General features: G+C 40.6%; 6 protein-coding genes across 8 annotated transcripts in view; 2 read left to right on the top strand and 4 right to left on the bottom strand.

Annotated features, from left to right (window-relative positions):
- Nucleotides 1–28,959, bottom strand: part of LOC306895840 (ryanodine receptor 3) — a gene marked incomplete at its 5' end in the record, with an annotated part of 41,496 nt that extends 12,537 nt beyond the window's left edge. Inside the window, 19 exons of the mRNA XM_079459380.1 lie at nucleotides 158–327; nucleotides 407–648; nucleotides 1,353–1,486; nucleotides 2,991–3,109; nucleotides 3,233–3,328; nucleotides 6,448–6,583; nucleotides 6,697–6,877; nucleotides 8,613–8,734; nucleotides 8,928–9,092; nucleotides 9,938–10,094; nucleotides 10,169–10,243; nucleotides 12,295–12,388; nucleotides 12,500–12,599; nucleotides 12,705–12,817; nucleotides 12,903–12,981; nucleotides 13,053–13,127; nucleotides 15,887–15,988; nucleotides 18,846–18,965; nucleotides 28,912–28,959. Of these exons, the coding sequence (XP_079315506.1) occupies nucleotides 158–327; nucleotides 407–648; nucleotides 1,353–1,486; nucleotides 2,991–3,109; nucleotides 3,233–3,328; nucleotides 6,448–6,583; nucleotides 6,697–6,877; nucleotides 8,613–8,734; nucleotides 8,928–9,092; nucleotides 9,938–10,094; nucleotides 10,169–10,243; nucleotides 12,295–12,388; nucleotides 12,500–12,599; nucleotides 12,705–12,817; nucleotides 12,903–12,981; nucleotides 13,053–13,127; nucleotides 15,887–15,988; nucleotides 18,846–18,965; nucleotides 28,912–28,959 (2,328 nt within the window). The remainder of the gene's footprint in view (nucleotides 1–157; nucleotides 328–406; nucleotides 649–1,352; nucleotides 1,487–2,990; nucleotides 3,110–3,232; nucleotides 3,329–6,447; nucleotides 6,584–6,696; nucleotides 6,878–8,612; nucleotides 8,735–8,927; nucleotides 9,093–9,937; nucleotides 10,095–10,168; nucleotides 10,244–12,294; nucleotides 12,389–12,499; nucleotides 12,600–12,704; nucleotides 12,818–12,902; nucleotides 12,982–13,052; nucleotides 13,128–15,886; nucleotides 15,989–18,845; nucleotides 18,966–28,911) is intronic.
- A 2,858-nt stretch (nucleotides 28,960–31,817) lies between these two features.
- Nucleotides 31,818–74,976, top strand: LOC306895839 (uncharacterized protein). The gene is made up of 20 exons (XM_079459379.1): nucleotides 31,818–32,013; nucleotides 32,915–34,407; nucleotides 39,314–39,636; nucleotides 42,363–44,444; nucleotides 45,154–45,274; nucleotides 46,432–46,493; nucleotides 47,975–48,738; nucleotides 49,291–49,432; nucleotides 54,271–54,358; nucleotides 57,932–57,993; nucleotides 58,712–58,800; nucleotides 59,131–59,260; nucleotides 59,418–59,564; nucleotides 60,902–60,961; nucleotides 61,043–61,163; nucleotides 66,895–66,987; nucleotides 70,216–70,267; nucleotides 72,681–72,830; nucleotides 73,793–73,874; nucleotides 73,953–74,976. Exons 2-20 carry the CDS (start codon nucleotides 33,033–33,035, stop codon nucleotides 73,995–73,997), a joined length of 5,988 nt encoding a protein of 1,995 aa, XP_079315505.1. The 5' UTR covers nucleotides 31,818–32,013; nucleotides 32,915–33,032; the 3' UTR covers nucleotides 73,998–74,976.
- Nucleotides 74,977–75,460: 484 nt separating this feature from the next.
- grem1b (gremlin 1b) lies at nucleotides 75,461–77,930 on the bottom strand. The gene is made up of 2 exons (XM_079457819.1): nucleotides 77,783–77,930; nucleotides 75,461–77,244 (listed from the first exon to the last, which is right to left on the bottom strand). Exon 2 carries the CDS (start codon nucleotides 77,240–77,242, stop codon nucleotides 76,712–76,714), a length of 531 nt encoding a protein of 176 aa, XP_079313945.1. The 5' UTR covers nucleotides 77,243–77,244; nucleotides 77,783–77,930; the 3' UTR covers nucleotides 75,461–76,711.
- A 1,880-nt stretch (nucleotides 77,931–79,810) lies between these two features.
- arhgap11a (Rho GTPase activating protein 11A) lies at nucleotides 79,811–87,600 on the bottom strand. Of its 3 annotated transcripts, XM_079459237.1 has the most exons (12): nucleotides 87,024–87,600; nucleotides 85,675–85,745; nucleotides 85,491–85,587; nucleotides 85,150–85,406; nucleotides 84,826–84,989; nucleotides 84,598–84,738; nucleotides 84,433–84,507; nucleotides 83,864–84,028; nucleotides 83,479–83,596; nucleotides 83,263–83,371; nucleotides 82,273–82,417; nucleotides 79,811–81,982 (listed from the first exon to the last, which is right to left on the bottom strand). In XM_079459237.1, exons 1-12 carry the CDS (start codon nucleotides 87,141–87,143, stop codon nucleotides 80,742–80,744), a joined length of 2,703 nt encoding a protein of 900 aa, XP_079315363.1. In that variant the 5' UTR covers nucleotides 87,144–87,600; the 3' UTR covers nucleotides 79,811–80,741. The 3 variants fall into 3 exon arrangements, with proteins under 3 accessions (XP_079315363.1, XP_079315364.1, XP_079315365.1); XM_079459238.1 differs by lacking the exon at nucleotides 84,433–84,507 and having other exon boundaries at nucleotides 87,024–87,489; XM_079459239.1 differs by lacking the exons at nucleotides 79,811–81,982; nucleotides 82,273–82,417 and having other exon boundaries at nucleotides 82,517–83,371; nucleotides 87,024–87,593.
- Nucleotides 87,601–87,809: 209 nt separating this feature from the next.
- Nucleotides 87,810–91,525, bottom strand: actc1b (actin alpha cardiac muscle 1b). The gene is made up of 9 exons (XM_079458231.1): nucleotides 91,434–91,525; nucleotides 90,578–90,725; nucleotides 90,287–90,415; nucleotides 89,887–89,997; nucleotides 89,712–89,796; nucleotides 88,944–89,105; nucleotides 88,645–88,836; nucleotides 88,388–88,569; nucleotides 87,810–88,294 (listed from the first exon to the last, which is right to left on the bottom strand). The coding sequence occupies exons 2-9, from the start codon at nucleotides 90,704–90,706 to the stop codon at nucleotides 88,151–88,153; spliced, it is 1,134 nt and encodes a 377-aa protein (XP_079314357.1). The 5' UTR covers nucleotides 90,707–90,725; nucleotides 91,434–91,525; the 3' UTR covers nucleotides 87,810–88,150.
- Nucleotides 91,526–94,436: 2,911 nt separating this feature from the next.
- The window catches only part of eif2ak4 (eukaryotic translation initiation factor 2 alpha kinase 4), a 22,844-nt gene continuing 12,612 nt past the window's right edge, over nucleotides 94,437–104,668 (top strand). Inside the window, exons 1-22 of the mRNA XM_079459378.1 lie at nucleotides 94,437–94,679; nucleotides 95,570–95,685; nucleotides 95,829–95,931; nucleotides 96,002–96,175; nucleotides 96,253–96,333; nucleotides 96,412–96,536; nucleotides 96,648–96,748; nucleotides 97,756–97,913; nucleotides 98,131–98,666; nucleotides 100,277–100,392; nucleotides 100,528–100,682; nucleotides 100,767–101,197; nucleotides 101,296–101,368; nucleotides 101,445–101,531; nucleotides 101,610–101,732; nucleotides 101,824–101,928; nucleotides 102,336–102,399; nucleotides 103,225–103,304; nucleotides 103,377–103,478; nucleotides 103,562–103,612; nucleotides 103,690–103,926; nucleotides 104,137–104,212. Coding sequence (XP_079315504.1) covers nucleotides 94,581–94,679; nucleotides 95,570–95,685; nucleotides 95,829–95,931; nucleotides 96,002–96,175; nucleotides 96,253–96,333; nucleotides 96,412–96,536; nucleotides 96,648–96,748; nucleotides 97,756–97,913; nucleotides 98,131–98,666; nucleotides 100,277–100,392; nucleotides 100,528–100,682; nucleotides 100,767–101,197; nucleotides 101,296–101,368; nucleotides 101,445–101,531; nucleotides 101,610–101,732; nucleotides 101,824–101,928; nucleotides 102,336–102,399; nucleotides 103,225–103,304; nucleotides 103,377–103,478; nucleotides 103,562–103,612; nucleotides 103,690–103,926; nucleotides 104,137–104,212 — 3,193 coding nt within the window. The 5' untranslated portion in view covers nucleotides 94,437–94,580. The remainder of the gene's footprint in view (nucleotides 94,680–95,569; nucleotides 95,686–95,828; nucleotides 95,932–96,001; nucleotides 96,176–96,252; nucleotides 96,334–96,411; nucleotides 96,537–96,647; nucleotides 96,749–97,755; nucleotides 97,914–98,130; nucleotides 98,667–100,276; nucleotides 100,393–100,527; nucleotides 100,683–100,766; nucleotides 101,198–101,295; nucleotides 101,369–101,444; nucleotides 101,532–101,609; nucleotides 101,733–101,823; nucleotides 101,929–102,335; nucleotides 102,400–103,224; nucleotides 103,305–103,376; nucleotides 103,479–103,561; nucleotides 103,613–103,689; nucleotides 103,927–104,136; nucleotides 104,213–104,668) is intronic.

Raw genomic sequence — 104,668 nt, 5'->3', positions numbered from 1 at the left:
TTTCATGTATCAGATTTAACACAATAATATATATTCTATGCATTTTTATTCTGCAGTAAGCAATGATGCTGAGTTTCATAACACACATGACAGAAGTAAAGAGCGCACAGTTAGATGACATGAGTTTTGCGTACTTGACCCAAGCCGAGAAGCTGACCACAGGGAAAAACAGCCCGTCGGTGTTGAAGTTCTCAAACATGCCCTGAACCGGCTGGCCGTTGATCCTGAAGGAGATGCTGGGAGCGTTCAGATCCATACAGCAGCTCACCACATCATCAGACGTCAACACGTGCTGCTTCACAGACGCTACGGCACGAGGGATCCGCCCTGCAGGACGACCACACAAAACACATGTTCCTCACGGGATCCTCACGCAAACTCTGATGCTGAGAAACAGACCACTTACCCGACCACAGGTGCAGTCCATCAAAGCCATACGAGTACAGATCATCTCCGACTCCGTTACCCCCCCAGCCCTCTCCTCCACCTGGGTAAGGGGCGTAACCTTTAGTGGAGGCCCAACCCACCCGCAGGTGCGAGGGCTCGCCGGTCATGAAATGATCCACGTGATCGATCACCAGCTCGAAATACCACCTCCTGTACTGAGCTGAACCCTCACTTACTCCTACAAAGATGTTGGGCCGCATGCTACGAACAAACACACAAACTCACTGAGACTCATTTAGGGTGAATGACACAAGTTAAATGAAAATAGAACAAACATAACAATGAAAAGAAATAAATGAATCGCTTTATATATTGACCAATTAATAGACATGTTTAAAACACTTTCTTTCATTCATTACATTTTTATAGAGCAGAACGCTAAAACGTCTCCAGACAATTGTTTTCACTATATGACAGTTTTTAAGATTGACGTATGTATCTTTTAACCGATATTTTCCCAGAAATTTAAGCAATTTTTCCAAAATCGAGTGTCTGTTTTCTAATATCGGACTCTCCGATAGGTTCACGTCACATCATTTTATCAATAAATTAAACATAAAAATGAAAATAATAAATGAATGGCTTTATATATGGAGCAATTAATTGACATTTTCAGAGTTTCTTTAATTATATTTTCTAATGTAGTTAAACAGAACAATAAACAAAGTATAAATACATTCAAAGCTGCTTATTTAATTCATGTTTTAAAATGTAGGTTAAATAAAATGGATAAATCATTTTAAATGCACATTTTAAATTGTCTTTTAAAAAAACTTTTCATGAATTAAAGAAAACATTTTAAAAATGTCGATTCATTTGTCCATTTAAAAAACGGATTTATCGTTAACATTTTTTTAAGCAGCACTCTTGCTACTCAATGGAGATGAAAAGAGAACACGTGTCACCTCTGGACGTCGTTGACCAATCGCGTCTGCAGGAGGAGGTCTCGTCTGGACAGCAGGTGATCACAGATGAGATTCTGATTGGCTCTCACGGCGACGCCATTACACACACACAGAGAGCAGAGAACGTCCAGAATCTGATCACAAACAAACAAACTCTCAATTACTACACATCACATATTTCAAATATTTATTTGGTACAATCTGATGTTTCTCTCAGTTCTGGCCGATACGTGTATATCGAATATTAGAAACTGTAGTATGCTGAAGATATGAAATAACAGAATATGTGTATAAGTGACACATGATTGGAGGATAAATGAATCCTTGAAAACACCGTATGATCTGTAATATAAGGATACCTTGGGTTTTAAAAACGGATACTAAGAAAAATATGATCATTTGAAAGGTGAGAATAAAGATACGAAGATATCTATTCTGAGATGAGGTCTATTCTTTATTAAAGAGCAGAATGGTAAAATCTTGGTTAATAAACTCGGTTAAGATAAGAAATCTACCGATATTTTTCCCCGATATTTAAGCATTTTACAGGTAAACGCAGCCGTTTTGAGAATTGCGTGCTGGACCGCCATTGCAGCACATCGTGCATTGCAGAGACGAGACTACAGCAACGTACTTGCTTTGCTGTAATTAATAAACTTAATGTAACATTACAGCCATTTTTGCACAAATGAGATGTGTTGCAGTTTACGCATACAAATTAGTTCACATCTCATTTGTGATCACATGGCTTTGTTAAACAGCATCCATTTGAACTTTAGTTCCAAGAAAATAGATATATGACACACGTTTACTTGAATTTGTTTAGACGGACCAATATTTTCTATTAAAAGATCAACACAGTCGCTGTTATGACTGCAGTTGTCTCCTGGGTCCTAATTTACTACGGATTACAAACGACACAGGCAGATGATTTGCTGATTTGTGTTGCCTTTATATGAACGTCTGATTTACTTAAGGTTGTGTTTAAGAAACTTTTACCTCATGGCCCCATTGAGGTCATCTAGGCCGACATAATATTATTAATTATTCTGATATAACATATGCCTAATAGTTGAGAAATCCAATGATGCATGCTTAGTTTTGTTTGTTACTCTTCCGACAATGCATTCATCAGCAAATTATTCTTAAGTCGATTTAACAGCACATATACAAAACTCTTATTTAAAATGTAAAAAACATTTTTGTTGCACAAATTGCTTTTATTGTTTTCCACTACTTTTGAATTAAAACTTCCTCTAAATGTAAATGTAAAATGAATGATAACATATCTGCTAAAAAATTGATACGACTCCCCTGCCATTTACATTCATTAGATTTTCTACATAAATGTTTTCTTTAATTGATATTAGTGTTGCTGCTACTTTATAAATGTAAACAATATAACAATAAATAAATGTTGTTTATCTGGCACATAATCATGCAAATCATTTGTATCGGTTATGAAAAACATATTCGCTAGTTAAGATATGACATGAATGGACCCAATGCAGTCTCTCACAGAACTGTTGCTTTCAGATTGATCTTTCTTTTTCAGTTATGTGTCACTAGTTCATATAAAACACAAAGTGTAAGTCAGTACCATTAAATCTGTATTAATGGTGATAATGAAATACAGACCTTGTGGTTTCGTCCGTGTTTGTAGAGAAGAGAGATGATGGTCTTGATGTGTCCTCTCTGAATGACGTTCAGAGCTTCAGGACTCTCGATCAGAATACAGTGAAGAACCTCCAAGATCCCTGACAAACAAAACCCAGCGTTTATCAATAACCCAGGGCAGGCTGTTATTTGATATTAAATCAATACACCGATGTCAACTAATCGAGTATAGCTTTTAAAAGATTTTAATCCAAACTGCCCACCTGAAGAAGATTCTAATCTCTCCAGTTTACTGACCAACCAGTCCAGATTCTGTGAAAACTGTGTGCAGTTATTTCTGTTTCCCCGGATGAGAGAAGCTGTAAAACAAGGCGGAGATTAAAGGTTTATTTCAAATAAGCGTTGGAAATAACCTTCATAATCGCACCTCAAAACTATGCTAGAAAACTTCACATCTAGTAAGAGTCATCCAAGGACAGAGCATCAGATCCTTGAGGAGATGCTTTCATGCATATTGATGACCGCATCTTCTCAATGGGGTTTGAAGGACGTTCGACGGATCGGGTCACCTCACAGATGGGAAAACCAGAACACGAGCCGCAGTGTAAATTCAGTTAAGAGAATGTGTGTGTGTGTGATTGCCGGAGACGTGATTATCACATTAATGGGGTTCCTCTGAGAGCTGTGATCACTCTTCATGAAGACTGCTGGAAGGACGATGGGGAATCTTTCATCTGAAGACAGACAGAGATGAGACGCGGGTCGAGACACAGCGGGACCATCTGCGCGAGACTCTGGACTGTGAGGAAAGTTTAGACCGCAGCCGGGGGGGGAATCGCTGACCTGTACATATATTCATGAACAAATCTTGCGTTTTATTCTAATTTTTGTCTCTGTGGAAGTTTGAGTAAAAATAATCTTAATCACAGAAGGTTTATCAATCTCTCAGGACTCATAAACACACATTTAATAACAAAACAAATAAACCTGTGAATAAAATGCACCAGATGTTAAAACAAGTCAGGTGACATGTTTCGGTTCTGTTCTAACTTTCAGGTTTGATGTTTAGTGTTCAGTGTTGTGATGACGTTCACACTCGGTGTTGTGCCAAGGATCATGTTTAGTGTTGTGCCAATGTTCACACTGGATGTTGCCCTAACGTTCACGTTCGGTGTTGCGCTAACGTTCGGTATTGTGCTAATGCTCATGTTCGGTGTTGTGCTAATGCTCATGTTCGGTGTTGTGCTTAAGTTCACTTCGGTGTTGTGCTTAAGTTCACTTCGGTGTTGTGCTTAAGTTCACTTCGGTGTTGTGCTTACGTTCACTTCGGTGTTGTGCTTAAGTTCACTTCGGTGTTGTGCTTAAGTTCACTTCGGTGTTGTGCTTACGTTCACTTCGGTGTTGTGCTTACGTTCACTTCGGTGTTGTGCTTAAGTTCACTTCGGTGTTGTGCTTACGTTCACTTCGGTGTTGTGCTTAAGTTCACTTCGGTGTTGTGCTTACGTTCACTTCGGTGTTGTGCTTAAGTTCACTTCGGTGTTGTGCTTAAGTTCACTTCGGTGTTGTGCTTACGTTCACTTCGGTGTTGTGCTTACGTTCACTTCGGTGTTGTGCTTAAGTTCACTTCGGTGTTGTGCTTACGTTCACTTCGGTGTTGTGCTTAAGTTCACTTCGGTGTTGTGCTTACGTTCACTTCGGTGTTGTGCTTACGTTCACTTCGGTGTTGTGCTTAAGTTCACTTCGGTGTTGTGCTTAAGTTCACTTCGGTGTTGTGCTTAAGTTCACTTCGGTGTTGTGCTTACGTTCACTTCGGTGTTGTGCTTAAGTTCACTTCGGTGTTGTGCTTAAGTTCACTTCGGTGTTGTGCTTAAGTTCACTTCGGTGTTGTGCTTACGTTCACTTCGGTGTTGTGCTTACGTTCACTTCGGTGTTGTGCTTACGTTCACTTCGGTGTTGTGCTTACGTTCACTTCGGTGTTGTGCTTACGTTCAATTCGGTGTTGTGCTTAAGTTCACTTCGGTGTTGTGCTTAAGTTCACTTCGGTGTTGTGCTTAAGTTCACTTCGGTGTTGTGCTTAAGTTCACTTCGGTGTTGTGCTTACGTTCACTTCGGTGTTGTGCTTAAGTTCACTTCGGTGTTGTGCTTACGTTCACTTCGGTGTTGTGCTTACGTTCACTTCGGTGTTGTGCTTACGTTCACTTCGGTGTTGTGCTTAAGTTCACTTCGGTGTTGTGCTTAAGTTCACTTCGGTGTTGTGCTTAAGTTCACTTCGGTGTTGTGCTTAAGTTCACTTCGGTGTTGTGCTTACGTTCACTTCGGTGTTGTGCTTAAGTTCACTTCGGTGTTGTGCTTAAGTTCACTTCGGTGTTGTGCTTACGTTCACTTCGGTGTTGTGCTTACGTTCACTTCGGTGTTGTGCTTAAGTTCACTTCGGTGTTGTGCTTACGTTCACTTCGGTGTTGTGCTTAAGTTCACTTCGGTGTTGTGCTTACGTTCACTTCGGTGTTGTGCTTACGTTCACTTCGGTGTTGTGCTTACGTTCACTTCGGTGTTGTGCTTAAGTTCACTTCGGTGTTGTGCTTACGTTCACTTCGGTGTTGTGCTTAAGTTCACTTCGGTGTTGTGCTTAAGTTCACTTCGGTGTTGTGCTTACGTTCACTTCGGTGTTGTGCTTAAGTTCACTTCGGTGTTGTGCTTAAGTTCACTTCGGTGTTGTGCTTACGTTCACTTCGGTGTTGTGCTTACGTTCACTTCGGTGTTGTGCTTAAGTTCACTTCGGTGTTGTGCTTAAGTTCACTTCGGTGTTGTGCTTAAGTTCACTTCGGTGTTGTGCTTACGTTCACTTCGGTGTTGTGCTTAAGTTCACTTCGGTGTTGTGCTTAAGTTCACTTCGGTGTTGTGCTTACGTTCACTTCGGTGTTGTGCTTAAGTTCACTTCGGTGTTGTGCTTAAGTTCACTTCGGTGTTGTGCTTAAGTTCACTTCGGTGTTGTGCTTACGTTCACTTCGGTGTTGTGCTTAAGTTCACTTCGGTGTTGTGCTTACGTTCACTTCGGTGTTGTGCTTACGTTCACTTCGGTGTTGTGCTTAAGTTCACTTCGGTGTTGTGCTTAAGTTCACTTCGGTGTTGTGCTTATTTTCATGTTCGGTGTTGTGCCAACGTTCACTTCGGTGTTGTGCTTAAGTTCACTTCGGTGTTGTGCCAACGTTCACATTCAGTGTTGTGCTTACCTTCACGTTCAGTGTTGTGCCAATATTCATGCTGGATGTTCACATTTGGTGTTGCGTCAACGTTCACATTCTGTGTTCTGCCAACGTTCACGCTGGATGTTGCGCTTATGTTCACGCTCGATGTTGCCCCAACATCCACGTTGAGTGTTGGGCTAACGTTCTCATTTGGTGTTGCGCTAATGTTAACCTATGCTAACATTCAGGTTCAGTGTTGTACTGACGTTCATGTTTTATGTTGTAGTTCTCACCCAGCAGCTCATAGAGCAGGTTGAGAATATCTTTCCACGCTACAGCTGCATCTTCACCAGCGTGTTCACCAAAATGAGCGGCACTGTTATAAACACTCAAGCGATCGATGCAGTTAGACACCAGAGACAGCATTCCCTGAAATACACACACAACCATTAATATGAAGTTATCATCACACATTTACACACATGCTTATTCAAAACACTGCCTTAAAACCAAGAACATCAAACAGTGACACAGTGAATCACCTCCTGTTTGAAGAGGTTCTGTCGGTTCTTCAGGGAACGCAGTTGAATCTGTTTTTTCTCATGTTCCAGTTCAGCATCGGGCAGTCTGAAGTACGCGATCAGATCATTGAGCGTCTGAAGAACTTCTTCAATGGGCAGAACCACAAACACATGGTCCTTACCGCTTAAACTCTCAAGCTCTCTGCCAAAACAATATCAAAGACGCAGCTGTGAAATCAGACCGTTTTTAAACTAGACAATGATTTCACAGGATTACGTTATGTAACAGCCGGCTGCTTCTACATTATCTCGCTTATTACACGGCTACTTGAGAAACAGGACATGAAATGTGAATTTGAAAAATTTGATAAGCTCATTTTTACTGAATGCAGACCTTCTGTGAGGAAAAGCCGTTTAATTTCGGTTTTAAGTTCAGAAATGACGTTCAGATGTCACAAACAGGTCATTTGTAAATGTCATATACTGTATGTTATTAAAAGACATATTTACATTTAATTTGTAAAAAAGAACCTGCATCTGGGTGACCGCGTGTTATAAGTTTTAAGAGTTTGTTATCTGGGAAAAATGAACCAGCAGAATTAAGCATTCCAACGAGCCGTGTACTAAATTAAAAATAACAAAAACATTCATGAAAAGGTGTGTTTTGACCATTACATTATTCAATGCAAAATGCTTGGAGTCATAAAAATAGACATTATAATTTCTTCATGTAATAAATATTTTTATTGACTTTTGGTCAAAGTAATTTTATTGACGTAAAGGACACACGTCAGCACTGGCTGAATCATCATTTGATATTATGGTCGTCTCAGTCTGAGAGGATGTCAAGAACATCGGTGTGGATACAGAACAGAACAGGGAGGTGTGTGTGTGTGTGTGTGTGTGTGTGTGTGTGTGTGTGTGTGTGTGTGTGTGTGAACTCAAACTAACAGACAGAAATATCTCATGAATATAAAGTGTGTGACAGTAATGAGACATTACCAGAATAGAAAAAAGTTCCCTGCTGATTCCAGACATCACTTATGTAACATTATTAAACATATGTGATAAAAAAGAGAGCTGAAGATGATGCCCTAAGGAACACAACTCAACTCATGCAGAACACTCATGATGCATGTGAAATCTAAAAATAAACTCTGTGTGTGTGTGTGTGTGTGTGTGTGTGTGTGTGTGTATTCTGCACCATCTGGAAAGAAAATGGCTTAAACACTATTATTATTTTATATCAAATTAATCACTTCAACAGACATGTGATTGTGTGTTAGTGTGTGTGTGTGTAAAAATGCCTGTGCATACTGTATGTGTGTAAATGCATGCCTGCATGTGTGTAGGTGCATTAGTAAATGTGTGTTTAGTTGCATGTCTGTGTGCGGGTGTGTGTGTGCGTGCGTGTGCATACTGCATGCATGTGTATGTGGGTGCATACGTATATGTGTGTTTAGTTGCATCTATGTGCATGTAGGTGCATCCAAATATGTGTGTTTAATTGCTTGTGTGTGCGCATGTGTGTAAATGCGTGTATGTGGGTGCATACCTATACGTGTGTTTAGTTGCATCTGTGTGCATATTGTAGTACAGTCATGTGTGTATATAGGTGTATCCATATATGTGTGTTTAATTGCGTGTGTGTGTGTTTACGTATATGTGTGTTTAATTGCGTGTGTGTGTGCATAAATGCGTGTGCATACTGCATGTGTGTTTGCGTGTATATGAGTGCATACGTATTTGTGTGTCTAGTTGCGTGTGTGTAAATGTATGTGCATGTGTGTACGTGTATGCCTGCATGTGTGTATGTAGGTTTATACATATATGTGTGTTTACATACTGTATGTGTGCACATATGTGCCTACGTGTGTACTGTACAGTATGTATGCGTATATGTGTGGTCATGTGTGTGTGTGTGTGTGCTCTGTTACCTGATGAAGGTACTAAAGAGTCGTGTTGTGTTGCGAATGATTCGCGCGGCTCTTGATTCCTCATGTTGACATCGCTGTAAGGTCAGACCATCATCCATATGTCCCTCTGAGTGAAGACACACCTTCGCACCACAAACACAATTGCAATTAAATTACACATTTAACCGACTAATCTAATTTCCTTTATGCAGTATTAGATGGACATCACACTTCTCGTCTGAGATTTCAATGATTCCAATAATGAATATCAACATGTCTGTCAACACCACACAGCAGCAGGTTTATGGTGATGATGCATGTTTGTCTGTGACTCACTCGTCGTTTCAGAGGACCCAGACGTGTTGATTTGACATCAGGCGCCTGATAGGACAGCCAGAGGCCCGTCGCCACGTGCATCACAAAACACAGAGAATCTCCGTATTTGATCTCTGCCACGCCCATCCCCTCAACATCACGCTTCATGTTGCAGTCCAGCTTCTCCTGAACAGACACACGACAGAAACACACGTGTCCGTCAATGACAACATCAAAATAAAGATGAAATTTTGGTTCAAAAACAAGATGACAAAATTATAAAGAATCAAAGTTATAGAAATTTCACAAGAGTGCATCTCACAAGAGCATTAAAGTACATTAACGGAATGATTTGAATACTAGTTTTATAAAGTTTTAGGTTGATGCAAAGAGACTGGCGAGATGCTTTCTTCATACACTGTAAAAAACTTCATTTCACAGCCTTTTTCTGGTATTTTCTTTTACAGATTTTCAACATATAATGTCCTTTTCTACTGTTGATATATTTTTATGTATTTTTTAAATACGGTCCAAAAGAAATGACATAAAAGACTGTTAATTTACAAAATAAATTACAGAGGAAAACTTTTCTTACACAAATTTCTGTTTTCTTAACAACATTAATCAATTTTTATATTTTGTACATCCTTATATCCTGTCATTTTATGTAAAAATTTATTTCGCACCACCTATACATTGTATGGTTTTACATTTTTTAATAGAAAGAATAAATATAATTTAACTAGATTTTTCAAACAGTACGCATCATCTTGCATATAATGCACTATTTTTACAAATGCTTTTCCATCAGCAAGCCCTTATAACAAAATTAATATAATTAAACAAATAACAATAATAATAGCCTATAGAAAATAACATGAGATCCAAATGAAATTTGTATTAAAATTAATGTAATCTGCTCTAGCAACACAAGATCTAGAATAAGGAATATTTGTAATCAAATGTAATAATATTTGTTAGACACAAAGACAGACAGCCGTGTTTAATACCAGACGTCAGATGTTTCAGACCTTAGATGCTCTGAAGCAGAACGCCGTAGACAAGGTGTCTGATCTCTCGCGGTCCTGTAGAACGACCCCTCTGTCCTCCGTCAGGGCCAGATAGTGACCGGTGGTCAGGTGACGGAGACGGAAGGGTTGACCCCAGCGGATGTGACTGCCACACCAGCTACACAAACCAACACACAAACTCAAGTTTTTAATCTGGATTTCTCTGAGCACGAGTGTCAGTCGGACACACACCTGATGCGTAGCGGCTCCAGCCTCCACAGAGATCTCGCTTTAGCTCCTGCTTTCCCCGTCTCATAGTTCACAATCCTGACAAATAAAACAACAGACGTGGTGAACCCTTAAATAACATCCACAGCAACAAATACAACACGAAACAAAATGCATAATGTTGAATTAAAACGGATAAGTAAGCTCTAGAATCTGACCGGTTATCACACATCAACTTTTTACACAGTTCTATATATAACATACTATTACAATATTATATTATTATCTTATTTGTTTTTAATGAACAAAAGTGTACTATAATAACCTTGCTCTGTATTGTTCGAGTTTTGGTGTGAACGCTTTATTATAGTGATCATCCTCGGCTGTATTGCAGTGTCACACTTGATTCTTTTTAAGAGGGACGTTGAAGGTCAAAGCGTGAGCTAATAGATTTATTGATCACCTCACAGCATCGAACACCATCACAACACAAACGCCCTCCGTCACTTATAGAGACACCAACGCCGATAACAGAAATCTTTCACTCGTGCCCTCTGCTCAGACAGATTTAAGATATGTTTGAAGGAGGTCAAACGCAGAAGATGGAAAGAACCTTTAGAGAAAGTTCCTTTGATTAGATTTCAAGGACACGGTGCCAAAGGCCTCAACTGACAAATAATATCTAATCTAGAAGATGATGTGCTACACAACAGAGCAGTAAAAATAGACCGAAACCCCTGCGAGGAAGAGAGAGAGAGAGAGAGAGTCTGATCACACGATCTGATCATCGTCTGTGGCGGACGCAGGTTTGCTGTGGGCTCAGATGTGACTCTCTTCCTTCCTTCTGTGTATTTAACATCAAGACTTATTCATAAAACTATTAGAATCAAATGTGTCTGTTTAGTGAAGACTGAAATCTTTAGATTCACATCTTCACACATACACACAAAAACATATCACGTTTATACAGTCCCAAAACTATTATTGTTGTATTTTTTTAAATAGGTCATACATGAAATGTAAGTTTAACAATATTATAAAGAATAATGTTTGTTCACAGATGTAAGACATCAAAATACTAACACATAGGTAAGGCAAAATAATACTCTAATCATTAGGTAAGACGGGTAGTCTGTAGCAGAGCCATTGAGAGACAGAGTCGCGTCATCTCCATTGACCCCGATGGAACAGTCTTTTCACAGCAATGGCGGTTCATGGAGGCTCTCAATCGTTCCTGGAAGTTACTAGTCACGCATGGAGCTGCGACTAAACAGACCAACTGAGGTCAACTTCTCACCCATTAAAGCCATTTCATGAATAAAAAATGAAAGAAATAAAGAGAAAACATAACTTCCTAAAGCTATCTGAAGGCTCATAGAGAGAACTTTGCACGCACACATCAAAAAGTCTACTCGGCGACTGCGTTATTGCATGCGGATTCCTTTCTCGCAAGGATGTGTTTGCGCTCGTGGAACTGTTCTGCACACTTAAATCATGCGTGTGCGTTCGGTCCTCATGCGTGCGAGTTTTGGGTCTGTATAAACGCCATAAAAACACACACTCACTCTCACACACACACACATACTGTATTTCTGTCAGGACCACTGTCGTCAATTATTAAACGATTTAGTTTTGCGGAAGGAAACCGTTCTGGGCAAACTCTGTGCCTGTCCATGCGGCCTTGCATGGACATAGCAGGAGCGCAGCAATACATGTGCCCACACCTTGGGAATCCGAACAGGTCCTGATGCGTAACAGGATTCAATTAAAAGATCTGAAGATACAGTCAGATAGGGTGGAGATGGGGATTGAGGTGGGTGGGGAACACGATTAAGCAGCTGATAAATGCAAAGAAATTCAACTTAAATAGGACACAGTCTAGTATGTGATGTATGACTATTGGTTAATGTTGAATGCACACACACACACACACACACAACCTTACATACAAACACAAACACACACACAACCTTACATACAAACACACACATAAATTACATACAAACACGCACCCACACAAAAATGTATGTACCAACAAATACACACACAAACACTCACATAGACACACGCGCACACACACACACACACACACATACATCCACCTCATGATCTTGATGTGAGCTCTTTAAACATGATGATGAAGTTTCTACCTTTGTTCTTCTTCGTTCTGATCAGAGCCAGGGATGGTCAGAACCTCATCATGACCATGAAACAGACGCATCACGTGACCGCCAAGAAGATATCCTACAGGACAAGATACGCATCATTAATGAAAGATAAAAGTTGTGTTTGTCTGTTTATCATTTCCACATCGTTGCTGACATCAAGTGACATCATTTGTGTGACGTGACGCACCTTCCTCAACGCTGCTTCCTGAACAGATGGGATGCACATTCCACAGCGTCTGCATGAAAGATGCATCCACCTGAATGTTGCCGTTGGATATGGACAGATGCTGCGGAGAGAGGCAAGTATTACTATGGCAACACATCCTCCAGCCTCACGTCTGCTATTTCGTATGCAGAGGTGAAAAGTGCAAATATGTGATTGACTGACTCACAAGATAGCGTTCGGATGAAACACTGACGAGAATGAGATCATCACCAATACGAACTTTCTCTCCTTCAGATCTCTGCTTGGACGCCGGGTGAATGGTCCACCAACAGGCTTCACCTGAAATACACAAATACAAGACATCGGAAGAGCACAGAAACAGCGTCTGTGTTTATACAAGCGCACAACTCAAGACAGTTTTTACCTGTTGAATCCTCTTGCAGTCCGACGTCAAAGGATAATTTATCCGTCATTGATCTGGATGTCTTCAAACAGGTAAGATACTGAAACACAAGAGAGCTGATGATGCGAAGTGGTCTGAGTATTTTAGGGTGTGAGATGAGAGTTTCCTCACCATTCCACTGAAGGAGTGTCTGAGGAGGATGGCGTGACCGTACAGTAATGTCCTGTGTCCTGCGCTGTGAGCCGCCTGCAGACACGACAGACTTTTGAGTATTAAAAAAAAACAATCTGACAAAACCTGATGACATCTGAATGCAATTCTCTTTATGAAGGAACACGTTTATACTGCAAAAAATAAATGTCTTGATTAGCATTTTTGTGTTGTTTTCCAGTATAAATATTTAAATTCTCTCAAGTTTACTTGAGAAGCATAATGGCTTAAGATTACAATTAATGATCATTTAAATGAATAAAAACATATTTTTTTTAAATTAAAATTACATTTTGTTACCCCAATTACAAATTTAGTCTTATTTTAAAGGGGCCATGCAACGGTGTTTCACGCATTCTGACTTCTTAACAAGGTTAAACGTGCCGTCTTCTCATGTTTGACATGATCAATTTATGAAGTAGTATTTCTGTGCTCGATTTACTCCCCCAGAGTTCGGAAAGGTTTCGGAAAGTTTTTTCCGAACATGAAAATCAGTTTCGTAATAACTATTCTCAGTCCCTTATTGGGCAATTCTCCTGGAAATGCACGCCCACAGCAAGGTGAAAAAAAATATGCGTCGATCGACCAGCGATAAGACGACCCGTTTAACATCAAGATTGGCTGCGCTGTGGGCCTGCAGCTGCAGCTCGTTACTCTTGCAATAATGAGAGAAGTTAAGGTGTGTTTGTTTGTATCTTCATTTAAGAAGGTTTAGAAATGTATAATAGGAAACAAAACAAAAATTCTACGTATGAAATAACATACAGTCGTGGAATAAATTAAATGAAGAGATCATTCCAAATGTTAATCAGCATGTCATTCTGGTCGAGTGTATGTTGAATTTCAACAAAATCAAATCTCAGGAGTGACAAAGTCATCCAACAGGAATGTGAAAGACTGACAGCAGGACAAGACTGTGAGAAAAATCAAGATTATCACACGAAAAAATATTTTTGAACTTTTCCTAAATACATTTCTACAAGATTTCTATTTAAAATTTGAAAGAAATATTATTAGTAAACTAAAATTATAATTTTACCTAAACAAATACCTAAAAATAGTACATTTACAAAAATAAAAATAATTAGGAAATGATCTCTTCATTTTTTCGTGGGCTGTACATTTTCATACAACATACATTTAAAATGTCTCTGAAAAGCAAGACATAACCTCTTGTATGATTTTACTGAATAAGTAAATATATCTAAATAGACACATGTTTTGAGGATATTTAGAGCTGTATTGGAAACAAGACAAAATAAATGCGTAAAGGAGCTCTGAGACGGTACACGGCAAATCCATCAAAGAAACATTAGTTGGGCCGAACGAGAAATATTTAAACAAATAATGGTGAAAACACAGAATTGTATTAGTTTTTTTCGTCTTTAGGAAATACTAGTGGGACTTTGTTGGTCGTAATCATGGCAACGTCCACCCCAGAACCGCGACGCGAGCACCGCCTAGACTGCACAAAGCACTTCGACTTGAGAGAAAAGCGGCTGCCGCGCGCCAATTCCACAGCTGTACCGTCTGAAAGCCCCTTAATAAAAATAATATTTTTTAGTGATCAATTTCTGATATTTATGTAGCGATGACCAAGACAGTAAACGGATGTGAACTAAATGTCAGTAAATGTTAAAAAGTGTTTTCTATCAGACAGGGTAAGAATCGCTCACCTTTCTAATGAATAGCTGTGAGACGCATGAGAGACAACAAAAGCAAAAATAATTTCAACAACAAAATCCATCATCACCAACATTACTGCTGATACACAGACAGACAACAAACGTAACAATTTTAACAAAATCAACACCCTCCTCAAGTATTTGATTTAGTTAAAAAAAAAAAAAATTAAGGAAACATTTACTGATTTATTCATTTGTTTTTAATGCCATATCAGCCCTAGACACCAATTGAGGCAAACGTATTCATGATATAATCAAACTTTACAAGCAAAGGTCATTATATACAATTTCTGCAGTTAAAACAATGTAAAAATATTACATAGAGTGAAAAATAAAGAGTATTCATATGTTTTTTTAATTTATATACTTGATAAAAAAACAAAAGATCCAGCCAGCAGAAGAAAAATGTCCATAAATGTTATATTTTTTACAGTAAAAGTGCAGTAAGCTTTTTTATTTGTCTACATTTATTGCCATTTGTATGATATTTTTCGACAAATATTATTGTTAAACTGCCGTGGTAGGTGTTTTTGTGTGTTTGTTATAGAGCTCGATATTCCCGTCATTAAACACTTTGACCTGTAAGAGGAACAATATCCAAAGGTCAGAGGTCACAGTGCAGCTCAATGTAGCTGTTTGACCTTTCTACTGTTGTGATGTCCGCAGCGATGAGTCAGCGATGCAAATATCAGCGCTGTCACACCTCATCAGATTCACAGCAGCCAATGAGAAAGCCTTTATGAGTCGACCTTCCTGCGGTGCGATCTGTCCTGACACGTTTGCGTCTTATTATGACATCATCAGCCTCATCTCAATCGATTACACGCTCTGAATCAACATCCGTTCACACCAAAGATGATACTAATGATAACTATAAAGAGAACCTTTAGAAAAATCATTCTATATTTAAAAGAAAAGTGGAGCCCACAACTATATTCGGGGTGTTTTCCCAGCTGATGAACAATAAAAGAAAGTTGATGTTATAAAATCATAATGTTATCATCTGACGGTGTGGACGTTTAAATAGTCATTGTAGTTATCCTTCTCATCGTGAACGACGCTAATGTGTAAAACGGGACAGAACTAACGTGTTGTGATTTTTATACTTACGTCATTGTTTTGTCCAGTTTTGGCGAGCATCTCCTGCAGCGCACGCACGGACAGAGACTGCTCCAGCACGAAACTACAGATACACATATCTGGAGGATAATACTGACACACAAACAGAGAAAACATTATAGATATACAGTAAATGCACAAAGTCAATGAATACAAGCTTGAATAAATATGTCGTAAATGTTTGCGTACATGTATGTTATGAGAGGGAACACTCAACGCAAACCTGAAACCTTTACATTGGAGAAGATTTTGTAATTTTTCAGACTTAATGATTTTCAGCTCAATAACCGACTTCATTTGCAGCGCTGCATGCTGTAAGTGGTCCACGTGTCTTTAGATGAGCCGCGAGGTTCAGGACTGAAGCCAAAGAGGCCAAAAAACCCCGCAGAGAGTTTGAGGTGAGCAAAGAGACGCAGACCTGCTACAAGATCAATGAACCCGCCTGTGTTTAGCAAACCCAAACCTTCAGAAACTAGATCCTGACGTCGACAAAGATCCAGACACATTGTCAGGTCGCAGAAGAGGTGATGAGCCACACAATAAACCAGCTTTCTCATTGAACACACCAGAGAATTTAACACAAAAAAAGACCCACGGCTGATGGACCCACGGCTGCAGGGATGTGAACCGCACTGCAGAAAGAGAATCTGGGTTTTCAGAACACTGTCCCGGGCCGTGAGACTGCAGTAATATTCTGCTCTTTAAAAATCACTTTCAGAAGATCCAGTTCACTTTAATAGAGCTTTAATCTGCCCTCCATAGAGCCGAGTATCTTACCTCATAACTCTTTCCTTTACAGCAGCTGTGAAAATACTTGCCAATGATCATCAGCTGATGACAATAAACCTACAGACTGACACAGATTTACAATGTCAACCGTACAAAAGAACAGTTCCGACAGTACCACAAAACAGTGACGTATCAGACGCTAGTACTATTCTTTTTCCAAATCTATATACTAATACAGCAAGACACTGATGCCCTGAGGGATTCCAGTATAAATCCTCTCTGGTTAAGTTTCCATATGACCACAGGAAATCTACCAGCATAGAATCATGACTGTAAAATACTCTAATAGTGTTCAACAGAAACAGAGAGCTTTGGATCAGTCATATGGCGCCGCCATATTGGAAAGGTGAAGACTGTTCTGTTTTCTTTACTAAAAGCACAATAACATTTAGCCTTGTTAGCATTTTTGAAAGGATTATGAATCTATGTGAAACACCAAAATATTCTGTTTTTAAGACATTCTTGCCCTTCCCAATATGGAGGCGCCACTGACAAATCACAGCAATGGATCAAAGCACCCACGTTGGCATTAATGTATGTACACGTTCACAACCATCCAGAACCAGAGCATGTAGCGTGTGTTTCGCTCAGTCGCTCACAGACCAAGCAAAGGAAACCAAATCCCGCTCATACAGCGTTCCTGTCTAGTAGGCCTAATTGTTTTCACTTTATAATAAACTTCTTGAATCCATGTCTCAAATAAAGAAATAGGCTGATAAATAGCAGTTATGTTTCAGTCCTACATTATGTCTACATTTTTTGTCACCTTTTATTTAAAGAGTGCCTAAAATGCAATATTTGATTTTCGTAACATATAGCAATACGATAAAGGCAACAATTCAAATTCAGGAATATCTTATATGATGGAAGAATAAAAGGGTTTATTGACGGACAAAAATATCAGAGTGAGTGTGCAAATGTGATTGACACAACGTAATGTTGTATTTATTTTTTAACTTGCAGAAATTTGGGACGGACATTTCGGACTCAATGTCAGCTTTTTACTTCTGCCGATTGTATTTCGGCTGCAAAAGTAACAAATGTTGTGTTGATTTGTAAGATTATCTTGATAGACAAAACGTGTAAACATAGGCTTTTGGTCGAGGGAACCACTGCAGTGCTAACTTCTGGGATGGCCTACAAAAATACGTCATCTCCGAGGCTCTCTATTAACAGAACGTTTCAACTTGCTTCACCTCTTTTCAGCTGATAATACACATGGTCCATCCTCTCACATCCCTCTGCTTGTTTTAAGAATGTGCAAATCCAGAGAGATTCTTATTTTAACTAATGTCCCGTCTCTTGTCTCTCTTGTGTTTGTCTCATATCAGTGACTTAATATCCGCTGCTCCTCACGACCCTCAGTTTCTGGCTGTAGAAACTACGGCAACACACACATGCAGAAGAGATTATACAGCATCTGTTGTTCTGTTATTATAGATCACGATGACTCTTTTGCGAGTAAAGGAAACACAAAAAAAGCAGAAACGTAGTTTATATTTTAAATGACGACTGTGTGGCATTATGCACATATTATTGGGCTTACAAAAACAAAAACGGGTCCATCTCTAATCGTTAACTATATAATCTCGACCGCATCTAATTGGCTATTAATAAACATGCATCCAAGGCTTGTGTCTTCATATAAAAACCACCTAAAAACAGAATCAATGAAATCAATGCTCATGTGTCTGCGTACAGCAGCTCACGGGTATGAAAGCTACATCATTATTTCTCTCTCTCTCCCTGAGGGCCAATACAATACAAAACACCCAATGAAGACAAACGGGCAGTGAGAGAGACGATACATCAGCCCTGTCTCACCGAATGACCATCACATCACATCACATTCGCCTGTGCCAAGCAACAAAAGCCGGAGAATCAAGAGTCAGTCGCCCGATCTCACACCTCTAAATTCTCCAACACAAACAAAAATCCATATATTCAGCTCCTGTGTGTTGGAATACAAGAATAAAACAACAACCGGCTGTGTGGGGTCTACACTTGTAGGATCAGGTATAAATGATCACAAAATAACCTAAATCAAACCAGTAGACAACGTCTAGACAACCAAATGGCTACAGGCAAAACACATGTGCAAATATACACAAAACTAATACACTTTCAATATAGAAATGTGTGTGTGTGTGTGAGCTCTGACCTTGGCCTCTGATGTGGGCTCCAGATAACAGAGACGGTTTCCCAAACCCTCAGCGCTCAGACAGAACTTCCGGTTTTCTTTCTGAATACATGCCACACACTGCAGGACCACCTCATCATCCTGTGAAAGAAACACACAATCAAAACTCAGACATTACACAATGATAAACACCACATTGCTTTTACATCTTCCGTTGGAAATTTTAACATCTTGTGCTTTCGGATTTTCTGGGTTTTTTTATGTATAGCAGTTGCCGTTTCATGCACACAGTGAACACTATCAAACGTTCAGACGTAACTTACACGAGATGATGTTTCAATGACACACAAGCATTTTCAAGAGATATGATGTGTGTGTCTTCATGAAGCCAGCAAAATGATGCAGAATTCTCCAATTCAAAGATTAATTTGTAGACTCGTCTGATTCAAAGATTCATTTGGAGATTCCTCTGATTCAGAGGAATTGCCAGACAAATCTTTAAATTGGAGAAATCTCCAGATGAATCCTATAATCAGAAGAATCTAAACAGGCATAATGGAATCAAATGAATCTCCTTTGAATCAGAGTACTAACCAGATTTATAACTAAATCTGAAGAATAAGAGGAATCAAGGTGAATCTTTAAATTAGTGCAATCACAAAGATCTCCAGATGAATCATTGAATCTGAGGAATCCGAGATATTCCTCTGATTTAAACAGCTGTGACTGGAATGGGACGCATGTAAAATGTGCATTACTCAACAGACCCCATTTTGCACAAGTAGTATCCCATGTTCTCCCACAATGCAACAGATCCAACCTGACCTTTCAGTTCCAGTGTGACAAATGAACTGAGCCACATCTTCACTTAATCATACTTAAGCCACTAAACTGAAAAACAATTTACACACAGGCGTGCCATGTCTCAACAAGAACAGATTAGTTGGCAGAAACGATCAAAGTTTAAACAAAAACACAAAACTGTGTCATTCCTTGTTTTGAGTCTAAATTCATTTCTTTACATCTGCTAAATGAATATAGAGTAAATGTACTGTGACCCAAACAAGTTTCAACAAATGAGCTTATAAACTCGCTGTTATTCATAAACGTTAACTCAGAAACTTTTAATGAAAGTCAGTGAGTGCAGCTGTGACACGTCAGAGGAGAACTGGTCCTCCCGGCTGAGTCTGGTTCTTCCGAGGTTTTTTCTCCATTTATTTATCACTGGAGTTTAGGTTCATCGCCAGAACACGGCTGTGTTGGCTTTCTAACCGGGATACTGATGATATTAGATATTAGATTAGCGTAAAGGTTCGGTAAATTCTACAAACATGCTTTTACAGAATGGTCTTGCTTGAGCCACAAACACCATACACTGTACTGTGTTTAACCTTTTCTGTGTTTTTTCTCCTGTAAAGCTTCTTTGGAACAATGCACATTAAGAAAAGCGCTATATACCGTAAACAAATTTGATGTGAATACTTTAATAGAGTTTCACAGATAAACAAACATAAATTCTGCACTGAAGGTCTTTATGCACATATTACGTCGCCACAAAGAAAAACACGAGTCATTCATCAACACAGGAAACATCATAAATTAGATCTCCAATATTTCAACAGTCTCTTGTGGAAAGCAATAAGATGAACTGCAGATCCAAATGAGAGACTTCTGCTGACGTTTTCAGCTTCTGCTGTAATGGAACAAGCAGATGCTGAACTGAGACATGCAGCGATAAACACAATCTCCGGCCGGCGTCCAGTAAAGACAGCAGATCCAGCAGTCCACGCGTCGAGATGTGCTGTGTAAACATGATGACTCTCAGGTGTCTGCAGTTATCTGCATCCATCAGCGCTTTTCTGCCATTCACACTACACGTCTCACAGCCATTAACATCTGAAAATAATCTCGATACGACACGGGATGAAAGCAGAAAGAGAAACACGTTGACTCAAGCAGAGATAGACATGTTTGTCACAGATCTGAGCAGCGCAGATCTCATCGTGTTTTAATATCCTCCACCTGCGGCCTCAGTTTGTCCAGCTGATGTCAGCAAGCGTTTCCCGAGCCAAACGCTATATATTGCGTTTTCTCCCTTAGGACTCAACATTTACAAAGTGTTTCTGCTTCCATCTAAATAAAAAAATAGGGCGATACAGTGTTCCTGTAGCTGAATTCTAGAGCGTTGCATTAGCAGCAAAGATTATGAATTAGATTCTCAAGGAACACAAATACTTTTAAAACTACATTTTGAATACATATCCATAATAAGAAGCGTCTGCCGAATGCATTAAATGTAAACAACATTGTTTTAACGTATTAAAGCCACAATATGTACATTTGGAGCGCTAGATGGCCCACTTTCGAAACAACAACAAAAGGTGAAGCTAAATGACGTCATGTAGGAGAGTGGAATTATGGGACATGTGGTTTTTACCATCCAGAGGCAAATGGAGATCACCTCATGTTCACGGACGATGTAATGAATAAATTTTATTAGATGTCATAGTAAATAATTTGCTTGTGGCAAACGTGGAATGTAAAGCTACGTTAGTCCGCCAATGATATTGGACTTTGTCAGTTGATTTGGTAGCGTAATGCTACACAGTTTAACGTGTTTAAAACAGTCATACAGTCATAGTTTAAAAAGTAAACTACGTTTACGCTGTTTGGGTTTCCTTTAGTCGCCGTAATCGTGATCCATAATAACAGAACAACAGAGGCTGGGTCCCAGATGCCGTATAACCATGAAATATAATCACACTGATTCTTGGATATTTCATAACAAAATTATTCCATATTGTCGCTTTAAAACACAGCCGTCACCACATTTAGACCTCAGCCGTTTTGATTGCATTTCCATGCTTTACTCTCAGATGTTTCTCCTAAATAAAACAATCCAGTAATCTCACAAGCCTTTCAGAAGAGATTTAAATTGTGCTCGGATTAACCTAGCATTGATTCCTAATTGTGATATGAAAAGTTAATTATATTAATATAGACTAACAAATTCTTGATAAAGGCCAAATTATCAAAGCTATAATATTAAAATGTATTTTATAGCTCTTTAGTCTGTATTTGGGGTGTAACAATATATCGAAGTATCGCAACACAAAAACATTAAGATACAGTATGTATTGTAAAGCTATTAACATAGGTAACGTAGGTACCCTATGGCAATATATTTTGAAATATGTATGAAGAGTTTGCTTCCAAAATGAGGTAACTCCGTTTTAAAATAAAATCAAAAATCATGTTTTTATTACGTTAGCAAGAAAAACTGTTAAACTTCACAATTCAGTATTATATACTTCTGAGTCTTAGTAACGTGTTTCAGCACTATATTTCTAACATTTATGATGTATTTAGAAAAAAGTTCTCGGATTTCTCTTTACCGGGTCTTTAATGCTAATCGTAATCGTAATCCAAGTATTGTGTATCGTGTTGAATCGTGAGCTGAACGTATCGTTACACCCATAATAAACGCAATGTTGTTTATTTCAAATCTTTTTGACAAACATCTCATCCAAAGATGACAAATCCATGCAACATAAGTGACGACTCCTTTAGGTCAATTCAAAAAATACTCTAGTATAGATTAGCAGCTGTAGTAAATTGAAGTACGCTGTAGTATATTATTGTACAATACAGTAGTATAGTCTACTTACTATAGCATTCTTTAGTATGTTCTATTTTAAGGTTCAGAAACATAGTTATACGTAGTATTTTTACATGTTTAAATTTTTCCCTTTTTACATACTTTTATAAGTAGCCAATCTTTGCGGTGTGTCTGTCAGTGCGGACACAGTCACACATTTCTTCATTAAGCTATCAATAGCTCATTACACACACACCTCGTCACCTGTTTCTGAATGTTCACCGTCAGACACGTAACATTCCTCCAACACTACTGAATCATCGGTGTGACACCAGTGGTTATGAATTCATGTGAATATATTACTGTAAAATGAAGTGTTGAATGAGATGCAGGTGATCGATATGATGCTATCACTGTAAAATCTGACATGAACATGAAAGACTCGCTGGATGATCAATGTGCGGATCTATACGGCAACACCCGACCCATCGAGTGCTTTATTACTGAATACATCACAGAGTCAACAGAAAGAAAGAAAACTCAAACAGATGTTCGCAGATGAGATCTTACTGATGATTATTCATTTAAAAGATTAATTCTTGAAAATAATAACTGTCGAACTGTGGTAAGAATACCCTACAGAGATCCATTTAAAAGAAATAAAGCGGACTGGTTTAGCGTCGCTCTAACTGCATTTGTGAGAGGTTCCACCGTAAATGAAGTGTATGATCCTCGGGCAAATCGATTGTGTTCTCTGAAAAGTAAGAAGACATCTTAAATGAAAGAGGTTTCATGAGGTGCCTAAAGGACAAAAAGTGTAAAATAAATGACAATCTTTTACGCAAACACACCTAACTCACATCTCACTGTGCAATCTAGGGATGGAAAGGTTCGTGAACACAATCCGTACCGTTCAGTTCACTTGTCACCGTTCGAGACGCGCATGTATTGTTCGGTCCTGTCATGCTTTTTTCCGCATTTGAAACAGACAGACGTGAACGTTAGCACAACTTAGCAGCATAGTTGCCATGTCCACTTAAGATATGCAACTTTGGACTTCTTTTTCTTTCAAATAAAATCATGAGTCGCGAGTCATGGGCCTTATTCAAAAATATGGTCGTGTTTCGGGAGAATCTTATAAAGCAACCTCGTTTCTTTACATCCATGGTCGCGGTTTTCTTCAACGCATTGACTAACACACTGTGCTCACGGTCTGTAATCATTTGCTCACCATCATGTCATTTCAAAACTGTATAAATGACTTTGTTCTGATGAACACAGTGTTAGCGATTTTCAATTCTGTGACTGCCATAGTCAAATACAATTAAATGGTGGTCAAAGGTGCTCCAGAACGTTTATTTTTTCTGAATTCTTCAAAATATCTTATTTTGTGTTCAACAGAAAAAGATTATTCCTACTATGGTAGTGGATGTTGTCACAGAATTGTTATTTCGAGTAATTTGGGCTTTAATATGAGCTCATGTTTAGCTTTAATTTGGGCTAATGGTTTGCACTAAAAAGCCATTGGAGGATCCTTATTTGAAATCATGGATTTACAACAATGAACAAAGGCCTAACTATCAGCACTAGCTAACAATGCATGATCAAACTGTTATTTGTAATCATTTAAACATAAATCATTAAATTTATACACTACATTATTTAGTGATAATGATAATGTTATGCCAGTACCCTACTTTAGTCTTGCAAGTCCAGAAAAAACATTATTTCCTGACGATAATTTGTTTGGTTTATCCAACAATTCTAGTGATCTTAAGAAAAGATGATAAAGATCCCTAAAACAATCTGAGAAGGAGCCGTTTAGCCCAGGAGGTAGATCAATTAAAATACGATAAAAGGAATCAGGACGACCAACTTGAATCATTTGCAATTCAAAAGAGTCTAATGTTCAGATCTGTAGGGTAGGAAAGAGCAACCTCTACTCCCTGCAGCATTTAAACAACCGTAGATTATGGATCTGTGGGGACAATGAAGCCTATTTCTTTAATTGGACAAATAAGTCGTTCAAAAGTCAGTTTACGGAAGTCGTACCACTCGGCGGCCATGTTTGCAACGCCTCTGGGCAGCAATTCCGTAGTCCTATCCACTTGAATGGGGGAAGGCAGATATTTCGCTGGCAAAAACACGATTAAACAACATATTTCCAATCAATAAATTAAACATGACATGATCTGAATCATAACTTTGGTTTGCTAAGCTTAAATTGGGCTAAGTTTGAGGTCTACTGCGCTTACAGCTCCTCGAGAATCATCAGTCTTTACTGATTGACGATTGGCTCGTTTAAGACGGGACTTCCATCGCTAGAGCGGCCATATAGAGCGTTGCATTCCTTGCCATTCATTGTAACGGCAGTGGCACATTGTTGTTGTTGTTGTTGTTGTAAGCTAGAATTGAAGGCCAACAGTTGTAAACCTTTTTGTTTTCACAATTAAATGAAAAGCCTGTTGAAATGAACAACATCTCCTCTCTTGCTGTATCAGAATCTTACCAATAGGTTGAATTTATGATTGTCAGTATGTGTCTATGCCTAAATTCAAGCTGCCTCATTCTTTCAGTTTTTAGATGACGTGACCTTTTTTAAATACTGTAAATGGTGGATTATAAGGCTATATATTTTCTGCTGATGCATGGTACCTCTGGAGTGTTAAAAGAGAAACATGTATACCGAAACAAACAGAAAACCATGTCCACATAACCGTAATACGAACTGAACAGTGGATTTTGTGAACCGTTCCACCCCTAGTGCTCTCTAAAAAATGTAGGGTTATTTCAACCCATCGTTGGGTCAAAATGGACAAACCCAACAGCTGGGTTAAATTAACCCAAAGAATGTTCACATTTGACCAAACAATGGGTTTGAAACAACCCGGCATAGGTTATATTTATGACCCAACGGTTGGGTTTGTACATTTGTGACACAACAATGGGTTGCAATAATGTGAAATCTGTACACGCACACACATAATCTTGCCATTTCTGATGTGCAGTCTACACACGCACACGCTGTAACTCACAGTAAAGAGAAAGCTGTCTAGCGCTTGTCAATGACAATGGCAGAGAGCCAAAAGAGCCAAGATACTTACATCTGAGACTGATCTCTCTGTGTTTGTGTCTGACACACATACATGGAAGTGTAGAGACACACGAAAATCATCTGACTGACAATCAGACACACAAAAACACGGACTGTAGTTTAAATGCTGTTTAGGCACAACACACACACACACACAGAGAGGAACGTGATGTGCTCACAGGTGGATCTTTTTCTAAGAGGACTTCAGCTGCGTTTTCTCTCAAATATCCATCAGATGATAGAATAGAAACAGACACAAATGAGTGTAGACTCATACCTTCATTCAGACACTTCATATTAAGATCTCTGACTTCTGCTGTCAACTCTGTTGAAAAAAACAGCATATAATGGGTAGGTTTGTTTTGATGCTGGTTTGCTGGTTTGTGCTGGTCCTGAGCTGTTAAGCTGTTGAGGAACCAGCACATAACCACAAAACGACACTCAAAACACTGAGCTGTCTACGGAGACAGACCTCACATGAGACTGTTTGTCTTAATCTCAATTGAGATATTAAAGAGGTTGTGGGATTTTATGTCCTCTGGGACTAAAGCAGAACAGACATCTCTCAATGCAACAGTAAAGCACAGCAGAGGAAACACATTCACTTTCTGCGTGCTGGGTAACCAACTCTCCACAACGCAGAACACAAGCCGTTGTAATGCAAATGAAGCATTTATCCGATATTAAAGCTAAACTAGGCAGAAACACATCTGAAAGCAATGCATATACAAACACGCTGAAATGTGTTTGTTTATCCGGGCTCATATAAAAGAGGGGTCGACGGGTAATGCTGAGATATTTCTAGGGCGGCTGGGAGATACTGAAGAAAAATGCGATATGGGAGAGCATGCCAAATAATGCAATATTCGATATGCTAATATCAATTACCAAATAAATTGCATTAAATATATTTTAACAATGTATACCTGTATTACCAATAGGAATGAACAAAAGTAAAGAAAAAATAGATATACGATGGTTCAAGTTTGTAAAATATAGATTTAAAACTAAAATATATATATAACCAACATACAGTACATATTTCACATTAGTTCTGATTATTTATCATCTTCCACACATCAGACACAGTCTCTCTGCTATTTGCATCAACCTAAAACTTTAACTATAGAGCACTTTGCAAGATGTAAACACTGGTCCAGAAGCACTTGCGGTTTCAGTTTTATATATATATAAACATAATTAAACGTAAACATGTTCAGTCAACGTTTTGATTCGGTAAAAAATGTTCTGTTAATTGTATTTTGTTCGAACATTGTGTAGTGTTAAAACCTGAAACACAAAGTTCTTCTGGACCAGCGTTGCTTACATCAGTGGTTCTCAAACTGGGGGGCCCCAAGGTGAATCCAGGGGGGGCGCAGATTTTATGCAATATAGAAATTTATAATGAATGGTATGCAATCAAACATCAGAAAAAGATTCCAACGTTCCTGTGTCTCAATGGTAGAGCTTTGCGTTGTAGTGGGTTTGATTCCCAGGAAACATGAGATAAAAACTACATAATATCTTGAATGCACTGTAAGTCGCTTTGGATAAAGCATCTGCCAAATATATAAATGTAAACCAAAAGAAATGATATTGTATGTTTTTGGTTTAATTACTAATTGTAGGATTGTAAATCTTTATTTAGAAGTCTACACAATGGTGGCCTTACAGAAAAAACGTCATCCAAATTTTCAATTGATTCTGTTACTGCAAACTATTGCATGCACTATTGAGTATACGGTTATTTTTTCTGGTACTCACTGATACTGTTGCTAGACTAATAGAAATCAAATAGCATCATAATTACAAACACCTTCACCTGAAATACATTCAAAAAATAAATAATTTCATGTGTTTTTTGCTTCAACGCAGTGCATCCCTATTGATGCGATATACGCATTTGCGATATTTCCAATGATTTCAATATATTGCGCAGCACTAGATATTTCTGCAGTGAAACACAGCTGCTAATACACACTACTGCTGCAGCCTGACGACACACACACACACACACACAGCAGTGCGCCACCCCTCCTATGGAGAAACGCAACAAGCTGTTGAGCGACTTGAGTCAAAGAAACACTCTGAACTCATCCACAAACAAACATCCGCACCAGAACATTCATGAGCAAAGCTCCTTCAGCCCTTTAGAAGTCAAACAGCAGTGTGTCTGTTAAGTGAAACTCGCATCAAACTGATGAAGAAATCAAATCAATACTTCACCTTTAAGTTCACGTGCTAAAGCGGAAATCCTGCAGAAAGAGCAGCTTTATAAAAATGACACGATTGTGTACAGCCAAGAGTTATATCTGATAAACCCCTTTGGGTTTCAATGTGCACACACCAATGGACAGAAAGAGAGAGAGAAAGAGAGCCGTGATCTGTGAATCACATTATAACACATCACCTGACAAACACTGATGAACTAAAGCAACAGAGAACAAAATGCAGCAGCCACACACACATTTAAATGACTTGAAATAGACACATCTTTCACATTTTTAAACACTTCATGTTATATCCACCTCACTCTATTCTAACAATGTTGTACATGCTTATTCATTCTCAAAGAAACTGGGAATGAGATCCCAGTATCCAATTCAGTGCTTGCTTATCTCCGCTTGCTTATCTCCGCTGTGCCATTTTTAATTTGAACATGATGTGTGTGAGACATCACTGACACCTGTCATACTGTGGGACTGTGGAGGCTGTTTATTCCAACAAATAATAAACATGTGCGTTCAAGATATCATGTTTATCATGATGTCGACTGTGACCAATTCCTGTCTAATGCATTCATATCGAAGCACACAGCATCACTGTTAGACGCACATGTTTCATTATACCAAATATATCATTGAAGTATTTTCACCTCATATATGATGTCAAACTAATATTGCAGTGATAGTTTGAATGCTGGGGATGGAGAGGATCTCTAGACGCTGAATTGACAAATGCATGATCAATACTGTGATCAATATATAGGAGGCAAATAAAAGACATTGTATTTCTTTTTTTCTTCAAACATCATATTTTATCTCGTTGCATTTTACGCACAATTGACAGATGCTGTATGCGCCCTGCAGCAAATACAAATCATGGATACACACTACAGGAATTTACTCAAATACGTTGAAATGAAACACTACACATCAGATTCCAGATAAGACGCGTCAGTGCGAAGTTGAACGAGATCAGACACAATGCGCAAACCGGTACCAGACTCTCGGATCATTTTTGCGACGTAACAATATCGGTGCCCGTATTCCAATTTCGCGCACCTGCAGTGTGGACACCGTTTTATAACGGGGATGCGTCGCGTCGCGTATATACACACAGTGGCTCATCTGATGCCCGCTGAAAACAAACGGCAAGAGGAAAGCGCTACTCACGGTCCGCAGGAACTGGATCTCATCCTCCGCGTCTCCACCTTCAGCCATGGCCACTGAAAAGCGCTCACAGTCCGGCTGCGCTCCGTCGGTCCACCGCAGCCATAGAGACGCGCCGCGCACCGATGCTCCAACGGGCTTCGTGTGTGTGTGTGTGTGTGTGTGTGTGTGTGTGTGCGCACGCGCGCGTCCACGTTCGACCGCATTGGGGTTTAGCCTATGACGTCACGAGAGGCGCGTTTTAATATGAAAGCCCAGGTGAACGCGCTGCGTTAGAATTGAATGGCGGTGCCGAACACACCTGTGAGACAGTCGAAGCGGAGACGATATCTCTGTGAGTGGCAGTGCATTCTCAACATAATCGCAAATGCAAATTTAAGCACAGATGTGACTAAATATTCAGTTTAATTCAAATAGTGGATTATTGCGTTTGCACAAAGGTGACGTGTTCGATTCCAACACGCAATCTGATAAAAGTGTGATCATAAGACTACTGGTCAAATGCGTAAAAGGTCAAAATATCGGCTGTGATCGGCTTATTAAATCACTATCGAAATTAAATACACTTTAATAAAGTAACTATTTATTGAACAGTTGTTCTTCTGACGAAACATTATCTCACTGTGACACCTGTGCAGATTTACATTGAATCAAACAAGCACGCGCCACGTTCAGGTGAGGGAAGGCTCACATCTGCGTCGCTGATTGGCTCATTCTCATTGGCCGGTCAGTCTGTAGCTGTAGTCACGCCCACCGGGTAGGTGACGTTCAATTCTCCTCTAGGAAACTGGGACACTGCGTGCTGGTGTTCTCAAGGTCACTGTGAAGATGAAGGAGATGAGACTCGACATTCTCACTGAAAGAAACATTAGAAACCATCACAGAAATCATTATGGGTTTAATTGCTTTTCTGTAAAGTATGATAATGGTTTGTTATAATAGACTTTTTGTAATGGAAGCCACTGGGATTTATTGTTATGTGGTAGTTTTACCTCTCTAAAGTGAAAGCAGGTGGTCACAGTCATCTTTAATTTAGCTCGTTCAGTAAAATGAAAATATTGAGATTTGACAACACAGAGGCTGTTATGGAGTGTTATCCTATACTGCATCATAGTGGTGTAACTGCAGAACAACACCTTTATTACTTACTAAAAATATTAAAGACATATGTCATAAATGTAAAGACTATTTGTGAAATGTACATGACCTACACATTTAAATGATTGTTTGAAATTATAATTGTAATAATTAAACGTTATTTACAGTTTTTTTACAGACGCTAGGACACATTTCTCAATACTTGGGTGACTTTTGCACTTTTTTGAGCACAACAGAAGTGTATGTGGGCTAAACTGAGGATCAATTATCGTTGCTTTGGCACAAAATGCATTGAATGACTACATCTCTCAAACTTCATGAATTATTTTCTCACTCAGACACAACAACTGACAAAACTCTTTGTACGTACAGGCCAATTTTCAAATGCTTACATACTGTTTTCAAAACTGTTAAACTTATGTTCAAAACAATAACTGTATAAGACCACAATTTGCTACATTTCTACAGTATTATTTGAATGAAATATATTTAAAATCATAAAATGACTGTAAATGCTATAAAAACTATTGGACCAGCCACAGCTGATTCTCATTGTAGATGAACCTCTAAACAGGTGTTACTCTTTCAATTTCATTAACAAAAGGAGAAACTGCTGAATAGTTTTGTATTGTGATGTAAACATGGACCGAGCCAGAAATAGACAAGTGGCTGAAAGAGGAAGAGGGGTGGCTGGGATGGATCAGGCATGCCAGAAGATTCTTTCCTAGGTGTATTGCCTTAGATGCCAGAAGATGTGATGTGGATGAGAACCTGTGGCCAAATGGTGAAGACCGATTAGCATTACTGTACTATTGTATCTGTATCAGTGGATGGTGTGTGTACAAATTCATGTATTTTGAAATTACTCGGTGCAAAAAAATAACAAATGACATAAAATATTGACGAATTCTGCGTCTGACTCATTCCAGTGACATATATTGCAGTGAATTATAAACAGAGATGTGTCCTTGTTTTACACAAGAAAATATTCTATAATGCTTCATGTTGTTAGTGTTTTTAGGTCATTGTTTTTTGGGTGACAAAGTGTGTTTGTCGGCTGTCAACCTTTGCTAGTGTTCTGGAAGAATGAGTTGATTTGAGACCTGAATAAAGTGTTTTGAATGTGAAATGAACTGCTTTGTCAAGCTGAGAGTTGGTTAGGAGAACTGTGTGAAGAGTTTTGCAAAAGTGACCTAAGTATTGAGAAATGTGTCCTAGCGTCTGTATAAAAACTGTAATGTTCTTGAGAACAGGCTCAGGTGAAATGTCATAATCTCTATATATTGTTAAATCAAGTCATTTTGGCCTTCACAGTAGTTAGTGGTTTCTGTTTGGGTTGCAATCATTCTTCTCACCACCTTAAAATATTTCAATCGTTCACGTTAAGTTAAATAACTTGTGGTCTTGGGAAAAAAGTGAATGTATTGGATGCGTGTGTGATGACACTGAGGATTAAAATAAAAGCTGTTTTACTGGTTCTCCTGACGTCCATTTCCGCCAGTCTGAGCTATATAGTTACTGTTACTACAATAAACTTACATAAAGGATCTTCCTCATGCACTGTAAGATATTTTCCTTCACATCAGATATTATAGATTCATTAACACTATTTCTATGTTTTATTTCTATCGCAACAATAACTAAATGGTCAGGAATGTTAAATCTTAAAACTTTGAGACGGACGACAGAAAGCTGGATAGATGGACGGGTGAAAATATTAGAACACGGTTTGAATAAAGTTCATAATGAGCTTAAACACTGTTTTAAAATGTTAAAATGTTTTAAACGTCACTGTTTTCTTTCCCTTTAAGTTTCTGTGTGACATCTTGCAGCTGAACGAGCGTCCGCGGCGCCGTCCCACACCGACCAATCAGCAAGCGCGGAAACGATCGCTGTCGTCTCTGATTGGTGCGTCCGCGTGTCAATCACAGTGCGAGAGCTCCGTCCCACAGGAGGCTCGATTCCGCTGCTGCAGATCAGACGCAGATCAGACATGAAGATCAAACGGTGAGATGCGCTTTAACTTCATATAACACATGATTATTGCCGTTAAACATACATTTAATATCAGATGAACGTGCACGCGGATGTGGTCGGAGTAACAGGAAACACTTGTTTTATTGCTGATGTCGTATAAATGCCATTTTTATTATCGAATTCTATTAATATTTTAATTCTTGTTATTGCTGAATGAAGACCAATCAATTGACTCTATCAAGGTTTGTTTTCTAGATATTTTTATTGAATAATGTGTAATTGCCGGCATAATCAGAGAAAGCATTTACATATACAATATCAAATATATAAAGCAATAGCAATGCCATTTAAAAAGTGAACTGCATGCATGTTTGCAGCATCAGTGAAAAATAACTTTCTGCATAATAAATGATGCAGAAAAAAAGTGCAGATTATTCACTGCAGCAGTGCAATGCAATGCTGTTCTGCACATATGAGATGGATTTCGTGTTCATATTCATTCACTGCAGCTTATAAAAGATTGGACTCTTTTGAAATGCTTTGTGCATTAATGGCTGAGTTATTCTGAGCCGGTGAGATTGATGTGTGCTCTACGGGTTATTTCAAGGATATCTGTATTGATATTGTAATTTGTGCCGAGTTCAAAGCCTGTAATACCAAAAGACATTGTGTGTTGACACACTGTTGGCTTACATCAATATGAATTCATGCATATTTTTGGCCACGGTTTATTCATTGGCCACACATTGTGTCTGGCACGGCGTTACAAGCCGGACACAGCTACGTACGAGGCACAACCGCATAGAAATTGACAAAATAAATGTTTGCAGAAGTTGTTTATCATGCGTTATCGTCTGGCTTGCTCATTTTTGGTTTTTAAGAGAATACGTACTTTTTTCAAATTGAATGTGCGCTTTTTTTGTTTTGACAGGCCTTCGATTGCCCAGGTGACGAATATCCACCCTGCCGGTCGGCTCCTGGCCGTCCCCGACTTGAGTCGAGACCCTCGAGACAACCGCCAACTTAATTTAAGAGTGTGATTAATTGAAATGGCTCTGGTAATGGAAGGCACTCACACAGTGCTGCGTCTGTACAAACCCATCCAGGAGATGTGTTTCGTCAGTCTGTACTCTCCTTCCAGGAGGTCTCGCGGTTCCTCGCGTGGCAGCTCTCGGGATGTCCAGCCTCCATACAGACATCATCGTGACCTGAGGGGCGAAGACACCGTCGAGACTAAACAAAGAAGCCAGTCTTACAAATCAGCTGCGGAGATCTTGCAGTCCTGCGAGGCAACAAAAGGAGCTCTTGCACAGCTTCACTGGCTGGCCTTGGAACACGTTCAGCTGCTGACGGACGTTCTGTCTTTATGCGGCGGCTGCGCAGACAGGTTGAGGATGGGTAACCAGGACGGGAAGCCGGAAGGGTACGGAGAACACCTTGGATGTGATGTCAGCATCGGTCACCCGTCTTTATCCCCGGAGCATAAGAGAGCGGTCTCCAGGGTTCGGAAGTTAAAGAAGCTGGGCTCTAAACGGATGGACAGTGCGGAGGCGTCCTTACAGAACAAAATGAAAAAGAAGATGCAGAATATGACCTCAGAGGTTCCGAAGCATCCAAAAGCGCCAGGAACGCCCGTCCGTGAAGCGGATACCACCGGATCGGGCTCTTACGTCAGTGTATCCAGCCAGCCCCTTCTTCCCATGGATGAGCACTTTCATGCCGCTCACGATGGCTGGGATTTCATGGAGGAACCTCGAGGTTTTGAGTCTGAGATGGATATTTGCTCTGCACTAGTGGATTTTGATAATCGTCTCTGTCTGGGATACGAAAACGAGAAACCTGTGAGTGTTCTACGGGAGAGAAATCATGTACGTGAGACCGAAGACAACCGCTGTACATATCAGGAGTTTGTAGGTAAGACGGTAGTTCAACTGTGTGATGACGTCAACCGGAGAGACTTTATTTTAACAGACAATCTAAAGGTCAAACACACAGCTTCACTGTGCTCCGAAGACCTAAAAGAAAGATTCATTTCGGAACATGAGAGGAACGGGCCATCGACCGTAACACCATTATCTCCCATCGATGCTCGTTCGAAAACCTCAAACCTTCGGCCCTGGACCAAAAGTCCCACATCATCCTCTCTCTCGGGCGTTTTCAATGTGTCTTATCCTCCAAGCAACGCTCTCCAGATCATGTCACCGCTATCGTCCAAACTGCCCAGTCCTCAGATGAACCATCGTATCGTGTTGCTACCAGAGGAGGACGATGGAAACGAACGCTCCTCCAGAGACCAGTCCAAAACCACCACAGAGGTCATGGATAGAAACGGAAACCGCAGGACGATCACGAGGCTGGACCTGAACCTCTGCCGACAGGACGTCAATGTAAACGGTGCAAGCACATCCAGTGCCACGGTCTCAGGTGAGTGACCGCTGGGTTTACATGATGATGGGTCTCCATGAAAAAAAAACTTGAAGATAAAGGTGCTTTTACTTTCGCTGAGCTCAGATATCACAGACGTTTTCAGTAAAAGCGGTTTCAGGACTTGCATTGAATCCAGCGTTGACTTCAGTCAATGGGTCTTTATTGTCATGTGCCTCAAATGTTCGAGGATAAACAGGCCAGAACCCAGAGATCCATTATTAGATTTTGTGTAAATGAGCCTGTGAGACTGTGTGTGTGTGTGTGTGTGTGTGTTTGTTCATGTGTGGTGTGTCTATGGCAAATACCAAAACAACCTTTGTGTGTAAGAGTGAGACTTTGTGTGATGGTGTGTTTTTGTGAATATTTGTTGGACCGAGTGTGTGTGAGGCTGTGTATTAAATGTGTGCTTGTGACTGTTTGTGTGTGTGTGAGACTGTGATTGCATGTGTGTGTGTGACTGGGACTGTGTGTGTGAGACTGTGATTGCATGTGTGACTGCGTTTGTTATTGTGTGTGACTGTGATTGCATGTGTATGTCTGACTGCGTGTGTGTGTGTGTGACTCGGACTGTGTGTGTGAGACTGTGATTGCATGTGTGACTGCGTTTGTTATTGTGTGTGACTGCGATTGCATGTGTATGTCTGACTGCGTGTGTGTGTGTGTGTGTGTGTGACTCGGACTGTGTGTGTGAAACTGTTTGTGTGTGACTGTGAATCCGTGTGTGTGTGACTGTGATTGCATGTGTGTGTCTGACTACGTGTGACTAGGACTGTGTGTGTGAAACTGTTTGTGTGTGCCTGTGAATCCGTGTGTGTGACTCTGTGTGTGACTGCGATTGCGTGTGTGTAATTGCGTGTATGTGACTGTGTTTGTGTGTGACTGTGAATGCGTGTGTGTGTGTGACTGCGTGTATATGACTGTGTTTGTGTGTGACTGAATGAGTGTGTGTGAATGTGAATGTGTTTGTGTGTGACTGTGTTTGTGTGTGACTGAATGAGTGTGTGTGTGTGAATGTGTTTGTGTGTGACTGTGTTTGTGTGTGACTGTGAATGCGTGTGTGTGTGTGTGATTGCATCCGTGTGTGTAGGTGTGATTGCATGTGTGTGTGTCTGTGTGAGTCAGCACAAAGCAACAGTCTCACCAAGAAAAAGCGAGCGGGTTGGCTCAGGTTCAAACCCTTTAGCTTCTCATGAAAATAATGGTTTCATGATGTGCAGAACGACATCCCATTGAGCCGAACGGAGGGAGGCGACCTGTGTCGGCTTTTAAAGATTTTGATTGGTTCCTTCAGAAGTCCGGTGCGTTAATGAGAGGAAAAGGATTAAGATGCTTTGTTGCTTGAACAGAAGAAAGAACTTCTGAGGGACATAAGCCGGATCCCATGGTTGTGATGACAGAGAACAATTTCCCATAAACCTTCATGACTGCTTTTGTGACATCACAGTGCTCAATTTGATATGATCGTCGCCTCAAAACAGCACACACACATATTAAGGTGTCCGTGGTTTCTTCTGTGCAGAAATCCTCAACACGATGGTGATGGTGGCGTGGCGGTCGCCGGGCATTTCTGTATGGTTGCTAAGGTGTTTGAGGTTTCAAGTAGTGTGTGTGCAACGTGTAAGACGAAATGTGATTATTTGAAATAGCTATTTCATTTCTTTGTAGTACTTGCTGACGTTTGTGCTGTATATTAAAGAAGTGGATAGATTGTCTAACAGCAGTGATTGGGTTAAGAGTTTATCTGCGTTACTGTGTTATATTTCATCAATCAATACGCTATAAATATCAGCTGTGTGTAACTGGTCAGTTCCTCACATTATTGACTTTAACCAGTTCATGCAGACGTCTGTAGTGGTTTCACAGAATCTCCAAAACTCTGTGAATGAAATGAGGAGCTGGATGTTCTCGAGGGAAGAATTAGTTGTTTGCTTCTTCTTGTTTTATTGCTCATGGCCAGTGTGGGTTTCTCTGTATCATTTTAATCTAATAAAGTCATCATGCAGACGACCCATGACCCTCATCAGTGACGGACAGAACGCTCCTTCACCCGATCATTTAGTGAGACACATGGGTCAGGGACAATCCAGACATTTGTGTGTGTGGTCAGAAATCTCTTTTAAGAGTTCTTTCATCGAACGATCCGTTTGTTCATTTTACAGCTCACTGTCAGTAATTGTTTATTTTCTATATTTTATTTCTGCTTATCACAGGTTAGTTTAAACACATCTGAAAACAAGATGAGCTCTAATAAAAGCATTGTCAGAATCAATGCTTTTAGCGTTTTGAGCTTTAATGTCTTTATGGAAGAAACTCAAATATCTCAAACTTCGCTGGAATTAAATTGTTTGTATTGAAGGCAGAACATGAGCTTAAAATACAGTTTTTCTTGTTTTCTATGGTTTGTGCTTTTGTCCTATGAACTTGAAGAATACTCCAATCTAAAACTAAACTAAACTGATTCAACTTAGAACAGTTGAATACAAGGCCTTACTGTGTCATAAATGTTTTCTTTTTTTAAAGCCACATTCAGAAAGAACTCGACTATGAACACATGCGGTTGGTCTGACGTGTGTGTGTCTGTCTGTCATTAGCCCAGTCTAAAAGCCAAATGTGTATCCCATTTACTTCTTATCGTGTAACCTCAGGCTAAATCTTTAGTGGACACGGTCTTGAAAGTAAATGACACTTTTTACCAGAATATAATTACCATTATGATGTTTACAGTACCACCGTGACATCTTGTATTACATTATCATGATGTACAGTAATTGTTGTCCACAAGGTGGCGCTGTTTGTTGTTCATGAGTGGCCTTGTTTTTATATCCCAGTGGGGACCTTAACCTGAATGCACACCAGCTCATGGGGACCAGTGTCACCAAAATTGCTGATTGTACAGAACGACATTTTTTGATTTAAGTTTTCTATGATCTTTAGGTTTAAGGGATGAAATATACAGTTTGTTCATTATAAAAATCATTATGCATATGAACTGTCCACATGGAGATGTGTGTGTGTGTGTGTTTGTGTATGAGTGAGTAAAAGGTATTTGTTTTTGTATTCCTGTGTTAAAACAGTCAGACAGCTTTTGTTCTACTGTATTAGTGAAGACAGAAATCCTATAAGCTCCGCAGCAGTGCAATAAACTGATGGACTGGAACTGAACCAGCACTTAAGATGCATTATCATAATGAAGAATCGTTCATCACTGCAGCGTGCGCACTTTTAACCTTGCGTGTGTTTTATCATACTCGTTTATTGGTGTAAATGTAAACCCAGCAAAAAAGTATCATATTTCTCAGCTAAACGGACTTATTCATTAAATACAGTTTGTGAAATGTCTCTGAAATCGTATGTAAATGTCTGTTCGAGGCGTTTTTGCTGGGTTTACTTAATCACCATATTTCTTGGACTTTAACGCTCAAATAAGCTTTGAATAAAGTACATGTAAGCCTCAGCTAGGTGTCGAACGTTTTAAAGGGGTCATATGACACGATTAAAACAAATATATATTCATTATTGTGCCGCATTCCATTTAGCGAGGATTCTCTCTTTTCTTGTGGTATAAATCCACAGCGCACACTTTCCTTTACAGTGGTTCAGCTGTGCTATTTCTTAATATTTATTTTTCAGTTAAATTCTGAGTTTAAAAGCTAAGTTTTTCTATGTTGTTTTAAAGGTTAATGAGTTATCGTGTTAAATAATCGGGATCTCAATATTGGCCAAAATAAGCATGATTATGATTTTTTTATCACTTATAACACACCAAAGACGTTTCCCATACAATGTATTACTTGAGCGGTCCGCGCGAGCAGTTAGCTTCGTGTAGTTGTGTATAAAACTATATTATGAAGGAGCGTTCTTAATACAGAAACCACTCTATAATGTAGATTTACTTATTTTGTGATTTTGAAAAATGCGTTTATAGAGCAGGATTTTAGCAGAAAAAGTGAATGCTGGTGGCATTTAGTTGTAAAATACAGTATTATGTGACAGATCAGAGACGAGAATTAAAACAGATATCAAGTGCTAACACGACGTGATGACGTCACAAGTATTCTAATTAGTTTGTGATGTCACCAGCGCAACAAGTCTGTCAAAATCCTGTGGGAAACACTGCACGTATTCGCGCCATATGACCCCTTTAAATATTTTGATATTCATCTTTTGGACACGCCCCTCACCCTCCAAAGAGACACGAGCATGCACGTGCACAACCGCTCAATTTCAATGCCAAACGTAAGTAAAGCACAAACACTGAATTTATTCATTTCCACTGATCTTCTACAGTCACTATGATGTTTCATGTGAAAAGCATCTGTAGTAAAAAACGTCCCAACGTGACTAACTAACCTTCTGATTGTCTTTTGAGGATGACGGAGAGCAGCTAAACGCGATCTGATGTTGGTTTATTCAGAATTACATTATTGTATATTAGAATGTTCATGCATTTATTTACAAAAGCACCTATACTTTCTAATAACATGTTTGTATTGATGTATTTGATCCATTTAGCATTTATTAATCCCATATTTAGAATTTTCTGTTATTCCTCTAAACTGTTTTTTAATGTTGTGCATGAGATATTTTGTGCTTTTACTGCTTGAAGAAGCTCTGTTTTAGGATTTGGCTTTCTTAATTTTACTTTCATTCATTAAAAAATGATTGTCATTGTTATTTTTCTTCCTTTCAGAGTCTGATCTATTCATTTTGTATTAATTAAACGCAGAAGTTTTGATCAAACTTTGAAAGAGGTCAATTCTTTTACAAAATAACAAATATCATTGAAAAGTGTTAATCTTTAAGAAATACATTTGTCTAGACTATCGTTACGGACCCCATAAGCGTGTTTTGTATTCTGGATATGAAATAGATCAGTCAGCATGTCATCGTTTGTGTTGTACAGAAAATTCTCTGTCACGACCGGACGAGATCTGGATGCTGGATGGAGAGGATTCCATTTCCCAGGAGCCTTTGGGTCGCCCCAACAGACCTGATCACCTGGACTTTCTGAGAATCACTCCTCCAGAGGACGACATCATCGGAGACACTCCTTATTACCCAAAGCTTGGAGTGACAGTGAGTGAATCGCACACACAATCTTGTTTATATAATGCTGTGAAGACTTACCCTACATCAATCTGGCTAAACTGCAAAAACAACAATACACTATACGTCAAAAAAAATCATGTTTATTTTGCATATATGAATAAATATCTGTGTGCATGCGTTTGGGAGTTTTGTCTTTGTAAAATGACTTTGATACATATGTTCTTGACCTTGCCGTTTCCACTGCTTGCCGGTCGTGACTTATTCAAATAGAAATATAGTTTTTCTGAAGCAAAGCCACATACATGCAGGCTTTGTGTAATAAGTCCAGAGGTCATGTTAGAATATCCAGATTTCTCAAGCGAGAGGCCCTCTGGCTCCATGAACCATTTTTGTGTTAAATATCAGCAACGCTCAATAAAATACCAGCATTCCCCGTCGGTCAAAACACGACACACCCCGGACAACAGATTGGAAAAGAACCAGAACGGCGCTGATCTCAGAACAGATTACACGGGTGTGGCACATACTGTAGTTGATGAACATCACCCGTACAACAATGTCTGGTGATGATTTGGCTTTGTCTCGTAACGTTTGGAGGATGTCAGGGCTGAGCATTCATTTAATGTGGTATTACTGGTTTAACTTAAAGAGTTATTGTGATGGTTTGTTCATTATGTTGCATTCAATTGTTTGATGAGTAACAGGAAGCAGTCACATCTGAACCTCATTCAGAGGTAAAAGCACCTCACAGGAGGCCTGGAGTGATTATAAGACTCTTAATAATGTAAGTCAGCTAAAATATTCAACACATGATTCATAAGTTCACTAAACATTAGTTTTAATGATCCGTCTATGACTTTTGTTGATATCTAGGTGTTGTATCTTTGGCACGACTTGGTATCTTTTCATAAACATCAATATTTTAAAAAGAAACAAGACAACCGTAACATCCGCTAGTGATAATTCAGAGCTGTAGAGCTCAGAGAACACTTAAACCCCATCCACACAGACCGCTGATCCCAGATACTGACGGAGAATTGAACGCAAACACATCCCAGATTGATCCGAAAAGCGATCACGGGATAAGGACCTAGTAACATTAATGGGATCAGTGCCAGAAATCTAATGTCAGCAGTCTCCCGCTGGTTTATTTAGGATATTTTGCATTAAGTGAATGCTTGTCTGAAAAGATGTGTCTTTAATCTAGATCTAAATTGTGAGACTGATCCTGGAATAGTGTCGGGAAAGATATTCCAGAGTTTAGGTGTTACGTAATGAACAAAATCGAACGATCCCCGGACAAATTCCAGGACACGTTTTCTGTGTATTTTCCAGGATCTCTGTGTGAAAAGAACTTTACTGATACTGACGCGCTTGTTGTCCTCTTCTGTTATTTCATGTTATTTTCAGGTGCATAGAAGAAAATGTGAATGTTTGTGTGGTGATTTGTCCAGGCTTTCGTTTGGTATTATTGAATATGAATCATGTACATTTACATTTATGCATTTGGCAGACGCTTTCATCCTTAGCGACTTACATTGCATTATCCTAAACATTTTACATAGGTATCTGCAATCCCGTTGTTAACACAATGCTCTTACCACTGAGATACAGGAAAGCTATCTTTCTGTCATCTATTAGAAAACAACAACATTGTCTAATACAAATATTACTTTATATTGTTCTAATGTTATGTGTTTGATCAAACTCGAACTAAAGTTAGAAATGAGATGATTTTCTAAAGAGTTCTGGTCACTGATTTTATGTGCATTCATTACCCTGTGCTCTGTCTACGCCATGGCAACCAAGACAGTCAGAGGCGTGGCCAATGACATCACCAGAGCTGATTATAGCTGGTGTTGTAATGCCGTAGCACCGCCCAGTTCACCTGACCCTGCTGGAGATTAGAGAGAGAGAGAGAGAGAGAGAGAGAGAGAGACACACAGAGAGAGAGAGAGAGAGAGAGAGAGAGAGAGAGAGAGAGAGAGAGAGTGAAGACATACATAGAGAGAGAGAGAGAGAGAGAGAGACACTGACAGACACACACAGAGAGAGACGGAGAGAGAGAGAGAGACACTGACAGACACACACAGAGAGAGACGGAGAGAGAGAGAGAGAGACACTGACAGACACACACAGAGAGAGACACTGACAGACACACAGAGAGAGAGAGAGAGAGAGAGACAGTGAGAGAGAGAGTGAGAGAGAGAGAGACAGAGAAAGTGAGAGTGAGTGAGAGAGAGAGAGAGAGAGAGAGAGAGAGAGAGAGAGAGAGAGAGAGAGAGAGAAAGTGAGAGTGAGTGAGAAGGAATAGGAGGAGCTTGACATTCACTTACATTCTGAGCTTTGAGTAATCGGACACTTACAGGTGAATCTCCGGGAGGTTTGGTGAGGGAGTGGTCAGACAGGAAGGTGATCCGACCTGTGTAACTCCACCCATTCCAAATCTCTTCACCGCAGCGCTGAACTTTCTCCGGCAGAAACGCAGAAGGACAGGAAGTTTCCATGCCGCCACAATCTGGAAGCTATTTGGGACTATTTAAAGGAAACCTCTGAACCTTTTAGTAAATAAACACGAGAGAGTTTTCCTCCGCTGGACGTGAGCCACACTGAGGGATTTTGTGGAGAGATTACGCCCAGTCGGGTTCTGCTTGTGTGTGTTTGGATCACCAGTTTTACTGAAGGAGCGAGAAATGTTAAACGTCATGTTAAACCTGTTGCCGAAAAACTACTTCTGCATGCAAAGCAAAGTGTTTCCAAAGGCTTTAAAGGATAGCAGGCTTCTTCACAGCGTATAACTGCACCTCCTGGAGCGAGAGAGAGAAAGAGACACCAGAGGATTTCCACATTGAGAACGCTTTTGTTTTCTCGACGATGTGAAACTGGAGCGCATTCAGGTGTAGGTAAAGAAAGAGCCAGTGTTTCTGGTGTACTGCGTTTCACTGCTCTGTTTATGCATTTATCAAGTGTCTCTTTATAGGATTGAACAAATCGATATAAACAGAAATATGGAGAGTGAAGGAAAATACCCGGCTAGGATCTCAACAAGGTTTCTAACATCAGACTCTGCTGTGCTCACGTCATTCAGGACGCTTGCTGACAAAGATTCACACCTGAGCAACCTCGAAACCATGTGCTTTGATGATGTCGCTGTGATGGATGTTTTGGAAGGGATGGATGGTCTGAAGACAGATCCGCGGGGTACAGAAACACCTTCGTGGAGGTCTTCTCATAACACTTCAGATCTGGTGCAGGTAACCAGAGTAGAAACCTACATCGATGATGATGAAGATGTGCAAAGCACTTATACTAGCTGTAGTCGTGAAGAGTTCAAGTTCGTCCCCACGGCCGAGAGTATGGTCGAACGATCGCTCAAAAACACCTCGGTCCTGAGCAGGTCATACGGACGGCTCAACCGGTTGCTGAACTTGTCCTCGTCTTTGTCAGATCTGTCTCAGAAGGAGCCGGACGGCTTGGAGACGGCTCACGCGAGATCAGCTTCACACACTCCCACAGAGACGAACGAGTTGGACGCAGGTGTGGTCAAAGACTACACCAGCTGGAGGAGAAGAGCTCCTCTGTCCTTACCTTCTGAATCTGAGACGACGGGTGAGGCTGTGTCATCAGGTGATCCTTTCTCTCACAAAGAAGGGAATGAGGGAAAAGAACTAGAGTCGCCGGCAAAATCTCAAACGGGTTCTTTTTTTACTCCGGCGTCTCCAGTCGCGTCTGTTTTGACAGGGTCAGGTCTAGAGTCCGAAAATAAAGATGTTTCAGAAATAGTTTTTTTGGGACATTCCCCAACCGTCCCTGAGACAAGCGTCCCATCTGATCCTTTGAAACAAAACGTGCCTGCTGTGGATTCCTTGTCTCTGGCATCTCCGGTCTCATCCGTGTTGACAGGGTCAGGTGTTGACCCGGAGACAAAAGGTCTATCAGAAATGGTTTCCCCAACCGTCCCTGAGCCAAACGTCCCATTTGATCCTTTGAAACAAAACGTGCCTGCTGTGGATTCCTTGTCTCTGGCATCTCCGGTCTCATCCGTGTTGACAGGGTCAGGTGTTGAGCCGGAGACAAAAGGTTTATCAGAAATGGTTTCCCCAACCGTCCCTGAGCCAAACGTCCCATTTGATCCTTTGAAACAAAACGTGCCTGCTGTGGATTCCTTGTCTCTGGCATCTCCGGTCTCATCCGTGTTGACAGGGTCAGGTGTTGAGCCGGAGACAAAAGGTTTATCAGAAATGGTTTCCCCAACCGTCCCTGAGCCAAGCGTTCCATCTGATCCTTTTAAACAAAACACACCTACGGGGGCTTATTTGTCTCCAGCATCTCCATTCTCGTCTGTGTTGACAGGGTCAGGTGTTGAGCCGGAGACAAAAGGTCTATCAGAAATGGTTTCCGCGAACATCTCGGAGCCAAGCACACCTTCCAAAGACACTAAGCGAAACACTTCCAGCACCAAAACAACCTCGTCTGGCGAGAAATACCAGCTGCCTGCTCTGTTCAGCGGCCTACGGGTTCTCAAGAAAGGTGCTCTTGGAGATGAAAAAGAGACCAAGGAGATCAAGCAGCGCGACACGGATCGAGCGCTCCTCAGCCTCAGGCAACACGTCAACAAAGTTAAACTCGAGCCGCTATCTAACGCCAGCGTTTCCAAACCGAAGCATGAGCCAAAGTCATTGTCCGAAGTCAGCAGTCAGTTGCAGAAGCTGGTGAACGTCGAGAATGAGGAAAGCCGAGAGGACCCGGTTGAGCCGGACGCTGACTCGCAGAAGAACGGCAGCAAATCTTCAGCAGATTCGTTTGATGCATTGAAGTCTAAACTGTTTGGAAGTAAACCAGTGAAGAAAGATCCCGTGGATGCTGCGCTGGACCTGGACGCGGTCAGGAGGAAGAAGAAGAATGAGAAAGAGCTGCTGAGATCCATCTTTGAGAGACAGTCGAGCATCAAGACGACTGAGATCAAGAGTCCCACTGAGGTGAATGTACGTATCACTGAAGGAAGTGTAGACTGAGAGTCTGTTTTCTTGAATACAACAATTGTTGTAAAGTGATTTGATATATTTCTCGCAAAATTATTTTCATTTTCCATTTCTCTGTCTGTCTCCTGACAATTTCCTTTTCATTTTCAGTCTCTCTCTGTCTTGGTCAGTTTCAATTTAAAAGGTAATTAATTGACGTATGTGCGCTTACAATTTTGCCAAAGCATCACATGTAGAATAAGAGACACACAGTAAGTACAAAACTGTGAGACAGTAAGTAAAACAGTAAGGTGGAATCGAAACTAAAGGTGCTAAAGGATAAAATATGTAACAAAAAAGTGTGTAAATATAATATAATTTCAACCCTCTCGATTTAATTTTCAAGCTCTTTGTTTCTGTCTCTCTCGTTCTTTGTCTCTCATTGTAATGTTTAGTTAGGGTGACCACACATGCCATTTCTCCCAGACACGTCCTGGCTAGGTTTTCAGGTGTCGATTATTAAAAAAACATTATTAAATTAACATTTATTTCTCTTAAGACTTATAATCACTGTAGTTTCATTCTTACCGTGAAATATAACGGTTGCTTTTCCGAAAACATTCTATGACGTGTGTGGTGGACAAATGCAAAAACACAAGTGATATACAACATCAAATAACTTCAAACAGTACGTTGGTATTTTAATATGGTGCTATCTGTTTTTTTGTCTCAGTCTGAGGTCACGTCTCCATCAGACGGTGATGACAGAACCCCTGGACGTCTGCATGCCGTCTGGCCTCCACCCAAACCCAAAGATGCAGACGAGAAGGTGGGACTGCGTTACACTGAAGCAGGTGGGCACGCGCGACACAAACACAAACGTTCACTCTCCAACAAACAAGCAGATCTGCGGCGTCAGACGGTTCAGCACACTGTACTATCCATCCTAGATGCTCTGCATCATTCCTGTAGTGCATCCCAAATCAAAGTATGTTGAGAAACTGTTGTTCAGGTGCCTGTTTGATATGCTACTCACTATGGATGTCCATGCTTGTATTTGATCATCCATCATGCAAAACACCAGATTTACCTCACGAGGTAACAGGTTGTGGTTTTGGGTTTTCCACTGTTGCATACTTGTAGTCACACTTTTATTTGTGCTGCGTGTTTGCACAGCTCTGGTTTGTGTGATGTCATGTGAATTCAACACAAAGCCAGTTAATCGCCCATAATGCTTTTCTCTAGCAACACGAAACCAGCCGCACTGGTACATCCAGCTCACCTTCTGATGTCATGCCATCTAAAGGAGGTCAACTCTGTAGGGTTTGAACTATGGCTCGGCTGAACACACGTGACCGGTGTTTCATCATGTTTTCAAAACAACAGTCATTGACTTATGTGACTCTCAGTTATTTCTCCTAGACAACAATGAAGAGCAAAGGCTTTCTGGCTGGAATACACTACAAGGATTTTTAAATCTGAACACATTTAGTCATTTAGTCATATAGCAGAGGCTTTTATCCAAAGCGACTTACAAAGAGGCTAGACACTTTTTGAAAGTTTCAGAAACACAATAACTGGTCAAATCTGCAGACTCAAAATCTGAGCAAAAGTCTTGTAGTGTGTTCTAGCCATTAGATTCGTCTGCGTCTCTCATATTTCTAAAGAAATGTCAACAATGTGTCTGTCATATTAACTCAAACATTTCCCATCACATTTACCCAAATAAACACAATTCATGTTACGCTCTCGTTTGATTCTCTTTTTATTTCCAAGCAATTTTAAGAGACAATGTTGATATTTAAATGAAACGCAGCAACTCAACCCATTACAACCTTCATATGAGACATACTGGAAGATATAGTTGTTTCATCGAAGTCAACTTCGCCTTCGACTTTCCTTTGACATCTTTAGACAGTTCTTGGCTCACCCGGAAAACATGGAGTTCTGGTCATTTCTTCCCTTTAAAATGTAAATATTGAAAGAGACACATTTCTGTGGTTTGTTTCAGAGCACCAGGCCGCCCTCCTTCAGCTGAAGAGAGAGTCTAAAGAGGAGATAGAGAAGATGTGTGTAAGTCTCACATTAACACTCATTACAGCTGCAGTACAGAAAACAAACACCAGAGGTCACGAGAGACATGTACAATAAATGCTTTGGCTTGTTTGTATAATGGCTGGAAAACACTTCAAGACTTAGAACTAGACATCAGACACTTGCAGACTTTTGTAAAGATAGAAACACGCTAACTGATCAAATCTGCAGACTGAACATCTGAGCAAAAGTCTTGTAGTGTATTTTAGTCTTAAGGGTCATTCTCACGGAACCGCTGAATGGCAGGAAGGATTTGAACTATAAATAACTGTAAAGTTTGATAACCCAAAAATGATCATAATAAAGAAAATTGTGTTCTCTACCTTGGACAAAACATAATTTTGACGTAGGAATTCATTATTTATGTAGTTTATTGTTTTCCTGCTGACATTCTCATAACCGTAACGCGTGTCTGAGTGCATTATATGTTGTAAAATTAAAATATTGTGAAAAATACTGACCGAATTTTCATGGGGAATAAAAAATTAAGAAATTGTGAAAGAAAGTAGTGTCCAGGACTGATATTCTCATCATGCGTAACGTTTTTTAAAGATATTTACATTAAGTTCGATTTTATGTTAAGAAAAACATCTACTAGTACATTTTAACAGTTCATTACTTTATATGTTTCTAGTTAAAAACTTGATATTCTTTTGTCAAACTATACTGGTTGTTTTCCGTAATATTCTATTATAATATAATGAATAAATGTCTTATTATGTATGATTAAAAAAAGTGTGCTTATGCGTCATGGCTTGGCAAGTGACTTACATTGCATTATCCTTTACATTTATATACAGGTATCTGCATCCCCTGAGATCCAACACACAACCTTGTGCTGTTAACACAATGCGTTATATGCAGCATTCCTTTGCATTATTAGCAAAACATGCTATGAAATTGACCGTTTTAAATGGTTATTAAATTGACATTTTTAGGCCTTTTTTAAAATAGTATTAAACTGTCAGACTAATAACTTATAATAAAAAAGGCCTTTAAACGTGCCATACCTTGTTTTAAATGAATATAAGGGGAATTAGCTGACACAAGTGTTTTTTAGAAAATCATGTTTGACATCTTGAAAGTCTTAGTTTGCACATCTCAGGTGTTCTAGATCACATCTTTAAAGCGAAAATATCACATGACACAGATTTATAATATTTAAAGGGACAGTTCTACCAATATAAAAACTCTATCCTCATTTTTACACTCATGTGGTTGTAAACCAGATTACACTCGTTGTTCACTCGTTGAACACAAAAGAAGATATTTAGAGAAATGTCTCTGTGGTCTCATTTCTCAAACTATCTTCTTTGTGTTCTGCAGAAGAAATCAAGTCCTACAGGTTTAGATTGACATGAGGGCATTTTCAGTAGTGAAACCATGACACGTGTTCTGTGTATGAACACTCATATTGATCAGGGTTAGTATCTAATATTTGGTTTTTTTGATGAATCCAGGAAGACTACGAGCTGCAGATTTTCAATGTTCGAGGTGAGCACGCAGTGACGGTGTCTCGCCTGGAGTCTGTCATCGCCAAGTTGCAGCATGTGAAAGCGTGTCAATCCATCCAGGACCGCGGCGAGCTTCAGGAGGTGTCCGTCTCCACCGAGGACGACGTGCCGGCAAAAACCTTCCGCAACGTGTGCGTCCAGACCGACCGCGAGACCTTCATCAAAACTCCCGACGGTGATGCCACCAAGCCTGCAACAAACACCAACCATCCCAAAAAACTCGACTTGGACTCCATCACTTCCACTTTGGGTGTGAGCCCTGGAGCGCCGCCACCACCACCACCACCTCCTCCTCTTCCGGGTCAGTCCTACGCCCCGCCTCCACCTCCTCCTCTTCCGGGTCAGTCCTACGCCCCGCCTCCACCTCCTCCTCTTCCAGGTCAGCCCTTTGCCCCACCTCCTCCCCCCCCTCCCCTGCCCGGTGGATCCGCCCCTCCTCCGCCACCTCCTTTACCTGGACTGGCACCTGGACCGCCCCCACCTCCCCCACTCCCTGGAGCTCCTCCCCCTCCGCCTCCCCCACCAGGTTTACCGGGAGCTCCCCCGCCCCCTCCGCCCATGCCGGGTGCCGGCGCCCCTCCTCCCCCTCCGGCTTTCGGGGGTTTTGGTTTTGGACAGGCGGCCGAGAAAGCGCCACGTAAGCCGGCCTTGGAACCGGCGTGTCCCATGAAACCGCTCTACTGGACACGGATTCAGATTCAGGAGAACAAGTGAGTACACAAATGTGAGGTCCACGTTATTTACATGTTTACGTTGATACTTGAAACAGAAAGAATAACAAAATGTTTGTGAACGACATAGATAAATGTTTTATGCAGAATCAAACTCTGTGTCCCATCATAAAGTCGAGGAACAGCGTCATCCGGCTCTTATCGTGGCGATGTGCTTCTGTATTCTCTATAAAACAGTTATCCCGCTCAAGAGACAACAATGGAAAACTCAGTCTCGCTTTAGACTCCCCTGTACACCGTCTGCCTGTTTGTATTGCTCGTGTTTCTCAGCAACGATAGAAACCAAATACTTCCCATCCATGGTGATGTTCATCGTCAGCCGGAGAGCCAGATGCTCTCAGATCACAAGAGTCTGTCAGAAAACACACAAATCCACATCGATTCAAATAATCCTCAGACTTTCTCTGAAGCTCCGAAGCTTTCTCTGTTTCGTCCGTTTTCTGTTTCTCTGTCAGACGTATTATGTTAAGAGTGTTTGATGTGTCACAATGTCTCAACATGCACAGATAACCTCACGTGTGTGTGTTGCAGTAATAACACGCTCTGGAATGCTCTGGCGGAGCCTGATATCATAAACACCAAAGAGTTTGAGGAGCTGTTCTCCAAAGCCAACATACAGCCCAAAAAGAAACCCCTGTCGGATACGTACGAGAAGAAGAACAAAGCCAAGAAGGTTTGTTGTTTGGTTTGACTGTTCGCCGTACAGAAATTTGTCAGTGTCACATACAGATATATAAATGTGTATAAATATCTGAGGAATATCTCATCCAAATATGAAAATTCCATCCTCATACCTCCCCTATATACATACTATATATATATATATATTTATATGACTTCATCTCTTCGGTCAAATGCTAATTGAATAGCTTCAAAACACTGAATTTATATATAAAAAGGTACTGCGTTGCTTTTTACGTTGTTTTGCTTGTTTTTATCGTTGCGCCTTCGTAATAAAAATAAATCAGCATTGATATTAAACAGCACCCGTGTTCACATGGACCAGTAAAGATTGTTATATATCGTAAAGTAGGCTGTGATTTATCGTGGTATATATCCTGGTATATTGTGCCATTTGTGATATATTGCTGTGTACGGTGCAGTTTATTGTTACAGTATTTGGTATAGATGGTGATATGGGGCTGATATGAATTTAGATCGTGGTTTAAACTGCTGCATTGTGGTATAGATATTGATAGATTGTGATATAGATATTGATAGATTGTGGAACAGGTGGTGATGTATTATGATATAATCTGGTGATGTAGACTGATGTGATATAGATAGTGGTGTATTGTGGTAAAGATGGTAATGTATTGTGAGTATAGATTGAGGTCTATGCAGATGTGTTGTGGTATATATGGTGATATATTGTGGTGTAGCTTGTGATATATTGTGACTATAGATTGTGATATACACTGATATAATGTGGTAAAGATCACAATATACTGTGATATAGATAGTGGTATTGGTGGAAATGTATTGTGAGTATAGATTGTGTCGTATACAGATGTGTTGTGGTATATCGTGATATATTGTGGTATAGATTGAGATGATTTAAAGTGAGTGTATTTAAAGAATATTGTCCTGGTTTCATCCTTAAACCTTAGTTACGTATAACAATACATAAGCGTTGATATTAAACAGCACCACAGTTCACATGGACCAGTGAAGATCTGTTTGCTGTGACGGCCTGAATATTCATTGGATCAATCAGAGGTTGTTTAAAGTAAGATTTGTGTCTTTAAATCTCTTAAGCTTTGAGTTCGCCACCGAGATGTGCTTTTCCTGGCAGTCAACAGTCTTCCTTAAATGGAGTTTTTGGAGAATCTCAAAGCATTCCTCATATGCCAGCGTTAGATGGTTTGCTACTCCACCTCTCATTGGCCGGCCAGTGCTCTGATATGTGTACCCATTGATTGTAGATGTGGGTATCAGATGGCACATCTGGATGAGATAGACGTCTCGCAGACGATACCTTCACATCATGGATTAAACGCTGCACGCTTCTGTTCTCTTAATTTCGCGAAACTGAAATCATTAGTTGTTGTTGAAAGTCATTTTAGGGGTCAGCGCTATGTGCTGTTTTATATCTCATTTGTCTTGATCATTTCTAACTGCGAAGGCTAGAAATCCGGCGTCCAAGAAGTTAAAAATTCATTCTGGACCCACAGGTCTGTTCAGATCCATACACAGCTACTCTGATCAATCACAGGGGCTCCAGGTCGTCATTAAGTGTGTGTGTGGTCACTCAGGGCTCTAGCTAACATCAGCATTTGACCGCAGACATGGAGCTTCAGTCTTTTAAGTCTAACATGTAGTTTTGTGTGCTCTGAACATGTTGTGATTTCTTTTTCAAATCTCCTGAAAAATGTGTGATGTATTGTGGTTGAGATTGGTATATATTGTGAAGAAGGCTGTGATTTATAGTGGTATATATCCTGGTATATTTTGACACTGTTATGTACATGAAATCACAATATATTGTGGTATTATTGTCAATATATTGCAATGCACGGTGTGGCTTGTTGCTGCAAATAAATATATATATATATATATATATATAAATATAAATTTGAATATGTAGTATAGGTGGTGATATAGGTATGTAGTGAATAAAGATCGGGGTTTAGACTGATATATAGACCATGATATATTGTGATATAGATATTGATAGATTGTGGTATAGGTGGTGGATATAGATTTTGATGTAGACTGATGTAGTGTGGTCAAATCACAATATACTGTATATCTTATATGATATATGACATAGCTTGTGGGATATTGTGATGTAGTGCGGTATAAATCACAATATATTGTGATATAGATTGTGATATAGGTGATAATGTATTGTGAATATAGATTGTGGTGTAGACTGATGTATTATGGTATGGATCAAGATATATTGTGATGTAAGCCGTAATATATTGTGGTAAAGATTGTCATATATTGTGGTATGGGTGGTGATGAGTTGAGATATAGAGTGAATAGAGATTGTGGTGTAGACTGATGTATTGTGGTATTGGTCACAGTATATGGCGGCGTAGGGCTGGGCGATATATCTTTAAGATATGTTTTATGATATATCGATATATTTTTTCAAGCAGATGATCTCACCTGTTCTAATATGTGTTAGAAGGAATTGAACGATTGAATCAGTTGTTTTTGCACATTCTTGAATATCTTTTTAATTTTAAATTGTTTTTATTTGTTTATTACTATAATTTTCGTTTACAATTTACATGTTCAACGATGTGAAGATGTGTTTTTTCAAATAGGGTAAAAAAACGCTGTCATTGAATTTCTTTTCACAAGCAATTTTAATAAAGGTGATTGTGACATCTCACGTGAGGGAGGTAAACATTTATTCCACTTTGTAGAAAATATCGATATACATATATATCGTCTTTCATCCCAAAATTTTTGGTCAATATCGCCCAGCCCTATTGCGGCGTATATTGTTGTATAGCCTGTTATGTATTGTGACATAGATCGTGGTATAGAATGTGATATGTTGTAATATATGCGAGGATACATAGGTAGCGCTCCAGGTTTCACATTAGCTTGCGCAATGTTTCCGTGTGATTTCAAAGAAACCATTTGTGATTTATGAAGCCATTACTAAGTTTTAATGTCTCATTTGGCAAATGCAAATAGACGAATAGATTCTGGAACTCAGGTCTTGGCAAACTGACGTAAAAATTGAAAGGACGGCTAAACAAAAGTGACACGCCAGCAGATGTGTGTTTACTCTTTCTGAATCACCCTTCTGAGAAACTGCCCCAGTAACCACCTCCAGGAAAAAGTCCCGGACAGCCCGGCGAGGGATCATGTCAATGTCTTGTCCTTAGAGTGCAATACTGCAGAAACCGGTTGAGCCGATGGTCTGGCTGTGATCCATCGGGCTTCTGTCTGTGAGCCGAGACTGTGATGTGTGGCATACGGTGTCACATCACTGATGACAGTGCAGGCGTTTTTGAGTGTCCCGCGACTGAAAACGCTCCCAGATCTGCGCAGACCTGCTGCCTGCAGGCGTTCAGTTTTTTGGGAGAGGTGAGGAAATGAATGTCATCCGTGAGGGCTTTGAGAAAGTGCCTGTGTGTTTTGATCTATGTGGGCATTATGGAAATGAAATACTTTGGGGGCTAGTAGACGGGTGTTTGGGTGGGCCGGGTTTTGGAAAACGCTCTTCAAAGTGTTTCGGGAAGATGCAGCGCAATAAATAGGAAATCTTCTTAGGCCGGGCTAATGTGTGTCATGTGCCTTTTTTCTCTTCTGATTATCATATCAAAGTGCGGCGAGGATGACGTGGGGGTGCGGAGCTTCTGTCACGTCCATCCGCTCTTTCGAAGAGCTTTAATGACTAACATGTGGCATCGTGTGAGCTCCGAACATATATGTAGATTGAAGAGGTGAGTTTATATTGAGAACTTCAGACTTGGTCTGAGACATCGTTGAGAAACTCTAATGGAGACATTGATTATAAAGACTTTCTCTCTTCTTGCGTTGAGGAGGGTCTGGTATGTGTCTCGTTCGGCCCTGTGAAGTATGTAAACATCACACAGTGAGATTAATCATTATTAATATTCAGCCTGAACGGTCACGAAGGTTCTTAAACAATCTGACGTTTTAATTGTTTCTGACTCAGACTCTCAGAAGTGACTTAAAGCCTCCAACGCCTCCTGTTTATTGCCGGTGTATTTTTGGATGTGTTTAACGACTGACTGCGCGGTGATCGATTTAGGCATTCACGTTTGACATTCTCTCTTCTCTACCTGCATCCACTTGAAACATCCACAAAACATTTGAAGTATCAAAATCATGCGAAGCATTACAATCTACATTTGCAATATTTGGATATATCTCTGGGCCCAGTGGACGTCATGAAGAACATCACGGGATGATTTTTCTGCTTAAGTGTGTTTGCTTCTCAAGCTGTTTGCTTTTACTGTAGCGCTTCATTAGAGGTGTTAAGAGACGGCGTCTCTGCGTGTGTGAACGTTTCTCCGCTGTAACGCAATACTCACTTCTAAAGGCCGTCGCACTTGTTCCCACCGAACGCCTCGGTAGCAGAACGTCTGTAATCGCGACCCGTCGCTACCTAATGAAGAAGACCAAGACATTAAGTTTTAAAGCAGCTCTTTACCGTGCCAGAAACTGTTGTAGCCTTTATGAGCAAATTCAGTCATTAGTAATTGTGAACATGTGTAGGTAGAAATAAAAAACCTGTGAATTTATAGTTTGTTTTAAAATCTTCTAGGCGCTTGTGCAGTTGTCAGTTTATGGTGCGGTTTGGCTCTGTTCTTTAGTGACTGTGATGGTTGTTGGGCTGTTGTGTGTTTGACATTCTCAATGAGCGCCGCTGTGTGACGATCAGTGAAGCTTTAAAAGTAAACTTCACAACAAAATGTTCTTCCTTTCTTCAGTTAAACAACAAATAGTTTTATATAAGTGCCATTTTCATTCAGTCTGTATAAGTGCTGTTTTAATGTTGGACATTTACACTTTCAGATTATCAAGCTGCTGGATGGTAAACGTTCCCAGACTGTTGGAATATTAATATCCAGTCTACACCTGGAGATGAAGGACATTCAGCAAGGTCACACACACACTCATACATACACATTCTTACACAAACGCTCTCAGACACACAAACACACTCTCTTACACACACTTACACACATGCTCTTACTAATGCGCCCCTTACACACACATACACACCCGCGCACATTCACAGACACTCTCACGTGTACACACATGATCTTACATTTGCACTCTCTCTCTCACACACACACACACACACACTTTCTTAAACACACTCTTGCAAATGCACTCTGACACTTAAATGCACTTACATGTTTACACACACTCTCACATGTTCTCGCACACTCTTGCTCTCTCACACTTACACACACGTTTACATGTTTACATACACACACATACACACACACTTACATGTTTACACACACACACACACACACACACACACACACACTTACATGTTTACACACACACACATACACACACACTTACATGTTTACACACACACACACACACACTTACATGTTTACATACACACACACACACACACACACACACACACTTACGTGTTTACACACACACACACACTTACATGTTTACACACACTCTCACATGTTCTCGCACACTCTTGCTCTCTCACACTTACACACACGTTTACATGTTTACATACACACACATACACACACACTTACATGTTTACACACACACACACACACACACACACACACACTTACATGTTTACACACACACACATACACACACACTTACATGTTTACACACACACACACACACACTTACATGTTTACATACACACACACACACACACACACACTTACGTGTTTACACACACACACACACTTACATGTTTACACACACTCTCACATGTTCTCGCACACTCTTGCTCTCTCACACTTACACACACGTTTACATGTTTACACACACACACATACACACACACTTACATGTTTACACACACACACACACACACACTTACATGTTTACACACACACACATACACACACGCTTACATGTTTACACATACACACACACACACACTTACATGTTTACATACACACACACACACACACACTTACATGTTTACACACACACACACACACACACTTACATGTTTACACACACACACACACACACACACACACACACACACACACACACTTACATGTTTACACACACTCTCACATGTTCTCGCACACTCTTGCTCTCTCACACTTACACACACGTTTACATGTTTACACACACACACACACAAACTCACATGTTTACACACACACATACACACACACACTTACATGTTTACACACACACACATACACACACACTTACATGTTTACACACACACACACACTTACATGTTTACATACACACACACACACACACACACTTACATGTTTACATACACACACACACACACACACACACACACTTACGTGTTTACACACACACACACACACTTACATGTTTACACACACTCTCACATGTTCTCGCACACTCTTGCTCTCTCACACTAACACACACGTTTACATGTTTACACACACACACATACACACACACTTACATGTTTACACACACACACACACACACACACACACACACACACACACACACACACACTTACATGTTTACACACACACACATACACACACACTTACATGTTTACACACACACACACACTTACATGTTTACATACACACACACACACACACACTTACATGTTTACACACACACACACACACACACACACACACTTACATGTTTACACACACTCTCACATGTTCTCGCACACTCTTGCTCTCTCACACTTACACACACGTTTACATGTTTACACACACACACACACAAACTCACATGTTTACACACACACATACACACACACACACTTACATGTTTACACACACACACATACACACACACTTACATGTTTACACACACACACACACTTACATGTTTACATACACACACACACACACACACACACACTTACATGTTTACACACACACACACACACTTACATGTTTACATACACACACACACTTACATGTTTACACACACACACACACACACACACACACTTACATGATTACACAAACACACACACACACACTTACATGTTTACACACACACACACACTTACATGTTTACACACACACACACTCTCACATGTTCTCGCACACTCTTGCTCTCTCACACTTACACACATGTTTACATGTTTACACACACACACATACACACACACTTACATGTTTACACACACACACACACACACACACACACTTACATGTTTACACACACTCTCACATGTTCTCGCACACTCTTGCTCTCTCACACTTACACACACGTTTACATGTTTACACACACACACACACACACACAACACACACACACACACTTACATGTTTACACACACACATACACACACACTTACATGTTTACACACACACACACACACACACACACTTACATGTTTACACACACACACACACACACACACACTTACATGTTTACACACACACACACACACACACACACACACACACACACTTACATGTTTACACACACACACACACACACACACACACACTTACATGTTTACACACACACACACACACACACTTACATGTTTACACACACACACACACACACACACACACTTACATGTTTACACACACACACACACACACACACACACTTACATGTTTACACACACACACACACACACACACACTTACATGTTTACACACACACACACACACACACACACTTACATGTTTACACACACTCTCACATGTTCTCGCACACTCTTGCTCTCTCACACTTACACACACACTTACATGTTTACACACACACACACACACACACACACACACACACACTTACATGTTTACACACACTCTCACATGTTCTCGCACACTCTTGCTCTCTCACACTTACACACACGTTTACATGTTTACACACACACACACACACACACAACACACACACACACACTTACATGTTTACACACACACACACACACACACTTACATGTTTACACACACACACACACACACACACTTACATGTTTACACACACACACACACACACACACACTTACATGTTTACACACACACACACACACACACACACACACTTACATGTTTACACACACACACACACACACACACACACACACACTTACATGTTTACACACACACACACACACACTTACATGTTTACACACACACACACACACACACACACACTTACATGTTTACACACACACACACACACACACACACACTTACATGTTTACACACACACACACACACACACACTTACATGTTTACACACACACACACACACACACACTTACATGTTTACACACACTCTCACATGTTCTCGCACACTCTTGCTCTCTCACACTTACACACACATTTACATGTTTACACACACACACACACACACACACACTTACATGTTTACACACACTCTCACATGTTCTCGCACACTCTTGCTCTCTCACACTTACACACACATTTACATACACACACAGCTTTGCGATAACTTGGAACTCTTTGAAATATATGGTAGTTGTTGTGTAGATTGTGTAATGACGCTGTGATATATTTTGCAGCTGTACTCACTGTGGATCACACTACCGTCGATCTGGAGACTATTGAAGCTTTATATGAAAATGTAAGCATCACATCTCAACTATAAAGAAATCTTATAGCGCCAAACAATGTTTACTAGCTTGATACCTGATTTTCATTCTCTTTTGTTTATTTTCAACAGTCATTTTTTAACAGAGCACCAGCTGTTTCTCCCGATCATAAACATGCCGTTATATTTCATTACAGGTTTAATAGTTTTTTTTAGCTTGCCTTTAAATTCTGTTCATGAATGTGTGATTTGGCTAATGTGAAGCGCTGGTTACCTTGTTTGAGGTCATGTGCGTGAGACACTAAGCAGATGGATTTCTGAAGCCCTCCGTTGGGTGACGGGCGGGATAACCGCAAACCTTTTATCGTAAAAATCGATCATAGTTGTCACACAGAGAGACTAACATCAGCGCTGCAGTCGACACATGTATAAACTGACAGACGGCTGTTTAGATGTCTTGATCATCTGAGGTCATCACTGAAATACTCTTTACGCCGCTGAATCTTCTGTTAGTTTTAATAGGCATTGTAATATGATTGATTCGCTTTTTAGCTTATTTAGTTACGATTCAATGTTTAAACAGTACATTTATAAAACAAATGGTGTTTAAAAAGTGAAAACGTCATGCTTTTAAATATAATGAAAGAGAAAGATCCTCAGATTGTTCCTGCTGTGTTTATTAGCGTATATTGTGATTTTATCCTCGTTGCTTCTCTCGTAACGGATGTGTTGTTGTTGTTTGTGTTTGTAGAGAGCTCAAGCCGAAGAGCTGCAGAAGATCAAGAAACACTACGAGACGTCTAAAGAAGATGAGGTGAAACTTCTGGATAAACCTGAACAGTAGGTCCCTTTTTTAAATGACATCCAGAGATTCAAATCATTTGACGTTGAATTAGAAAGTTGAGTTCCGCCGGTTTTATCTCAAAACCACAAACAGGATGAACCGTTCAACTGATGAATAAGTCGTCTGTGACCTTTGACCTCTCACTGTATAGAGTCATGTATGCTAATGAAACAGGAAGAGGTGATCGCGTGTGGATCACGACCCGGTGTGACTCGCGTCGCTAATATTACACTTGATTACGCTCAGCTCGGTTATATCCAGATTGTCTGTTTCATGATGATGATGATGTGAAGGTGTTAGTTCAGCTCTTTTATCTCCTCGTAAAGGTTCCTGTATGAGCTGTCACAGATTCCAGATTTCGCCGGCCGTGCTCACTGTATGATCTTTCAGTCTGTGTTTGTGGAGTCCCTGAGTTCTGTCCGTCGGAAAGTGGACGTCATTTCTACCGTGTGCAAGGTAACACACACCTGGACGTTCTTGTTCCTTCTGTTGGTTTGATTTATACACAAATGAGTCGTGATTGTATAGCGCGAGAGATTGCGGATTAGTGTCTAAAATCACAAAACATTTAGCTGGGCAGGTCTTTACAGTTTTTGATATGTGTGTACTGCAGGCGCTTCTGGATAATGACAGCGTTAAAGATGTGATCGGTCTCATTTTGGCTTTTGGAAACTATATGAACGGTGGAAACAGAACCAGAGGCCAGGCGGACGGGTTTGGACTGGAGATTCTGCCGAAACTAAAGGATGTCAAAAGCACGGTATCAGTTTCTTTACATTAACCATGATCTACACATCTTATTTCTATTGTAAGATACTTCAAAGCATATTTTGGTATACTGTTATAATGAGGTTATATTGATGGTATTGATTATTGATTTGGTCTTATGAGTTAATTATTTTGATTTAAGATTAAAGTCCCTGTGAAATAAAAAAATTACAATGCCTATTTTTTCATGATATATTGCAGCGTTTATTGTAAATAATTGGGTCATTCTCTTTGTTAATATTGTGTGCGCTCATTATCTTAACTTTCAAAATCTGAAAATGCACTTCCGTCCTGTGATGACTATCCACCCTAAATGACGTGTGTTAGATGGCTTGGGCGGAGCATCTGTTAGCTCCTCCCATTCAACATCAGTCTGCTGCCAGTGTCATGGCTGTTTTTATACATCCAATCAAAACGCAGAGAAAGACGAAAGCCACACCCACTATTCTTCTCATTAGAAATTCCATTTCACTCGGAAATTACTCAAATTACGGAAGTAAAAACGATGGCAACTACCTGTTCACAGGGACTTAAAATTAATTCATGTCATTCAACGACCTATGTTGAGTGTTTTGAGGTGTTCAATGCGCCTCATTTATCGGTCGTATGTAGAAACAAAAACAGATCCACCCTTAGAAGTTATTGGTTAATAACGATAATAATTATATCGTTATTTCTCTTCAGATCCTAAACGAAACAAAACCGATCTTAAAAACTTGCGTACGCGAGTTGAAACCTGACGTGAGATTTGATCGCAGTAGCCACTCATGTTCATATTTAGTCATTTTTTGTTGCATGTTTGTTTGTTAAATTAGCCTCAATGAGTGCGTTTACATGCACGGTCTAACTAGATTTTGCTAAATAAGCTGATAACAAGTAAGGTGGTGTAAATGCGTAAAACGGTTTTCTGGAGAAGCTCGTAAACGGCATTTTGTTGATGTACGCATGTCTGACAGCGCGATAGAAAAGTCTCAAAGTATCAGTAAAATAACACATAAAAGTCCGCTCTCGAATCAAGCAGTTGATGTAGAAATGATTAAATGAAAAGCTATTGTTTCATATGCCGGTACTGTGGACACGAGGAGATATATGCATTTTGATTTACTAGAGACTATCGGCGGTGACGTCACTGGACACGAGAAACAAGAAAGTCTCAAACTTCAATGTAAATGCGGTATTCTGCGTAGCTGGTTTATTGCTATGCATGTAAACACGTGAAAACAGGTTTCCTTTTCAAGCTGATTTTTGATAGATATCTGTTTATTTTGTCTGATTGTGTCAGAATTGTAATTTGTGATGTGACATTTTAAAATCCCGTTTCTCCAACAGGACAATCGTATAAGTCTGGTGGATTATGTGGTATCTTACTACCTTCGGAACTTCGACAAGGTGAGACCTTGACATGATGAGTTTGTCTTCTGCAATGAAAGATCACGTCGGTATCACGGATGAACCTTTCTTGTGTTTCAGAACGCAGCTACAGACAAGAGTGTTTTCCCACTTCCTGAACCTCAGGATCTCTTTCACGCCGCTCAGGTCAAGTTTGAAGATCTTTCCAAAGACCTCCGCAAGTTAAAGAAAGAGCTGACAGGTAACAAACCAGAAAATCTAAACTCTGATAGAAATGTTGCCGTCAGTCTCATTACACACAGTCTGTCAATTAAAGTGCGGTTAAAAGTTTGTACCCTGAACAAAAGCGTCTTACCCACGGTGTACTCTGTACTGCTCCAGGCCGCCGGAGGGGTCGTGGGTCACGCAACCACAGCCCCCCACCGCCGGCCCCCGGTGTCTGCAATTATTTAAATCAGCCAATAATACGGCATATGAAAGCAATTAGAATTGCTCTCTTCTCATTCCCCTCCATTTGAGAATGGCTGTTAAAAAGCGCGATCCACAGGGACCCCCGGGGGAAAATACACAACGGCCCACCTAGAGACGCCTGTCACTCATTTATTAGAGCGAAAAAAATTGCAGACAGTAAATGTAGAAAACGGGCCGGAGCATTTGATCCGCACCACAACAAAAAGACTGGAAACGTCTGGCCTGCGAGTCCTCGGGGTCTTGGCGAGAGATTTTAAGGAGAACGGTGCACCTATAAGAGGAATAAATATTTATGTGCTTGAATAAACGAACGGCTGCGGTTTCTGTTTAAAGTGCCTCTGAAATAAGCTCGAGCACTGTGCCGTGAATCGTGCGTGTGTGTGTTTTAGTGTCAGTGTTTGCTGATTTTACACCCGTGGCGTGTGACATGGCCTGGCTGAGGGGTCGTGACACAGGGGTCAGTCGCAGGGGCCGCTCAGACGTCTGAACTGTGAGACTAGAGCGAGACAGAGATGACCTGAGACAGTCTGACTGGCCCTCTGCCCTCGACGCTGCTCTCTTCGACTTTACCTGAAATCTGATCTTCTTTAACAAGAGACTTTATAGCTACACCCTCTCTCTGTCTCATGTTTATAGATTTACTTAAACTGACTCTTTTACGCATTTTTGTAGACCGTTTTACACTTTACTGTATGTTTATGTTAGGACTCGAATCGTGCTTGACTTTCTAAACACCCCTGAAAATCCCCAGTTACCTTGATGCTCGTGAGCCATAAGCAGTGTTGGGTGAGTTACTCTGAAAGAGTGATGAATTACTAATTACATATTCAAGAGTGTAATTACATTACTGTACAAATGACTCGCTCCAAAAATGATTTAAGTATGCATTTGGCAGACGCTTTTTTTCTTTTTTATTACTTTATTTACTATTAATTTACTTATTACTTCCTATATCCAAGAGTTGATTCAAGGATAGACATAAAACGGCTTATTTAATTCATTCAGATAAATAATAAATAACAACATAAATTATTCTCATTCACCTACCAAAGTATAAAAATGTGAGAAGGAGATATTAAAGCATACATTTTAAAGTTAGACCCCATTTTCACGATCTTAGCGCATGGTTTAAAGCGCAGGTGCACTCAGGGCGTGTCCCAATCCACTCTTGCTAGTATAACAGTCGTTGCGCCCCGGCGCATGGTCTTAACGGGTTGTCCTGATTCTCTTTATGAGTAATGGGTGTTTTATGGGCGTGACGTGCAATAAACCAATCAGAGTGTCATCATCCATTCCTTTTTAGAGCCAGCTGCGCTCGTGCCATGGCGGATTCGCTATTTACACGGCGGAATTCGGAATCCAGATTTGTATCTTTATGTCCATTGTACATATACATATAGATTGTAATTCATTTTTTATGTAATAACTAAACAATTATTGCGCCATTGACTTGAGTTGGTCTATGGCGCAGTATGTTTTCAGTTCCTCAAAATAGCAACGCGCCAACAATGCGCCTGAGCGCAAATGCATTGCTATTTAAAAACGCACGCAGGACTGGAAAATTAGATCTGCGTCAGGGCCCATAATTTTGATGTTGTTTCCACGGTTGAATATATTACTATATTTAGGTCAATTACATCAGAAGTTACTGTGATTAAATTACAGAAAAAAGGGGAAAAGTAATTCAATTACAGTAACTAATTACTTAGTAACTTGTTACACCCAACACTGCCCATAAGAAAAATCACAGATGATCTCAGTTATTTCTTCTAGACATCAGTGAGATATAATGGCGAGCCAAATGGGAAGTCTCATCTGTGTCTCAGATATTTTTCCTGTGATCAAGAGTCTGAAATATCACAAATGTGTCAGTCATAAGAGTTTGAGAAGAGACGTCAACAAAGTGTCTGCAATCAAGTCAATATAATTGAAGATCTCAATTTGAATCCACGCTCATTTTACACCTCCATACTCAACAATCTTCTTTGATTTGATTTTTATTTCTCATGAGAAACATCTGAGACTAAGTTCATCCTTAAATGAAATCTCTGCTGAACAATACGGTCTTCATCAGTCAGAAGTGTTGTATCCGGTGACAAACATAAAAGCGTTAAGCGTTTCTCGGGTCAGACGGTCTCTTGAATGGTCCACGGGTGAGCCGTTTCCTATCTCTGGGAAGTGTGACCACGGCTTCAAACACAAGAACCCACTAACTGTTTCCACGGAATACAACTTTGGGCAAAATACCGAAACCAAGACAAAACAACTCGAGACGGAAAGCTCATAGAAGCACAGCTGTTTTTCTACAGTTTAATGACACAAGACAAACATGAGCGCATGAGTAATGATTATCAAAGAATAACAGGCCGGATAGACTGGCCATTATTGAGCGTTTCCAGATGAAGCTCTCTCACTCATGTCAGTGGAGTTTACACGTTCTGAGGAGTCGCGTCTTTGTGTGATTTCTTGTGTTCGTGCGCGTTTGCAGGTTGACTTTTCCAACGTCTTTAAATTACAAATCTTTCCAGAAGTTTGTATTCTAGCAATCCTGGGTAGTCTTTTTTTGGGATGCAAGTGGCGCATCGATCGTGCCTATATACCAAGAGAAAAGACAATGGATGCGTTCCTCGTATCCTCAACAGTTATGAATGACGAAAGACGGCATTAATGAAAAACACATTTGTGCACGTGTAGCCTCTCAGACTTCATGTTTTGGAAAAATGTTTTGGGGGACGAGACGTTTGTCTGCAGTTATACGCCGTGCGGTGGATCTTTTACATCGAAGCGACGCTGGAGAATTTCTCTAGCTAATCTACAATTACCCCAGAGCGCTGTATAAATCCGGACTGTACAACAGCAAACCGTCTCAATGAACCGCAACACTCATACAGACAAGATACAGAAACGGTGTTATAGATTTGTGTCGTGTTTTATGTAAGGCATAATGGACGACGGGCCGTTGAATTCATCATAAAATGTTGACCTACTTTACACCTCGGGTGCCTGTTACTTTCTAAGAATTCAATGGACCGGAGTCAATTATTCCTCTTATACCAGTTACCACGTTGTTTTGATGTTTGCTGTCAAGACATTTTTAAGACTAATTTAATAGGACGAATTTCTTAAGCGTCTCATCTCAGGCCGTTGCTTGAGCCTGTATGCAGTTATCGGAGAGCGAGCGAGCGAGAGTTGCTTCATTTAGACAGAAAAGCCGCGTTTCGATATTTGTCTTCGTCGTGAACAGCCTGGTCATATCAAAAACATTTTTTTTAAATCTTTGCCAGCTGTAGTTCTCACAGTGCCATAGAGTCTCTTGCAAAGACGTATTTTGGACTTAAAGCCAATCATTGAACAAATAAAGCTGTTGTTTTTTGTTATTTTCGTGTTTCTAAGTGTGTAACCCTCTGATTGAGTCGTGTGGTTTGTTGATACGCTTTAGTTTTTCGTCTGGACAGTGTTGCGTTGTTGTTGAAATTGTCATGCTGTCCATAAATGTTAACTGTTATTTCTTCTCAGAAAATGGAAATCACCTGTTTTTTGTTTGTTGTTAGATCGTTATTCAATGGTGGATAGTAGGCTACAGTAGAACCTTATTCAGTTAAAGAGACAATATTTTGTGATGTTTAAGGTCCTACTTTGGTTTAAAGGGTGTTCAGCAACATACGTACATATACGTAAATAAAACACTTTCATTTTCTTATAACAGTCAGTTATTGTTACCTCACTTCTTGACTGACTCTCAAATGATTCGTTTGGCGATTCATCCGTCTAATCCCTTCTTCTGTGATTGGTCTGACGTGTGCAGTGTCACAAATGGAACGTAGGCATTTTTATGATGGATGAACATATCGGAGGCCGTGTGTAGATGTCATTGACACAACGTGAGGTCGTATTTATTTTTTAACGTGCAGAAATTTCGAACTAAATGTGCAATGGGCTTTACTCTTTAAACTTGGCGCGGTGATATGGGACAGTAATTCGACAGACCTGGAACTACTTCATAGATTCAGTGCACGCCCGTAGAACGATCATCAGCCAATCAGAATGAAGCATTCCACAGGTCCCCTGGTATAATATAATTGAATAGATAACGAACTTCATGTCAAAACTAAAGATGTGGTTTTCAGTTTCATGAGAAACTATGCGTTCCCAAATGAAGAAGTTATTGCTCAGAAATCACTTTTGAAGCTCATGAGATTTCTTTGTCGCGTTTGGGTGTCGACTTGGTCTCAGATGTTTCTCCTGAAAATGCTAAATAAAAACGAAACAAATGAGACTGAAATGTTGAGTCTCGAGGTGTAAAATGAATGTAGATTGTAGAGGTTTGACATTTCTGACTCGTTTCATCAGGAGAAACATCTGAGACGCAGATGAGCAAAAGTTTCCATTTGTTCTCCATTTAATCTTTAGTGTCTGAAAAATAATTGAGATAATAAAGATACGACTTTTCTTTCTCACGGGATAATAAATCATTTATTTCAGTTAACGCAATGCACAATTCAAAACCTTGTTTGAACGATATAACGCGTTTGTTCTGTGTACAGCTACAAGCAGAAGTCAGACACTCGTTTCTTTAGACAAGGTTTACAAAAACAAATTTCTCATAAATGTCCCATGAGCACATCCACATCTAATCATCAGCACGTGCATATTAACAACATCCGTTGATGATAAATAGGTGAATATTATACACATGCATGTAGATGTTTATTAAAAGCATGGATCTGAGGTATTCCTCCTGTACTTTTGAGGTTGTGCGAACGCTGTTGTTTGGCAGCGCAACAAAGACCCGATCGAGCACAAACAACGCAAATGAGCTTCAAACTCAACCCAGCATCTGCTTCTGGTTCGTATACATAAACTGGTCTGCGATCAGACGTCATCCATATCTAGACATGAGATCTATACGATCTGGGGTTTACTGAGGAGATTGATCAAACATAGACGTGTATACATAGATGCATCATTAGTGCGTGTTTCTTTTTGGCGTCCACCATATTGGAAGGGTCAAAGACGGCCTGTAAACGCCCGAGAGCTTGTTGACTTTTTGTAGATGCCATTTTGATTCCCCGTCTAATGTGGTGTCTATGTATACATCTATGTTTATAGAAAGGCTTGAAATGCACTGAAGGTCAACACGCCACCGATTTGGAAACAAACCTCAGATTCCTGACGGTATAATGAGCTACAAACACTGAATTCATTAGGCAAAGCCATAAAATCTCTCCAGCGTTTGCCACCAGAAGAAATCTGTTGTTCAGATACAGAAATCAAAAGCATTCTTTCTCCCGTTACGTTATGAAAGCGCTCCAAACATGTTCGTCTTTTCGTCTTTTAATAGTCATCTGTTGTGGGGATTCGCGCACCTCGTCCTCATGGTTCTCATTTAAATCGACATTTACAAACGTGCCGGACATGCGACGCACCAAACGCACCCGCTCTTCATTAATCGGCCACGACTCGTATCGTTCTGAACGTGTTTCTCTTGGTGTCTCATGCAGCTTGTGAGAAGGAGGTCCAGCAGGTGTGCGAGAACTCCTCGGAGGAACATCTTCACCCCTTTCAAGACAAGATGGAGACGTTCGTCAGCACGGGTGAGTGATGTGAGGTGTTATTAATGATGTTCATCACGTGCGTGTCATCGTCCTCGGAAACAGCGATGAGTGTCTACAAGGCCGTTTCATTTAGCGTAAACTTTCCGTCCCGCGCTCTTTATATACAGTAACAGGTGGCAGGCTTTACTGCTCCATCAGTCTTGTCGTGACTGGAATACACAGTACAAATGGAGATTTAGGTATTGAGCTTAAGAGCGAAGGCATGGGACAGAAATTTGCCGAGGATTATGGGTATTTGATGATGTTTGATCATCTACAGATGTGAGCTGCCGTCTTGTCTTGTAGTTTGGTATTCTCACAGAATTCAGTTTGACCCGGAAGTTCAGTGAGATGTTAAGTGACGTCACGAGGAGAGAGAGCACCTGTGAGCGTGTGTGTGGTTTCATTTCTTCAAGAGTGAATCGGCTTCTTTGTTTGTTGATTTATTTGTTCTCTCCGTCTGTTTTATCTCCGCTCACGTGGGCAAATCTTTTCCTTCTTTTCGCAGATTTTTTGGTTATTTGTTGGCATTTCATATTTCTGTTATGTCATTACATGATCACACACATGAGCGCATTTAAACACACACAGACAAGAACATATTCGCACACATTTAAACATACACAATAGCACAATCGCTTCCACACTGTATTCAACACACACAGAAACTACACACGTATACAAGGTTCAATACAAACAAAAACTACACACACACACACAAAGGCACCAGATCACCTTCACAAAAACACACAAAAGAACATTCACACACGCAGGAGCAACTACACACACACACACACACACACACACACAACACATTAACTATCGACCTATCACACACACACACATATATACATGCCATAAACGCGTGTACATGCTAACATAGATAAGCAAATAGTACTGACACATACAAACCACACACAGATCCTAACAACTCACCTGTCGATGTCTTTTCCTCATTTTCTCTCTTTTAATTATTTCGCTGTTTGTACTTGAATGTCTTACTTCCCCGTCATGTGTTGAGAAGTGTTTTTAAATGCGTTTATTTTTGTTGTTGTTTTTAATGACGACGAACCCACACAAAAACACACATACACAGAGCGAGACCACAGGCGCCAGTCCACCCCTGCTGAGACCAACGCCATTGGTCACGGCTCACCCCGCTCGGCCCGTTACAACACGACACCCCTCCTTGCCTTCATTAGCCTGAGACAATCAACCCCCCCCCACACACACACACACACACACGCTCGGAAAATAGAAAGCGTGTTCACACTCCTCACAGCCCCCACCAAAGACCCCAAACTCGCCTTTGAACAGTTTTTTGGAGACTTCCCCCTCTTAAATCTTGAGTGGGAAAGGCCCCCCATCACAGTAAAAAAAAGGAGATGAATCTGGAAAATGCAGTAAATCTGAGATCATAGCGGTTTCTCCAGCCTGAGATCAATTCTTGCACCTCGGCCGTCCGCCGCACACATCTGCCTTACATTTAAACACTTTTACATGGAGAAACTCCACAGGAGCCACACACACACCTCAAAGCCACAGACACATCAACAACAACACACACACACACACACACACACACACAGACACATCAACAACAACACACACACAAACACACACAGACACATCAACAACAACACACACACAAACACACACAGACACATCAACAACAACACACACACAAACACACACAGACACATCAACAACAACACACACACACACACCCACACACATCAACAACAACACACACACAAACACACACAGACACATCAACAACAACACACACACAAACACACACAGACACATCAACAACAACACACACACACACACACACACACCCACACACCTCAAAGCCACAGACACATCAAAAACACACACACACCTCAAAGCCACAGACACATCAACAACAACACACACACACACACACACAGACACATCAACAACAACACACACACAAACACACACAGACACATCAACAACAACACACACACACACACACACACCCACACACCTCAAAGCCACAGACACATCAAAAACATACACACACACACACACACACCCACACACCTCAAAGCCACAGACACATCAACAACAACACACACACACACACACCCACACACCTCAAAGCCACAGACACATCAACAACACACACACACACACACACACACACACACACACACCCACACACCTCAAAGCCACAGACACATCAACAACAACACACACACACACACACACCCACACACCTCAAAGCCACAGACACATCAACAACAACACACACACACACAAACACACACACCTCAAAGTCACAGACACATCAACAACAACACACGCACAAACACACACACACACACACACACACACAGACACATCAACAACAACACACACACACACAAACACACACACCTCAAAGTCACAGACACATCAACAACAACACACACATGCCTGCTGGACAGAGTGTGTGCGTGTTTGTGCGTGCCCATGTGTGCCAGTCTGTGCGTGTTTATGTGCTTGAGTGCCAGTGTGTGTGTGCGTGTGCGTGCATGCGTGCCAGTGCACGTGTGCGCGTGTGTGCCAATGTGTGTGTGCGTGTGTGCCAATGTGTGTTTGCGTGTGTGTGCGTCATGCGTGCCTGCCAGTGTGTGCGTGTTTGTGCTTGAGTTCCAGTGTGTGTGTGTGCACGTGTGTGCGTGTATGTGCTTGAGTGCCAGTGTGTGTGTGTTTATGCGTGTGCGCATGCGCATGCATGCCAGTGCGCGTGTGTGTCCTCATGTGTGCCAGTGTGTGTTTGAGTGTGTGTGCGTGCATGTGTGTGTGTGTGCATGCGTGTGTGCATGCATGCCAGTGCGTGTGTGTGTCCTCATGTGTGCCAGTGTGTGTTTGAGTGTGTGTGCGTGCATGTGTGTGTGTGTGCATGCGTGTGTGCATGCATGCCAGTGCCTGTGTGTGTCCTCATGCGTGCCAGTGTGTGTTTGAGTGTGTGTGCGTGTGTGTGTTTATGCGTGTGCGCATGCATGCCAGTGCGGGTGTGTGTCCTAATGCGTGCCAGTGTGTGTTTGAGTGTGTGTGCGTGTGTGTGTGTTTATGCGTGTGCGCATGCATGCCAGTGCGGGTGTGTGTCCTAATGCGTGCCAGTGTGTGTTTGAGTGTGTGTGCGTGCGTGTGCATGTTTACGTTTCTTTACACTATTTTTGATAGGATATTCATCTTCTGTTTTCTTCCCTACAGCTCAGTCTGACCACACGACTGAAGATCAGCGTCTGCAAGCTGCACATAAGAGGTAAGAAATCCTCATCGAATTGTCCCGAGTGGCTCTTTTGAGAAGGCAGGCGGGTTGTGTTGTGCACTGATAAGTGTTCACTTCGCGGTTTACGAGCTGTCTGTAGTTATTAGTCTGAACTGATAAGAAAAACCATGACACGTGTTGGCGACTACACACACCGCCGCTCTGTTCCAAACGCTTGTGAGCTGCCTACATAGGGAGCAGACTTTTAAGGGAGCGATGCGACTAAAATAAAGCCTCTCAAGAACATCATTTAAACGTTTAACTTACCGCACGAAGAATGAAAACTGGTTTCCTATCTTATTATCAGGTGACCAGATCACGCCGCGCACATTTGGTTCCTTGACATCTCCAAATGAATGCACGTAATGAACAAATTATGATTCAGATTTTGTGCTAAAATTCATTTTAAATGTCAATATTTGTCGAGGTCTTTTAGTAGCGAATGAGAACATTTCTCACATCTGAGCTCCTTGCATTGCATTCTGGGATTGCCTTAAAATACGCTTGAACTGCCTTCTTGCTCGTGTCATGTGACGTTAGTCTCCGCTCTGATTTATGTCCAAATATTCACCAGCCAGATGCCGCGCGATGGAAAATATCTTGAACGAGAGGGACAAACCAATCATATTGATCATTGTTTACATTTTTCAGCCTGAATCAAAACAAAGTGAATTTAAATAAACAAGACCAAGACACAGAATAAGGAGGAAACGGCGGGTGAGACTTCAGATGTTTAGACGAGAATCCTGCGCACGCGGCGCCACTCGGGCACGTCTGACCGAGCGAAGGTGTGGAATTGAGCCGTATTGATCAAAAGGTCCAGGCAGCTTTAGACGCTCTTTTAATTTCCCTTTAATTTGCTCCACACGCGGGCCGAACTAACAGAAGCGGTAAGTGAGGCTTTCCCAGAGTTCCCATGGACGCACCTCGTTAAAGTGACACGCGGGTGATGGATACGGGCCGCCTCGGGCACTCGTCCGGGACCTGGGTGGGCGTCCACATGTGGCCCAAGCAGAGGGGCATCACCTTTACACACATCCACTCCGTGACAAAGCTGCCGAACACGCTGAGCTACACGAGCGCTCCTTTGATCTAACAATCTATGAAAAGACATCTCGAGCCTGACGCAGAGGGTTTGAAGCGTGTTCAGGATCTTTCTGATGTCAGAGATTGAGAGAACACGTCTGAGGTTTATTTCATACTTCCACGTGCGCTGAGAGAGAGAGACGGAACTGATGTTCATCATCATCTCTTCTGTAGAAATCCCGTCTGATCGTGTCTTCATTACATTCATCACACAACTGAACACAGGAACACAGTCATGTAGTCATGAGAGCAGAGAACGGCCCTTGAGAAGAGTCTCAATGATTCTGGTTTGTAGTTTTGTAAATCCACAGGTGAGCGAAGGCTGATGGATGTGACTCGGTCTGCAGTGTGTGTGTTACAGCAAGAGAATGTGAGTGTAATGTAGTGTGTACGTTTCAGGTGTGTTTGTGTCAGGTAGTGTGTGTGTACACTATGTGTGAGAGATAATGTGTGTCTGTTATGTAGTGTGTAACAGTGAAAGAATGTGAGTTTGATGTAGTGTGTGTGTCAGGTAGTATGTGTGAGAGAGAGTGTGTGTGTTAGGTAGTATATATGTCAGGTAGTGTGAGAGTGTGTGTGGTAGTGTTTGCGTGTCCGTGTGTGTGTGTGTGTGTCAGTGAGAGAGCACTGATGTGTGTTATTTAACACACACACACACACACACACACACACAGTTTTGTCATTAATCACAGTCTCATACTTGATTTGTGGTCACTGAACGTGATCTTCTGAGGTGTTTTCATGGCGTTTCACTCATGATGACATCAGTACAACATTCACACGCAGCTGACGCTTCTCTTCCACTTATCAACACATTCCTGCATGATGATTTATTAAACACACACTATCGCATAAACACACCTTATAGTTTATTCCTCTACAGTTTATCCAGTGGAATGCTTTTGATTTTTAATAATTTGTTATAGTTTTTAATCATGTAAAAAAATCCATCAGACATCTTTTTAAACAGTAACACACCGGTCACATTAGTTCAGTCTGACCGCACGTAGAAATCAATTTCACTCACTTCTATATTTCTCATCTTTGCATTGTTGTACCGGAGCAAATAAATAATGACAATATCAAGAAGGAAAATGCGTCTCAATTTCTTTATGTTTGTATTAAGTGTTGATGTGAATTGTGACTCAAACATGAGATCTAGCCCCAAATATTTCCTGAACACGCAGTTGTTATGAAGAGTGAGTAATAGTTTGGTCATCAGGAGATGTTTGCCGTCACACATCTCTTGTCTTTAATGTGTTAAGGGACTCATCAAACGGGCTGCAGGATAAAGACATCCGTGTGATTGTGTTTCCTTTAGCTTTCAGGAAGTGGTGATGTACTTCGGGCTCAAACCCAAGTCCGGAGAAAAAGAGGTCTTTCCAAATCACATCTTCATGCTCTGGTATGAGTTCTGCAATGACTTCAAGAACACCTGGAACCGTGAGATTAAAACCATGTCTAAAGAGAGGTGAGCGTTTATAGAAATAATACCACATCCCACATGAAGTGTAGTATACTTAGTATTTACTATAGCAAAGCAGTGAAGCGCTCAGCTTTTAACGGGCGCTTGTGCGTCTCCAGTAAAACCTGAGGGATGTCGAGAGAGGTTCTGTCCCCCAGCGGGGAGCTCTGCTAACTGGACGCACGGGTCAAGAGTGACATCATAAATCCAGCCGGCGAGTGACTGCGCTCCGGACCCGCCGCTCTTTTCTTTGATGCGCCTCGTGCTTTAATAACGCTCAAAACTTGTTGATTTTTATTTGTCTCCTCCAATCGAGGCTCATTTGAAGCGCAAAACGGCGACAACGCGAGTCTGGGACGGGTTTTCTGAAAGAGCTTTTAGAGACGAAGACAGAGAGATGATGACCAGTTTAACGGCAGTTATGTGACTAATGTGGTTCTTGGTTGCCATGGAACAACCTTTTTGGGTTCCATAAAGAACCTTAAACATCCGAAGAAACTTTCGGTTTCACAAAACGTTAAATGAAAAAGGTTCTTTGGATGATAAAAAGGTGAGAAAGAGACGTTTTTTAAAAGAACCTTTGACTGAACGATTCTTTATGACACCACGAATGGTTCATTTAATAAAGCACCTTTATTTTTAAGAGTTTACATACAGTTATCAGATAGAAAGACAGACATGTGATCAGTATTTTGTTCAAATAAGACTTCAAATGAAAAAATACATTCATTGTAATGTAAACATGTTTTTAGTTCTCCCAAAGTTTTGCTTCTCAAGTTAATAGAAAATATTTCCATGTTTTGCAGTAAAAATGATTTGGGAGTGTAAAGTGTTCAAGATTAAACAAAAATGTTGTTGTTGGACTATAAAAGTGTTTAGTATCCGCTAAACAAATATCATTAGCATGAACAAACGTCATTTTTGAGTGAACGAGATGAGAATTGATATTATTACTGTTTTATTTTCAGACTAAAAGCAGCTAAAGAAAACGTCCAAAAGATCACAGCGGAGAAGAAAGTGGAGACAAAACAGATAAACGCAAACAGTCTGGTGAGATGAGCACTTTGCTCATATAGTGTTGCGTCTCGTTTTCAATACGAAAAAAACCCAAATGCGTTTGCTTCACAGAAAGAACGACTTCGGAAGAAAGAAGCAGGTGTGTCGTCCAGCTGAGACGAGAAGAGTCCGAGGTCGCCCATCATTGATTCAGACATCACATCCGCTGACTGTTCAATCCGTGACTGATCTCAGATCAGCGCCAATGTACTCCTGAGAATCCTGAATCATTGGTGAGGCAAATTAAGAGAACAGATGAATGGGGCAGGACTTGATCTGCAGATCCTACACCGTTCCCACATCTACATGGATATACAGCAGTGCCTCACATGTGCATCAGTCACGGCCTACAATCACATGAACACGTCAAAGCCGACATGATGTCATCTATCTTTGTACTTGAACGGAAAGCAAGTCACTTTAATGGCTCTTTCAATTGCTGTTTGTTTTCTTTCAGCATTTGTCACCTTTTCCACATTTTGCCAAATGAACTCGATTAGGTGAGAAGCCCTTTATGCACTTCAGTTATGAAGCCTATGCAATATTCTGTCTGAAAACTGTAGTGTGTACATTTAGCTTTTCAGAACGCTGCTGAACGTAGAATGATGTGTATGGTGTTATTATGCTAGAGAAACATGTTGACCCAGAGTATTTTTAAAAGTGCAAGTGAGCGAAAATGGTTTCATTACGAAATACAGAAGAATGTTTTGCTTGGAGAGAGGGTTTGTTTATTCATCTATTAATGATGAATCTGTGTGTATATTTGTCACCGGTAGTTTCATTTATGTTTAATGTTAAAAGTTCTCTAACATTGTTCATGTAAATCATTTGTATGTAAGAATTTGCTGATACTGGGTCCAAATGAGGAGTTTCTTTCCAAAATGAGATAAATCATGTTTTTTATTATGTTATCATCATTTTATTGTGTTAGTATTGTGTATTTTTTGTTTTGTCATCATGACTTAAATCAAAACAATCCAACTGCAGTTCGATTGATATTCGTCGGACTGTTCTCATTTTGGAAATAAACTCTTCAAATGATCTTTAAAGTTTGTTTAAACGCCTCTATTCAGGTAAATAAACTGTTTTTATTTGTCATCAACCTCTGCACATAAAAAAGAAAAATGATGTGAGGCTTTCAAAAATATTGTGCATCACCAATTTAAACTGTTTTTACTATTGCACATTATTTTTAGAGTAATTCACTTTTAGTACACCGGAACAATAATATTACAGTTTCTTTGCGTAAATCAAATCCCATAAATTTTAATCTCAGGAGAAAAGAATAAATAGCTCATTTAATTTGATCAGGTCAGTCTGGAGTGAAAGAAACTAGGTTAGTCTTTCAGCGGTTTATCAGATTCTCTCAATGAAGGACGTAAAGCAGTCTGCGTTTTTTGTTTATTCACCGATTCCTTCTGAAGAATGTTGGGAAGCTTCTGTTAACAAAGCGTCTCATGAGTTTCATGTGCATGTGTCGAGCCAAACGCACGCGGCATGAAATCAGTTTGTGCTGTTATTTATGAAGCATGTAATGAGTGAATCAGCGACACGTCCACGCGACGGTCAGAGAGAGGTCAGAGGTCAGACTGTCTGATGTTTTATTCATATGACTCCTCTATCCACAGAACGCATGCAGCTGTTCTTTATACAGTCATCAACCACAACAACGTACAGCAGATCTTTGAGAATGATATCATAAATAGACTAATAACTCAATGTTTGGTCTGTCTGCCACAAACAAATTCACAGCAATCCAGCAGAAACATGTAGAAAAGATCCCACCTGATAGCATTAAATAAATTCACTCGAGTCCAATTCCACATAGTGGAAACTCTCAGTCTTTAAACTGTTGGAGATTAATGAAGACATGCACTTCTGTAAACTTCAATTCAACACTTATACATCATACATACTACACCAGACACTTACAGTCCAGAACCTATGTGAGTAGTTAACAAACATGTCATCAATCAATTTAATTAGAAGATTTAAGGTAAAAGTGTGAAGTACAGTGAGGTCATCACAAATAATCAAACAATGTTCTGACATAATAAACCATGCAGAAAAATAACTGCTGCTGTCTTTCTAGGTCACTAAGTGTAAGCACTGAACTGAATATGTTATCTTCAGGAGTTTCGTTTAACAAAATCAATTTCACTCAATATTCAAATTGCTGATATTATTCATTGTAATGGGGGATAAAAACATTCCTCTGGTCATGTCAAACGTCCGGACCTCACTGTGAGATATTTGACATGCTGTTTATCACGAACGAGTGAACAATTATTTGGAGTACAAACTGCTGTACATATATTTGATGTGAAATCTCAAGTTAATAACTATTGGAGATTTTTTGATGTTGCAGTTCAGCTTTAATATATTTGCCTAACAGAAAACCACGTCTGACTTTCAGAAACGCAAGCATACAAATATAACAGACATGTGACTGTATGAATGCGGGTGCGCATGATTTAAAACGTTTAAAACCCCGTTGAGAATGTGAAATGTGTTTATTCGTCCATCGATAAATGGCTGTATAGTGTACATGAAGGACGCAAAGAAACTCAATTGTAAAATCGTTTTGGTTCCTCGTGGTGGTGGTGGTGGTGATGAATTTGACTTTAATTCTAGCAGCTATAATAAAGAACGGATGCGTGCGTCTTCTTGGATAGACCTACAGGATTGTAATGCGGACACCTTTTACGCACGCCTGTTTTGATCACATCCATCAGATCAAACGTGTCAAACACACGTGTGTTCTTACTGGATGACGCTTTCAAACACATTGTGCGTGGATCCATCCGTGTTAAATCCTCCACACGGGCTCTCTAGTCCAGATCTATGGAGACGCAACGGCACTGTTTGACGCGCTGCACACGCTTCTTGCGAGTCGGTGGCTGCTGATCGGGGCAGTTGAGGGTGAAGGTCATGGTGGTGAATCTTTTGGGTTTGCAGAAGGAGCAGGACTGAAAGGCTCCCTCCTCTCTCCTCAAGTGTCTGGGGATGTAGAAGGAGTTGCACTGGCCGTAGCAGAAGCGGTTGATGATGGTGCGGCTCGCGCATCCCTCCTCGTGGATGGTCTGTTTTAGGGGCTGCGTCTTGCACCAGTCGCGCTTCAGGTAGCGGCGCTCGGTCACGTGTAGAGCTTCCTGGCTGGACTCCAGAACCTCTTCGGAAGAGCTTCGGGTTCTGCCTCTCGAGTCGGGGCCGGCCTGACGGGGGTGCTGGTCTGACTCGTTCGGATTGTTCTTGTCGGGACGAGGAATCGCGCCGCGGTTGCGCTTGGATTCGGTGGGATTGGGAACGAGGACGCAAACGAAAAGCAGCGCGCAAAGAGTCCGGACGGATGTGGCCATCATTACTGCAGGGGCAAAAAAGATTTCCAGATTTTACCAATACATTATTATGTCCAAAACATTATGTACAGAAACAATGGTTATATGAAGTATTTTTGTACTTTACCTGTTTCAATAATTGACCAAAGTTTTAATATAATAACCCGCGGCCCTTACAAAAAGTCGCTTTCGGAGAATCATTCGTGCGTAAAAAGTTTCAGGAGAGCTGCTGTGGGTCTATTAGAACCACTCTTACGAAACTAAACACAGTTTTACTACAAAACAAAACAAAAATAACAATATTACTATAGTTATAATTAATCATGGCAACTCCCTTCAAACCATATAGTTAAAACGTGATACTTTATGAGTAAAACTTCTTTTTTTCTTCATTGCGTTCAAAACATGGCTACTGCACTTTTGCTATACAAATGATATATAAAATAAAAATATATAAACGAATGACATTGGATAGAGAAGTTATTTCTGAATAAATGCGTAATGGACAGACACCTGCTCCCGCGCGCATGAATTCAACGCTAAATGTGTATAAAGATGTCTCACCTGTCTTTGGTGTGTTTGGGTATAAATGGGTCTGTAGATGTTTGTGAGGACAGCTGTCAATCCTGAAGGGCTGTTATCTGTCCCATAGACCCTCTCACTGGAGTCCCGAACACGAGCTGTGTCTGGTTAAATGCGCACAACATCTCTCTACATTATTGGCCAGGAACAATACAAGTGAATCAGAGCTATCCGCCCCCTGAAACACAGACACACAAACAGACAGACAGAGAGAGAGAGAGAGAGAGAGAGAGAGAGAGAGAGAGAGAGAGAGAGAGAGACGGTCTGAAAGAGAGAGAGAGACGGGAGGAGTCTATCTGTCTGTCTAAACTGACCTGAACATCTCCAAAGACGAACATCTTTTTTTTTCTGAGAGACACATACACAAGCCAAATAATGTATGGGTGTAAAATAAACTTACAAACGTATTAAAAAAAACAGAAAAATATGTAATGGTGACATTAAACAAGTCAATATGTTTCAAAACATTCAATTAAACGTGTCATAATGGAAAAAAACAATAATATGAAGAAAGAAAACACAGACGGGTCGAGAAGGTTGCATTCTGGAATAATGTTTTGAACAGATCACCAAAAAAGTATTTTTTATTTGTAATATTCACCCAAATGACATTAATGATTACTTATGCATGCCCTACTAAATATAACTAATTGATTGATAGCCTAACAATCAATCATATACAAATAAATAGGTTCCAGATATAATTGACTAAATGCTGCATGCGCCTTTTGGCCCTTATAGAACCGTATTTCTTTTTCTTTTGATTAACATTTGTATGAGGCCTAAGGTTTAACTACAAACTCAACGGTTATTGTATTGAAACAACAGCCTACATTTGATGTTACTATGGTTTGGATATTTCGCTAGTTTTTATTCATCTTTGTGTTTTTGGCAGTGGAGCGCATGACCGCGAGAGTTCATTGAAAAGAATCGGTTCACTCATGCGGTTGGCGATTCACTGATTCAGTGATCCGGTCGCCGCAGCTCGCTGACTGGATCAAACGAGCTTCAATAAAAGATGAAGATTCTTTTAAATACGTTTTATTTTTGTGAATAAAGTCACACGGTACAGATCCACATGAAGGGTGAGTGAATAAGATTTATTTTCAGTTCTGTAAATTCTGTTTAATTGAGTGAAATTATGTCGTCGAACCTAATGAATCAGAATGAATATTTCAACATGTGTGTAGTTTATGTGTTATTTTAAACCGTTTTATTATTTCTTGTGATATGGCGTTTGTGTGTATTAAGTCAGCAGCACGTGTTTCGCATTTGTTTGTATTATTCGCTATAAAAGAACGGATCAAATGATCGTGTTTTGCTAAACCGAATCAGATGAAACCGTGAGTTATACCGCTGAAGAAACGTGTTTTTCCTCCTGTTGCGAGTTTTTTTCTAGTGTTTATTTCACAAAAGTCCAGAGATTGCTCCCAAACTTATTCAACCCATCTTTCTCCATCTATCAAACGCACCAAAATATTTCTAAATATACAGTTAAAAGTCATTTGTTCCTTTTTTATTTCGTTTATATTGCAATTACGTTATCCAAAATACTGTCATTGCTCATAAGGTTAATGAGTACACCACAACCACAAGAAACAAACAAATATTCAAGAGTAGGCGATTTTGGCGGTATACTACCCTTAATTAAAAATAACATGGTTTCACGGTATTACGGTATTGCTATTACAACACTAAAATGTATTATTTCCAAATATCTGCGTAAACAAAAACACACTTTTCAATTGGACACAATATATTACATTTTGAACCAACATATAGAACATGTGTGTCGGGTAAAAATAAGACCTTAATTACAATATTCTTTCGAAAAATATATATATTTTTGTCATATGTATTAGACATAAATATTTAATTACTTGATTAAATTATTACTCTGGAAACACAGATCATACGTTAGAACCGTTAGTGGTTAACTCTTTTAAACCTCGGTATACCTTGAAGCCGTATTCGGCCCATGCCTATTCAAGAGTCAGGAGAATGCTTGATAAAGTTATGACAAAATCTTTTTATTTCAAGAACCGTTCTGTCTTAAACTTTAAATAAGAGTCCACTGGTTTGAATTCCATAGAATACGCATACTGATCAAATAAAAACACTTTGAATAAAAGCGGCAAATGCATTTAAACTTTATGTAAAATGAACAGAGTAATTTGCGGAAGATATTCAGTGACACTGTTGAGCAACAAACTAAACGTTCAAAAGTCATCCAGTATTTGTCACAAGGTTTTTAACATGTTTAAATTGTTGTCTACTTTGGTAAATAAGCACATATTGTTGTTCTTTTGTTGCACAAATTGCTTCTGTCGTTTTCACCTACTTTGTAAGTCTCTGTGGATAAAAGCGTCTGTTAAATGTAAATAAAAGCAAGTCACACATTCTACCTTTTCCACTGTATTTGGTCACATAACAGTCAAGCAAACATGTTTTTTTTCAATGGATTGTGGCGCTGACAAATACAAGTGCGCCACCATGTGGAAAACAAAGATAACAGTTCAGTTCACTTTATGTCCAAAGCAAATTATTAGGTACATGTTCATAAAACACAGTAAAATATTAACACCGCAGGATCCTAAACTGTATAATACTGCTTGACATTTTCATACATTTTCTTGAGGTACCACGAGAATGCTGTTTTTAAGACTAACAACGATATCAAATCTTTGCATAAACAATAAATAAAACCAAACTTTCTAATCTTGCATCCATTTTCACTCTAAACACAGACACATCTTACATGACCACCCGTCTTCATTCAGCAAACTAAACTACAAACTCCAGCATCATCAACAAATCTCAAACATCTCACGGCGATCGCTTCTGAAAAATCACTCTCATCAAGAATTTCACCTCTGATCGATCGCTCCAGCAAAACAAATTAAGACCACTGAAGATTTGCCGAAGAATGATGAGAGATGTCTTACAGGTCGATGGGTTTCGTCGCCGCCAGAAGCCTGCCCTCCGTCAGTGGGTTTTTGGGTGAACCTCTGTATCGAGTCCCATCGCTCTCAGCCACGTGCAGACAGACAGAATTGCGATATTCACTTGCAGTGTTTTTACTGGCTGAGAGCCCCTTTGGTGCTCTATTGGTGATGTCATCTAGCGAGGTGTGGCGTGCGGCTGGTTTCTTAGGAGGAACTGGGGGTTTGGTGAATGTAGGGTCATCTGTCCGTTGCTTCGCTCTGGCGCACAAACCGCTCTCAAAACTCACAGCCTTCGTAACCGGACTGACCACAACCAAACCCGTCCTTCCATCTCTCATCAGAGAGTTGATCCTCCTCACCGACTGCCTGACGGGCGTCCGCTGGAACGTCAGAGGAGATCGGGTCATTTTGGTTTTGGGTGAATTCAGCGTCATCATGTTGAAAAGTTTAATCTGCTCGGAGACTTTCTTCCGAGCGGTTTGGAGTGAGTCCTGTGGTTTGTCAGTGTTATTCTTAGGCACATCGGCGTTGGCGCTCAATGAAGAGGCGTTCTGATCTTTTGATAGGGATGTGTTGTTGACAGCGGTTTGTGTTCTCGATGTGTACGGGGTGGACTGAACCCTGATGGATGTGTCCCGTCTGAAGGCCACAGGACTCTGGATGTCCAAAGCGTCTATCAGTTGACTGCAGTCTTGAGAACGCACGACAGGCTCCTTAAAGTAACACTTGCTTTCATCTTCAAAACACAGAGAGCCGTCACGCGTGGTTTCAACTGGAGGCCCGGTCTCAAACAGAGTGCTATCGATGTGTAGAGGCGACAGAGGAACAAACTCAACCTGCCCGAATGTCACTTCGCAATCGTCCGTCGTGCTTTTGCTGGACTCAAAAACCACAGAACTTTCGTTAAATTTATCGGAGCACGCATCCACATGGGAGGAAACCACCTCTGAATTTGTACCGACTTCATCCTGTGGTTCTTCACATGGCGCTGGTTTGTAAACAATGTGGGAGCGTTCATCACTGAATGAATCGGCACAGCAGATGCTCTCGGGTGTATTGCTGACCGTCTGAGTTTCGTTCACGGTGATTGTCGGCACAGAGCGGCAGATGCTCATGGGGGTGTTGGAGAACAAATTTGTTGGGAAGCTGGAGGTCACATCAGGAATCTCTCCCCTCCACAAGCTCATGTGATCTGGGGTCAGCAGGTTATTCTCAGACTTGCTTATCAACTTGGAGCCTGTGAAAGAGAACATATGGGAATATGAGAAACAAAAGGATACTCTCAGGATATTGTTTGTTTTTTATATGAAATAGTTTGGCCAGGAGTGCTGGGAAGTTGGCATTGTTCTCTATGTCTGTAGTGCTTGACCACACATGAATGATCTTATATCTGGTTCTCTAGTGCAAAACCACTAACTGTGTATTGAAGATAAAATATTTAATTAGTTGTTTATCATGTTACCCTCAGTGACACGTTCAGTGTAGTTTGCAGGATGAAACTGAAAGCATGTAAACATTGCTACTGACCTTTCGAAGGGCTCTCGTTTAAAACCGCCGGACTAAACGCCGACTCTTTGGTGAAGTGAAAACCAGAACAGCTCTCTTGTGTCGCTAGGCGCCAACCTATGACCTCTGACCTCTTTGGCCCCAGTTGTGAATGTGTAATGTTGTTCTGTTGAAATAGAGGCACCCGCTTTTTACTCAACGCTTTGACTCATATATGTGGTGTTGAATCATGAGTTTACTGAAAGAAATACCGATAGTGTTTCTTTTAAATAATCTTTTTTATTTCAGCATAAATACATGCATAAAGTGGCCGGGTAAATAATGGCAAGGAATTCCCCAAAACCACAAGAATTAGGAACATAAAAACTGTTATAACATTAATATTAGTTTCTTCTTAAAATATTTTTAGTAATATCGGGTTATACGATAAAAATATTGATATTTATTTTTCTAAAGTCACAATGTTACAACATTGGACAATATGTGCAACATTAGGCAAACACACACAAACCTTACAGTACATCATCTTAGTGTCCAATGATTGTTAACAAGCAATTCCTAAAACATTTTAAATCATGAATATTTAATTACCCACATCATGCTGGTTAGTGGCCTATTTTTTATCATAAAATATGTATAAAACAAGATAACAAGAACACTATTTCATATTTCTTCAGTATTTTAAAGTAACACACACTATTTAAAGTTGTTTTCTCTACAGTGACTGCACACCACTAACAGCAGCATGTACCTACATTAAACTGCCACTAGATGGAGCCATAACTGAAAGAATGCTTTTCCCATCAGAGTATATGTGCAAAAGTGTAAACATTTCTTTCTTAAACCAAGTGCTATATTATTCATAAATATGCATTACATAAACAAAAACAATCATGCAGATTAAACGCATGCAAATCACTGCTGCACTCAAGGTGGTTAAGCAGTCGATTAAGGTTGGATTGTTCAGTCTCTGGTGGAGGTTGATAGAGATGATGTTGTATCTAAACTTACAGACTCGCGGCTAGATTTGCCCAGACTGAAGCGCAGACGCAGAGATTTTCTTATGGGCTCTTTTTTAGCACATCTGGGGGAGAAACAGCCCGTCTTTCCTGACTCAACTCTGAAATCAGATGAGCCAATTAAACTTTTTTAACAAACGTGCCTGACAGAGAAATACAGCAGATATGTAAACGGCAAACGTAAATGTGCGTGTGTGACGTGTTGTACCTGCTGACGCTGCGACCTCTCAGTCTGTTGCTTTTCCTCCGGGATGAACGAGTATTCCTGCCCACTGAAGACAGTAAAGCGTTGTGAGATGAGTCCAGCACTCCTGATGCACTGCGAGCTGAAAAACGCAAAACGCATTTAACAACCTTAAACAATACGACTTCACAATGACAAGCAGGCAAAATCATTATTCTGAGTGCACACCATAACTATAACAATACAGAGGATTGATTATGACATGTTTCAGCTGATACATCGATCAAATCCCAATGAAATATCAAATGAAATTCCACTTCAGTTAATATTGTCATGCATTTAACATGTTACAACTGCAGCATGTGATCTTATCAGCGGTCCTTGATCTCCAAAATGACAATTGACTCACCTGATCCAGGTGTAGATGTTCCTCCAAACAGAGCGTTCGGGAACAGCTCCAGACCGAGGTTCTTCTTGATGGATCTGCGTTTCTTGTTGGAGAAGCCGTGAGTGTGTGACTCATGTGGCAGCTTACGCTTTGGAGTCATAATGACAGGTGTGGCAGCAGAGAAAACTGATGGAGTGAAACAGAATTCATTGACTATAAATGATTATGAACAGATCTTGCACATTCTTGTATTTTTTGCCATCAGGTTGTGTTCAACAGGCAGAAGTGACTTGTAGCTTCAGAATGACAAACAGCCATGTGTGTGAAAACAGGACAGAAAGCAGAAGAACCTCTTCAACACGTACAGTGTGTGTCCATGCTGTTACAAACAAATAGAAGCAAACAAGCCGAGAGCGATAATACCCCGGTGGGTACAGAAAGAAGCATTTCAACAACTCAAAGATCATATTTGCATTCATTAAAGAATGAATTAATTGCATTAAGAGGGAAACGTGCAATTGAAGCAGTTGTGATGCGATGACAGTACGTGTGCAGACAGACGGTACGGTGAAGTCTGATCTGTTACCCACCTGCTCTGTCAGACTGTGGGGTATTTGTTGGGGTTCTACTAGTTTTAAACTTATTCAGAGCTCCATTTACCACGTCTGGAATACAAGACAAATCCACTCTACATGACATGTGCTTCACCCAAGACCCTGTAATCGTTCACTTCTGATCTAACATGAGCTTTTTACCTCCTAAACTGCGTCTGTTGTTCTTCTTCATGTCTGAGTGAGTGTTGTGCTCCTCTAGAGACACAGAAGAGGGTGAGAACATTCCGGCATCACAACCCAACATCGCAGGAACCTTCTCCAGGAGGAACTGAGGAACCACGCCTACAAACAACAACACGGCATGTGAAGTGACATCACACAGGCGAGAAAATCTCTCTAAAAGAGTTTGTGATCTGAAGACATGTTTACCCAGAGCTGCAGCGTTGTCGATGAGACACTGCACAGCTGCGGCCTGATGTTTCAGTCTCTTCTCTGTACTGCTGCTCATCTTCTCTACTCCATCTCCACCGTGGAAGAGGTTCGGAGCAAATATCACAGAGAGATTACTGCTGTCCATCTTATTCTGAGCACATCTGAAACGCAGATCAGGAATACACAAACTTCACATTCGTTTACACACAAAAGAGCCACCAAATGGCTTTTGAAAAGAAACGGCTATTGAAAGGAGAGTCGACAATTAGCATAACAACAGATTGGAGACGAACAGCGCCATTGCTTTTTTTCACATCGTACCGCAGAGAGACGCTCCTGAGGAAGCTGAAGAAATAGCGCAGCGTGTTTAAATTCTTGTCGGGCAGCACACAGGACAGCAGAATGGTGCCGGTGGTCCTCTCCTCTTCTGTGGGCAGCTCCTGGACCTTCAGGAAAGCACTGTGCAGGTCTGTGGTGAGAACCGGCTCCGGGAGTTCCCTGAAGAACTGTTTTAAAAGTCCAGCGGTGTCCAGAGGGACAGCAGTGGACAGGCAGTCCTCACCCTGGTCCAGTTTGCTCTACAGGTCCAAACAATCGGCCACTGTTAAACAATGCCACCGGTCGCAGTCTCACCAGTGATATAAGATATAAAAGTGACTCACCCTGAGGCTTTTGACCCGAACGACCGAACCTGATTTCCTGAAGAGACCCTCGGTGTCCAAATGCTCCATCAGGCTTGTGCAAACATCTGCTACAAAACTGTCAAGTGAGAATAAATACAAATGACAGTCAAAGAAAACCCAACACAATTCATTTTTAATAGTAATTTCTAAAAGTATCTCTTACCATGGCAAGTCTCCATAGTCTAGCACATAACAGTGTGGCAGACTTTCAAGCGGGACCCCGAAAACCCTCACCTAGAAATAACCAAAAGTCATTTAAACGTTCCGTCAGGCAGTTTAGTCTGAACTCATAACAATATCAGGAGCTTTGGACCATTTTCATGATCCTTTTAGATCCAATAACGTCAGCTAAACTGAAAATCTATGTGAGCTTGGCCGAGAGTCAAAGCCTCAGGGGCTCGCGCAGGTAATTATGGACTTACATTCCACCCGCTCTCCGTGGAGGGAAAACATGAACAAATAAAGCTCTGTGTGTTTGAATATCAACAGCACTTCTCCTTGAACTGTGTACTTTTCACCCAGAAATACAGCTGACTTCACATAGGAGACAAAGCGATGGAAAACTCACCAGAGAAGCCACGCGATCATCTGTAACATGAATTATATTGGAATCTAAATGTCTCAAATGCAAACCAGCGTTGAGCAGCTTGCATAGAATTCAATAAAGCGGCAAATAGCCATTAAAAAAGGATCTTATACACACATCATGTGCTTTAATACTAAAGGCTGCACTATGTATAAAGAACAGTGGGGCAATTCCATGAAAATGTCAACCGTTACACAAAACTAAATTTAGTTTTATCAACACAAATATCAACATTCTGTGGTTCAAATACCCACGTGAAGTCTCCCTTTGTACAGTATTTGTTTTATTTGTAGTGCATGAGATTTCTCATTGTGCAGGTAAGAGCCATTTTCAGGATTGTCACATGTTCCTCATAAATGGAAAATGTAAATCTTTAATGGTCTATGAAGAGTCATCACTTGTCTGTTCATTGGGTATTATTGCATTTTATTTCACAGAAATCCTTCAAAGTTTGTCTTCTCCCCAAAACCACGTCCTTTTCTGTCACATCCATAACAAATGTCGATGTCCCTTCCTTAAAATAGAAAATATGTTGATATACTGACTTTATGTTTAGATATAAACAGATACTTCTATATATTCGTAAATTCATTCTCTGAGCATTTGTGTGTCCATAACGTCATCTGTGCAATCATTTTCAGTCTCTCTCAAATCCTTACCGGACAACATTGGGAAAGTATATAAATACACATGTTTATTGTGACATATATTCATTTATATGACATTATAAACATGCATCGGTGTGTTTCTTGGCCTCCGACGAAGTGAGTATGACGCACCAAACTGCTGCTGTCTAGTTAGGGAGCTTAGATAAGTTGTGAAACACGGACGCAAACGTGTACAAACACCACACACATCAGCGCCCTACACATCTACAACATTAAATCGAGTGTAAAACAACACAATATCATTTTTAATGAACTCACCGAGTTTGCCGGAGTCTGTTTGTTTCTGTTTTTGTTCCAGTTCTTGATTTTTATCCCGTAAGCGGACCGCAGATGCTGAACAACAGCCAGACGAACCACATTCCTCTCTAAAACTTTCATGACGACCCCTTAAACCGTTTAAAATCACCCGAACCTCAAAACAGACAGTAAAACGAGCTCATAGAAGAAGAACAAAGCGACACGAGGGGTAAACGCGCAAATCTCTCCTCACAGTTCCGCCTCACGCGTTTCAATCAAAAACGGCCGACTCGAGTCAACAATCCCCTCTAACACTTCATATGTTCGTTTCGCCTCGATCAAACTTTATTTTCGGATCACTGTTGGGTGTTTAATCGCGTGTTTTAGTTCAATATCATCGAGTAGAGTACGGATCCGTCTGCTTAACTTCCTCACTTCACAACGGCAGCTGAGCTCGAGCGAGACGTTCAAATTTCGCCCTGACTACGTCACGCAACGGATTACTGGGCTTTGATTGAACCAGAGCTGGACACGTGACATCGCTTCTCCTGTGGCCCCGCCCTCTCCTGCTCTCTGTCAATAGTGAATGGTGGCGCGTGCGGCGGATGCGCGTTTGTTTGAGCTGAAAATGAATTAATTTAATTGAAAAAGTGATTTAGCACGTCGCTCAAAACGCTAGAAACCGCCACAGAAACTCTTGGTTATAATGGGAGTTTAATTGGTTTCTGTCGGTCTTTGGAAACGAATGTTATCCGACGAATAGGAACCGAACAATTACCGGAATTAGCTTATTCTGAACACGATAATGGTATTTGTAAACGTTGTTTATTTAGACGTGCACGGATCATATTTGAATATTAAACTATTCAACACATTCCCGACATCACTGCCTCCAATTTTGGACACATTTTGAACTTTTTTGTTTATTTGTTTAAATGTTGGATTTGTTTACATTTACAATTACCGATGACGTTTCACACGTCTCTATGCATTGCTATATTCATTTACATGCATCGGTGTGACCCGAGCCAATGATCGCACAGAACGCCGCTTTTTGTTATCACTTCATGTTTTTATTACAACATTACATGTATATACAGTAAAAGGGACAGTACAAATGTACGGCTGAGGCTGAGATTGTTGCGGGTTTAGAAGCACTTCCTGTGGACAATGGATGGACCGGCCTCATCGTACTCCTGCTTGGTGATCCACATCTGCTGGAAGGTGGACAGGGAAGCCAGGATGGAGCCACCGATCCAGACGGAGTACTTACGCTCGGGGGGAGCGATGATCTAGAGATGAGAGAAACATTTACTGTTAAGTGTCTGGACATCAACGTGTTTTATTTGAGATGCGGATGTAGTTTTGTCTGTTATTTTCCTCACCTTGATCTTCATGGTGCTGGGGGCCAGGGCAGTGATCTCCTTCTGCATACGGTCAGCAATACCGGGGTACATGGTGGTACCGCCGGACAAGACGTTGTTGGCGTACAGGTCCTTACGGATGTCAATGTCGCACTTCATGATGCTGTTGTAGGCGGTCTCGTGAATACCAGCGGACTCCATACCTGAGCGTCAAAAAGCGCGTTTAATAAAACACCGCAACTTTCGGAAATGAGTCGCAAACTATTCGCACAACTCACCAATGAATGAAGGCTGGAAGAGGGTCTCGGGACAGCGGAAACGCTCGTTACCGATGGTGATCACCTGACCGTCGGGAAGCTCGTAGCTCTTCTCCAGAGAGGAGGAGGAGGCGGCGGTGGCCATCTCGTTCTCGAAGTCCAGAGCCACATAGCAGAGCTTCTCCTTGATGTCACGCACGATCTCACGCTCAGCTGTGAGGAGACAAGTTGTAAACCCCCGTCAGTCCAAGTAAATCGATGCACCGGTGACCTTTATTCTGTACTTTTTGGCTTCGGGCTGCTAAACTACGGCCACTCACCAGTTGTGACGAAAGAGTAGCCTCTCTCAGTCAGGATCTTCATCAGATAGTCGGTCAGATCGCGACCGGCCAAGTCCAGACGCATGATGGCGTGGGGGAGAGCGTAACCCTCATAGACTGGGACGTTGTGGGTCACACCGTCACCGGCGTCCAGCACGATACCTGCGGAGCGTCACACGCGTCATGAGCGCCAGGTAGCAAGCAGGTGTACATAACAACATTCGTGACAACAATACAATCGGATCCGAGTGATTTTTCACAACATTACTCTTACGCTGCTTCAGCAAGACATTAAAGTCCCAGTGAAATAAAAATCACAAATCCTATTTTTTCATGAAATATTGCTGCGTTAACAGTAAATAGCTTATCAGCGTGGGTCTTTGTCTTTTTAAAATGACTATCCATCTCAAATGACGTCAATTCGAAGGCTTGGGCGGAGCATCCGTTAGCTCCTCCCCTTCAACTGTCAGTTTCATTCCAAAATGAATGCAACAGCTGTTTTTACACATCCAATCAATTCGCAGTGAAAAACACAAGCTACGCCCACTAATTTTCTCATTTGAAATTCCTTTTCACTTGGACATGTGTCAGAATACGGAAGTTAAAACGATGGCAACTTCCAGTTTACGGGGACTTTAAGCAACACACTATTCCTACAATTAAATCGAATTCAGAGAATCACATTTTTGGAGCGAGAAGTTGAACTTGCAGTTTTGATCAAATACTTTTTTATGTATAATTTGAATATAAGTGTTGATATGAACGCACCAGTGGTACGGCCGGAGGCGTACAGGGACAGCACAGCCTGGATGGCCACATACATGGCTGGGACGTTGAAGGTCTCAAACATGATCTGCAAGTGAGAACAAGCCAAGTGTTACGAACTGGTCCAAGTCAAAAGACTCTCGGAGGATGTATCAGAGCATAGAGACATCATCAGTACCTGTGTCATCTTCTCCCTGTTAGCCTTGGGGTTAAGAGGGGCCTCAGTGAGCAGGGTTGGGTGCTCCTCAGGGGCAACACGCAGCTCATTGTAGAAGGTGTGATGCCAGATCTGAAGACCGACAACAAACACATTCATGAAATGTGGTAACAAACAAAAATTAGTTCTAAGAATGTTTTGCTAACTTCCTCTTATGAAAAATGTATTTCTAAATGACATTTTTGTAACATCTTAGAATGTCAGCAGTGACTTGTAGTATTTATAAAAAAGGCTATTTTAACATCACTGCAAGAACATTACCAAACCTCCTGAATAGTTATCAATCAAACAGTTTCGTAGTATATTAACATGTTAATTATGAGTTTTTGGCATCATTTGTGAACTTTCGCTAGAAACTCACCTTCTCCATGTCGTCCCAGTTAGTGATAATGCCGTGCTCAATGGGGTACTTCAGAGTCAGGATACCTCTCTTGCTTTGAGCCTCATCACCGACGTAGCTGTCTTTCTGACCCATACCCACCATCACACCCTGATGGAGAGAGAATCAGCGTTAGGCACAGACATCACAGAGGTATTTTAATGTCAATTATGAATGAATAAATCTGGCACTAGAGCTTGTAGAGTTATCACGACTGAGCCGCTGTCTCTATAGGACAGGATTTCCCGTATAATGTCTCGGGTTGTTATGCACCTGGTGACGGGGTCTGCCAACAATGGAGGGGAAGACAGCACGGGGAGCGTCATCTCCGGCAAATCCAGCCTTGACCAAGCCAGAGCCGTTGTCGCACACAAGGGCGGTAGTCTCTTCGTCGTCGCACATGTTTGGTTTTCTGCTTGGTCTGTGAAAGAAGTTGCACGGTCAGTGACAGACACACTCATAAACACAGACGTATTTGTAAACATTGCTTTGAATACTTTTCCGACACGCACTTTATAAGTTTGTTGTCCCTGTACAGATTCTAAATCTAAATTTCGATGTTTACAAAATAAACGTAAATTCTGTTTTTGGTTATAAATTCCCTATAGTCTGAATCTACATTTGAGCCGTAGTCGAAATAGTTAAAGGTTACAGCTATGCGACACATGTCCCTCCTGCTCCTGAAGACCTCGTGAAACTTTATCTCTTTTGCTGTCACAGTAAAGCCAAAGAAGGGCTAAAGTTAAACTGAAGGACAGGTGCTTCAGTCATTAAAGTGAAGCTCGCCCCGGCCGCAGCTGTCAGCCCATTACATCACGCCCGCTCACCGGCCAGCTTCATTCATGCCATTCTGAATCAAGATGCTTCGATATCAAATGAAGAACGCGTTTACTCGTTGTCTAGCATGAAGGTACTTACTGCGAATTATGCGCTCTATACAATATCCTAAGAATAATCTATTCCTGTGAAACATAAGAAGTCTGCATTAAATGTACTCGTCGCTTTACGGCTGTTATCCTTTCATATAGTCGAATACTATCTGACATCCTCGCAAACTCGCCAGCCCCAAACGTCCATCTGGTCTAAAGAGATTTCAAAAGACATGCTGCGGGTTCTTCGTTGGACTCACCAAGTTGTTATCACAAGACTGATGCTTCCACTGGGACAGAGTGACAAGGTGAGAGACCCCTTTAAATAAGACTGGCTCCCGGGGGCAGGGGTGGAGCATCGGGTTCACACAAGCCCAAATAAGTGCATCCAAGAAAAAATAAAAAAAGAGAAAATAACCCTCCCCACCCACAAATCTGATCCGCAGCGGACCCCCCTAAAATTAAGAAGGGCTTCCTTAGAAACAGCCGGCGGGGTGCCAAGAATCTCCCCGGAGGGTTTGAACGTAGACAGATATATCTGTTGATTTCAATATGAATATGAATATGAAATGAATCATTTCCACAACTCTTGAAATGCAATATTTTGAAAATACCCGTTTCGCACAGATCATCGCAGCCTTTGAAACTGTTTGTATTGTGGAAAGCGTTTTACAATTAAATGTGAAATATGAAATCACTTTTTGTAATATGCATCGTTTGGTATTATTTTGTTATTTATTAAATACATTCTCCTTTTTTTAGGTAGTATTGTAAACATTATGAATGATTCTTGTTGCATAAATGCAGAGGAATGCACAGCATCCCTTATATCTGTGTGGAAAAGTTCAACACACATTGACACACTTTTGAGGTTTAATCTTTATTCTATCTAACGTGTCTCCCTTTTCTGCAAGAACAAGACATATCAGTAGTAGTGGTTTTTCTGTGTGATATTTCTCACAATAAATGTTGGTCTTTTGTCAGGCTGCTAAGGGAATCGGCAGGAGATTTCCTAGGGTATACAGTCAGCACCCTCTTGATATAATTTTGATTATTCAGCTTTTTACCAACACCGGGTGCCTTAAGATGTCAACCTGCCTTAACTAGATCTCGCCGGGTCTCGTTTTAGCAACATCTTAAAGGTTCTCTCGCTCACCAGGAAGAATACTGTATATGTCAATGGGCCAATGCGCTGGCATGTGGGCTCGAACCCTAAATGTGGTAAACAGCTGAGGGGTAACGCCAGCCGGACCCTCTCCCCCTTCCCAGTGCTGAGATTGGCTTGTGTGTAGTAGTAGCTGATCTCTGATTGGTTAAGCTGTCTCCTTTTAGGGTCATGGTTCTCATCAGGTGTCATGAACGTGAGGCCGGTCAAGCTCTCGGGACGCGTCCTCCCATTGGTGTTAGTCAGACCCCCGATCCTCAGCACCCCATTAGGAAATTCTACCTTACTATGGCAACATATGGTCGTTTGGGAGCGTTTGTGCACGCAAATCAAGTTTCTGAGACACATCTCCAAAGCGGTTCGTGTCATATATATTAGGAGCCGCATGGAGAATGATATTACAATTACATTTTAATCAGAAAAATGTGTTTTGCATTCAGATATCAATACAGTGGCATTAATTAAAAACATTTAATAGATTGATTTCTACGTACAAATTAAAAGTACATCTGAATCATTATTTTTTGACATGACAGTTCTTTAAATGTGACACTAGGCTGTCACAAGGACCTGAAATAGAAAACAATGCGGACGATCATGACGGAAAGCTTTTTTTTTTACGTTGATTTGAAATGTTTTGTAACTCATTGTGTTCCTGAAATCGACAACATCTCTCCTGGTTTAGACAACAATGTTCTTAATGTCAATCTAAAATAAGCTAATAAGGACACTTGATATCGGAATAGTTTGTTCTAAGCAGAATGATAGTTTGATGGCAGGATTTGTGTGTGTATGGGGGGGGGGGGGGGGGGTCGGATCGCTGTCATTTTATATCACAGTTGGTAATGGGGGGTTTAAGGGGTTTTAGGGGGCAGGGGAGGAGCTGGTCCTCCTTCACATACTCGGCTGCTTGGGAGTTTGACTATTAATAGCTGTTTTGCTCTGTCTGCACATGTGAAGGAGGCGTCCAGCATTCCTCAGTATTTTAATGATCCCCAGAAACCGTCCAATAGATACAGCGTTTAATGGGATGTATCCATAAAAAAAGAATTATGCATTAACCCTTAAATACAGGAATTTGAAATACAAAAATTTACAATTCAGCATAACTTTATTTGTATTCATTGTACAAACATAGAAAATACTCTGGCAACCATCTAATGTGTGCATTTACAATGATAGTTATTGAACTTCTTGTACAAAAATGAAACCTTAGAATGTGATGAATCACATTTGAGACACAAATTCTCAGAAACAAGTTTTGGTCATCAAAAAAAGCAGGGCACATGTTATACGTATATTCAAAATCTGTTAAACCAAAAGGCTTTGATTTAAACAGCCATATGTTCAGCCATATATAAAAATATATATAGTTAAATGATAATTTAGTCGTGTTTTTATAAATTAATAAAATAACAAAGGGATACAAGAAGACTGTACATAGAGCTGCAGAGATGTTCGATTACAGAATGTCATCAAAAAATAAATTATTTTTGCTGTTTTTGTTTGCGTTGAGATTTAAAAGACACGATTCACCACCGAAAGTCTATTGAATTATGTGTCTTGCACTTATAAACATTTATTTATAAACTAAAAGGCTTTGATTTATACACCCCATGTTCATTTATAAACAGCCTATAGTATAAATATATATAGTAAAATGATCATTTAGTCATTTTTTATAAAGTAATTAAATAATAAAACAGAAAAGGGCTCAAATAAAACTATACACAGAGCTGCAGAGACGTTTGGATTACAGAATGTCATAAAAAGTTATTTCGTTTTATTTGAGTTTTAAAAGACACGATTCACCCCTGAAAGTCTAAAATATATTGAATTGTCTTGTACTTATTTACCATTTTATTTACATTTTCGCATGTTTGAAACTCACTATCAGACAAGACTTCTATTTACCTACACGGGGGAAGACTGATATCTTTAATATCACTCATGAGGATCACCACACAACAACACGTTTACAACAGACGATTAAATCTGACATCAACAGGGCCGTCGATTTACTTTCTTATCTCTAAAAACACTAGAACAGGTCGCTGTAGCTCCTGCGCATGCGCGGCGGTTCTCAAGCTCGCGCACTAGACGTCATACGCGCGACGCAGGCCACGCGACAGCTGTTATGATTACACACCTCCACATGAGCGTTTTTATTGATGTTTTTCGCGTTTCCGGATGAGTTTTGTGTGTCCGGAGGTTGAGTTTGTGACGCGGCTCATAATGCAGAATGAATGATCATTCGGTGGAGCAGGAGAGCGAGTTCGAAGCGCTTTCATCGATCTTTGGAGAAGACTTCACAGACATCAGATCACAGAACCCCTGGAAGGTTCATATATTTATATCTTTCTATTCGATTCACAGACAACACTGCGCTTTTCTATATTTACTTGAGTCAACTTTAGCAAACGTGTTTGAACCTTACACAGGAAATGTTAAAGTTCACTGCAGAATTGAATGCATACCGAAGCTTACTTCAACAAAGTCTAGCAATTACTTTATGACAGATTGCTAACTATTGTTAGCATCTCTGACTGTCTGAAGAAACAAGTTTGTCATGATCTTATAAGCTATGTTTGGTACAATAGTATCTTAATTATTCATAAATCACGTTAATAACAGTGTTGGGTAAGTTACTCTGAAAAGTAATGAATTACTAGTTACATATTCAATAGTGTAATTACATCACTGCACAAATGAAAAAAGTATTTAATTACGCATTACTAATGACTTTCTATATCCTACATCAACCTTGAGTAGTGAAGTGATTCAGTAGACATGAAACGACTCTTTAAATTCATTCAAATAAATAATATTATTAACTGACCAAAGTATACAAATGTGAGAATTATACAATAAAAAATTGTCAATACCACACATACATATTACGGAAGGTAATTCGGTTACTTACATCAGAATGTAATTCAATTGCAGAAAAATTAAGTAATCCCTTACTTTACTGTTTCGACGGAAAGGTAATTAAATTAGTTATTTTAAATTACAGATGTCTTTTTCTATATCTAACGTATTCGATTTAAGTTTTCTGTGTATCAGTTATTGATCTTTTCTTTGACATGTAAATATTGCCTCGCACACATATACAGCCGCGATTGTGTATGAATGTGTCATTTTTCAAGGACTGAAAATAGACAAATCCTCAACGAAAATGTTCTCTTGTCTGTGATGCGACCACTTGACCTGACATGTGTTTGTTTGCAGGTCAGAACACCTCCGGAGATGAACCTGCACCTGCGTCCTAAAGCTCTGGGTTATGGACAGACGAGTTTTGTTTCTGTGGACCTGCAGGTCAAATGTCCACCGACATATCCTGATGTGTGAGTATCATCAGACTGTGCTGTTGTGCGACAGCACTGAATGCCATTCATTCTCTGATAAAAAAAAACATGTACGGTTCTCCGCTACAGCCACATTAGATGGATAAAGAAGGTGTGTGTTTTTGTTTGTTGTGTGACATCAGACCACCAGAGTTGGAGCTGAAGAACGCTAAAGGCCTCTCGTACGACAAACAGCAGAACCTGCAGCTGGAGCTGAATAAACTGGCCGAAGAGCGATGCGGAGAGGTTTGCAGATGTTCACGAGTCACGTGACAAAGAGTTTCGTCATCTCTCTCACGATTCCTCTCTCTCTCAGGTGATGATCTACGAGCTGGCAGATTTTGTTCAGTGTTTTCTGACGGAGCACAACGTTCCTCCTTCGAGCTCATTCCACGAGGAGATGCTGAAGAACCAGCGCCGCTTACAGGAGCGCTTGGCCATGGAGGAGCAACAGAAGATGGACCAGCGCCGGAGACAAGAAGAACAGACGGTACATCAGCGTTCAGCATCACAACATTCTTACAAACTTCAGTCTGATTTCAATTCCAACGTTTACATCTTGCGCAGCAAAATGAGATTCTCGCAGAAATCCAAAGGCGAGAGGAAGAGAAACGAGAAGAGAAGAAGAAGAAGGAGATGGCCAAGCTGGTGAGACGTCTCACTTTCTTCTTTACAAGAATAAAACGTTATAACGGAATGTTATAGATGTAGATGGGAATGTTTCAGGAGCGTATGGAGAGCACAAATCAGCCTGTTTTAGAAAGGCAATCATCAGCCTCACCTACAGATCCTTCTTATGTCAAGAAAACGCTTGCAAACCGACGGCGGACCACGTCCACCAGTAGACACAGGTCGGATAAGTGTTGTTCGCGACTATTTATGTTAATAAATAAACATTAGTTGTTTGTAGAGTGATAATGTCATGTAATAGACTTCATGCGTGATGTTTGCTCTCTCTCCAGACGTGACACACTCAACGAAGAGAATGCACGGCAAACAGATGTTCTGCACTTCAGTAATAGCTCTTTTGGGGAAGTGATGGTTCACAGAGGGAAATGCATCGGTAAGACTGTGCGCAGCATTGTATTAACACAAAGATCATGTACAGCGGGTAAAATAAGTTTTTATTTTAAAAACTCCTCGCAAGATTTCTGACAGAAGAGTCAAAAAGAATAGAGCCAAGGACCACTTGTGGAGAAGGTTAGAAAGACCTGGAATTAACAGGTACGATTGTTTCACAGAAAACAATAAGTAAGGCACTCAACCGCAGTGGTCTGTATGCACGCTCACCACGCAAGACTCCAAAAAACAGGTTAAAGCTCATTTAAAGTTTGCTACACAACATTAAGACAAGCCTGTGAAATACTGGGAGAATATACTCTGGTCAGATGAGACCAAAACTGAACTCTTTGGATGCCATAATACACACCATGTTTGGAGGTCAAATTTCACTGCACATGACCCCAAAAACACCATACCATCAGGGAAGTTTGGAGGTGGGAACATCATGGTGTGGGGCTGTTTTTCAGCATAAGGCACTGGCAAACTTTATATAATTGAAGGAAGGATGAATGCATAAATGTACAGAGACATTCTTGATAAAGATCTGCTGCCATCAACCAGAATGGTGAAGATGAAACGAGGGTGGACATTGTTCCCCAAACACACAGCCAAGGAAACTCTCAATAGGTTTCAGAGAAAGAGAATAAAATCTTTGTATGTAATTGAATTAATAATACCTGGTGCTCTTCTGAAAACCACCAGCTGGTGGCGCATGAGAGCGCTGTGTGTCTTTCTGGAGAAGTTTTGGTTGCTGTGATTTGGAATATCCAGATACATTTGCATGTAACTAGTATCTTATTACTTAAGCAAAAATATTACTTAACGGTTGCAGTAACCAACCATTAATATTAACTTCACCGTTGTGGTGTTGTACTTGTATGATGGTTGGTCAATGTAGTTTTTGTCCCGCCTCTCCTCCACTATGATTGGATGGATGTGTAAAAAAGGACAGTGACGCTTCAGTTTAACAAAAATAATATTATTTTGAATAAATGTGTTTTTTGTCAGGTGAGAGCGAGCGACTGGGCCGCAGCGTGTATTATGCTTTCAATTCCACATCTGGAGATTTCGCCGTGGTGTACGAGTGGATCCTTCGCTGGAACAATACCATCGGCAAATTCTTTACCAGCCAGGAGAAAGAGAAGATAGACAAGTGTAAAAAACAGGTGACCGGCATCCAGACATCTTTAGTAAAAGATCTCACTTTAGTGATCAAACCATTGTCAAATAAATTCAAATAAACAGTTTTTGACTGTGATTGGTCCATTGACAAAAGTAACATGACATCATGACAAGGATAGTTTAACACTTGAACAGACGTTAAATTATAAAAACACAGTGAATTACAGATGTCTAAGCCCCGCCCATTGTTTTCTCATCCAGATTCACGGTGCGGAGAGTGAACTCAACTCCCTATTAAGGTTACATCACCCCAATCTGGTGCACTATCAAGGGCTCAGCTGCATCGAGCGGGACGACTGTTTCATGGTCGATCTCCTGACAGAACACGTTCCCGGATCCAGCCTGGCCCAGAACGTTTCCAGTAACGTTCCGATGCCCGTCGATCAACTGCGTCATCACGCCATCCAGCTGGTCAGCGCTCTGGACTACCTGCACAGCAACTCAGTGGTGCACAAACAGCTGAACGCCTCCTGCGTGCTTCTGGACGCTCATGGAGACGTGAGGCTGACGGACTACAGTCTGGCCAAGCGTCTGTCGGACGTCTGTAAGGAAGACGTCTTCGAGCAGGGTCACGTACGCTTCTGCGAGGACACGCTGCCTACGCGCCCGGGGAAGAAAGGTGATGTGTGGAGCTTAGGGCTGTTGCTGCTGGCTCTGGCTCAGGGGCGAGAGGTGAAGGAATATCCCGTGACCGTCCCGACAACTTTACCGGCAGATCTGCAAGACTTTCTCAACAGGTCAGTGTAGAGCTGCACGATTAAACGTTAAAAGATCGCAATCTCGATTTAAACACCCACAAGATCACATTAAGAAATGTCACCTCTGTTCATTACATATAAATCAAGGCAAATGGATAAATCTTTCTTTCGGAAGACCTCTAATCCTACTGTGTTATCCAATGAATGTGTGTTTTTGCAGCAATATCAATAGTTACTTTAAGGCATAAATACTGTTTAGGAAGTTGAACATGAAGTATTAGTTCACCTATGGTACCAGAGTAACCACAAATGTACCATTTTCTCACCATAGTAAGAATATGTTAAAGTTTTTCCCAGTGAAATTACACAAGACAATTCTTATTTTTTCATGAAATATTGCAGCGTTTATAATAAATAGCTTATCAATGCGGGTAATTTGCTTCAAAATTCATGTACCCTCATAATGTTCAATTAACATCTGAAAATGCACACAAACCCTGAAATGACTATCCATCTCAATTCGCAGGGAAAAAAACGCAAGTCACGCCCACTAATTATTCCTTTTCATCTAGAAATGTGTTAGAATACGGAAGTAAAAACCATCGCAACTGCTAGTTCACAGTGACTTTAACCATGATATACAACCATGAATAATGTTCAACCAAAGACCTTAAAAAGATAAGATAATCGTTTCACAGGGACTTTAACATCCTGTCAGAACCTCTAGTAAGTAAATGAAAATTATTCTTAGCTGTGGGAATCGTAGGTGAATCGTAATCTGTGTTTCAGACAAAAGAATCGTGACTCTAAATTTCACGATTATGAAATTAGGCCGAAAATGAATTGTCTAATAAACATTGCGGTTATGACCATTAATCGTCTGTTTTAGGGCTTTGACGGTTATGATGGTAAGAGTTTTGACATTTAATTCTCATACATCTTTTATTCAGCTTTGAAAGGACCATATTGTTCTGAATATAAGACAATATACATAAGATAATTTGTCTTAGAAATACATCGGAAAACATTTGGTCATCACATATTTAAGTTTTCACGTGTCAATAATCCAACCTTCAAATACTTGTTAATTGAGTAAATTGATCAGGAGTGAATTGAAGCTTTCATCAAAATGATAACAGTCATAGAAAAGCTTCCAGTCTGTTTTTTTCTCACTTTGCAAGACTATAATAACTTCTATGTTAATGAAATGTTGCTAGACTGGTTTTCACACTGAGATTATCTTAGACAATATTATTTTATGGTATATGTTTTAGTTTTTTTAAGTGATTGTGTTGTGGTGGTACATTTAATGACAATATACACACAAAAATATGCAATATGCCGTTACTACAGCTCCCCCTAGTGTCTTCTGTAGAGCAGTGCGATAATCTGAAACGAGGTCAAACAATTATTTAATAATCATGACAGCCCTGTTTGGAATCGTGCAGCACTAGGTCAGTGATGTGTCATACGCTGGTTAGGAAACAATGTGAAGTGGAAGCAAATCTTTGACTTCGTCAATTCAGTCACACCAGGTATTAAAAGGGTTATTACATTTGTCATCATTAGCTAAGATCCAACACGTCTGTGTTGTGCGAGTGCACCATTCCTATTTTCTTTTCTTGATGCGTGTGTTTGTGTTTCTGCAGGTGTGTGTGTCTGAATGATGCAGACCAGTGGCAGACTCACCAGCTACTGGATCACTCCTTTCTTCATCCGCCGTCACCCAAGAGCGCCCTGCCGTGTCCTGAGTCCAGCCCAGAGGGTAACGCACACAAACAAGGGATAATTCACCAACAAATACAAATTTCTTGTTCTCTTGTCAATCTCAAAAAGAAAGCAATCTCAACGTGACCCATCACACAGAAATCCTTAATCTCCCTTTTTCTCTTTTGTTCAGACACAGGTGTTGATTTTGCCTCCACGGTTGTTCCTCACAGTCACCTCCTGAGCGCCCCCTTCAGTACGGATGTGCAGAATCGCTTCTCGCGTTATTACAACGAGTTCTCTGAACTTCAGCTGCTGGGGAAAGGGGCGTTTGGTGCCGTTATCAAGGTCGGTTTTACCGTGAGCGATATAATCTCCGATTTAACATTAATGATCATATATCAACATTTCTTTCGCTCATGTCTTGTGTAGGTTCAGAATAAATTAGACGGTTGTTACTACGCTGTTAAACGGATCCAGGTTAACCCGGCCAGCAGGCAGTTCCGGCGAATCAAAGGAGAGGTAACCCTGCTCTCGCGTCTCAACCACGAGAACATCGTCCGTTACTATAACGCCTGGATAGAGCGACACGAGATGCCCGTGACCGTCGCGTCAAACAGCGACACCTCGCAGAGCACCCCAGAACGACCCCACCGACCCGCGGCTCCGTCGAGATGGAACGAGCTGGGCCTGGTTGACAACGTCGAGGATGACGCCCCGCCGCCGGCCCTCACCAGCTCGGTGGAGTGGAGCACGTCTCTGGAGAGATCATCTAGTGCTAAATGCAGCGCTCCAGACTCCACCGATGACGAAGAGGATGATGATGATGACGAAGAGGCCGATGTGTTCTGTCCTTCCTTCCTGTGAGACTGATCGCACACAGATGCTGTGTTTGTTTGTGTGTGTGTGTGTGTTTATCACAGATGTTTGTTTACCGCCGTCTGTTTGTTTTGACACGCAGCCCGCCCGACAGCGATTCTGAGAGTGACATCATCTTTGATGCCGCTGATGTCAGTGGAGATGGTTTCTCACAGGTATTCGCTTTATTTGTTCTTAAAAATGTTTTTGAGATGCACGACTTGGATTAAATCCTGTTGGTTTTCTGTACAGGAGGCGGACATCAGCAGTAAAGCAGTGGCGACGTCAGAGAGTTCGGGAGAGAACGCTCTCCTGACGGCGCATTACCTCTATATACAGGTGAAATATAAAAAGGATGATTGAATGCATTTAAAGACGGTTCAGTATGTGAGCTGAATTGTGTTTGTTTCCCTTCAGATGGAATACTGTGAAAAAAGCACTTTAAGAGACACGATCGATGAGGGTTTGTATCAGGACGTCAGTCGTCTCTGGAGACTCTTCAGGGAGATTCTGGACGGTTTGGCCTATATTCACGAACAGGTGATTTTTATACAGTCAAGATCTGAGAATGGATTGGTTACTTCTGCTGTGTTGGGTTCATATGGTGTGATGTCTCTCGTCTGTATCTCAGGGAATGATACACAGAGACCTGAAGCCGGTCAACATCTTCTTAGACTCTCAGGATCACATGAAGATCGGAGACTTTGGCCTGGCGACAGACCACCCAGCTTATGTGGTAATGCATGCGTGAAGAGCGTTTAGTTTTTTAAAAACACGTCAGTGGAATAATGGCAGATCTTACTCTTGATGGTTCATCTAAACTGCACGTGTGCAGCTTAACCCTTCCCTGCCCGTCTTATTAAAAGAGAGTTGCCAGCGCCAGCCCTTACAACATTTTCTTACAACAGTTGCTGTGCAGGTAGTCCATTTTCTGTAATGAATATATGGACAAACAATATATGAAATGAAAGAACAGAGTCTCCGCTTCTACACAAAAGAAGCGTATTCTTCCATCTTCATTTGTTCTTTTTTTATCACCTCTTAGATGTGGGCAGGTTTCTTCAAAAATGCCCCCGGTTGAAGACCCATGATCTATTCTGGTCTGATATGTTTGATCATCGTGTGTTTTTGTGTGTGTTCCAGGCAGCTGGTAAACTGGAAGCAGAGGAAACCAATTCAATATTTATTCCCAAACCAGATCCAACAGGTAAGAACAAGAACTACTTCAGCACAGACTGAACCAGACTGAACACGGTGTCCGTAATAATGAATTACTAAAGACGTGTTCATTTTAACTCATTTGATTATGGTTACTTGTGATGCATCACATACTTTATATACTTTAAACAATTCTGTATAAAACAATGCATTTAAAAACTACATCTATGTGACACGGACATATATTTTGATTAAATAATTATAGTAGATATATATTTATTAACAAGTCTAATGTTTAATCTAGTTTTTTGTTTTCATTTGTAAATCTTCTGAATTTGAAGTTGCAGCAAAATCACAAACGTGTAAACTGACATTTACATAATACATTGGCAGATACAAATGCTTCCCATATATTTACACGTTTTCCTAGATTCAGATTTGAATTGCAAACACACTTGTGACTCTTTTTCTGCATCTTCAAATTCAGAAGATTTGTGAGTTTTGTCCACGAGTGCAGTTTTTAATTTGACATGTTTTCACACTGGGGCTGTGAGTGCACATCTTAGTGTACCGGAAAACAAATACTTCACAAATTAAAATCTACACGCTCTCAAGTTTTGCTACTGAACTACCTTCATATGTGATCGGTCTACCACGTGCAGTGTCGCATGGAACGTAGGGCGGGCATTATACAGAACTTACATTTGAAGGATTTTTAGGTTAGGAAAAGCCGTGCTCAGTTGTTTAAACGTCTTGAAATCTTGAATCTTCGCATTTTCAGTACTGAGTCTATTTTGTCATTTCCAAATGTTTTTATACAGTGACCACACAACGTTACACAACATTGACAATAGTTTTGATGTTTATTGTGCAGATAACATGACCGGGATGGTGGGAACGGCTCTTTATGTGGGTCCAGAAGTGGAAGGAAGCACTAAAGCAAATTACAATCAGGTGCGAAGAGTTTGTGTGTTTTGTCGTGAGCACATGTCGTGTAAGTGACGACTGATGTTTGTGTGTCCGCAGAAAGTGGACTTGTTCAGTCTGGGAATCATCCTGTTCGAGATGTCCTACAGACCCATGAGCACGGCGTCCGAACGCATCTGTGTGCTCAGTCAACTGAGGAAGGTCGGAGTCGTCGTCAAGCACGTCATCAAGAGATTATTTCATCCACGCGTCACGTTTGATCACGTTCTTGTTTCCCCTCACAGGAGTCGATCAATTTTCCAGAAGACTTCTCTCAGTACGAGAGCGGAACGCAGGTGAAGGTTATTCTAGACATTTGTAATGTCAACGTCAATGTCACACGGATGATAATGTTGCCCATAATTCTCTGCAGAGGAGGGTGATCAGCTGGCTGTTGAATCACGATCCAGCGCTGCGGCCGACGGCCGTGGAGCTCCTGAAGAGCGATCTGCTGCCTCCGCCACAGATGGAAGAGTCTGAACTTCACGAGGTCTTACAGCACACCATGGCCAACATCAATGGCAAAGCCTACCGCACCATGGTCAACCAGCTGTTCTCTCAGAACATCTCACCCGTCATGGACTTCACGTATGACAGTGACGCACACAAGGTACAGAGTCAAAACATGCAGACTTTATGTGTCTTGAGTTGTGTGAATCATGGGTAACACTGTACGGTGATGATGCTGCACGAGTGTGTGAACACCAGCAGGTGGCGTCGTGATGTCATTTACCAGTCATCTGGTTTCTATAATCCTGTGCTGTGTGAAGGCCATCAATGCTCCTCTGTTTGTTCAGCGTGTCATTGTGTTGCGCCGCAGGGCTCCTTTCATCTCACCAGCGCTAAACTGCAGCAGTACGTGTACGAGACGCTGACCAGAATCTTCAGGAGACACGGTGAGACACCTGCAGCTTCCCACAGGACCCTTTAATCCTTCATGAACACCCTGAAATAAGAATGAATCATTTAACAATGTTTTCACAATTCATATCAATCAAACTCCTGATCACACATTCACATCTCTGTTTCTTTTCCTTTCTTCTTTATTTTCATCCTTGTCTTTCCTTTTCTTTTCCTTCCTTCCTTATTTTTCTTTCCTTTCTATTTTCTTTCCTTCCATCCTTCTTTATTTCCTTCTTTCTTTTTTGTATATTTCTTTCTTTCCCTTTTCTTTCTTACCTTTTTCTTTCCTTCTTTCTTTCCTTTTCATTCTTTTTTCTTGTCTCTTCTTTCTTTCTATCTTTCTTTCCTCCTTTTTTCTTTTTCCTTCCTTACTTCCTTCCTTTCTTTTCCTTTTCTTTCCTTCTTTCTTTTTCCTTCTTTCTTTGTTGATTTATTTTTTCTTTTCCTTT

Source organism: Barbatula barbatula (assembly GCF_947034865.1).
Source record: "Barbatula barbatula genome assembly, chromosome: 6".
NCBI classification, from domain to species: Eukaryota; Metazoa; Chordata; class Actinopteri; order Cypriniformes; family Nemacheilidae; genus Barbatula; species Barbatula barbatula.
This window is presented reverse-complemented; position numbering and strand designations above follow the sequence as displayed.

Bases quoted from the DNA above. Each gene is read 5' to 3' on its own strand.
- actc1b (XM_079458231.1), bottom strand. From the start codon at position 90,706: ATGTGCGACGACGAAGAGACTACCGCCCTTGTGTGCGACAACGGCTCT. The intron at 88,837-88,943 runs GTGAGTGGCCGT...GTCTCCTCACAG, and splicing joins CTACTCTTTCGTCACAACTG to CTGAGCGTGAGATCGTGCGT. The intron at 88,295-88,387 runs GTGAGGAAAATA...TCTCATCTCTAG, and splicing joins CCAGCACCATGAAGATCAAG to ATCATCGCTCCCCCCGAGCG.
- LOC306895839 (XM_079459379.1), top strand. From the start codon at position 33,033: ATGGCTCTGGTAATGGAAGGCACTCACACAGTGCTGCGTCTGTACAAA. The intron at 48,739-49,290 runs GTGAGTACACAA...TGTGTGTTGCAG, and splicing joins ATTCAGATTCAGGAGAACAA to TAATAACACGCTCTGGAATG. The intron at 66,988-70,215 runs GTGAGTGATGTG...TCTTCCCTACAG, and splicing joins GGAGACGTTCGTCAGCACGG to CTCAGTCTGACCACACGACT.
- arhgap11a (XM_079459237.1), bottom strand. From the start codon at position 87,143: ATGAAAGTTTTAGAGAGGAATGTGGTTCGTCTGGCTGTTGTTCAGCAT. The intron at 83,597-83,863 runs GTGAGTCAATTG...TGCGTTTTTCAG, and splicing joins AACATCTACACCTGGATCAG to CTCGCAGTGCATCAGGAGTG. The intron at 83,372-83,478 runs GTACAACACGTC...ATCTGATTTCAG, and splicing joins AGAGGTCGCAGCGTCAGCAG to AGTTGAGTCAGGAAAGACGG.
- grem1b (XM_079457819.1), bottom strand. From the start codon at position 77,242: ATGATGGCCACATCCGTCCGGACTCTTTGCGCGCTGCTTTTCGTTTGC.